General features: G+C 43.0%; 4 protein-coding genes across 8 annotated transcripts in view; 2 read left to right on the top strand and 2 right to left on the bottom strand.

The window, feature by feature from the left end:
• fam110b (family with sequence similarity 110 member B) overlaps positions 1 to 7,013 on the top strand; it is a 61,740-nt gene extending 54,727 nt beyond the window's left edge. Inside the window, 3 exon segments of the mRNA XM_034195795.1 lie at positions 886 to 1,289; positions 1,782 to 1,995; positions 1,997 to 7,013. Coding sequence (XP_034051686.1) covers positions 886 to 1,289; positions 1,782 to 1,995; positions 1,997 to 2,659 — 1,281 coding nt within the window. The 3' untranslated portion in view covers positions 2,660 to 7,013.
• Positions 7,014 to 17,395: 10,382 nt separating this feature from the next.
• atg10 (ATG10 autophagy related 10 homolog (S. cerevisiae)) lies at positions 17,396 to 27,137 on the top strand. 2 transcript variants are annotated; one of them, XM_034195794.1, is made up of 7 exons: positions 17,396 to 17,820; positions 18,545 to 18,651; positions 19,103 to 19,234; positions 19,772 to 19,952; positions 24,206 to 24,302; positions 26,204 to 26,302; positions 26,808 to 27,137. In XM_034195794.1, exons 2-7 carry the CDS (start codon positions 18,547 to 18,549, stop codon positions 26,929 to 26,931), a joined length of 738 nt encoding a protein of 245 aa, XP_034051685.1. In that variant the 5' UTR covers positions 17,396 to 17,820; positions 18,545 to 18,546; the 3' UTR covers positions 26,932 to 27,137. The 2 variants fall into 2 exon arrangements, with proteins under 2 accessions (XP_034051685.1, XP_034051684.1); XM_034195793.1 differs by having other exon boundaries at positions 17,403 to 17,820; positions 24,206 to 24,309; positions 26,210 to 26,302.
• A 56,594-nt stretch (positions 27,138 to 83,731) lies between these two features.
• Positions 83,732 to 125,026, bottom strand: fam151a (family with sequence similarity 151 member A). 4 transcript variants are annotated; one of them, XM_034195798.1, is made up of 14 exons: positions 109,640 to 111,847; positions 109,357 to 109,514; positions 107,492 to 107,641; positions 106,514 to 106,663; positions 106,272 to 106,440; positions 105,050 to 105,107; positions 98,842 to 98,931; positions 96,223 to 96,299; positions 95,742 to 95,878; positions 92,982 to 93,146; positions 91,146 to 91,252; positions 90,515 to 90,694; positions 87,730 to 88,061; positions 83,732 to 83,789 (listed from the first exon to the last, which is right to left on the bottom strand). In XM_034195798.1, the coding sequence occupies exons 1-13, from the start codon at positions 109,762 to 109,764 to the stop codon at positions 87,741 to 87,743; spliced, it is 1,887 nt and encodes a 628-aa protein (XP_034051689.1). In that variant the 5' UTR covers positions 109,765 to 111,847; the 3' UTR covers positions 83,732 to 83,789; positions 87,730 to 87,740. The 4 variants fall into 4 exon arrangements, with proteins under 4 accessions (XP_034051689.1, XP_034051690.1, XP_034051691.1 ...); XM_034195799.1 differs by lacking the exon at positions 83,732 to 83,789 and adding an exon at positions 124,973 to 125,026 and having other exon boundaries at positions 86,958 to 88,061; positions 109,640 to 109,748; XM_034195800.1 differs by lacking the exon at positions 83,732 to 83,789 and adding an exon at positions 124,973 to 125,013 and having other exon boundaries at positions 86,958 to 88,061; positions 109,640 to 109,716.
• Positions 125,027 to 127,501: 2,475 nt separating this feature from the next.
• On the bottom strand, positions 127,502 to 143,721 carry LOC117532456 (acyl-coenzyme A thioesterase 11-like; the record flags this gene model as incomplete). The annotated part of the gene is given in 15 exon segments (XM_034195796.1): positions 127,502 to 128,279; positions 128,755 to 128,881; positions 130,646 to 130,807; positions 131,825 to 131,958; positions 132,053 to 132,136; positions 134,632 to 134,698; positions 134,789 to 134,844; positions 136,515 to 136,653; positions 136,786 to 136,905; positions 137,022 to 137,083; positions 137,637 to 137,727; positions 138,602 to 138,732; positions 139,254 to 139,358; positions 142,942 to 143,002; positions 143,652 to 143,721. Coding segments are annotated over 15 exon segments (1,649 nt in total), but the record flags the coding sequence as incomplete, so codon positions are not given.
• Between the last annotated feature and the right edge of the window lie 458 nt (positions 143,722 to 144,179).

Genomic DNA, 144,179 nt, shown 5'->3' with positions numbered 1-144,179 from the left:
GTTACTAAAAAAAAATAATATAGTACATATTACTTTTTTAAAAAAAGTAATATATTACACTACTTCGTTACTATCTACATAAAGTAACTCGTTACTTTACTCGTTAATTTACTCGCCGAGCACGTACAAACTGCATGCGTGAGTGGCAATAACGTTCCTTACCAGCAGGCGGCGGTAGTGTGTATTTGTCATTCAAAACAGGCAACAACCGGAAGACAGAAAAGAAGAACAGACTGCGTGATATAAACAAACAACAAATAGCGTGTGCGGTAGCTTCACCTTAGTATGTGTTCTTTGCAGGTGCTTGTTGAGGTTTGACCACGTGGTGTTTACAGCAGTGGATAACAGCTTCTGGCCTGGACACAGTTTGCACCTCACCGTCACATTCCTGTCTATTCTTCGGACGAACTCAAAGTAATGGCCATACCTCCACCCCTCGAAAGTTATCGCTGACTCAGCCATGTTTATGCAGCACTGCACGTGGAGATGTGGATGCGCAAATCGCGCCGATTACGTACATATAAACCTACAAAGTACTGATATAGTAAATTAAAAAATTATTATTTTTGTGTAGTTGTATATTGCCATAATAACGTATGGTTGTCACAAAATCCCACGGCACACCCGGACTTGCCTCACGGCACATCAGTGTGCCGCGGCACACCGTTTGGGAACCACTGCCCTAGACAAAGTGCCAACATACACACACTAAGTGGGTAAGGGGTTTCCAATATGTCTGTGTATGCACCATACAATTATAGATACATTTTTAAAGATATTGGCCCCTTGGTAGTGTTATTGGGCACGTCTACGGTTTAAAAACCTATATGTATAAAAAATATTGGAGGGTTATGCTCATTAACATATTATTTGTGTCTGTCTCAGGTGGACACTAACCCAAAGCGTCTCAGTGCTGTGGAGAGACTGGAAGCTGACAAGGCAAAGTATGTCAAGAGCCAGGAAGTTATCAACGCCAAGCAGGAGCCAATCAAACCACCTGTGCTGGCTAAGCCTCCCGTCGGTCACACCCTCCTATCCAAAAGGGGCTCTGGGATTGGTGGAGGCGGAAATGGTGGCGGGATACCTTTCAAAGCATCCAATAACAACGCTAAGTCAGACACATGTGCAGGCAGCAGCAAACGAGAGAATTTAAACCTGGAGATCCTTAAAAATCTGCTAAACTCATCGTCATCTTCAGGAGCAACGTCCGAAGGACGAGGGGGCGGAGCTAAGAGTGCTGTGTTGATGAGGTCAGCAGGGGGAATGGCCAGAAGTTGGACACCATCAGGGTAATTTACTGCTTCAACATCAAACAAAGTTTACAAGATGTTTTTGTGTACGAGCACGTCTATGTAAAATGATCGACTCAAATGTCATAAATGTTCCTGGCTTTTTCATAAATGTTTGAACAGCCCTGTCATGGTAATATCTGTAGTTAGATGTGAAAGCTTCTGGCCCTGAGCCCCAAATACTGAAATCTAGATGACCCTTGATGTATTACTAAGTCAATAACATGGCTGAAACACATAGATGTGGAAGTATAGAAGGGGGCTATTGCAGGGATCTTACAAAGCTGTGAAGGCAGTGGCAGTGGTCATATTAGATATCCAGGTTTCAATGCATTCTCTGATTTTGTAAAAGGGGGTATTTCTAAGCTTCCCTCTCTGTCTATAAGTAGCTTAGTGTGGATGTACACTACTTGAATCCAGCCTTCGTTTAGTGCCCACACTTTACCTACCTGATGCTACAGCATTTCATGTATTTATCTTCCTGTTTCCTAGGATGCCGTTGACCTACCGATCCACCATGGCGCTGAATGAGCAGCCCCCGGACTCAGCCCCCAGCCCCAGCACCTCACACTCCCTGCGCTCCTTCTCCCATTCTCTGAAGGTCCTTCCGCTGAACAGCGGGGGGCGTCGCAGTCCACTACAGGGTGGAAACCTCAACCTTAGCAGACGAGGTGAAGGAGTCATCGATCGCTCTCGCTCCCCCCTCCCCCCCCCTCCTCACCTCCCACTCCTCCTCTGACCTCCTGCGACTGTGCAATGGAAAACCCCTGCGCACGGCCCGGTCCAGCAGCTCATCGGCTCCACCCCTCCCTCCCAAACCCAACCCCGCCTCCCTCCCACCTCCCGCACTATCCTTTTCGTTGCCCCCCGCTCGTCCAACTCCATCCCCTTCGCTCTGTGACAACAGCACCCCACAGTCACTCCCTTGTGATTTGGGAGACCCTTCAAATACTTCAACAGATGCCAACCTGGAGCTTGGTTCCTCGGTGGTCCGTCGCTCTTCGCTGCACAGATCTAAGTCAGACCTGTCAGACCGCTACGCCCGAGCCGGAGCTGACGTGGAGCGCTTTTTTAACTACTGCGGCCTTGACCCAGAGGAGCTGGAGGCAGTGGGTCCAGAGAACTTTGCTCGGGCCAACTCGGACATCGTCAGCCTGAACTTTCGATCAGCTTCTATGATCTCCTCGGACTGCGACCGGTCGCGGCGATCTTCCAACGACGGGCTGTCAGACGCGGCTGAGGAAGAGGAAGAGGAGGCCGGGGAGCGTGTTCCATATGGCATCTCGGCTGTGGAGCGAAACGCTCGAGTCATTAAGTGGCTATACAGCATCAAGCAGGCAAGAGAGACACAGAAAGTCTCCCATGTTTAGGACAAGCAGTACAGTGGAGTGGATGTACTTTAACCTACAGACTCATGTGTCAGAATGTATACATGGACCAGAAGTTCTAACAGGTTTAGAGACTGTGATCTTGGCGCCGAACTGAACATTTGTCAAAGTGTTTGGATGGATGAATAGATGGAAAAGAAGACCCACAGGTGTAACAAGCTTGGTAAGAAAACAGAAAACATTTTGTTCGGAAATTAATGAGGAGATGAGGAAAAGGACGCTATTCTAGATCAACAGGATCTCTATGAAACACAAGGAATACAACTTGGACAGTTATATGAATGACTGAATATGGAAAAAGGTTCAGTCCCTTTGAGACAAACAAACACAGGACATGTCTGAAAAGAAACTAGTTAATAAACTGTTTCTCTATGGACACTGATAATCCGACAGACAAGTCTGTCAGTCTGCTTGAGCAACAAGAGCAAAATGCACTGCGATTATCCAAGGACCCTTAAAGTGACCGCCGCACTACAGAGGAGTATAGGCCTTTCTCACAGAGGAGATTTTGGAAGTGGAATTATTTTTCTAACATAACGTCACTCAGCAATCTCTGCCCTCAGAAGTGTGTGTCCTGTCTAATCGCCATGGCCGTGTAGACACACAGTAGAGATGTACTGAGGTACCACACGTATGTCTCTTGATTAGTGTGGATTGATAGATGGGATCAAATGGATGTATGTCCCATCCAAGGTACAGACATCAAAAGCACTTATAAATCAGACTGATCAGCATTTTTGTTGCTGTTGTTAGGGCTGTTGCCTTCCTTAAAAGTTTAAGAATATCACATCATTTGTTTGAATTAATTTAGTTTTTCTTGTAGAATTCTGTTCATCTGCAGTGCCTCTATGGCCTCACTGAGTGGCAAGCTAGCAGGTAACAAGCTAGCGGGTGACAAGCTAACAGTGGACAAGCTAGCAGGAGAGAATTTGTTGTTGTGTTACAGACACTCAAACAGCTTTACTTTTCTCCACATGTGTCATGTATATGGTTGTGTCAACAGCTTCCCATTACTTCCCACAGTGTGATGAGGCTGTGGCGCAGTGGGCTAGTGCGTTGGTGTTCGGATCAGGGGAGCACAGATTCAAACCCCACTGCAGTCAGCATGTCGTTGTGTCCCTGAGACACTTCACCCCAAATTGCTCCTGTGGGGATTGCCCACAGTATTGAGTATGTAAGTCGCTTTGGATAAAAGCGTCTAATAAGTGACATGTAATGTAATGATGAGATACCTCTGTTCAGCATAGCTCACTGGCAAAGAGAAAACAATAGTAGTCGTATTCACTGCTGTGTCAGTGTTATAGTCAGAGTGCTAACTAACAAACCATTACGATTATTACTTCCACCTGTGCTTTTCCTGCAATGACAAGTCACATGTCCACTCTGAGAAAGGCCTGTTTCACAGTGTTGAGGTCTCCGTTTAAAGAAACTTTGAAAAGGGTCCTGACATCTTGGCAAAACAGACATTGAACTCTATCTGTCAAAAGTGAGATATCACTTTGGAAAGTCAGTGATGCTGGTACACTGTTTGACCATTATGAAGTCAGGTCAGATATCTGTTTGAGGTGACTGTTAAATGAACACTTCAACACTAACTTAATGGGTCACAAAGACTATTAGTTAATCGAGTTGTTAACTATGACATTTCAAAATGCTGAGAAACTAATGAAACACAAATGGCCGTAAACTGGCTTCAGCTCTTGTTAAGCTAGATATGTGAATGAGAGATAAAGGGTTTGAAGTGTGTGATGAATGATTGATGAAGGAAACAGAGGACATTGAATGACCCACAGAATAAAATTATAATCACTAAAGCATACTTATCTGTACAGCATTAAGGCTACACCAATATACATACTGTACTCTATGCTGATGATTATTAACAAATAGTCATCAACCTGTTTCACATTTCACTGGAGAGTTTTAGTGTCCTGTGATGGACCATTCAGAGGCTGTTCCTCCTGCCAATTAGAATTCAAAACATGAATACATGAATTTGAAGAGATTGTATCTCATGATGCCTCTGTATTTTTTTTGTGAAGTTCAAATGAACTATGGGGCGTGTACGCTTTAATATGGTTTTGACTTGTGTGAACTGCAGCATGCTTTTGCTGTAGTCCAAATGTACTTCCAATTGTAGGTTATTCTGATGATGCAGGATGACATCACCAAAGCTGTCCAATGAATGATCCAATAATCATATTCCTCCTTTTAGTTAATGGCAAGGTCAAAACATTAAACTATGCAGTGGCCTAAACAATCAAACCTGTACTTGTATTACATATGTAATCACTTCTTCACTTGTTACTCAGTGAAGTGTCTTACATACCTTCACATGCTTATCTGTGGAATAATTCAAAAGAACCTGAAGCCCCTGAGTACGTCACACAATCCACAACTTTAGAAACCACAGAATTTGCCTCTAAGATCCTCTAAACTCATTCGTAATCTTGGATTAAATAGATAACACCTCAAGCATTTCCCAGCTGTAATATCCTTTATATATACAGTCTATGGTAATATCGCAAGACACCAAAACCCTCCTTTCAAAACAATGGTATCTGTGATTATGTAGAGCCCCATGCATTATACATACACTGAAAGCAATACTATCGAACTTCTCTGTTAACTATTACAGGACATGTTACAGTACAGTAGAGTATAAGAAGGTCAAAGGGCAATTGTGGTAATTTCATGGGTGTTCTTTCCAAATGACACTTCAGATGTTGGCTCTTTATAGACACGTAAATGCATCCTACAACAACATACACAGAAGGAACTCCAGCAATGCTTCTGTATTAAGTTTTAGAAGAGTTGAGTTTATGATGCTGTGCTTTGTCTCTCTCAGGCTCTGTCTCTGGGTCCTCAAAGCCAGCCACAGGAAGGAACCTGTAGCTTTACCTTGTGTGTTAGCTGATAATGAAGGATGGATGGATTACGCAGTTTACCTCCACCCTCCACTTTGTCACCTGTCTACATGTCTGCATGTTGCCGGCATGTCTCTAGGCCTGAAGCCATATTGGTGTGAATGCAGCGCCTCAGTCAGTGTCTACCTACTGTTAGTGTGTCTGTCTGCCCCCCCCCCCCTTCAGTCTGTCAACAGCTACAACCAGCTGGGCTTCACTTCCAACAAAACACTACCCCGTCCCCGGCGGTATCGGTGGTATGGATGCATCAACATCTGAGGTTTGCTGGATATAAACAAATGGCAAAATAGTGTGTGGCACAGGGCTGATGGATAGTTGCTCGCCGCTAAGCTAAACTGTTGTAACTCAAATGCTACTTTTATCAAATTGTGCATTTTGGCCACAACTTCACTACTCGAGGTACATTAAACCACCTTTAGGACATGAATTGGGCCAATTATGATACAGTATAGCAACACGGATGAAGAACAGATGTGGTAAATGATAGTGTACTAAGTGACATCTGGATTTTGTATTAGATTTGAGACAGTTGAAATGAACGTTTTAAATATGTTTTCAATGTTATGTCCAACAAAAAACCTTACCTTACAACTTAATACTGGGATCCAATGGGGGACAAATCCAACAATCCTGGATCCACCCAAAACTCCAGCTGAAATGAATATGATGTTTAATCCATCTGTGTAAGCCAAATCATCGTGTATATCATGATGTTGGTGTGTTTGTATAACCCTAACCCTAGCAATACTGTCCAAAGGAAAGACACAGAGGAAATGTCTTACATTTTTTTATTTAGACTGTTGGCATTGTAGAAGTTGTCAGTGGTCTAATTTTTTGATGCATCCCGTCTTCCTTTAGAGTGGAAGTGAAGTGAGGCCTGGAGGAAGTTGCCCCCCCCCCCCAATCACCTCACTCAGAGTCTCAGCTCAGGGTTGTGTAAGCACGTTCCTGTCCAACCCCCTGACAAGCCCTCCCATGTGTTCCTCTAAAACCCGGACCCCCTGCTGCTTCTCTCTCTCAGCATTCATGAAAACAATAGGGTGATGTCCTGGCAGCATCATCATGCTTCAGTTGTTCTACATGGCGTGTATTTAGTTCTGTTTTGTATTTTTGGATTGACAGATAGAGTTCTTCTGTGGTACTTTTATTGTTTTCTTTTTTTCAATATGTAAATGCTGTAAGAACAAATGTATATATTTGATTTCAAAAGCCACGTGTTGGATTTCAGTTTTTCTCTGTCTGAAGGTCTACGTGTTACAAAAGATTCCGATAAAAAAAACTGCTGTTTTGCTCTTTGCCCTCGGTACAGAACTGCCTGATCACACTGAGTGTTTCAGAGACGTAGTGTTGACTGTGTTTTTCGACGTGGAAACTGTTACATTTTGCTTGATTAAAAAAAAAAAAAAAGTGTCCATGTTTAGTTTCTTTTGATTCTTTCAATAAATGGCTTATTTTGCCATCTCTCTCACTGATGTTATTTTAAGTTTTAACTGTTGCTGCCACTGTGAACAAAAGGATTAAGGCACAATAGTACTTTGCAAGTACTTTGCCGTACTTAGTTCCCAGCACTTAGTTCCCAGCACTGATCGCGTTCACACCGGAATAAGTTCCTGGGGGAGGATTAGGCAAATGAAGCCGCTGACGTCACTTCTTCTTCTGCTTTGGGTTTACTGGCAGGCCGCAAACAACTTCACAGCGTATACTGCCACCCGAAGTCCCCGGAGTTGGGGACTGGCTTCTACTGAAGCCTTCCGAGTACATTGCCAGATGGCGAGGCTAATGGTTTTCCATCTTGTTGTCCTGTAACAGTGTGAATTTAGGTGTGACTTCATTCCCAGCTACAATTTCTAACTTCACACTTTTTCACCAAGGTACTTTGTTTATGCTCTCAGAAAATGTTGAAGCGATAGGACACCTGAAAAAGGCTGTATGGGCACCCAGCTTTGGAATGAGTGGCCGTCACAAAACTTTGATATCTCTATCTGAGAAAATACATGACTCCAAAATGACCCATATAGCAGAAATAATGTTTGAGTATCAGGAAACATCTTAAGGAAATTAGTTTAAATGTGTCAATGTGTTGTAAAATGTAATGTTTTTTCTCTTATTTCTTCAAAAACGGTACTGGGCAAATGAATTCAATGTTATATGATAAAAGGAAATGTTCTGCATACGTGTTAACAGGTCTTTATAAAGAGATCAAGGGACAAGGCCAAGTAGGCGTCATATTTAAGTGCCTGAGCTATGCTATATCCTACTAAGATAGGGCAGAAGCGTTCTGTGTTTTCGGACCCTGGGCAACAGCTGCAAAAATAATGATGTTTTCGGTGTGCATTGGCTTTCGAAGAGAATCTTTTTTTTAAATAGTTTCAAGAGACCCTAGAGGGGGAGCAGGCTTTCCAAAATGGCCTGCTCAAGGTCACTGCAACGGCCAATGCAGAGCTGGAGAGGGGCAAGGCTCCAAGGATCGCCGGCCTTCCTGCAGACTTTTACGAGACGTTCTAGGCCAAACTTGATGGATAACACTTGTCTGGTCTGAGAGCAGTCTGAGTAAAGAGCCTTCCAGTCACAGCGAGCAGTGCTGTTCTCTCTGATGTTGTTATAATCATCTGATCTTATATATACATGTCTCTTATAGTGTTAATTTCGTCAGCTATTTTTTTATTTAGTTTTAGTCTTAGTCCTGTGTTAAATTTTCTTTTTAGTTTTAGTCATATTTAGTCACCTTCATCCTGTTTTTATTTAGTCAAGTTTTAGTCGACTAAAAGTCTGAGCATTTTAGTCTTATTTTAGTCGACTAAAACAGTAAACATTTTAGTCAAGATTTAGTCGACTAAAAGTCTGAGCATTTTAGTCTTATTTTAGTCAAAGAAAACTAATTATTTTAGTCTACTTTTTGTCAATGAAAACTGTTGAGTCTTTTTTAGTCATCAGATTATATAGAACATTTCAGTCAAACTAGTCTAGCCAAAACCAATAATTTGTCATTTTAGTATATATAAATAAATAAGATTATATCTTGTCCTTATTTGATGAAAAACACAGGTTGAATGATTAAGCAGCTTTGCAGAGAGGATCTGCTCAGGTTTGTGGTGTTTTTACCAGCTGTGTTATGGCCACATTGCTTCCCTTCTGATAAAACAATGCATTCGCTTTTTTTCTCCGCCTCATTGTAGCGAAAATGGGCCCAAATATCACATCGTTTCTTTCTCCCAAGCAGTGGTGGCTTTAGACTTTTTCGTTGTCAGTCATTTTGACGGACAGGATCGTAACATTTCCGTCATAATCCATTATTATCCGTCGAGTGCACAATTTATCTCTCACTCGCGCTGACGGCGGGGGGGGGGGGGGGTCTTCGGTTAACGCGAGTGCGACCACTGCTCCCAAGCCCTGTTGTTGCCATTTTATTTTCTGTTAAATAGGGTTAGTTAGACCATGAGTTAGACCCGAGTCTTCCTGACAGTTCACAGTGTGCCGCTGCCCGGTGTAATTCAAATCTACCGCCGCGCGCACCACAGACACACAGCTGCTGCCCTGCCGCAGCACCGGAAATGGAACTGCTGGGAGAAAAACTGACTATCAGAGATGTAACGTTATCTTTGATAATATTTCGTCTCCTCATTTTTCGTCAACGAAAGTAAAGAGAGATTTTGGCATAGTTTTTATTTAGTAAACTACATTTTCGTCTCGTCACTTTTCGTCAACGATATTGCATGATGATTTCGTTACAGTTATTGTTTACTGCCGTCGGTGCCGTCTCGTCATCGTCTCGTTTTCGTCATGGAAAAAAAGGTCGTTGACGAACATATTTCGTCATAGTTTTAGTCAACGAAATTAACACTAGTCTCTTATTTGTACTTGTATCAGTGGCGTTTCTAGGTGTACAAAACTGGGGGGGGCAGAAAGAGGTCGAGGGAGAGAGAGAGAGAGAGAGGGGGGGGACAGAGAGAGGGAGGAGAGAGAGAGGGGGGACAGAGAGAGGGGGAGTGTCAAATGACATACTGAAGACCACAGGAGCAACACTGTGAGCGCATACATTTACGTACACAGCGTGGGGATGTCATAGTAATGCACCTTCATACATGGAGTAAAGGTCACCATCACAAAGTAATTCTTAACAATAACAACAACCGTAATGCTTTAGCATTAAAACACCATAGACTGTAAATATAAGGAAAACACAGACACTCATCATCGAGGTCACAATATCAATCGATCCAGCAGAGGCAAAACACAGAAGATCAACAAAATATATGACATAAATGAACTTACCAAAGCTGAAGGCTCACTTGAAAAGAAAAGCGGCACGGCGGTCCTTCCTCTGACAGAATGTGTCTATCACTTTGGGGATGAAGTCCTGTAGTTGCTGGATCAACTGGCTTTCAATTGAAAGCATGGCCAATGCGTTAAGTCGCGGCTGTCCCATGGTGTTGCGAGTGAAAGTCTTTATCCTTTTGAGGGTGGAAAAGTTCCTCTCTGACTCGGATGTCGTCATCGGAGTTGTCACTATTATTTTGACCAAAATAACAGTCTCAGCAAACGTTTCCTCCAAGTTGTTCTCGTGAATGGATTTCAACAGAGACAGGGCAGTGTTTCCAGTGTGAAGCTCACTGTGGCGGTAGAGCGTGGTCAGCTCAGACTTCAACTTCTCCTTGTTTCCCAACGCAGGCCACAGTTTCACGGCGCAGTCAAGCTCAGGTGTAGGAAATGACAGGACATGCTGTGGGAAGAATGAGCTGTCAACAAGCTTTGCAGCGATCAAATGGTCACTCTGTGAGAACCTCTGTTCCACCTGTGAGATGACTGTGTCACAAGCCTCCTTCATCACCGGCGCTGTGCTGCTGACTCGTCGGCCTGGCTCGTCTGTTCCATCATGAGCAGTGGCGGCCAATGCATCAGTTTTCTGCCTCATTTTCTGAACATTTTCCTTGAAACGGCAGAGCGCGCTGTTGATCCCAGGTGCATCGATGCTTCGTTTTTGCAGAGTGTTGTATAGAACATCCACTTCTGGCATAAGCAACGAAAAAACTCCAGGAGCTGCATAAATGCTCGGTCCCGCAGTTTCTTTGACAGGCCGTATGCCTCACTTATGGTGACCGCATCCCATCCTGGTTGTGCGCGTATATGCTTCATACACTGAAGTAGTGCATCTCGGGTCTCCCAAACCGCGTTCACAGTTCTGCTTTTAAAGTTCCATCTCACAGCCGGTGGCGGTGGGATGCGTCTCTGTGTTGCCTCTGCAAGAGCTGCAACACGTTTTGGAGCACCGGAGAAAAAAGTGGAAAAAGCAGTTATCTGCAAAAAACACCTTCAGGATGCTCATCCTTGCTGAACACAGTTGCTGCAGGGTCAGGTTCAGTTGGTGGGCGTAGCAGTGAACAAACTGAGCGTGTGGGTACGTCTCCTTCATCACCGTCTGTACCCCGCGCACGTTACCGCTCATGACGGCCGCCCCGTCATAGGTCTGAGCGATTAGCTTTTCTTTCAGCTTCAGGGGTTCCAGAACAGCATTGATGCTGTTAGAGAGACCTACACCAGTTTTGTCCTTTACTTCCACAAACTCCAAAAAACGCTCTGTAACTGTGAGGTCAGGCATAATGTATCGCAGCACAATCACCATTTGCGATTTACAGGAGACATCGGTTGTCTCGTCGGCCTGAACGGCAACAAATGATGTGTTGTCCACTTGCTTGGCTATTTCCTCCCTGTACACATCATACATGCAGTCCAAGAGTTCATTCTGTATGGTGCTTGATGTCCCTTTGAAAACAAGCTGAGCTTCGTAGTGCCGTTGAAGCCTGGAATCGCCCTCACACATTGTCTCGAAAATTGACCTGAATATCCCTGGATTCAGAGAGTCCGCCGACTCGTTGTGGCCCCGCAGTGCTGTCTCACATTTCCCACACAGTTTAATACAGGTGATGATCCGACCAAGCACGTACCTGTTTTCTTCCACCTTCCTATTATGAGAATCAATGCCGCGTCTGTAGGCGCTGTCAATCTGAGCTGCAACATTCACCCTTCCAAGTAATCCCAATTTTACGGCATTTTCCAAATGACTGTTGCTGCTCTCATGCTTCATTGTCCTCTCCGAAAGATGCTTTAAGTCCTTGTAACCTGTCCTCGACCAAGTACCTTGATCTTCACCAAAAAGCAGGCAAGGAAAGCAAAAGAGGGAATTCTTCTGGATGCTCGCCGTTAGCCATTTCTTTTTAGCAAACCACTCAGCGTTAAACCCACGTTTAACTTTGCCCGCAGTCTGGACCATTTGGAAATCCGGTGGATGGTGGGCACCGAGGCGCTTTACCTCCAGTTTCTCTCCGAGACTAAGTGTCTCAAATGTGTGCTCCAGTAAATGGTCAACTTCATTCATTTTCTTTCAGTTTTTTACTTCTTTTAATCGCTGGTGATGTTAGCTATATGCTGCTCTCTCGTCTCCTCTTCAAACTACACGTGACGTTTCGCAGCACTGCACACGTGAGTACTTACAGCCAATCAATTCTGAATTATGTGAGATGACGTATGGTGGGGATGGGAGCACTATGCCCCTACGGTCATTATTTTTTTGCCACACACATTAAATAGAAAAATACTCTGAGCATGCGCAGTGTAGTTTTTACAATCACCGTTCACTTAGACTGTGAGAGGGAGGGGCAGGATCGGGTTTTGTCTCACATGGCTCTAAACAGCTCAAAACGGCCCTCTAGACACTAATTAGAAGAACACAGACTAAAACAGAAATGTACAGACGAATCAGATTATTAAACATGACCTTAAAATATATTTTATATGTTTTTTTATTTATTTTTTAGTATTTTTTTGTAATCATTATTTGTAATACTTTCTTCTGACACTAGGTGGGGCTGTGCCCCACCTGCCCCTAATGACCCGCCGCCACTGCTTGTACTATCAAAATGTAATAATATTACGTCACATCATGCTTACCCTTGATCCAAAGTGACTTACAAGAAAGTTCAATCAACCCTATGATGCTAATGGCCTGTCCACACGGCTGGCGTGCGTTGAAGCTTCAACGCTTCTTCCCATTCACTTTGAATGGGGTGACGTCACGCTTTGCCTAACTGCATTGTGGTTCCGTTGCTTCGCTTTGCTCGCGTTGCTCGCTTCAAAAGTTAAGAAAAGTTCAACTTTTTAAGCTTCGACGGAAGCGTCAGCCAATCAAATCATATGCCAGTACAAGCTATAGCCAATCAAAAGGCTTGTGTGTCCGGGGTGGGAGATTCATGTGATTGGTTGGTGGAGCTTCAGCTGCGTAACTCAGAACAGCAAGAATCCTGCAGGTACATCAGCTCTTAATAAGTCAAACAATGTAACGCTCTACATACAGAACTTACATGCTTTTTGTTTTTTTTAATTGTATTTGTCAAGGTGCATTTGAAACAGGTTTTCAGGTCTGCTACGGTAATGTAAAGGCCACCATCAGGTCAAATGTCAACGTTATACCCAATCATGTAATAATTGCCTTTCAGTTTCATAAAAGGTGTTGAATGTCTTTTCTCTCTCTCTAAACTGCTGTTGGCAGTATGATAAAGTTATAAAATATGTAACTTTTCTCTACAGTTGCAAGAAAGCAGATCACCTCAGAATAGACAATGGATCAGTTGTGGTGATTGACATAATTCACCCACGGAACTATGGGTTGGGGGTATTGTTCCGCACGGACATTTGTTAACCTTACGTACTGTTTTCCCTCCGGTCTTCTCTTCCCGGGCTTGAAGCTGATAACATGTGTTTTCCTCTGATAAAGTCTAACTTGTACTTTTGATACACCGCCTTCGACTCCCGTCTCTCGGCACTACATTGGTGACACCGACATAAGTCTCGTAGAAGTATCCGAGACTGAACCGAACATGGCAAATAACGCAGTTTTTCTCGAACTGCCGGAGTTTTTGGGAGACGTCTGCGGCTGCAGGGTTCGCACAGACTGAGGCTCAGTTCACCCTCCGTGGAATGACCGATGATGACGCACGCTATCTCCACATCGTTTCGGCACTGGGAGACAGCAAGCCTTCCGACCACATGGAGATGATGCACGACCTGTACGGAAGAACCCAACTTTTTGATCATGGAACTGTTTCTTCGGCGCATGCGGCCACATGTCCAGACAGCGCTCGCTACCACGGCTATTATTGAGCCCCTCGCTTTAGCCGAAGAAGCTGACCGGTTCTTACTGGCCGCCCGGCGTTTTACCCCTGAGGTGCTGGCCCCGACACGCAGCGGCACCTTCCCTGGTAGAGGCACGCCACCTAGCAGAGGCTCCGGGGCCGACGACAGCGACTGACGGCTAACGACGACGACTAACAGCTAACGACGACGACTAACAGCTAACGGCTAACGACATCCATCTGTTAACATCCATCTGTTAACCCTTTTTGCGGTGCCTGAGAGGAGGTTCGACCATGTCTAGGTCGACCTCGTGTGGATCCTCTCATAGTTTCACCTACTTGTTTACGACAGTGGACAGGACGACCCTTTCGAACTTTTTGCGTTGCCTGAGAGAAGGTTCGACCATGTCTAGATCGGCCTCGTGTGCACCCTCTCACAGTTTCACCGCCTCGACGGCGGCTTCGGACGTCGCCCACGCTTTCATCGGCACGTGGGTGGATTGTGACCATAGGTGAATTCTGGGGGGGCTTGTGTGGTGATTGACATGATTTACCCACGGAACTATGGGTTGGGGGTATTGTTCCGCACGGACATTTATGTTAACCTTACGTACTGTTTTCCCTCCAGTCTTCTCTTCCCGGGCTTGAAGCTGATAACATGTGTTGTCCTGATGCTTAATAAAGTCTAACTTGTACTTTTGATACACCGCCTCCGACTCCCATCTCTCGGCAGGCACTACACAGTCAAGGAAAAACTTCAATCTAATTAAAATAATGATCACTTATTTGGAGGCGTGTGGCGCAGTGGTGTGTGCGCTGATCTTTGAATCAGACGATAGCAGCTTCGAGTCCCACTGCAGTCAGCATGTCGTTGTGTCCCTGGGCAAGACACTTCACCCCAAACTTCACCCCAAATTGCTCCTGTGGGGATTGCCCACAGGTAACTCGCTTTGGATAAAAGCGTCTAACAAGTAACATGTTATGTAATGTAATCACATTAATCTGCATATCCTTTTGCCTATCTCAGTCCGGATCACATTATTCACTTATTATTGTTATACACTGCTGGTTTTGCTTTACATTTTCAAACATTGGTTGTTATAATTGTCAAACAGGCATTACATTTGATGTGATATCGAAAGTGTCTAAAACACTCATTAATCACTTTGTGCATCTGCACCTTGATTCCTGTGAACTCAGTACAATATGAGTACTAGGACAGAAGCAATGTCAGAAACAACACTGAGCGTGGGTCCTACTGTATCCGTGCTTTTTTTTAAATAAGTAAAATAGCGGCGAATAAACCCCCCATTTCACTGTGCTGCTGTATTTCTTTTATTGCACATTCATCATCACGCGGCGCTGTCCTGTTGTTTCTACAGCTCGGTGCTGCGGTGTGCTGCCATCTAGCGGTCATACAGACCAACAACACGGTAAGCGGCACTTCAGAGACTATCGAAGGACACACGGAAGGTTTCTCATTTCTGTAATTCCCCTCCTCGACTCCTACCCTCGTGTCCTAGGGCCCTTCTCACTTCGGTTAAATGGATTCCTTGCGTCCCTCACTTGCGTCGTTTCCCTGTGACTAGTCCCTCCTACCAGGGAAGCATGGAGAGATGCAAGGAAACCACGAGAAGCAGGGAAATTAGTTTTAAGAGTAATGGGACGTACTTTCCTCCGGAGCGTCACGTGAAGCGACGTCCGTTTGTGATGACGCTGCACAGCTGATCGTCTGACAGCAGCTCTGTCCTCGTTGTTTCACACCCCCGCCTCTGTTAGCACACATTTACTGACACAAACATTTGTATCATCTGTTGTAGACCCAAATACATTAAATAAAATAAGAACTAATTCTCAAAAAAGATAAACGCCATTCTTAAAATGTATAAACGAACAATAGTTTGATTAATATTGATTAGAGTGCACAATAGAAATAACATAATTGAGAGAAGAAAAAGAGATATGTTATCTATCAAAACCCAGTTAGATTAACATTCATTGGATTGCACACTTTGTTTGTGTGGATATGTAGTAAATTAACATTTTAATAGCACTTAATGACTGACTGAATGGAAATGACAATAAATGAAAATGTAAAACGAAAAAAGCGATCATGAAAATGTTTCCAATAAATAAAGAAAATGATTTTTGACCACTTTGTTGTTCAGATATATCACATATTTGTAACTAAATGAGACATTAATTTAAACAAAACACGGTATAAACTGAGGAGTGACTCCCGTGAGGTTCATGTATTTTCTTCACTCTGCTGGGAAACTGCTCTCATGTCAAGAAGCATCAGATCAGAGCCCTAGAGAGATAATCTCTCTAGGGCTCTGCATCAGATCAGTGCATGCGCTGCCTCGTCCAATCAGTGAGCGATACACAGTAAGGGGGCGGGGCGAGTGTGTGAGGATTTCATCGAAGGATGGTCTGGTGGTTCCTCGGTTATAGTTCCTCTGTTATCGCTCCTCGCTCCTCGGTCCTCGGTCCTCCGGCAAAAATAAGGCCATTGGGACGCTACTCAAGATGGCGCAGACAAATCAACTTCCGGTGCGACCGAGGAGCGAGGAAATTAAAAAATAAGAGAAGTGAGAAGGGCCCTTAGTCCCGCTCACAGGAGATGCGAGCGGAGGTGTCGACGAAGTGAACCGAGGAGAGAGGAGGGGAAGCAGCAGGCGGTTAGAGAAATGAGAACTCATCTCCTCTGAGCGGTCATTTTAAAGAGACGTCCATTAATGATGACAGGAGGCACAGCAGCTCTGATGGGCAGTAGGCCTACTGTGTTGTTCATGACAATTTAGGCCTATTTAGCCTATACTTTTAATTCATTGACACTGACAGTGCGGTATAATGAGACAATAACAGGCTACAGATGCGGACATAGGCCACACACACACACACACACACACACACACACACACACACACACACACACACACACACACACACACACACACACACACACACACACACACACACACACACACACACACACACACACACACACACACACACACACACACATTTATATTTATACAATTTCAGAATCAAACAAGTGTGAGAGCACTCTCTCATAATAACGTAACACTATCAGCGACTGGATATAGGCCTATCCCCCCCTCTCTGGTCGCTACAATGAGGAATTGAAATGACGGGCCAAAAGTTTTATTTACAAGTAGGCTATTCAAAGTAAGCTGAGACATGTCTGTCCACTGCATCTACGCACGCACACACACACACAACACACACACACACACACACACCACACACACACACACACACACACACACACACACACACACACACACACACACACACACACACACACACACACACACACACACACACACACACACACACACACACACACACACACACACACACACACACAATCTTGCCTAGGGCAGCAAATTGGTCAAGGCCGGCCTTGACATCAGGGATTGATAGAGTAGCTCAAAAGAGTAAAAGGAGATGCATGTTAACAAAATGTACATATTCCATGGGCTGGCCTGGGTCCCAGACTGAGGTGCTGAGGTGCTGAGGTGCTGCACGGACCTCACAGCTGTTCTCACTGTAAACATCGCGTCCAGGGGATGAATGCAGAGCTGTCATTGGCTGAGATCAGTCCGGCCGTGCGTGCGTGCGTCACGACTCTTTTAAACATCACTGTTGCCGGAAATACATCCGCGGAGGATCCCCGGAAAAATGTAGAGAAATTAGAAACCTATACGATATTTGAATTAAATCTAGATTATCTAAAAACATTTATCTTGTTATTTGCGACATTTTGAAATGTTCAAGACTTTTGGTTTGAATTCGTTGCTGACAGATACAAATAATTTAAGAAAAAGGTGACAGTAGCAGTCACGTGATCTTACGACCCGGAAGAGAAACATTGTTCCTGCTCTTCCTTCAAAAAGTGAGTTATCGTATACTGTAGGAAAGAATAGGGGGAAACTAACTATTGTATAGTGTTTTGAGAGTCTGGAGACCTTCGTTCAGGTAGGAACCCCCTGGGTTCCAGCAGCAGAGTCACAGGAAGCTGCGTCATATCATGCTAACTGCTGAGATGGAGACTGGAGAGAAGGTATTTATCAGCAGCTAACTGTCATTACCAAGCTATGATATCTCTGCATTTACTGCAAAAGCATTATAACGATTAGAATGACACATTAGTATAGGCTAGTATTCATTCCTCTGACAGTTACTGGATACAGAGTTTACAACATGTTTTACTTGTGTTAGTGCTGCCTGTACTTTGTTAATATATTAACTTTAATTATTCACTTACTTATGTATACATCGGTTAATTGCGCGCATATCTATATACTAGTACAATTCGCAGTATTTTATTCCACTATTTTTGACTTTATTCTACTTTACATGTAGGTGACTTGTTGCTGCATTAACTTGCACAATTATTTTTGCACTATTTTATTTTTTACTGTAGGCCTATTTCTATTTCTAATACATTGTTCTATTTCTCTGTTTAGTTTGTTGTCTTAAGTATATTGTAGGTTGTATTGAGGAGCCTGGGACTTCATATTGTCCTCTTCACACTAGCTGTAGCTTGTGTGCATACTGTATGTCACTAAGGCCTTTGACAGTTAAGTATAATAAACATAATGATACTGAAAGGGGCTTCTCTACATTATGACTTTATTTACTTAACCTAATCAAATGTGCTGGTTATTCTTACTATACTTTAGTTTTTACTAGTATTCAGTTTAAATTGCAAGATGTACTTTTTATTGTTAAATATATTTTTCATACACATGTAGTAATGTGATGTACCCTGCTCCGTGTTGCAGAGATGAGCCTGTGTGTTCTGGATGAGGACAAGTTCCACCTGTGCTGTCAGCTCCTCCTGCAGCTGTCGGAGCAGCTGGGGGACGGCTGGAGCTGGGAGGGGGGGCAGGTGAGACCTCTGACCTCTGTCCTAACTGAGATCCTCTGCTGCTGCTTTGTTGTTGTTGTTGTTGTCTTATTTCTACACTTGAGCCTTTAGGAAGCTAACTCCTGCCCTCTGCTGCCCTTTCTCAATGCACTCCTGGTTTGGAGTTATATTATTAATATCACAATGTGAATTTGCATTTATCCTCCTCCACCTATATTTTAATCAATTTTTTCTATGTCTATTCCATGCTCTTTTATGTTTATTTTCATGTATTTTACTGGTTACTTTATTCTATGTGATATATATTTTCTGTGACTTTTAAAAGATATCAAATGTCAACTTTGAAGCACTTTGGACTACAATTCTTGTATGAGAGGTGCTTCACAAATAAAGCTCATTATTATTATCACTGTGGGCGGAGCCTGCTGTGCTCCATGAATATTACTAACGGTTCTGATCCGGCTCTTCTCAGGAGGGCTACCTGAGGAAGACTGCTCTCAGGTCAGTGGTAATCGACTCCAGCTCAGTGTGGGACTATGAAGGAGAAGGGGCAGACACTTCCTGTCCCTCACGTTCTGAGCAGCAGGAAGGGGAACAGGAACAGGTAAATGAGATGCCAAAAATCATCATTGGCATGTTGTTATTTATCAGTCAATGAATGAACCTTCGATTAAAATACTAACAATCTGATCAGATCAACACACTGTGGTCAACTTAACCTCAATAACATAACTTAACCATGAACACTATGTTAGAAAATAAAATTAAGGAAAATTAATTTCATTTAAAGCTGTAAATCAGGTCATAACAAAAAAGGAGAGAGAATTCATTTCTGTCAGCCTCAATGAAAAACAGAAATTGAACAGACGTGACTCTCCAGGAGATACAGCTTTGCCACATTCCTTCATTATTAATCCCTTTTGTTTCTCACATGCATAGTCTTGTAGTATTAAATAATAAGTTCCTGATTTTAAATATTCTTGCAGGTCAAATGTCATTTAAGTGTGCTAGTGCATTTTTTTTTATTAGATGAATTTGCCTAAAGAAGGATGATTCCATGCTTCAGTTTCAGACTAACACATACAATGTACCGAGAGACAGAGCTGATGTTTTATTGTCCAACATCTGTCCTCCTCCACAGGCTGCTGTTGATGCCTCAGCTGATACTGACAGCATCAAAGGTGACATGGAGGATGAAGATGAAGATGACGGCGTGTGTGTGGCGTCTGCAGGCAGTAGCCAGCTGCTTCAGTACGAGTATCACATCCTGCACTCCTGCAGCTACAGCACACCGGTGCTCTACTATAGAGCCTGCACTCAGGGTCAGTCACACACACACACACACACACACACACACACACACACACACACACACACACACACACACACACACACACACACACACACACACACACACACACACACACACACTCACACACAGTATACACACGTCACCTACAGCTCTTAAAGCATATAATATCAGGATACAGCCGTTGTGTATTTTATTATGTGAAGCACTAAATGGTTTTAGAATAATATCGACTCTTTGTTTGTAGATATCTACTAAACCAGGGGGGGAACCTCCGGCCCCCGGTCCGTATACGGCCCGCGAGACAATTTGATACGGTCGAGGTAATTTATAAACACAAGCAAAAAAGAAAAAAATTAGAGAAATCTAGACCGCAAAAAAATTAAACAAGCGAGTGCCTGTTTTTCCTAGCCAAGGTCAGGGTCCTTGAACACAACACGAGCCTAACGTGTCATCACGTGGCACATGTCTCGTCTGATAGGGGTGCAGTTCTGAAGGAGAGCACCAGGGCTGAAGTCGAATAGTCCATTTAGCTTAGGACCCTTCCTAACGGAGTGAAATGACCCGGAAGTCCCTCAGTGGCAGCCATGATAAGTGCCGTTCCAATTCTCTAGATAGAAAAGGAGGTTTCAAACTTCCTTTATAACCTCCTTTAGCTTAGGAACCACTGGACCTCCCTAACCGAAAGGAGAGGAGAAAATGCTGCCCCACAATGCCTTGCAGCCGCAGCATTTGCCGTCACTCAACAGTCGGCCGTTCACGGAAACAACCGATTATGACGGAGAAATGATATCATGAAAGTTACGGTTCTTATTAAGCATTTTAAAACGTATGTGGTAAGTTGCCAAAGTGCTTTGTTTTGAACGTTCATCAGTATTATAATCAAAAAGAGAAATATGAACGTTAGTTTTTACTGAAATGATCAAATAAAGTCAACATTTCACTGAGCTGTGTGGGGTTTGTTCAACTTTTAAAAGATGTTTGAATGGTGATATACACAGTGATAGATGTTAAGGACTAACGTTTATAATAAATACATTTGTATTGATTTTAAGATCTTTTCATAGTTCATACAATCATACGTATTGGGATCATTTGTATTAATGTGGACCGGAGGGAGAGGGTGACGAGCATAAGTTTCACTTTCCTTTTTTATTTCAATTCCAACTTTGGTCATGAAGAATATGTTTCTCTGTTGTCCCCGTTCATAAAGCATAAAACAACAGCATCAGAGCACGGTGCAGAGTCTCTAGATGAGTTTACAGTAGTCCCTCGTTCTTATTAAACATCCATGTTGTAGTCCGCTGTATAGAAAACTGTAGTTTCCATAGTTCCCCCACAGCAGCAGACGCACATTCATGACGTCCGCTGGAGCATCATAAACACGTCGGAAAGTGCAGTCGATTCTCTAAAGTACCGCAGTCTCTTCTCCTAAGTCCTTTTGAATTCTCCTATCCACTATCCCTTAACCCCGTGACGTTTCACTCAGAGGTCAAGGAATAGACGATAGGAGCTGATTTTTGGACTATTCGACTGCAGCCCAGAACGCCACTCCGGCACTTCCAAACATTGCAGTACTCTTAAGGAGCCGTACACATGCCGCAGTTTTTGCGTGGCTGTGTCTTTAGTTGAAAGCCCAGTGGCGATCTGTTCATCTGTCATACTGATCATACAGTCAATAACTTTGTTGTTATTAGCATCTGGTTAGCTAGCTATGCTAACGAATATAAGAAGCTTTTTCTACAACCAGTGAGGTAAAGGCACATCTTTATATGATCATTATTGTTATAAAAAAATAAGAGAATAATGTAAACTATAAAATACTATATGACAGTAAAAAAGTTGTTATTAATTATTACAAGAATACAGTTTGAAAGGAGAGTGATTTGTAAAATATCCATAAAGAAAAATAAATCTGTTTACGGTTCTGTTTCATATGGATGTTGAGAGATGTATCCATAGATCTCTTCATGTTGCTCTCAAAGCAGGGTCGGCTCTAGAACAAATCGAATGGGGGGGCAATCATTTACCACGGGGGGGCACATAATGCCGTCAACAACCAACACACCAACGCAACTTCAATTTAAAAAAACATGCTGTAAAGTCTATTGTCTTTCACACACATTGCAGGGTGTAGTGCTATTTTATAGCGCACCTATGACTTGTGCATACATGCACGGTTGTGGCACGACCACCAATATATGGACATAGACCACCATATAAAAAGTGTGCAAATGTATTTAGTATCCTATCCATGTGAACATGTTTTAGGTGGGGGTGGGGGCATGTTCCACTGGGAAGATTTGTTTTAAATATTGAAGTTGAAAGCATCAATCTGGTGCACTTTGAGAGCAAAATGAAGAGATCTATGGATAGCCTACATCTCTCAACACCCATTTGAAACAGAACTGGAAGCAGATTCACTTTTTATTTATGGATATTTTACAAATCACTCCCCTTTTTAAATGGTATTCTTGTGTTACTGTCCTATAGTATTTCATACCCGTTTTTCATTTATTCTCTTATTCTTTAATAACTATAATGATCAAATAAAGCTGTTCCTCGCAAATACTTGTTTACATAAATGGTGACCAAACCGTTTGAGACCCACTGAGATAACTTACACTAAAGTGAACTATCTAAACACTGAGAGAGTCCTTACCTCACTGAGCTGAGGTTATAAGATCCTCTCAGTCTGACAGGAGAGGACTCTCCTCCACCTTGGTGTAGAAACTTTTTTATATCCGTTAGCATAGCAAGCTAACCAGATGCTAACAACAACATTCCACGTTACCGCTCGCGCACTCACAAAATGCGCTCGTGCCACACACACACAGAGCCGAGCTTGAATGAAACACAGAGACCTAGAAGTACTTGTATTGTATATCATATTATTTTCGATGGCTTTACTGTATAATCAGTGTAACAGATGAACAGATCGCCACTGGGCTTTCATCCAAACACACGTAATGATAACAAAACAAAGGTCGGGGTCATTGGTCAAGCAACACACCAATCAGAGAGCAGCAGTGAGCACACATTTCTGATTTATTTCACACAAAAAACTTTTAGTGGAAACGTTTTCACTTATATGATTTTTTTTTTTTAAACGGCAAGGGGGCATGGCCCGCGAATGACCCCCCATGACGCCGACCCTGTCTCAAAGTGCACCAGATTAATGCTTTTAACTTCAACATTTAAAAAAAAAATCTTCCCGGGGGAGCATGCATGCATCCGGGGGGGACCCCCCTAGAGGAGGTTAGGTCCCCCCCCACTTAAATCATGTTCACATGGATAGGAAACGAAATACATTTGCACACATCTTGTGTCCATATCTTTCTGTTTTGGTGGTCATGCCACACCGTGCACGTGCATGCATACGTGAGTCATGGTAAAATATCTGGATTAAGAGGCTGCTTTTTCTTTGCACAGCATGAAAGAAAGGCCAAATGAATGGGCTGTGATTTTAGTTTTTTTAAGCAGAGGTCAATAATTTGTACGGCCCTCGGGGATGTTGTAAAAATTGAAATGGCCCTTGAGAGGAAAAAGGTTCTCCACCCCTGTACTAAACTAAAGCATACCAATAAATAGAGTAATGTAGGCCTCTTATATATCCTCCTGGGAACCGAGGAAAAAAAATGTTTTCCAATCTTCTTTATTTTTTATTTCCTACGTATTCAGGGTTAAAAAAACATCTTGCAATTTAGACTTTTTTAATTACATTTTATTTTAACACACACAGTTATTACAGTTTATATTTGAGGAAAGTCATGATCCTTCTGACTGGTTTAGCTTTAGTTTTAGCTGCAGGAATGGAGAGAGCACTAGACTATTGTACTGTCACTTTAACAACTTTATACTAGTACAAGTATAATTAGCTGTGTAAAATGGTACTTTTTCAAATTCAAAAGAAGGTGTAGAAACAACACAGACAATTAACGCAAAATCACAATAATAATAAAGTACATTTATAGAATCAACAATAGTATAAACAATAACAAATCCACAGCGCCTAAAACCTTAAACACACTATGAAGCAAAAAACAAAGGTTTCATCGTGTGTCACGTTTCATTTAAAAATGGTGCCCCCACATAATAACATTTCTAGTCTTTGAACGCATTTTTATTCCACTCAAATATCAGACTAAAGTTGCCATTGCTTTGTTCTGGAAAATAAATGTGCTGCTGTATGAGAGGGTCTGCACACCTTTGCATATTTGTAGTTTTCTTTATAAGTGATATTTCTTCTCTGTGTCTCCATGTCAGAGGGGCGGAGCCTGTCGTTAGAGGAGGTGTGGAGCTCCGTCCATCCAAACTACAGGCTGCGACTCCAGAACAGTCCTCTGAACACCATCACTCTGCAGGTAGCACCAGAGGCCTGTACTACAAAGCCGGTTCAACATAACCTGGATATGTTTGAGTTACCCGGTTTACCTAATCCAAAACAAACGCGCTCTCGCTAAGCGGTCCTACGATGCTGGTTATCAACTCTTTAACTCAAGCCAGGGTTTCTCTGTCCGGCTGAGTGCGCGTTCACATGAAAGGGGCGGGGTTTGACCAATCTCAAACATAGAGAAGCGTACTGACAGCGCAGCGTCATACTTCCTGAATGAAAAGTCAACTTTAATATTAGACATATGAAGAAGTTAAACTTTAAACATCCATGACTTAAACACTTTATCCAGGATAAAAGCCACATAGCTGCACCTGCAAGGTGAATACAGCTGGTAACAGAAAAAGTGTTTGAATGTGTACATTAACAGGTTTATGATATCACTGCCCCGTCTAAGACACGAGTGGATCTGACTTTAATTACATTTGACTCGAGTGTTTCGTTAACTTAATGTGTTGCTTAAAATAATACTTCTGCATACAGTATGTGACACTGTGAGTGTTGCACGGCCAGATACGGCTCAGCTGACTCAGATAAGGAGATATATGATACATTATGATGTGATATGAATGATATCGACGTCTGCACTCACAGTGCCGCGGATTGTACTTAATGTTACTCTGATCCGGTTACTTATGTTAACTTGTGGCAGATATTTAAGTAAGCTTTCTGAACGCTAATGTTATAATAGTCAGATTGCTCTGAAGATGGAGGTGATATTCTATTAATGTTCACGTTCACACAGTCAGTTGATTTTTGCCGGCCGTCTTTCCTGCAACGGCAGCTTTTCTGTATTTCCTTTCTCCTGTAATATGACTTGATCGCTTTAAACTCCGCACACTGAGCTCTGATTGGTCAGAAGGCTGTGCTTTCACTGAGTTGATCTCTTATCCTGCAACCAGTGGCGGCTGGTGGAAATTATTTTAGGTGGGGCTATTGTAATGGTGAATAAACCACACAGGGAACATTTTGAGAAATGACCCCTTAAATGATGACTTCTGGTGATGTTAGAGATATGAGAAGACTGATCAATACCTCCATAATCTTCAGTGTGGTTAGCTATGAATCTTCCAAAACTTCCAAACACCTTGTTCTGGACATAGTTTCTACAGTAAACTGTGCAACAGTACAGTAGGCCCACACAAACTGCACAACACCGGTTCTTTGGGAACACTCAAATGATTTAATTCCCATTTAAAATCAGGAGACTAAATACGAACATTATATGCAGACACAGACGTGGTTCAGAAACACAGAAATATTAGAAAACAGACCATGAAGGCAAACATCTAGTTTGATGGATGCTGTCAAAACTCAACTATATATGTGTGTGTGTGTGTGTGTGTGTGTGTGTGTGTGTGTGTGGTGTGTGTGTTGTGTGTGTGTGTGTGTGTGTGTGGTGTGTGTGTGTGTGTGTGGTGTGTGTGTGTGTGTGTGTGTGTGTGGTGTGTGTGTGTGTGTGTGTGTGTGTGTGTGTGGTGTGTGTGTGTGTGTGTGTGTGTGTGTCGTGTGTGTGTGTGTGTGTTTGTGTGTGGTGTGTGGTGTGTGTGTGTGTTGTGTGTGTGTGGTGTGTGTGTTGTGTTGTGCTGTGTGTGTGTGTGTGGTGTGTGTGTTGTGTGGGTTTGTGTGTGTGTGGTGTGTGTGTGTGTGTGTGTGTGTGTGTGTGTGGTGTGTGTGTGTGTGTGTGTTGTGTGTGTGTGTGTGTGTGTGTGTGTGTGTGTGTGTGTGTGTGTGTGTGTGTGTTGTGTGTGTGTGTGTGTGTGTGTGTGTGTGTGTGTGTGGTGTGTGTGTGTGTGTGTGTGTGTGTGTGTGTGTTGTGTGTTGTGTGTGTGTTGGTGTGGTGTGTGTTGTGTGTGTGTGTGTGTGTGTCCGGCGCCCCCTCTGCTGGGTCAGCCTTTCTTCATGCTTCACCCCTGCAGGACGGAGGAGTTCATGCGTCCGGTGCTGCAGGCGGCTCAGGACCAACACAGGTAGGATCCCTGCTGATGGCTCACCTGCAAACACAGTGCACGCATCACACTGTGCATCAGGCGCTTCAATTAACTCACATCTGTATGCAACTAAAAAGTGCATTAAGTTGTTGCTCGAGTTACAGCTGGTCCATGCAGCTCTAATATGACAGGTTATAAAGTCATTGTGCTGCTGCAAATCAGGAGAGCAAACCAAGTGCTTTTCATATCACGTCATACATAGTGCTGCACAATAAACCATTTATGGTCATCAGGATGTCAACGTGATCATTAAATACATTGCCCAAAACTGAGATATTGCACTTTTTATTTTGAAAGTTAGTATCAGTGGAATACTGCATTCTGTAACGTATTAATAAGATCATTTTGTCAAATAATAAAAAATTCTGACACAATTATTTTTATTTAATTCTAGATTTTCCTTCGATATATTGGCTGTGTAGATACAGCAAAATGAAAATGCAAACATAAGGGTTCTTGTTAACATTTCTGTGTGTGTGTGTAGGCCGGTGAACTACGTGTTGTCGTGGCTCAGTGTGGTGGGTCCTGTGGTGGGGCTGGACGTCCCTCTGAAGTACTCCACCCTGCTGCACCCTGCGGCCCCCCCCGGCAGCACAGAGCCAGGCTGACTCCGCCCCCTGTGTCTGTCAGCATCACTGTGGAGCCCCCCTGTACGGAGGCTGCATCACTAATCAGACCCTCAGAGGCTGAAGGTGGACTGTGTGCCAGAGTCCTGCACGGGTCTGATTGTCAAGATCCCCAAACCGACCCGAACCCGCATCTCCTATGAGCATTAAAAATGTGCAATTATTAACACACGCAGTTGCATATTTGGCTCAAAAAGCGTGGGATGTTGGTTATTTTCTCCATCTAGGATGACACCAAAAGCATCCCAGACGTTGGATTTCGCTCTTGAGGAAGTGTTATTGACAATGCTGTATTCTCCGAGCTCCGCCTTCACCTCAGCCATTTCGACATGCAGAGAACAGATCAAATCCCCTGACAGGCTCACACACTTTGGTGATGTCCTCATCTGATAATGATGTTTCATTTTTAGCAACAAAGTAACATTACTCAAAGTATATGTCGGACCCAACTCATGTACAGTATGTTTTGCATCTCCTCAACAATGGTCTGTATAGTTGAGTAGAAAAAAACTGTCTCCAGTTTCAAGTAGATTAACACACATTTGTAAGAAAAGTTTACAAAGAAGCACAAACCCCCTCTTTGTATTAAGCTAGCTGCCACATAAAGTACAGCTTAACATGCTAACCTTTGGTAGAGTTAGCTAAATTCACAGAAATGGCTCTCAACCGCTCTCAACTGATCTTCACTCCCGACCGTTAGTGCCAGTTAAAAGCCATGTTTTAAACCACTTTGTTTCAACCACTGCTGTCTCACAGTTCCTCCGTGTCCCGCCCTCTCTGTCTGTCACAGTATGTCTGTCTGTTTGTCTGTCCCTCTCTCTCTCTCTCTGTCTAAGTCTCTCTCTCTATTTATTTAGCTAAAATGGTAATCCAACTTCAACAGCATAATGAGACCTTGCTGGTGTACCAGCTTTCCCATGCTGGTCTTGCTGGTCTACCAGCATGGTCTTGCTGCTGAAGCTGGTACACCAGCAAGACTGCTGGTGTATGATCAACAAAATGAATGTAGAAAAAGTGTATACATAACAAGAAATAAAAAATATAGTCATAGAGTGCGAAGTCATGCCCATGTACTTCCGGTCCATGGGACCTTATTTTGGAAAAATAATGTATTGAAGTCAATGGAGAGAGAAAACGTATCTTTCGATCCCGTTTGAATTGTGCCATGAATTACACATATGTTTGTCAATCTTAAAAAATAATTTCAATGTCAAAAAAGTCAGTTTGTCGTAAAACTGTTGAAATATAAGACTATGAAAAATACGCAACTACAAATCCCAGAGTCGCGTAAGTGATGTCACAATTGTTTTCCTCCACTAAGAGATAGCTAAGATCAGCGCCATATAGATATAATCTATCTATATGGCGCTGGCTAAGATAAGATAACTTTAACAAGATGCCTGCGTGCTTGGTACCAGGTTGTTATCATACCAGCAATGGGTCTTGCTCATTCTTTCGCTTCCCGTCTGATGAAAGGACCAGGAGTGGCTGGATCAAGTTAGCTACCTGGCTAGTAGCTAGCACGTTAGTTAGCATTACAGTCTTGTCATTTTTATTAGCCTTAAAGGTGGGGTAGGTACTTTTGGCGAAACCAGCTCGAGTGCGCTAGAATTTGAAAATACACAGCCGGAACAAATCTGCCACTTCCTTATAGAGTCCCTCCTCCAACACACACGAACCCGCACATGACCAATGAGGGCACGAGATAAGTTTGTGCACAGATGGAAGGCTGACAGGCAGGTAGGCCATCCAGTTACTTTAGCCGGGCCGGCTCAGATGATTGGTCGTGCTTTTTACAGAACTACGGCTTCCACAGATGATATTTTTTTATGGATTTGTTGTCAAAGCACTTCAGATATTCATTGCTATTGGGATGTTAAGAGCATTCCATGGAATATAACAAAAAGTGTATCTCGAGCCGGTTTCTCAAACTTACCTACCCCACCTTTAATATGAAGTAACATTAAGTAACCCAAAATGTTAAACAGTAAGAGTAGTAGTCATATTTCGTGAACCCTTTGAAGAGTACTGTCACATCGGTGTGATCATTCTATAATCAGTGTTGGGACTAACGCGTTACAAACTAACGCGTTACTGTAACGCAACTACCTTTTGGGGTAACTAATAACGTTACTAGTCGTGATGTTACGTATTGCGCCGAGGCTTCGGAGCGTGTGTCGAGTAATCCCCAAAGCTTTTTGTAAAGCTTGTATCGAGGCTTGTATAGTTTTGGGCCAGTGACGTCATCGATGACAAACGAAGCCTCGCTGCCTGTCCATACCACGTGACTGCTTCAGGAAGCGCTTCAAATCGGTTGAACCGTTGAACCACAACGCATGGATGTATAATAAGAACCATATTACCCTTCCTGTACCCGGGCCCGGTGACACGATGGAATTAAAAGAGCTCAGACCCTCACTTTTATAGAGGTCGGAACATGTCATAAATATAAATGGATACAAGCATAAATAAATGTAGGAATAAAAACATGAATAAATATGATTCAGTGTTTTCAGTGAGATTTAATGTGTGTGCTGCGGCTCAGCTGGAAAGCAGTTGACTCATGACCGCAGGGTCTCTGGTTCAACGACTGAACAATACTTATTTTTTGTTGTTTATAAAATCTACAGCTAAATGAGATAATGTAGTTAATAAATGTATTCTTTGATATGGTTTAGCTTTCCTCAGGCTACAACATGGTTACGTTTATGAATATTATTAAGGAATACAAATCCCTCTTTGCAATGTTTACCAGCCTCCTTAGACTTGTCAATCACAATCATTCAACTGGAATAAAAACAATATTGTTAACATGAAAATATGATTTTATGTTCGTTGTTTAGAGTTATTCTAAGGCTTTACTCATTGGAAATTCGGTCTGAGATAGAGCACACTGTTGAGATGTCCAATCTGCCTGTTTTACACACTTTGACCAACAGGGGGTTTGTGTTCAAATGAAGCCCATGATGAAGCCTCATGAGATGAACCCTTTTGCGAACCAATTGGCTGAAAAGCTTCATAAGGCTTCATCTCACCATCACTAGTTACTAGTTACCTATTCCCATTCAGTAATTCCGTTATAGTTACTGTGATTTAAATGGGTGCGTTACATTATGTGATCCAACTGAACCGAATCTCCCTGCGGATGTAACTTACAGGCGAATACAGTGATGTCCTCTCACAGTACCATGGAAAAGTGAAAGTGACCAGAGAGCAAGGGCGCCGGAAGCGGGGGGGCCATTGGCCCCCCCACTTTACAGCCCTGCCCCACATTTTCGCAGCGACAGATGCCGCGGAACACTGTACACATCCCGTTTCAATAATTCCCCTCTACTCTAAAGTCGCATCTAAAACGCGATCTGATCTAGCTGTGTATATTTTGTTATTTTTGATTGTTATATTCAATCTCATTAGCTACAGGCATTTTTTAAGCTTGTAAAGGGAAGATGCAGCTCTCACTCGCCACTCTGCTCTTCCACAGCGCCGCTTCCCCTCCCTCAACCTTGAACCTTAGTGGTGTTTATTTTTCACGGAGCTCAGTTGCTAAGCGATCACACAACGTCACGTCCGGTATTTCCACAGCAACACAAATTGATTAACATCGTCCCTCCGCTGACATTATGAATGTAAGGCATAGTAATCATAGATAACATGTTACCTTTTATTACTATTAACGGTATCTCGGCACCGAAACCGTAGTTTCGAATACACACCGGTGGTTTCTGACTTGGCTCGTTGTCAGCCGGTAACCAGCTGCCCAGACATTTCGAGGGGAAAAAGGATGGAAACGAGGCGTTCGGGTGCCGTGGGAAGAACCTCCGTTTATTCACGTTCTTCAAGCTATATTGACACTGTATTACATACATACAGACTAGATACTATTCATTTTCTGACCACTTTCTCTATACTTTCGTCTCTCTCTCCATAACTTTGCACTTCGCCTTGGCCATCACATTTCACACACACAGACTCCAAAAACCCACAACCCCTTGCGGCTGCTACTCTTAAAGTGACAGGCCAAGCCTGTAACACTACCCCCACTCTGGATGATGATAAAACAACCTTTAACATCACTTCAGCATATAAACATTATAAAAGGAAAGCATGAAACATTAATGGCAACACATTCCCCATAATAATCCCCATTTCCCACAGTCATTGAAGGCGTCTTCCTTGCTGTGGAAACAGCTTGAATCATGAGGCAATGTCCATACAAATGTCCACGAAGCATACTGCATAGATCCTTTTTTTAACGTTTAAAAGGTGTATAAACACACATACTGATGTACATAACATACTGTGATGTAGTTAATCAACCCAGTTAAATTAAACACTGTGACTTTACTCTATATGATGTGGCTCTTAAGCATTACAATTGTCAAACAACAACAAGCAATCTTACCATCTGTTTGGTTTCTTTAACCAGTTACATCAAGTGTCAAAGCAGTAAAACAGTATCCACATTACTCATTACCACAGGCAACTAAATCAAACTGTGGATGTATAACAATATAATTAAATAACTTTAGCTTAAGAGCATAGAATTACTCTGGAACTCTTTTTTCTTTTCTTTTACTGAGTTAGGAACTAACCTGCTGACACCCTGACTCAGGTTAAACTTTAACAAACCCTAGTGACTGACCCAGTCACCTAACGTGTCAGGAGCTCTGCGGAGTCGCTGGGGTCTCTGTAGAGATCAAAAGTCGTTGAAAAACTTGTAGCTGAACAAATTATGAACCATCTGAATAACAGTGCTTTTTCTCTGCATCCAATGCAATTTGGCTTTAGGGCCAAATACTCTACAGAAACAGCCAACTGTTTCTTCACAGAACAAATCAAATCCAAAATGGATAAAGGTGGTGTTGTAGGAGCAGTGTTTCTCGACTTAAAGAAGGCCTTTGACACTGTTAACCACAACAAACTCATATCTAAGCTATCCAGCATTAACTTCTCCACACTAACACTTAAATGGATAGAATCATATTTGTTCAACCGTTCTCAGTATGTCAGAGTACAGAATAATCAATCATCTAACCTCCAGCTGTCCACAGGTGTCCCACAAGGGTCAATTCTGGGTCCATTGTTATTTTCATTGTATATAAACAACTTACCATCGATATGTCCTGACACAAACGTCCAAATGTATGCTGATGATACTGTAATTTATGTTCACGGAGGCAGTCTGACACAAGTGGCTAATGAACTGACGAACAAGATGGTTCATGTAACAGCTTGGTTGGAGCAATGCTGTCTGCAACTAAATGTCAGTAAAACTGTATGTATGTTCTTCACCAAAACCAAGTCCTCCTGCGTTGAGCCAGATGTGTTTGTGTCCGGGGAGAGGCTACAGGTGGTCTCAGAGTACAAATACCTGGGGGTCTTAATTGATTCAAGACTCAATTTTAAGGCTCAGGTGAAAAAGGTTTGCAACAGGGTCAAATTCAGTATGTTCAATTTGAGGTTTACCAGGAACTCTGATGTACATGCACTCTATGGTTCTATCTCATATCACATACTGCTTAACAACCTGGTCACATGCATGCACAACCACTCTTAAACCCTTGGAATCATTATACAAACAAACACTTAAAATAGTAGATAAGAAATCAGTTTATTCTCATCATTGCCCAATACTCACAAAATATAACTTGTTGAGCTGGGAAAATGTAATGAGATATGCAAATGCTTGCCTCATGTACAAAATAATACACGGCCTTACCTCACCTCCGCTCAGGCATTTTATCACCATATGCACACCTGTAACTAGGTCAACAAGAGCTGCAACAAGAGGAGATTGCGTTGTTCCATTAAGGAAGAGTTCATTCAGCCAATCTTCTTTTTCTTTTAAAGCTGCACAACAGTGGAACTCAATCCCAGTAAAGATTAGAGAACAAAACACCTGCAGTTTATTTAAATCTACCTTAAAAACATGGTTAGTGGAAAGTCAGCTCTGTCAACACTGACACAATCTGTACATTACAACGCTCTGTTTGTACATATGCCTTGAACTGTATATGTCTGCTTTGTGAATATGTATTTTAGTTTAGTTTTTATATATGCTTTTATCATAATATAAGTATCTCTGTTGAATGTTGTTTTACTGATTGTATTTACCTGTTATTTGAAGTGAATTTTTGTTTTTAGGATGACTTTTAACATCTGTCCAGGGACTACAGACGAAAAATAGCCTGTTGGCTAACTCTGGCGCATTTACAGAAATGTCAATCAATGTGCACTGTCCCTGTCAAATAAATAAATAAATAAAAATAAGAGGGGTGGAAATCTGTAGGGGACCACTGGCCGGGGCCCTGGAAGGGCGCTGAGTCAGAGGAAGTCTGTCATGAAGCCTGCTGCTGCTGCTCGGCGTAACTGGCAGTGAAGAACCTGGGTCCTGGAGGGTCTCCACAGCTGGATCCTCTGCGTCTGATGGGGGGTCCCACAGGTGCAGAGGCCCGATGACTGTGTCAGATGAGTTGAGGTCTGGCTGAGGGGGCGGCACCTCGACAGGCGCCCAGGCTTCTGTGTCTTTGAACACCCAGCTGTTGTCTAATGGGGTCCTGGAATAATAAGGCTTGAGCTTGTCATGGTGGACAACTTTGACTTTGGCTCTGGGGCTCTTTTTGAGTCTATAGATCAGGTCATCCAACATGCCTACAATGAAGTAAGGGCCCTCGTAGGATGGCAGAAACTTTCGTACCTTGTTTTTAACCCTTTTGGTGCCTTTAATCAGGTGCCAGACTGCATCTCCCACTTTGTGTTGTGTTTGACAAATGTTTTTGTCATACTGTCTTTTAGCTCGCTCAACAGATTTCCCAAGAGCTTCTCGTGCCAGCTGGTGAGACAGCTCCAGACGTTCTCTCAGTTTCATGACATATTGAGGGGGTTGTTAGTGTCGATATTGTCATTGTCAGGTGCATGGCAAACCAGCGACCAGGTCGACTGGCTCAGTGACTTAGTTTCCAAAAAGCATCATATTTGGTGTCAATCCGGTGGAGCTGTGTTGAGTTGCTCTATAAGCCATGAGTGCATAAGGCATCATGAGATCCCAGTCCCAGTGACATCTGTCTGCAGTGGTAGCCAGGATTACCTGCAGAGTGGCATTAAAGCGCTCTACCTGTCCATCAGACTGTGGGTGAAATGGGGTAGTTCGAGTCTTGTCAATCCCCAGCAGCTCGCACATCCCCTGGAAAACAGCTGACTCAAAATGTGTGCCCTGGTCACTGTGCAAGCACTGGGGAGCTCCATACCTACACACCCACTCAGAGGCAATCTTTTCTGCCACTGTGGATGCTTGCTGGTCTGGGATTGGATAGGCTTCTACCCACTTACTGAAGTAGTCTTGCACTACTAGTATGTAGCTATTGTGTCTCTCTGTTTCATTTAAAGGGCCCATCACATCAACTGCAATCCTCTCCATGGGGGCACCGATTCCCACCGTGCCCATAGCCGCTCGAGGAGTTTTCTTCGGGTGAGCTTTAGCAGCACAGCTGGGGCAGGTGCGGCACCAGAGTGTGACATCGTCTTTCATGTTATACCAGAAATATCTGGTTTGCAGGCGTGTGAGAGTTCTTTCTACTCCAAAATGGCCTCCCACAGGACCATCATGCATCTGCTCCATCACTGAACTGCGGTACATATGAGGCAGCACGATCTGGGGGTAAAACGTTGTTCCTTCAGTGCTATAATATTTCCTCATTAGCACTCCATCTTTCTGGTAAAGTCTATTCCACTGTGCCCAGTATGATTTGGTAGCGGGGCTGAAGTGTGCTAAGTCTGCATATGGCAGCCGGCCTCTCCCTTCATCCATCCACTTTTTTACTGGTGCAATGTCAGGGTCAGATTCCTGAGCCATTCTCAGCTGTTCTTGAGTCCAACCAGAGAATAAGCTGGTGTTGGTAATATCACTCACCCAGTTGATGCTTGGATTTAGCAGGTCATAGTTGTTATTGTTGTCACTGCAGGCATCCTCTACCCCCACTGGAGGAAACTCCGGCTCAGCTACCCCCACTGGAGGAAACTCTGGCTCAGCTACCCCCACTAGAGGTTGCTCTGTGTGAGCAACTTCAGCTGTACTGTTTGTCAGGTCACACTGGACCCCCTTATGCTGGTGTCGCTCGCTGTCATGCTCTGGCACTGTGCAGGGGCACGACTCCCTGCAGGGCCTCCTGGAAAGTGCGTCTGCATTTTGGTGGTTTCTCCCCGGTCGATGAACCACCTGAAAATCATACTCTGCCAGCTTCTCTAGCCAGCGGGCCAGCTGTCCCTCTGGTTCTTTTAACCTGGTTAACCAGCGCAGGCTGCTGTGATCAGTCCGGAGAGTGAATGGTCTGCCAAGCAGGTATTGTCTGAAGTGACAGGCAAACTCCACGCCTGCCAGAAGTTGGTGGTGCAATAGTTTTGTTCTGTGGCTGACAACCTCCTGCTTCCATAGGCTAGCACCCTCTCCTCACCCCCCTGGATTTGGGAGAGGACAGCTCCGATTCCCCAGTCACTAGCATCGGTGTCGAGAAGCATCTCGCCGCTGTCAAGGGGGTAGCCTAGGACAGGAGCTGTTGACAGTTGTCCTTTCAGCTCTGTGAATGCCTCCTGGCATTCCTCTGTCCAATTAAATCGTGCATACTTTTTGGTCAGCTGGTGAAGAGGTTTAGCTATTGTAGCAAAGTTTTCCACAAAGCGTCTGTAATATGATGCCAGGCCCACAAACTGACAAGCAGGTCTCCCACTGCAATCCCGCTAATACTCTGTCCATTAGCCTCTGAAACGTGGCCGGTGCATTGCACAGTCCAAAGGGCATGACGTTCCATTCAAATAGCCCCTTGCGAGTGCAAAAAGCTGCGGATTTGCAGGCCCTTGGTGTCAATTCCACCTGCCAGTAGCCTGAAGTCAAGTCTAGTGCAGTGGTTCCCAAACTTTTTGTGCCCGAGGCACACCAAAGGACAAGTAAAAATCTCAAGGCACACCTATTGTGCAAAATAGCCCTTATAACACGTGTTATCACTCATATCATGTAAAATATCTGTAAATGTGCATAATTATTTACTAATGCCAAATAAAATGTGACAAAGACAACTATATTACTCATGAAATATTTATTAACGAAATATTTCAGAAATTAATTTGAAACTTTATGAAATTAGGCTTCATCAAAGCAGCAACACACTCATTTAAACCAAACAGGTCACAAAATAAAAAATTAGGCAAAGGAAACTCAGCAGAAATTCAGCACAGAGAACTGTCAATGCAAGGAAGCTGCATTGTCCATGGTCCTGAACTACAAATTATACATGTAACATTTCAGTAATCAGCATTGAAACATCTGCTATTGTAAAGATTTTGCCGACTTACAAATTAGTGAGATACATGTGCCTGTCGGGGCGCGCAGAATTTTTTAATCCTTGGTGGCACTGAGGAGAGGGCCACTCGCAAGTCCTGTTCAACAGAGAGCCGTGACCTCCTGTTGTTCTTCATGTAAATCAGAGTAGAGAACGCCAACTCCAGAGATGGGGTCGTTACTAAAAAAATGTAATATATTACATATTACTTTTTAAAAAAAAGCAATATATTACACTACTTCGTTACTATCTACATAGAGTAACTCGTTACTTTACTCGTTACTTTACTCGCCGAGCACGTACGAACTGCGTGTGAGTGGCAATAACTTTCCTTACCAGCAGGCGGCGCCGCGGCGGTAGTGTGTATTTGTCATTCAAAACAGGCAACAACCGGAAGACAGAGAAGAAGAACAGACTGCCTGATATAAACAAACAACAAATAGCGTGTGCGGTAGCTTCACCTTAGCATGTGTTCTTTGCAGGTGTTTGTTGAGGTTTGACGTGGTGTTTCCAGCAGTGGATAACAGCTTCTGGCCTGGACACAGTTTGCACCTCACCGTCACATTCCTGTCTATTCTTCGGACGAACTCAAAGTAATGGGCATACCTCCACCCCTCGAAAGTTATCGCTGACTCAGCCATGTTTATGCAGCACTGCACGTGGAGATGTGGACTCACAAGTCGCGCAGATTACGTACATATAAACCTACAAAGTAGCCTATTGATATAGTAAATTAAAACATAATTATTTTTGTGTAGTTGTATATTGCAATAATAACGTATGGTTGTCACAAAATCCCACGGCACACCAGTGTGCCGCGGCAAACCGTTTGGGAACCACTGGTCTAGTGTACTGAAGTACCTGGCAGTGGACAGTGTGTCCAGAGTGTCCTGAATACGTGGCAGGGGATAGGCATCTTTAATAGTCCTTTAGTTAAGGGGTCTGTAATCCACACATAATCGCGGGCTTTGGTCTTTCTTCCTCACCATGACGATAGGTGCAGCCCAGCTGCTGTTGCTGGGACGAGCTACACCAGACCAGGGGCGTCGCCTGGGGTAGGCATCCGGGGCTTTAGCCCCGGATGTTTTTTCTTTAGCCCCGGACAAATTCTCCCTCAATAATATAATACATTAACCTACTTTACCTATAGGACGGACGGCAGAAATGTAATTTCCCATGTTCAGTGAATGCAACACAGAGGCAAAGACGACGCCACCGGACCAATCAGAGAGTTGCATGGAAATAAACGTGTTTTATTGGCTGACAGGTACGTACCTCTCCTCTGTGACAATGTTTAAACTTTAAACTGTCAGCCCCGGACGCGGAGATTCTGAAGATGGACATTAGACATTTCTTTAATAAAAAAGACGGCAATTCTCAAGTGGTGGCTCACACAACAACCCCAGAGCCACCACCTGAGCCAGATGAACAAGGTATGTACCTGTCAGTAAACTTACAAGTTATGCGAACATGTAAGCAAAGCATACATTATAGCTACGTTGACGTTACTTTGAATCGCGCGGGTAAGCTAAACCGTTAGCAAGTAGCTATAGCTAGCCAGATATATTAAATAAACACTTTGTCATACAATCTAAATGTTGTGTTTTTTAGCGTTACTTGGTGATTTCAAAGAAAGCTGTCTGGGAAATGTTGACTTACTGTCTGTGTTCGACATGAAGCTAGAAGCTGCCTTACAGTAAGTAGTACACAGTTGATCCTGATTCCTGAGTCCTGTCAGTTAAAGTGTTTCATAGTTAGCTTAGCTAAGCATCAACCTAGCACTGAAATATATATATGGATGTTATGTGACAGTATTTCTGAGAAAAAGTCAGCTGAAATGGTGGCATGCCACTGCTTTACGTGTCGACAGCATGTTTGAACGTCTTTGCAGCAGTAAATGTGGCTGTCTGGCCACTGACGTTGCCATAACAACACCTGCATTTAAATGTGCAACCTCTTTTTGTGACAGATTTTGCATGAAAATATAATTCTTCTGATTTATATTTCCTATTGACAGCTAGTTTCTATGTGAACATTATGAGATGGACAGCCAGCTAACAAGCTTTTTATACAAATACTTCAGATCAAAGCTAATCCAGTGGGGCTCCTGAAAGGGAGCAAGGGACACTATGCTCCCACATATTAAGCCTTGACCCGCATCTTAAAATTGATATGATCAAAAAATGATCTGCATGGTCGGAGGCCTTTTTTCCTCATTATCATGTCAAATTGTACAGCTTTCCTTAGTGTTGAAAGCAGAAATATGACTATATTAGAGTATTAAGTGAAAATGACTATATTAAAGTTTTAAGTAAATATATTAAGTGAATTACTCAAACTGCATTTGTATAGGAATGATTCTGTCCTATTGGCAGATAACTACTCTAACAGTGATATCTACAAGAGATGTACATTTAACTATTTTCAATTGGTTAGTATTACATTTTGTGACAGTGTGGTGACACTCATTTTAATGAAGACACATTTGTGTATCTTGAAATTCATTTATTTGACAGAGCTGGAAACTGATTGACTTACATACTTGTTTGTGTTTACCTACACAGTCATCACAGATTAGCCAAACAGAGTAGAGGATGAAGAAAGGAGAACAGGAGAAAGGGACACACAAGAAGGAAATGCAACAGACAAGAACGACAATGGAGACAACAATGAACAGGAACACCAGAACAGACAAGAGTCAATGAGTAACATGACTGATTTAGGGACTGCAGATATAGGGCCAAGGCAAGTGAGACATCACTGCTTTCCATCCAGCATGTTTGGCCAGCAAAAGAGATCATTTCAACCGCAAACAGCAAGAGATGAGGGATTATTATTTCCTCCTTCCATCCCTTTTTTCTGTTTAATCTGATTACTAACAGCTTCTAATAATTTGACATAGTTTATGATTTAATTGGAAAATGAAGTGTTTTTAAATAATAAACCCGTTTCTGATTCTTTGATTTCTTTTTGATGGGTGTTGAGAGATGTATCCATATCTCTTAATGTTGCTCTCAAAGTGCACAAGATTGATGCTTTTAACTTCAGTATTTAAAAAAAGTCTTCCTGGGGGACCCCAGAGGAGGTGAGTTCCCCCCAAAATAGCACTATCTCTGCTTATGTAACTCCGGTGTAGTGTCCCCTCGGCAACAGATCACTCAGAGCTGATTACTTTCCTGCATTTCAATGGACAGCATATAAAAAGGACACGTGAGCTGCATTGCTTAAGAGATCCTCTCATGCTATCTCTTTTACAAAATAAGTGTCCAGTCAACAACAAAAGTATATTTTTCACAAGCAATGTGAAACATTAAACTTATACAAACTGGTGTACAAAACTCACATACCTGCGTTGGTCTCCTGGAGTGTCTCTACTCTTTCTTCTCCACATCTCTTGTCCACCATCAGAGATTGCAAACATTTCAGAAACAGCTAGAGGTAGGGGACAAACAACTTGTTCGCTGGGCATGTCAAAAACCTCCCTGCATTGATTAAGACTTTAGGGAGCCTTTCAGCCCCTCTAGTAAAGGGACTGGAAAGCAAGCTTTGAAAATGCAGTACCATCTACATGCTGTCATGTTCCAGACACTGCTCTCAACCACTCAGGGCCTGCACACATACCTGCAGAAAGAAACAATTGACTTGGTGCAGGCAGTAGATTACAAAACAGCAGTTGAGAACACACTGAAAAGTTACCGAAGTAACGAGAAAGCACATGAGGTCTATGACAAGATCAAGGCCCTGTGCAATGATCTTGATATTCCCGAAACTGTGACGCAGAGGAAGAAGCGTAGAAACATGGAAGACTTTGTAGTCAAGGCATCATGTGGAGCAATGTGAAACATTAAACATAAATAAACTGGTGTATAAAACTCGCATACCTGCATTTCAATGGACAGCATAAAAGGACTCGTGAGCTGGGTTCTGGTGCTCAGATTAACTCTTGATGATCACGTTGATAAATCATATAAAACAAATAGCCAATCACACTAAAAACATGTTGCTGTGACTGTGAGCATTAAACAATTAACATTAAACTAAACAAACACAACAGTACGTTATTGTCCTTATAAAATAAAAACATACATTTTGTCCACCGAGATAATACAGGCACCTTACCCTCAAGAGATCCTCACGTGCTATGAGAATCTCCCACAATCCATTGCCGTAACAAAGCTTTTTGTTTGTGACACCAGATGGCGCAATTGTGTATGTGCGTGTGGGGAGTCTTGCAGTAGAAAATGTGACTGTAGCGCCGCCACTGTGGGCTAAGCCCCGAATGTTTCCAGGTCCAGGCGACGCCCCTGCACCAGACTCTGCTGTACCTGCAGATCTGCAGCAATCTGTTTGTCTCTGGCCATTCTGCGTGGCGGCTGCTTCACAGGCTGCCCAGGAGTAGTCTGTATGTCGTGCTGCACTAAGCTGGTGCGGCCAAGGTCAGTGGGCCCGGTGGAGAAGACATCACCGAACCTCCGTAGCACGTGAGCTAGCCCGGCTCTGTCCTCCTCAGACAGGTGAGCACAGCTCTCTGCATACATGTCCTGTAGATGACTGGGCACAGATATAACAGGAAAGTCATTGGGGTCTGATGTTACTGGGGACTTGGTCGGATGGAGATCCACTTCTCCCAACACCTCAGCTGGCTGAAGAACTCCGTCCACCACCCCTCTCTTCAGAGTAACAGATGCAGGACCAGGATTGTAAATCCGCATGGGAATGTTGGAGGAATGCCGGGTGTGTACAACAACGCGGGCTGCCAGGACGTGTTGTCTCTCAATGAAGCCTTTAGTGGGGGTCAGCATCATATCTTTATTAACAGCAGAGCGAAGGCGGGCAGTACCAGGCACCACATACTCACATCCCGACTCCAATACTGTTGTGCGGGATACCCTGACAAGGTGCACTTCAGGCTGTCTGCTGGGTTTTGAGCGAGGCACTCTCTCGCCGAAGAGGGTGATTTCCCTGCGACCATAGTCCAAGTGAGCATGTGACTGCAGCAGAAAAGGGTGCCCCAGGATAACCTCTGTATTTTCAGCTGTGTCTGCCATAATAAAGTTCACATTGGTTACCTTGCTTCCGGCTTGAACTGGCAGGTTGACTTACCCTCGGACAGTGATGCCCTCAGGACCGATGCCTTGTAACACTTGTACGATGGATGGCTGGATTTGAGGCCTCGATTCAACAGGAATGGCGTTGAAGTGGCGGAGGGGGAGTACATTCCTCCGAGCGCCAGAGTCGAGCAGAGCACACAGTTCATGTCCCTGTATCAGTATCTGGATACTCATGTCATCATCAGAGCCTTTATTGCATGTGACCACCGTACCTGAGTCAGGAGCTGGAGTGTTATTAGGTGCATGCTGTTTGCGTTTTCGGGAAGAGGGACAGTTCCTTTGTATGTGCCCCACACCAGAGCAGTTGTGGCAGATGACTTCTCTAGAGTTAATTTGTACAGGTTTAGGTCTGTTAGGCCAGTGGTTCTCAAATGGGGGTACGCGGACCCCTAGGGGTACGTTGGAGTACTGCATGGGGTACGTAAGATTTATTTTATGTTAATGAAAAAATTATAATAATAATAATTTTAGGAAAAGTAAGAAAGTTTGAGCAGTGTGGGTTTTATAATTAACAGAGTTACACATATTTCAAAACGTGAAGTGTAATAACTGCAGTTTGCCTCCCTGTCAGAATGACAAAGATCCTCAGTGAAGTACAAGCCCATGTTTCTCTACATTGTAAGTACAACTTATTAAAAAGATCAGTTCAATGCAACTAATGTCGTCTTAGTGTTATTGCATGATGTTAAAATTGGTTTGCCATGAATTTAGTGATGGATTGTAAACATTTGAAACGTAGCATTTAAGTGTTTCTCAGTTACAAGGTTGTTGTTTTAATAAATCAGACACTGATGGTGCAGCGCTGTACTGTACCTATTTATATAGGCATTTCTTCTCTAACAAATTGTGTTTGCACTGATCAGGGGGTACTTGGCTGAATTTTGTTTTCAAAGGGGGTACATTATTGAAAAAAGTTTGAGAATCACTGTGTTAGGCGACCACTGCTGGTTAAACCTTTGTGCTTTACTCTGGGTGCTAGCGGGCTCCACAGCCCACTCTTCAGCCACCCCGAAAGCCTCCATACAGGCGGAAACATTAGCATTTTCGTGCACCATAGCTGCCCTGGTTCTCCGCTCTGCAGCATTGCGATAACCAGACTGCATTAGCTGTGTGACGGCTCTGGCAGCCCGTCTGGTGGCTTCATACCTGTGGGCTATCTCGTAGGCTCTCGCCAAGGTGCGCGGCTTATCCTCCAGTAGTCTTTGGATCACGTCTGCATCGGCAAGGGCGTTGGTGAAAATCTCCACACTGATGACGTCGTGCTCCGACTCATTACGGTCAGCATACACAATTGAAACTTTTTCATAGATGTCGTCTCTTAACAGGTGCAGGGCCTCCCCCGGTCCTCTGATTCAGTTCAATGCCTATGGCAGCAGCATGCTCTGAACACGGTCCGTAGGCCGCCTCAATCTCACTCACCATCCGCTGATAACTCCAGCGAGCAGATCTGGGGTTCTTGTGGATGATGGCAGCAGCGGGTCCAGTCAAGCTGAATCTGAGATGCACAGCTATAGTCCTCTCTGACCAGTGGTTAGCCTCAGCACATCCTTCAAAATGGAAGAGGAAGCCTCTCCATGAGCCAGCCCCATCAAACTGGCTTGGGCGTAATGTTGGTATTCTCTCTCTGTGTCCACGGTGTTCATCTTCATCACTTGTGTCCATATAGTCCTCTCTGTGTGCTGCACGAGCTGCGTGGTTCAGACCAAGCTCTCCTCATGTTAGGCTGATCACACTCACACTGGCCAGGTGCGGTCCCACAGTGCACAGCTGAGCATGTGTGAGCTTGTACTTTACAAGGCAGTGTGGCAGGCTGCTGCATACAGGGTGTTAATGGTGACACTGGCGGCTGAAGGCACTGTGAATGCCGAAAGCATTGTCCACTTGATTGTTGAGGCTACAATAAAGATGCCTGTCAACATATCTTTTGTGTTTTATTGTTCCACTACATTTCATAATGATAATTGCTACAATGATGGGGAGTTGTCTTTTCTCTTACTGTGCCACAGAACAACACAAAAACTTGTATTTGTATTGTTATTCTTTTTAAAGTAAAGTAACTTGTTACTAGTTACTTTTATAATTTATTAACTAATAAAGTAAATATTTACTTTTTGGAGAGCAGTAACTATAACTATTACTAGTTACTTTTTAAAAGTAACTTGCCCAACACTGTCTATAATACACAATTTAAGCCCGGGGGAGACATGCTAACGCCAGCATCGGCGATCGCCGATCTTTTCTACTTCATGCTCTCTGCACAAATGGTTGACATTAAACATTAAAAAGACCAGGCAGTTCAGAGAGAATCAAAGGAAGGCAGGCAGGCAGCTTTGCATGACATTCTTCTGGACGTGTTTCATTGTGGTGATAGTGAGGGTAGTCAATCGTTTTGTTGACAAGACAGTAGTGACGGCCATCTTGGTGACGTGTGTTGTTCTGCGAGACCAGAGATGTAGTTCATGGAGAGGCGAAGTCACGCCCATCTACTTCCGGACCATGGGACCCCGGAAAAGAAACATTTACATTGAATTCAATGGAGAGAGAACACATATCTTTTGATCCCGTTTGAATTGTGCCACGAACTACACATATGATGTTTGTCAATCTTAAACAATCATTTCCAGGTCAAAAAAGTCACATTTTGTCGTAAAACTGCTGAAATATAAGACTATGAAAAATACGCTACTACAAAGACTACAAATCCCAAATCCCATTCTGGGTCGCGTAAGTGATGTCACAGGCATGCTCGGTGATTTATAATAAGACTCGTAATTAAAGCGAAGAAGAAGAAGATCTCATAACTGATTTATTCCCTCCAATAAATTATAGATTGCTAAAAATAAATTCACTTTTACAAGATGCCTGTGTGCTTTGTACCAGGTTGTAGTCATAAAAGTGATCATACCACTTGCTCCTTCTATCGATTCCCGTCTGATGAAAGGACCAGGAGTCGCTGGATCAGACATATCAGGTAATATCATAGGTAATATACATGTTGTGCATGGAACATAGTCAAGTTAGCTACCTAGCTAGTAGCGACGAGTAGCGAGCACGTTAGTTAGCATTACATTACTTAGCCTTGTCATTTTTAGTAGCCTTACCATGAAGTTATTATTTTATTACATGAAGTAAACCAAAATGTTAAACAGTAACCAAACATGATGGTAAGTATTTCGTGAAACATTTGAAGAGTTGCCTACTGCGCCCTCCACCGGGTGCTAAGGAAGCAGTTCAGGGAGAGTCGAAGGCAGGCATCCCTGCCTGCCTTCGACTCTCCCTGAACTGCTTTGCATGACATTCTTCTGGACGTGTTTCATTGTGATGACAATCTGTTTGTTGGAAAGACAGTCGTTGTGTGCTTATTGAGAGAAAATTGTTAGAAGAGATAATTATTCAAAGTGTTGTTACTTTAAAGTGTTGTTACTGACCTTTTTCTCTTTTATTTTCTTTACCTCACCTGTAACTGCTGAGACGTTGAGGAACATGCACACTGACCTACTCTGGCAATCTGATTTCCACTGTACGTAATAGTATTTGGTTATGGTATATTATTTATATACATCAAAGGCACAATGCACCCCCCAGAGACACACATGTATTGAGTGTGATATTTTGCATAGGTCATGTGAAATCATCTTTACATACTAGAAAACTGTAGGAGCGGCAACTTGTTTTGAAATTGAATTTTTAATATCCGATAATAAAGTTGATCTGTTTTCTTTATTCTTCTCTCTTCCCAGCTCCATCCATCACCATTCTCTGTTCCTGCAGGTCCTGCTTGCTAATCAATGCTCATATGTTTTTACACAATTACAAATAAAGTCATTGTATTGTATGACATGAAGTTGTGCTTCATTCGGAGTCAATAATAAATGAATTCTGCCTTCAACTGCGCAATGATTGTGGACTGCACCGACATCCATGTAGCTGCCCCCCAGTAAGATGAACCAAGCAAAGAGGGTCACCTCATGCCCAAGGACATCCAGCTGGCCCGCCGCATCCGCGGAGAGAGGGCTTAGACTGACCTGAGACCAGCACACCCAAACACAACAGCTCTTTTAAGAGCCACCTACAGTTTCAAAGAGTTGCAATCCTACGTTATTATAATGATTAAACTGGTTCATGTATTACATTACATTGCATTTAGCTGACGCTTTTGTCCAAAGCGACTTACAATAAGTACATTCGACCAGGAAGACACAACCTTGAAGAAAACAGAATCATATAAGTATATCAGGTTTCATAGAGCCAAACATTTCAAGTGCTACTCAACTGGCTTTAGGTAATCCAGTCCTTTATTGGTATAAAAGTGCTTCGTTAATCGTTCTAACGCTCGAAGTGGAGTCGAAAGAGATGAGTTTTCAGTTTGCGCCGGAAGATGTGCAAGCTATCTGCCGTCCTGATGTCAATGGGGAGCTCATTCCACCATCTTGGAGCCAGGATAGCAAACCCACGTGTTTTCGCCGATGGGAACTTGGGTCCCCCTCGCAGCGAGGGCGCAACGAGTCGTTTGGCTGATGCAGAGCGTAGTGCACGCGCTGGGGTGTACGGTTTAACCATGTCCTGGATGTAGGAAGGGCCAGATCCATTCGCAGCACGGTAAGCAAGTACCAGTGTCTTGAAGTTAGTTTACTGAACCGTGATGAAAGAAAGTGAAATGAGTGAGGTAGTGGTTTACTGAAGTTACAAAGACATTAATATATGAGTAACAGGTCAGTGTAAACACAAGCTTCTGTCAATTATGGATCATTCAAACTATTTATATAAAAATATGTAATAAAGTTCTAAAACAAGTATTCGGTATATTCCTTGATAGCTTTTGGAGAAGGTTGTTTTTAAGTTTACTAAAATCTATCGTTTCAACTGTTTCACTTTATAAAAAAGGAACAGGTGAGTAGAGCATCATTGAGTTTCTTATTCTGTCAGTAAATTATCCAAATGAATGTTTTTCATTATTTTAGTCAACCATAAACAAATTGATTGTACCTTTTAATGATGACCTTACATGGTCGGCAAAGTTAAATTAACTTCAGAAAATCAAATCTGTTCTGAGAAAAAACTAATAAATGTTTAAAGATAGGAACTTGCCATCCCACTGAAAAACAGTCCGTAGAGATTTAAAGGCGTAGTTGTAGTTCAATCCAACGTTTCATTTGGATTCATTTGACAACAGTCAACTATTTTCATAAAGAATATATATATTTTTCGAAGTCAACTTTATTGTCAATCTTACTCAGTTTGAGAGATCAAAAAGACGTTTAAATAAAATTATACAATTTACAGATATGTATACAAATATATATATCCTATATACACCATCATGTATAATGATGGTGTATGATCAGTGTTGGGAGTAACACGTCACAAGTAACGCGTTACTGTAACGCCGTTATTTTGGAAGTAACTAGTACTCTAACGCATTACTTTTTAAATGCAGTGACTCAGTTACCGTTACTACATGGTGCGTTACTCCGTTAGTTTTTTTATATAGTCAACAGCCAGGCGAACAGAGATGAGAACTGTACTTAAGTACAGTACTTGAGTAATTGTACTTTGATACTTCCTGTGTCACATGCAGAGACGGGCTGTGGGCGTGTTTGTGTTGTTTACTAACAAGACTATCATGGCGGCGGCGGAGCTCAAGTCTAGTTTCTCCACCTGGAGATATTCTCACTATTTCACTTTTGTCGAGCACAAAGAAAAGAACGTTTTAGTTACATGTAAGTTGTGTCTTGGCGGGTCAAAGATCCTATCTACTGCCCAAAACAGTAATTAAAATCTCTTAAAACATCTGCAAAAACAACATGCTGGGACGAAGCTAGTAGCTAAGACCACAGAGACTCAGCCGACGCCACTCCACCTCCACCTAAGCAACAGCGGCTGGATTTTAACCAAGGGACTGCTGGCCAGGGAAAAGTCGATAAAGCCATTGCACGGTATGTTGTAGAACACATGCAGGCTATTGCTACAGTGGAGTCACCCGCTTTCAGGGAGCTAGTTAGCATGATAGCATGTCCGGGCGGCACACGGCATATGGGACGAAACACTTTTCCCAACTACCTGGAGAAAGAATATACAAAAATGGAAAGCCAGCTAATATCGATGCAATCCAGATTGCATATAATGCATGTCAAGTTGATCAACAGATTGTATTATTCTCCAATGCAATAACAGTACTGAAATGAAGGCTATAAGGGCGTTAATGGGAGCCCTTTTTCCAAGTAACGAAAACGTCACTTTTCACAGTAACGCATTACTTTTGGGTTTAAGTAACTAGTAAAGTATCTGAGTTACCTTTGAAATGAAGTAACTAGTAATGGTAACTAGTTACTGGTTTTCAGTAACTAGCACAACACTGTGTATGATGTAGAAGGAAGTGTGTTAGATAACAAGTAAATATAGAGTTACATACAGATCCATGTTACAGCAAAAGATGGAATAACTCAGAAGCACGCAGTATAATAATAATTACATGCAACAATTAAATAACTGCTCAGCATCTCCACCACAATCCCAATCTGCTGTGTCCTGTTTTCCTCCCCTCTGCATAACACCCCATCACACATACGAAACACAACGCAGAGTCCGAGGGTGTTAAGAGTATGTTTATTGAAATGTCCTCCTCTCTACTGGCCAACACAGGGAGCATATGCTGGGTGTAGAATTGTTCCAGGAGGAGGAGATTTCCATGCCATGCAGGGTCTTTGGGGATGGGGATGATGATCGCCTCCTTCGTGGTCCACACAACAAAGTAGCAGAGACTCCGGTCTGTGATATGCAGCTGCCCTTGGACCTGGTGCCAGTATGGGTGATTCTCCTTGAGAATATATGACCCACCCTCCTCACGGAGACAGAAGGATGGTAACTGGACTGCCTCCGCGATGGTCATGTTCCTCTGGCTGTGTGGACACTTCACCTCCAGCAGGGCAGATGGCTGCACAAGTCCATCGGGTGATGCTCCCAAAACACCCGACTCACTCACAAAGAGACCAGACTCGATTCGAACACTGTCACTTGATAGGCCTCCACAAAAGCCTCCACAAAAGCCTTCACCCCTTCGGCTTCGTTTACAACCCCCCAGTTGACAGTTGGCGATGTCTCTGGCCAGTGGGTTGTATGTCTCCTCTCGCTGTTGGTAAAGTTGAGACACCGGCTGGACTACTTTGGAAGTGCCAGGCTTCCTCCACTGGCACTCAACATCTGTGGAGCTGATCTGCCACATGGCAAATATAGCCAATGCTGCAGCGTGGCTGCATTTGTACATCTCCTGTGCACAATCACAGACAGCGCTCTGCATCGCGCCATCGTCTCCCATGCAGATCTGTAAAAATAAAGTAAGTACCATTTGTTAGCATGCTATAATAGATTGAATGAGCAATAATACAAGGATGGTCCGGATCTGGGGGTGGGAGGGTTTATTTTTCCATAGTTTTGTCCTCTTGTCTGTTGTTATTGTTTGTTTTTTCTGTATTTTTTGTAATTTGTGTTGTATTGGTTGTGATTGTACATTGTATTTTTCTAAATGTGTATGAATAAATTTTTGAAAAACATTTGATCAACAATAAAAAAGGATTTGGTCAGGATCTAGACTCAGTGTGTAGTTTATTAATTAATCAATGCTCTCTACATTAGGAAAACACATACCAGTGTACCAGAGGGAGTCACACACAGCTGTGCCTAGATAACCAAAATCCTTGAATCTACACACAGCAAATAAACTCAAATGACACAACGAGAAAAAGGAGATCACACATACAGTATAGTCGATATAAAACTGGCCGCTTCAATCTGAAGAGCAACTAAAACAAAACACGGGAGTGTACCTTGTTCTTGTGAACACTAATGTTATCCACAGCATACACAGAGACCACGAAGTTCTTAAGGAGAAAACTAGTTGCTAAAACAAAACACGTTAGTGTACCTTGTTAGCTAATGTTAGCTAGCTGACATTAACGTTAAACATTGCACTCATATTACTCACCGAAACCTTGTAAAGCCGGTCCCGCATGCTGGCTCTTACAGAACCGACTAACTCCCCTTTCATATAGGTACAGCTCTCAACGTGCCCAGACTTGTAGTGATTTTCACCTCGTAAAATAATTGTATTCTCATTCTGAAAGAATGTGGTGAAATGTGCTAACGTGACGGCCATCTTTATGTTGGTGACGCGTATTGTGCGAGACCAGAGACCTGTAGTTCACTGAGCGGTTTCACACAAAAAAATGTGTAACTTCACAGTTTTACGACACATTTTTATTTTTTTGACTTGCAAAATGTTCTTTTAAATTGACAAACATCATATGTGTCATTCGTGGCACAATTGAAACGGGATCAAAAGATAACCTTTCTCTCTCCATTGACTTCAATGTATAATTTTCAGCTTCCGGGGTCCCATGGAGGCTTTCGGAAGGGGAGGGACTTCGCCTCTCCATTGAGTGTTTCACACAAACAAATGTGTTACTTCACAGTTTTACGACACATTTTTTTTTTTTTACTTGCAAAATTATCTTTTAAATTGACAAACATCATGTGTAATTCCTGGCACAATTCAACGGAGCCATGTAGGGGACATGGAGAAGAAAAAATATATATTTGAAAAAAAAAAAGTTTTGTGAGATATCGCAAAACCCCTTTGCGAGATCTCGCAACACTTTTCATTTAGCTCAATGTACTTCCTTTGCCGTAGCAGCCGAACTGACCAACTTCAATATAAAGATATAACATCAGTGCTTGGCAATAGGCACGGGTTTCACACATAGACTGTATATATAAAGGGTTTCACATAAGTGAAGACACCTCAAGAGAACACTCAGAGCGAGGGGACTTGCACGTCCCTCTGAGCTGAGTTATTGACAGATTCGAATTTCGCGGATCAATAACTCATGAACATAACGTTGTAAAAATACAAACAACATGACTTTACAATCATAGCAGGGTAGACAACGAGCTACATAGTCCTTTTTATCAGAACAGTTCGATATGTATGGGGTCAGTTCAGTCTCAAAAATAAATAAACTATATACAGGGTTCTTACACCTTTTCCAAAGTCAAATTCAAGCACTTTTCAAGCATTTTCAAGGTGCATTTTCCAGCTTTTCAAGCATCTTACGGCTGTTGTAAATTACATATTTATATACACATACTCAAATTATTATTTCCCTACCTCACATTAAATCAGATGTTCTTTATGCTATAAACAAACAAATGTGTGTTTCATAATAGCATTCTACTTGAGGATGAAAAATTAAAGGAAAAAAAACGACAGTAAGTTTAATATTTCAAAATGAGTGACCAATCTGTATGTCCCATATAACCTGTCTGAGCCAATATAAAACAATCAGCCAAATAACTTTTCAATACATTATTGATTACTATTTTTGAGGTACTTTTAGGTTGGCAGTCAACACAAGTCAGAGGTACATGGTGTACTTCTACTCCACTACAGTTCAGAGGTACATGGTGTACTTCTACTCCTCTACAGTTTAGAGGTACATGGTGTACTTCTACTCCACTACAGTTCAGAGGTACATGGTGTACTTCTACTCCTCTACAGTTTAGAGGTACATGGTGTACTTCTACTCCACTACAGTTCAGAGGTACATGGTGTACTTCTACTCCACTACAGTTCAGAGGTACATGGTGTACTTTTCCTCCACTAAATATTTAATACCTTTAGTTACTTCACAGATGTGGATGAATGATGTGAAATATAACCAATTGTTGAATCAGACTTGAGTTCCACCTGGAGTAAATCCACAAGCTACCCTGCAGTATACAAAGTACTTCAAACTAGCTGCACCTTTACCAGCTTTAACACTTTTATGATCAATCATTATAAAACATATCATATATATTATTCTGAAATGGACCAATCTGCACAACGACTACTTTTACTGTCGCTACTTTCACTATATTTTGATGAGAATACTTTCCTACTTTTACTTGAGGAACATTTTGAATGCAGGACTTTTACTGTGACAGAGTATTCCTACACTCTGGTACTTCTACTTTTGCTAAGTACAAGATCTGAGTACTTATAATTTTACTACAAGATCTGAGTACTTGTACTTTTACTCAAGTACAAGATCTGAGTACTTATTCCACCTCTGGTAGTGTATTAGCCTGAATTGTAGCCACAAAATCACGCAGAGCTGCATAAAAATATCCTCACAATGGTAACAAGTGGAAAATAATATTTACAAATGTGTACAATGATTTGTAGGTAATGCTGACTACTCAAGACACCTGACTTATACATCTGCAAAGGAAGACTGTGTTCATTCTACAATTACATGAGATTAAAGCAAAATGTAGTTTTACTTGTATAATACTTCAATTTTATATAAAAGACAGTTTGTTTTCATCTGTTTTCAAATAAACAAAGTATTGGCTTTCAGAATATTAAACTTGTTTCTGCAAATTCAGATGATAAATACAACTTTGAAGCTTCGGCATAATTACAAGCAGACAACGGACTAATGTAACATCACAGCAAGCATAACAACAGCCGGTGTTTCTTGTGAGTGTTTCCCCGGTACACAAACACACACACACACACGCGACCTTCCCCCAGACCAGTAATACAAACGAAAATGTGTCTTCGGGTCAATGTGACTGATTTCGATAGAGCAAGTCACATTTGGTTTAGGCACGAAACATACTACCAGTAGAAATACATTGCTTTCAAAATCGCTCTGTGTCGAATCAATAGATTATATTTCGTGACTATAACACGAAATGCCGTGAGTGCTTCATCCTCTGAACACCACACGATGGCGACTGTAACGCACATAACGTAGGTACGCTCCTCTGAAATGATTGTCCCCTGCAATTATTATTATCCCTCAATCGAGTTCGCTATTCAGCTCGCTAACGTTAGCTTAAACAAACATAACATGCAACGTTAGCCTAATCTAAAATGCTCTACTACGGCGTACCTTTCATGTGGCTCGTCAGCGCAGACTCTCGCATCCTTATTTTTGCAAACTTTGCAGGAGGTTACTCGTGGGCTTAACCCTCGTCTTAGCCATGGCTTGTATTTGTCTTCTGCTAGCCAACGCTCGTTGAAACTGCAACCTCCTGGCACACAGTCATCTATCACTCATCAGAATGCCCAGGTCACACGTAACACAAACACTTGCAGGTCGCGAGCTGTTTTATGTAGAAGCGAAGCAATTATTTTCTTTTAATCTAAAAAGCGAACTATTCAGTCAGACAGCAATGTATTGTAAAAGTAAAGCATTTACATTTTCAAGCACTTTATCTCAATTTCAAGCACCATTCCCAAAATTCAAGCACTTTCCCAACCTTGAAAACACCACGTCAAATTTCAAGCATTTTCAAGGATTTCAAGCACCCGTACGAACCCTGTATATAGATACCGGTACCGGGCCGCGGAGGTGTTACTGCCGGGCCGCGAAATAGCTGTGAGTTTATCGTAATATTTGCAGAATTATAAATATATAAAAATATTTTATCATAATATTATTTTCAAAAAGTGTTTAATGTTTGCACCTATACCAGTCATATTATTTCATCCAGTAGCCTAGTTAAGATAGAAATCACCAGATAGAAATCTTTCTGCCGCGCAGACGGACCCGGTGGAAACTGGGAGTGAGACCACCAAAATATTTTATATATTTATAATTCTGCAAATATTACGATAAACTCGCGTCGCGGCGGTCGTAAGGATCGCGGCCACTCTAGTCAATGGGTGCTATTCTACCACACGCGCCACGTTACGGCTCAGACGCGTCCCAGAAGCGGCTCGGCACAGCGCTTCTCTAAAATTAGGATGAATCCTATTTTTGCCGCGGCGCAGCCGTAACATAAGGTCAGGCAGGCAGCCCCCCCTCGCAGGAAGTGGAAAGGTGAGCATCCGGGCCAGGCCCATCCCCCACATATACTAATTTAGCAGACCCCCCTCCTTCATCACAACACCTACACTACGATACGCACAATGGACGACAAGGTTTTCATGGAAGTGGAAAAACACTTTTTATATGATGTAACCAATGCTTACTACAAGGACAACATCAGAAAGGACAAGCCCTGGTTTTTAGTCGCTGCAGTTTGTAGAGTGGAAGGTAACAACTACATATTAATGTTTTAAAGTTAATTAATACTTGTAGGTACAGTACAGAGCCATTCAATAAACACAATTTAAACAGACACAAAAATAAAACATTTAACTACGTAGCCTACTTACTTTCTTGTAGAAGTACAAATGTCCAGGATGCCCGAATCAATAACAAAACTGCGAGCCTGCACGCACGACGCTACGCTTCTGAAACGCTTCTGGGACGCGTCCGGTGGGTTATGGCGCTAGAGGAGGTCGGACCAAAACCGCGGCGCAGCCGTGACGCGGTGCAGCGCGGCGCAGACGGACCCAGTGGAAACTGGGGGTCAGCCTCTTGTGCGCACGAGAAAGTTACCGGTGCGCCAAGTAGGAAGAGGAGCGCACAGGAGACAACCGTTTAATTGCAGACTGTTATGTTTATGTGGGGAAATGGCAGTGCATACATTATTTGAGATATATTTCAAACTCGGACTTCATTTTAAGGACAAGTCGGCCAGGGGTGTAGAGCTATTTGTTTATTTTATTAGCTTTTCTTTTTAATGACTGATTTTAAATGCCATTTTCTTAATGTCTTTCATTTTTTTGTAAAGCACTTTGAATTGCCTTGTGTTGAAAAGTGCTATATAAATAAACTTGCCTTGCCTTTGTTTAAGCACCGGATTGGCAAACCAGTCTGCCTTGATCTATGAATTCATGTCCGGGACTCTCACGGTATCTGCTGCCCGCAGCTGTTTTATAGAAGGAAAACCTCCTTCACTTCATGAAATGGCTGCAGGCAGTATCAGGAGGCAGTGGGACATGTAACTCCACCTCTGAGAAGTGCAGCACCAGCGCGCCGAGAGCTGTGCCTTTTTACGCACCGCCTTCGCTGTGTTTACCTTAATCAGAACAGCGAGAGACTGCAGGCTGCTACATGTTAACCACACACACATCGAACTGCCCGATTACTCTCCCTTTTATTAGTTTTATGAAGGAGATGTCCAGTCACCAAGGCACATGATGTGTGTGTGTTCTGCTCAGCTCAGTGTTTGTGTCTGTCCGACACCGGCATTTGTTTTCAATTACCATGAACAGTAATGTACACACAGCTGGTGTTAGAAATTAAAATCAATGTTTTGATGGCATAATGTACCTTAAATGTACCTTTAGTTTAAATGCTGTTTTATACTGAAAAACCAGAAGTTCTTGTGCACAACCAGTTAGACTTTTATTCTGAAAATCCTTCACCTCCGGTTAGCATTTAGCATGAGGCTAATATACCATTTCCTATAGAGGTGAATTTAGCAGCGATATGATGTTGCACACCAAAACCTACTGATTTCAACACTACAACTATAGACGTTGAGATATTATTATTGTTGGATATTAAATGAAGGTACAGTTTATTTGAGTACGTTATCGTTTACAGATGTGGGTAGCATGTCACAACATTCGGAACGACCGGAAATCAAATTGCTGTGAAGGATTTCCTGTATTTTTTGGAGTATTGATTACAGAGTTTAGAATGTGTTAAATGAAAAGTCATGAAAGAGTTAAGGAGGAGAAAAGGCGTGTTTAGATATATATTGAATGTACAATGTCTGTAACCTGTGATATGCGTAACAACGGACATTAAATACGCGAGGAGCCAGGAGAGGCTATACAAACAACGAAACCTGAGGGGTTCGGCCTCTTTTCTCTGCTAGCAGGGAGCCAGAGGCAGCTGCTTTTCTGTCGGAAAATATCCTGTTTGTGACTTTACCGCGCCTTTTTTATTAATTAAAGTACTAATTTGAAAACATCTCAGAGACTCCATTTAGTCTCCTTTTTAAGCTTCTCTTTCCTGGACGCGAGAATAACCATCACAGTTAACAATTGGAATGACCCCGACGTGATTCTCGTTGAACCGGAGAGACTACACAGCCGGCTGTTGCCCGGAGCCGCTGGCAAACCCGTTCGACACACAGAGAGCCTGTTACGTCAAAATTCTTCAATAGTTTATGCAGAACAATCTTAGGACTGTGTGTTGGACGGCTGCTTCCGGTTCCTGAAAATAGCTGGGAAATTAATGTTAAAACAACCAAATTTATAACAATAACAATCATAACACGTGGCGTTGCATTTTCACAAGCAGGGTGAGTTCAAATTACTTATTTTTCTTATATTTAACCCTGCATGCTATTTGTTTGTCTGTTATTACATGTCGGCGAGGCTAATCATTTCAATTGTTTCTTGTTACGTCTCAATTTAAACGTGAATGGTTTTAGGCCATTAATCAGTGGGGACTGGTTGAGACAAGAACAAAGTGGAGTGAGTGTTTGTGTTAAGGACAGTGTGAGGCTGTTTTTCTTTTTAAAAGTTCTTTGTGTGATGATGGCAATCATTTAAAGTGTTTCTTGTTACGTCCTAATTTAAACGTGAATGGTTTTAGGCCATTAATCAGTGGGGACTGGTTGAGACAAGAACACAGTTGAGTGAGTGTTTTAATTACAGCAAGGGGCTTTCTTATTAAAAAAGTCCTTTTTGAGGAAAAGGCCTGAAAAGTTTGAAGCTTTCAGTGGTTGTTTTTCTGTTTTCAAACAGACATTGCGCGTGGATTACGACGAGAAATGCGACATTCGTGCGTTAGATAGACGATATTCTTCTGATAGTGTTTGATTGGCTTCTTACTTTGTCCCATGATAGCGTGTTTAAACAGAGGAGATAACCATACTGGCTCTTAAAGTCAAAACATTACGTACACAGGTTGAAGGCCCATTTATAATTGTAAATGACATAGAAATGTTATTTTAAACTGCAGTGTTGTTTTGTGTTGAATTTTCTAGAATTAAAAGATCACCCTCATTATTTCAACTCCGCTCTGAGAGCCACGAGGTGTTTTCAAATCCCTTTGTTCTTCAGGTCAAAGGTTGGAAAATCAGTTGCCATCTTGTCTTGTCCTCGTGTTTACAATGAGCAATGGCAGTCGCCATTTCGTGAAATGCTCATTTGAAAGTACTCAGTCCTACTCACATGAGGCTAGGCACTCCATCTTGAGAAGGATAAATCATATTTCTTTGCAGAGTTGGAACTATAAAATAGACAGGTTATTTTACCGTGGGAAGTTTGGTATTTGTGGGGATCTAATTTTAGAAGTTTCTTTTCTGCTTGCAAGTATAAATTGAAGTTTTGTTTGAAATATTCCAGTTTGCAAATGTGTTTTGGCGTTTCTGTGCTGTGTTCTTTTACCATAGTGTAGTGTTCTTACCTAGTGTAATTCTCTTTCCATTTTTAAGAAGAAAACTAAGCTTTTCTTGTTAAATAGAGGTTAGTTTTGCAACAGTAATCCCTAGTGGATTAAGCTGGAAATTACAATAGCGCACTCTGCTGGAAGTACAGAATTATTACATAGAGGTAACACTCAATAGAAGTTTAATTTGAAGTGTTATAAATAAACACATGCTTGATCGCCAGGATAGAATTGCAAGTGGTTTCTAATTATAAGATAGGAAACTTTAAACAATATTTTTTCAAATAAGCAAACAAATGTATTGAAGCTAACACAAGTTAGGACATTTACATACATTCATACACTTTGGTATGCACTGTACACAGTAGATTTAGATTTTCACCAGATTTCTAATTTTCATATTTTAAAGTCAAAACCATACACTGTACAATTTTTTTCTTTTATCATTTCAGATTTTAAAATGTGCATAATTTGTATCTTTTAATTAACTTTATTATTTAAAAATAAATCATAAAATAAAAAAATCTATAAATTGCTGATCAGATGCTTTAACCTTTCCAATTAAAAGAACTATATGGAGTGAAGATGAAGAAAGATTTATAAGAGTTACAAATCTGATACTCCATCTGGAATATGCCAGCCTATTGGCACACAGCATAAATGTGGTCCGAGTAGCAGACCTGCCAGTGAGGGAAGACATAGCAGAAAAAACAAGACACCGTAGCTTGTAGGAACAAGACAAGGAGAAGGGAGGGGAAACTTCCAGAGAAGGCAGGGCAGACACCTCCAACAATTCAAGCTCAGGAAGAACCAGAGAATGCAGGGCAGACACCTCAAACTGTTAAATCTCAGATAGTGCCAGAAAATCAGAAGCAGAACCAACAACCAGGAGGTTTCCATGATGACAACGGAGGCAGGGGGTCCCAGAGATGTAAAAGATGAACAGGGGTGCCAAACATGACCCAAATGTAACTGACACCCTGGTATCAATCAGAGCAATAAGGAAGCTCAGAGGGCCAGACCAACAGATGATGCATCCTCAGCCCAAGGGTATTTTGAAACCCAGCTACATTGAGCCATATTTGTCAACACAGGAGGGAGAAGTTGAATGTTATTTAAAGAGATAGTGAGTAGCATATTGCATTTACACATAAAGCATCCACAGATTAGTAGAAGATTAAAACATAGTAGAACATTTAGCAGACTATTTTTGTAATTATGAGAAGGATAGAGATTACGAGTGATGTTGTTCCCCCACACAGAAAATTATTGTGTCTACACAGTGTAGAGTTATATTTGTATTTATTCATGTTAGCAAACTATGGATAAGCTTAAAATGGGAATAATTTGGGTAAAACTGTGAGCTGGATATGGGGCCTGTTGACATGTGTTTTTGAGGACAAAGGAAGATGGGGGAAGGTGAGAGCATGTCCTGATTTGCATTCAACTTAGAACGAGCTACAGTGGTTGTGATATTAAGAGAGGTCCCTTGGGTTTCTCTGGTGGTTATCAATAGTAGCAGTTAAGTGAATACTGTTCAAACAATACCTGTGTTTGTGTTTTATATTGATTTCTCTGTTTTATCCTTTCATAAATGTAAGGACTACAAATGGCTATAAACATTCTGGGCTGGTTGGAGTAAACAGGGTTTTATTGCTCTGTGGGGGAGGTGTAGGTATGCAGGCCTTGAGACCTTTTGTTGTAAAGTGAGCCTGTTTGGTTTCCTGCTGGCCAGCGTTGCGTCTCCCAATGAGATGACCTGAAAAGATGACCAGCTGACCTAAACCCTAACCCCTCCTTCTTGCTCTGGTATATCTCCGGTGGATCCCTGGCGTTCGGTCTCTTCTTCACATGCTGCCTCGGGTGAAAGTAGCTCTGCAGTATGCGAACCAGTGCAGGAGTAAGCCGGCATTACTCCTTAAGCATTACAATATAACTGTAATATATCATGTTGTATTGTAATGATTGTATTGCATTGTCATATTGCCATTAAAGTAGATTATTGTTAACGGTTACTTTGTAGATATGGATTCCTTCCTGTATTATAACCAGCTTCATAGGAACGCGCGGAGATTTGAAAAGCGGACCAGTTATCCCTTTTAATCTCCAACAACAGCTAGTGAGGTCAAGACAATGGGGTTTCCACTAAAAAATATGAAGACGGAAACCTAGTACTCGCCCAAGATGGAGGATCCATACCAAATCCTCCTGTTTACACTGACTGCAGTTCAAGGGGCGGTGATACACCTGACGTGGAGCTGTTGAGACCTAAAAACAGAAACTCGATTCTGCTGTGGTGAAGTCTGGCTACAAAGGGAGGTGTCCGATAGGGTCGCTTGTCTCAAACCAGTGAAGAAGTCAACAAGAACCCAGCAGAACTAGAGAGTGACTGTTAGCGGGAGAACAGTGACAGAGCGACAGAGACTGGCACAACATTTTCCAGCCAGTACATAGATAGACCCCGTCAGAAGACCGGGGCTGTGTTTAAAGGGGAACTTCATTTATTGTTAGTGGAAGTGTAGTTTTTTAGTCAAACAATTATGTGATTTATGGAGTCAGATTACATTTTTCTCATAAACACAATTTTATAATCGACCTGAAGTATCTGTTTTAAGGCAATGAGCTGCAGATTAAATAACATAACACTGATTGAGAGCTTGGATGAAGAAGTTGTAGGGTTTTTACAACAGTTTCGAGAATCAGTTTTTATTTATTTATTCTTGAGTAATTTTACTGATTTATAATGTAGTGCGTAAGGCACTATCTCATTTTGAGTGAGGGCCACCAGCCCTTCATGCATGTCACCCTCTGTGAGAATAGTTCGTATTTTCTCTCTAGTTTAGAGAAATATTATTTTATCATATCTTTGTTCAGCAGTATCAAACAATCCCCAATCCTAGAATTATTGAGATGCATTAGCGACACCAGGGGTATTGTTTTTCGTAGCAACAATGATGCATAATACCAGGACAAAAGCCATTATTGCAACAAGTAAACCATTTTTTGTGCTAATGGCAGATTTTAGTGAATATGTTTTTATACCATCAGAAAGCCATACATCATACGATATTTTGTACGCCTTATGGGTACACGGAGAAGTTATATTTATTTAATGCAACGTTATGGGTTTTACATGTCCTGTTCAGAATAGGGTAATCATTGCAATATTAATTGAGCATGTTCTGCTCAAAGGAGGGAGTGTCATGATTATACAGATATGTTGATTTCAGTGACGTTGTAGTTAATAAATAATAACATGTAGTTAATAATAGGTCTCATAACGACAAAAGGTATGCCGACACTTGGGCCTCCTCCAAGGAGGGAGTGGTCCAGTTTTAGATATTAGACGAATAAAAGTAATGAATATGTCAGAACTCTGAGTAATATTATCCAAGTTTTGTCTACACAGGCTAAGAAAGCTACAGAGATACCAGACGAGACACCAGAAGAGACTCCTGTTCGCCCAGGTGATTGGGTGAGGGTGAAAGTTCACAAAAGACAGTGAGCTGATCCCCGGTGGACGGAACAGTGAGAAGTTGTAATGAACTTCACACGTGCTCCGGTTTAAAGGTAAAGAAAAAGGAGCAAATTGACACCACCTCACATATTGTCACCCTTCACTGGCAACTTCCAGAACATTATTGGGAGTTAGGACTGATTTGGCAGAGCTGGAACAAAACAATAAATAGAAATAAGATAAAGATAGAAACAGCTCAAAAGACGAATTGTCTATAGATTTTTATAGATTGTACACTAAAGTGAAAACCTATTTTTGTTTTACATCTGAAAAAGAGTCCAATTTTTGTATACGTTATTATAGTACTCATTATTTAAATTCTGTAACTGACACCAAGGGAGAAAATAGAGATGATGTCAAGAACAAAGCCAAAGCAATTGTGGGGTCCCCTAGGGATAAGAGTCAGAATAGCATTGTTGATTGTGCTCATTACACTTGGCACCTTTCTGGTTAGATGGGGAGTACAATATCAAGTAAGACATGGATCCATTAGTCCACTCATAGAGAATGCCCACATCACTAACAAAACTCCAGCTGTGTTTCAGAGAGTTTCACTTATCCCTAGAGCCAAAAGATCAGCTAAGCAACAAGAGGAGGAGTTAGAAATACTCGGTCCCAAAGGTGAGGCGATTACAATCAAGATGATTCACCCCCATATATGCAGTTCTTGTATCAAATGATGAGATGGGTTTAAGTGATTGGGATATGTAGGTGATGGGAATTTACAGATTAGGGGAATCTAAAAATACACTGGATCCATGTTTTAGTCTGTGCCAGAAACACCCCTGTTAAGTTTATGGACAACCAACCGGTGACCTGAGCACAATTATTGAAAATGATTACAGTAGAAACAGGCTACTAACCCACAAGTACAGCTTTGTACGTACAAACTCTATGGACAAAATTCCCCAGCAGATTGTGGCGACATTGCAGATATGTTCAGTCACAAAAGTTACTTATGTTCTAAATAACAGTGAGATTTAAAGTAATGGAGAAAATATGGGGACGTTCTTTTATAGTGTGTGAAATATGTGGTGCTTGAAACATGTAGGTATTTTTAATTTATAGAAGAAAATGGTTTCCTGAAAGAGTTATTTGGAGTAGCCATGTTAACAGTGGGTGGAAACAATGTTTAGGGATATGGCACAACCATTAGTAGACATTAATTGGGTTTAGATGACATTTAACATCTAAGACAGATAGTAAGATTAGGAAAATAGAGTGGAAAGGATTGGATATGTTTTACCCCAGTGTGTTAGAATTAACTATAGGTAATGCGTCCCGAGATCTCTCTCTCTCTCTCTCTGCCTGTCAGAATGCTACGACCCCATCTTCAGACAAATGACCTCACCACAGGAGACTCCTCCTCCTCCATCAAACAGACAGACAACCCGAGCTGAACCAACAACGACCTGAGGCATCCAGAACCATCTCCACCTGAGGCATCCAGAACCAAACCAGCATGCTGACAAAGACAAACTGACAAACTGAGCCGCGAGATTTGGCACAATAGCAGAGTGTGGGACATGAGAGCAGAATACACCACTCCATGCAACAGCGTAGAGACTGAAAAGGAGGAGATGAAATGCAAAGCAGTTGGGCCACTGAAAAGAATTACAGCGGGAAGATCCAAGTGCGGATGGACTGATCAGAAGACAGGACGGAGGAGAAGACAGAACCAGAGGAGTTGGCATGGGCCAGCAGAACGTGAGGGGGTCGTGGCTTGACGACCAGAGGGGGAGAGAAGGAACACAGGAGTGAGTGAGTTTACACATAAACACACTTATTAGAAAATAATCCTAAAAACACACTGAGGGTAGAACATATTATTCAATATTTTCATAATATAAACAAATTATTCTTATAGAGATTTTTATTCATGTGAGAATTTGGGGAAGATTTAATTTGTTACAATATAGATAGCAGGCAAATCTTTATTTGAATGGAAAATGTTAAAGGTAGAGCTGGGACCAAGCCAAAGAAAGTATTCCAATCTAGAGTATTGATTTCACCATTGTAGCATGGTTATTACCATAGGAGAACTGTTAAGGTGGAAACAACATTTGTTTGTCGTCCAAGATGTAAAGTTTTAAAAAGACACTAGGCAAAGAGCGATTGAAGATTTTAATTTTGAAAAAACTAGTATAATTGGGAGTAATACATGCGGTGCTTTGGATCACTCATTTTAATGGTGCATATTTTCAACAACAAATATCGTTCAGGGAGAAGGGGTTGCTCAACCCACCCTGCAGTTGTTTTAAATCTTACTTGCAGCTTCAGAGGGAGCGCACGGCACCAGAGTATGAGTTTTAAAAGACAAGTGCCACCACCTCCTAATGCTCATCCATTTAATCAGTGATGACCTGACATTTAGAGATGTTATTTAAAAGGAGAAACATATCTGCCATGAGTGTAAATTCCTGAATTGAACTACAAACCATTAATGAAATGACTTCTGTTTTTAAAGTCCTTGTTAAGGGAGGGAGTAATTATCACATGCTCGGGCACCCAAGGTTCCACACACTGTTAAGGAGGTTAGCATAGTTATTTAAGTAGACCAGAAATGAAAATAAATTAGTATAATGAGTTATTGATATTCCACCGGTTTTCACACCATTTCAGGGACTTTATCACTGTATTAGAACAGACCACCCCAAAGCCAGTAGGGCTAAGAGACCAGTCCCAGGGGGAGTTTAGGCTCCAGGGTACAAGGATAGCATAGGGGCGCCCAGGGGAGGCCTAGATGTTGCACTAATTCCATGTCCTAAAACACCAATTGATTACAACGGCCTCTTCTAGAGAACATATTACTTTCACACCTTAAATGATATGAAAGGAGGGAGGGTACATTTCTCATGGGGGACAGTTACAAATGCTAGTAGAACAGGACGATCCACCCCTGTATACAGATGAATGAAAAATGATTAGTTAGTTTGAATGATGTTAAATGATATGGATGTTCAGAGACCAGGTTGTTCAATGAATGTCCAGCCAATGTGATTCTTTAAATGATGAAATCATGTGAAGAAGTGAGCAAAATAAAATGCTAAAATGGAGTGAATCCATTTCAATTTATAATATACTATTCCAAGATGGTATATTTTTATTATTACATGACACTGGTCCAAGATAGTTTATTTCATTTTTATTATTTTTCACTGTTCTAATATGATGGATCCCATGTTTTATAAATCATTGCGATTCTGAAATGGGTCGTTTCTTTTCACTTTGTAAAAACAAGTGCCTTAACACTGAGCGTGGTATGAGAACGGTTTCTGTTAAAGGAGGGATACCAAGCCATTGCTGCTATTTTAAAGAGCCATATTGAATGTTACCACTAGAAGTTATGCACAAGGGGAAACTTTTATGTTTGAACACAGTCAAAGTATTTTTGTAAAATTGAGGCTATTTGAACCATTCCATTTTGATTGTATGTTTTTGATATGAGTTATGTACTATGCAGAGTTCAGATGAAGAACTCATTTATTTCAGTATTATACACACCTTTTAGGTGTGTAAGGAGGGACTGTTAGAAATTAAAATCAATGTTTTGATGGCATAATGTACCTTAAATGTACCTTTAGTTTAAATGCTGTTTTATACTGAAAAACCAGAAGTTCTTGTGCACAACCAGTTAGACTTTTATTCTGAAAATCCTTCACCTCCGGTTAGCATTTAGCATGAGGCTAATATACCATTTCCTATAGAGGTGAATTTAGCAGCGATATGATATGATGTTGCACACCGAAACCTACTGATTTCAACACTACAACTATAGACGTTGAGATATTATTATTGTTGGATATTAAATGAAGGTACAGTTTATTTGAGTACGTTATCGTTTACAGATGTGGGTAGCATGTCACAACATTCGGAACGACCAGAAATCAAATTGCTGTGAAGGATTTCCTGTATTTTTTGGAGTATTGATTACAGCGTTTAGAATGTGTTAAATGAAAAGTCATGAAAGAGTTAAGGAGGAGAAAAGGCGTGTTTAGATATATATTGAATGTACAATGTCTGTAACCTGTGATATGCGTAACAACGGACATTAAATACGCGGAGAGCCGGCCCCCAGGGAGGAGCCAGGAGAGGCTATATAAACAACGAAACCTGAGGGGTTCGGCCTCTTTTCTCTGCTAGCAGGGAGCCAGAGGCAGCTGCTTTTCTGTCGGAAAATATCCTGTTTGTGACTTTACCGCGCCTTTTTTATTAATTAAAGTACCAATTTGAAAACATCTCAGAGACTCCATTTAGTCTCCTTTTTAAGCTTCTCTTTCCTGGACGCGAGAATAACCATCACAGTTAACACTGGCTGTTATGGAAATAATTGTCATAGACGCCAAGATGTGACATACAGGACAAACCTTGATGTCTCTTTACCTTCTTTAAGGACACAGGCTGCTTAGCCAATAATGTTATTGTTCCCATTCTGTGACCGGTCAATACTGGGTCACAGATGGTCTGTGTTGTGGGTACACTGGGACACTTCCTTCTCTGTATTTGTGGACTCCAAGGTGAAATCTTCGAGGTCATAGGTGTCCGACGCAAGTAGCTCAGTGTTCCCACACTGTTTAGGCTATCTTCTCAAATATGTTGTTTACTCTCTGCGAAACCAGTTAGATGGGCTGGCAAGAGAGAGGCTCTCCAGAATTGACGTGGCAACTCTACCGTGAAGTCAGAACCTCTGACTCTTGGACTTGTGATGTGAATCCTCCGGCCGTTAACTCCAAATAAACCACCAGTGTTTGACATCAAAGCTACTGCTCCTACCGTGTGACACACACACACACACACACACACACACACACACACACACACACACACACACACACACACACACACACACACACACACACACACACACACACACACACACACACACACACACACACACACACACACACACACACACACACACACACACACACACACACACACACACACACACACACACACACACACACACACACACACACACACACACACACCACACACACACACACACACACACACACACACACACACACACACACACACACACACACACACACACACACACACACACACACACACACACACACACACACACACACACACACACCTCGTTTTCCCATCACTGGATTATCCGTAAATCATACAAACAAAACCAAAACGTTGATTTATCTGTTTTCCCGTTTTGGTTTAAAAACTGAATAACGTCGGTTTTCCGTTTTTCCGAAAAACGACACCGGTTCTTTTTTAAACGTTGTTAATATGTTTTGGATGCATATTGTTATAGTATTTGTTCAGGCTGTTACATACAATTAGCCTATGTTGCTACGGTGGTGAGTAAATAATAAAATCAGTTAAAATTGACAACCGGTCCGCGATTTTTTTTTTAATGTATCTGCCGGTCCTTGGCACAATAAAGGTTAGGAACCCCTGACCTAGATTACACACAGAATTGAAAGGACAGAAGGCAACATTTACACTGAGGCACTACTCTATTGGAAAGACAATATAGTAGCAAAAAGCAGCATGGCTTGCAAAGCTAACCTCCTAACTGTTTACCAAATAATTAGAAAAATATATTACAGCATGGGAAAGCAGTTCCTGGAACAGCCAGTCGTGGTTGGTGGAGGTTGGAACAGGGAGATCCCAGGACAGACAGAGATCGGTCACACTGCTGGTTTCTTCTGCAGTAAGTACTGCTTTTTTGAGCTAAAACAGGAAAAAAGAGGAAATAATTTAAGAATTACAGGCATAGTTGTGCACGAGCAATCAACAAAAATTCCAAAACAAATAAATAAAGCCAATGTCTGGTGTAAAAGACAGACACAAAAGCTTTGTAAATCATTTCTAGCATAACAGCCCAGCAATGACCTATGAATGGATAATTTGATTATGCACAAGATGAGAAATGTATGAAGCATGTCAACTTGTAACCAAGATACTCACAAAACCAATCGTTTCCCGATAATCCAGATCAGGACAGTCCAGCAGGGTCAAAGCTGATGCCGCAGTGTCCATGCTCCCCCCAGTCAAGAGAGTCACTACAAGCAAACTGAGTCCTGTGAGACCCAAACCACCATGCAGGAAGGAATGGCCAATCATTCGACCTGCCATCTCAAAGAGGTGGCTTTCTCGAAGCATAGCAGCTGCAGAGGGAACCCGGTGTTCATTTTCGCCTTCAAAAAGGCTTGTAAGAGCAGCAGAGCCTAAATAAAAAAGGAGAAAATGTATAAGACACCATGTAATACCATTACAATGTTGAAGGTCAAGGAACATGATATTCATGATCACAATTGATTAAAAACAATCAATTCGTCTGTAACTGACATCAATTACATGCAAATATTTATTCCCTGATTTCATTCAATTAAAAAAGGAACAAGCAACAATAAACATGTTTTATCATGAAAAGATAATAGGTGACACCTCACCTGAATTGATACTGAAGCCAGTCTTTAGTTTCTGCATTACCATTGACAATCCATGTCGATTAACACCTTCGCCGATCGCTGCATCTCCTTGAAAATAAAGGATATCAGTATGGAAAGTGCAAGCAACTAAATTATATTCAAATAAAAGTTACTAAGACCCCGTTTGGCTTTTGTGCAACCATCTTTTGAGCTTCCACTACAATAAATGTAACACATTCTGTCTTCTGTGAAAGAACATGCACTAAACTCCTCGTTATGCAAGATAAAACAAAAAAGTCAAAATGTAACCCAGGTGATGTTTTGTAATACCTATCAGCCTGCACTTAAATAGAGCTGCCCAGTTGACATTATTCCTTTTGAAGAAAGAAATAAAAGAACTGTCCTGTTCTTCTGTCTCAAACATGTCAATCAAAAGAGAAAGGCTTGGACATTCGGCGTTCCGGCCCAGAAGTTCTTCTCTGAACAACTAACATGCTTTTTCTGGGTCCACTTCACTGGTCCAAGCTGAAAACATAATTTGAAATAGTAAAAAAGTGGTTAGTGTTTTCTTCATTGTTTTGTAACAGTCTTTGTGAGTAGTAATTTAACCATTTACAGCCCAAAAAAAGTGGTCTATTTTAAAACTACAACATAGCAGTAAGTGTTCTGAATAAATAACCTGCTGAATATGTTGTTGACAATCGTGGAACTGAAGGTCCTGGCAGTTCCTCTGTCATTATGAGACTGGCTGCTTTGCTTTGGTTAGCGATGTCAGTTCTAAGAAAAGACACAAAAAAATAAGGAATGGCAAATAGGGACAAATCATTAGCTGTGATTATTTTTCACATATTTCTTCCTGCATATCGTCTATCATACAAAGCAATGTAAAATCATATCCATAAACAAATATTTCGCTTTATGTTTTTTACATATCTGGAGATATGTTACCTGTCACCACATGTGCTTGCATGTGTTGCAAGGACATCCATTGGGTATGATCCAAGACAAATTGGGCAAACCTGCTAAAAAACAGCACATACAAGTGAGTGTGTGTTACAGTACAAAAAACAAAAAGGTTTGGTGAAATGTGTTATACCCTACACATGCACATTTACCTCAGAGGATTCTCCAATCCCTGTGGTAGGGGGCTCAATCACTTGGCATTCTTCATCCATGGAATCCAGAGATTCAGTCTCCTAGAATAAAGAGATAGAGAGCTAGTAGTATAGATAAATGTTTGAAACAGTCATTTGCACAAAAACAAATGTTGGAATAACTGCTTACAGGCATTGTGATGTTGCATTCCGCCACATGTAAAGGCAACGGCATCAAAAGGCATTTGATTGCCACATGATATGCAGCTTGACTGTGGCATCTTTGTGAACTCGGCTGAATCATATGGCAGTGGTTCTATGGAGAGCTGCTCCTGTAGTGGAACCACAAACACTACGCTTTTGCCATTGTTGGTGGCTGATTTCAGGAGCCTTGTTGGAGTACCCCTCCGAGTCTGTTGGGATTATGGAAAGCTTGCGACGTCCACTACCACCTTTAAAATGGAAAGAGGAACGACAGAAAGTGTCCTTTAAAACAGTCTTACCATTTGTACATTAATGCATATACATTATACTTTTACAGGCAAACTACAGTAGTCTTCTACGACTTTAAAAGATGATAGTAATATTAATTTAAAAGTAGGATATCACATGACAGTTATTAACAGCAATATATTTTATAATTGGAGATACAAAATGGCTACTGTACCTGTCGACTTGTAAAACATCCAGCCTCCTTTTAACGTTTTGAGTTTAGGAAATTCCTCCAGCCACAATCTTTAAAACAAAAATGAAATAAGATTCACTATACAGCAAATGAGTACAATTGTTCAATTATTGAGCATTCTAGAATATTGTTTTGTATATGTATATTACCTCACTGTGTATCAAGTTTTCTTGTAGGCTGAGCATCCTCTTCCCAAGGCCAGCGTGTGCAAGTTCAAGCTCTTCTGAGGCCTTCGGTGTCAATTGAGTGGGTCCCGCAAGTACATAAACATACAAGTCTGTGCTTTTGATCACAATACAGGCAGGGGTTGGGATCCTTCTTTTCCCTCTTGGCTGATCAGTATTAAACATACTTGGGAACTGCCTGATGTAGGAATGACAATAGAAATTGTTAGAGAAAGGAGATACTCTAATAACTCTATAGAAGATTTATAAATCATACACGTGTATGTGGCTTTAGTTGATGGTTTTGTTGACATTATTTCCCATCTTTTGAATAAGAAATATACTGTTTGACCTTGCACTGACAGATATAGAACTAGTCAATTAAATCACCTTCTCATCGCCTGCCTCACCCTAACATCGGTGTTAGGCACAGGTTGGGCACTGCCTCCCGCCCTGGCTGGTACGCTGACTTGTACACTCTCTGTTGTCCTAACTTGCAATGGGGTTGTAACTTGCAATGGGGTTGATGGCGAAGTAAGCTCCCTGGCTAATAATTGCAAAAGAGCCCGTGCTGCTCCCTCGACTTGAGGCGATAGACCCTGTCAAACAGTTATTTTCAATAACGTCAACTTCATAAAAGATAATACTTGATAGCAGTACAACCAACTTAGCATGCAGAAACTTAGCAGCGCTAGCTAATGTTAGCTTATTAGCTACATCCAGTGTTGGGTGTAACGCGTTACAAGTAACGCGTTACTGTAACTCCGTTATTGTTGGCAGTAACTAGTACTCTAACGCAGTGGTTCTCAAAGTGGGGTCCGCGACCCCCCGGGGGTCCGTGGCACTCTGCCAGGGGGTCCGTGAAAAGTTTTCAGATTCATTAATTTAAATTATCATGATATCATTTATTTTTTTTTTTAACAAATAATATATATATTTTTTAATCTAAAATATTTCATAGGTTACGTTCAAATCTAACATATAGATACATTTAAAAATCAAGCGCGTTACAGTGGAAACAACAATAACTGTTACGTCAGTCAAAGAGCGCCGCTGCAAGCATCATAGATATATAACACGGTACAAATGAAGTAAATGAAAAACAGACAGGTCCACAGAAAACTACCGGTATGCTTAGTCCTAACTTACTTTAGTTACTGTACTGCAAAAAGCAGACGGCGCTGCGCTCAACACACAGACAGACTCAAAACCATGGACACACTGGCACATAAGTTACATAATGTGGTGACACGTTATTGGACATAATTCACCTTGCTTATTGTGTTGCCACACGGACCCTTTAGTGGGGAACACCTGTAGCTTTAGCTGCCATTCCTGCTAGCTCATCAGGCAGAGCAGTGCATGTGTTAACCTCTCTGAAAGTAATGGATAATAAAGATTGGAACTCCATTCTTAATACACCGCCTCCGACTCTCTTTTCACGGCACTACACTGATTACCGCCGACTCAACGACGCCTACTACGCCTGACCGCTATCCGGTGCCGCACATTCAGGACTTTTCGGCGCATCTGGCCGGTACGGGGGTGTTTTCCAAGGTGGACCTGGTAAGTGGATACCACCAGGTGCCCATGCACCCCCTGGACATTCCCAAGACAGCAGTGATAACGCCTTTTGGACTTTTTGAGTTCCTGCGGATGCCTTTTGGACTCAAGAATGCCGCTCAGACGTTCCAGCGCCTGATGGATTCGGTGCTGCGGGACCTGCCGTTTGTGTTTGTTTACCTCAACGACATACTCGTCGCCAGCGCTTCAGTGCAGGAGCACCTGTCCCACCTCCGAGCCCTTTTCACACGGCTCAACGAACACGGATTAATCATCAATCCTGCAAAGTGCCAGTTCGGGGTGTCGGACATCGATTTCCTGGGGCACCGCGTCACCAAGGGCGGTGCGACACCTCTGCCAGCGAAGGTGGAGGCTGTTGCGGCGTTTCCTCGCCCGCTCACAGCCCGGTCGCTCCGTGAGTTTCTGGGGATGGTGACTTTCTACCACCGTTTCATCGCCCGGGCCGCACACATCATGCGGCCGCTGTATGAAGCGTTGAAAGGCAAGACCCCTGTCCAGGAGATCGACTGGACAGCAGAGGCGGACGGCGCTTTTTCTGAGGTCAAGACCGCGTTGGCTCAGGAGGCTTTGCTGGCACACCCATCATCTACGGCTCCCATCTCCATCACCACGGACGCGTCAGACTACGCGGTCGGCGCAGTGCACGAGCAGTGGGTGGAGGGCGCTTGGCAGCCGCTCGCCTTTTTCAGCCGCCAGCTGACGCCTAGAGAACGCAAATACAGGGCCTTTGACCGGGAGCTCCTCTGACTTTATTTGGCCGTGCGGCACTTCCGTTTCATGCTGGAAGGCCGTGAATTTACGGCGTTTGTCGACCACAAGCCGCTCACCTTCGCCATGTCAAAAGTGGCGGAGCCTTGGTCGGCACGTCAGCAGCGGCAGCTGTCCTACATATCGGAGTTCACTACGGACATTAAGCACGTGGCTGGCAAGTCGAACCTGGTTGCTGATTGCCTCTCCAGGGTCGTCATCGGTGCCGTCCAGTTGGGCCTGGACTATACTCGCATGGCGGCAGACCAGGTCACAGATCCCGGCGTCCAGGCCCTGAAGGTGGAGAGCGCGGGGCTGCGCTTGGAGGAAGTGGTGTTCGGCGACGCGGGCATTACTCTCCTGTGTGACGTCTCTACGGGCCTGGCGCGGCCTGTCGTCCCTGCCAGCTGGAGGCGTCCTGTGTTCGAGGCTGTGCACGGCCTGTCACACCCCGGCGTTAAACCTTCGGTGCGTTTGGTAGCGGCGAAGTTCGTTTGGCAAGGACTGAAAAGGGACGTGAGGACTTGGGCCAGGGAGTGCGTGGCTTGTCAACGCGCTAAGGTGCACCGCCACACGAAGGCCCCGTTGGAGCGTTTCCTGGTGCCTGAGAGGAGGTTTGATCACGTCAACATTGACCTGGTTGGTCCGTTGCCTTCCTCTCAGGGGTTTTCCTACCTCTTCACCATGGTGGACAGAACGACCTGTTGGCCGGAGGCGGTTCCGCTCGTTTCGACATCAGCCGCAGACGTTGCCCGGGCCTTCATTGCAACGTGGGTGTGTCGTTTTGGCACCCCGTCAGACATTTCCTCAGACAGGGGCTCTCAGTTCACGTCCGAGCTCTGGAACGCTGTGGCAGGCGGTTTGGGGGTTAAGCTGCACAGGACTACCGCTTACCACCCTCAGGCTAACGGCCTCTGCGAGCGCTTTCATCGCTCCATGAAGGCGGCCCTCAAGGCCGGCCTTACGGACGGTAACTGGGTCGACAAGCTGCCCTGGGTGATGCTGGGCCTGAGGACCGCACCTAAGGAAGATCTGCAGTGTTCTACAGCGGAGATGGTCTACGGTCAGCCGCTGAGAGTTCCGGGGGATTTCCTCCCAAATGCATCGGCTCCCTGGTCGGTGTCGGCCCAGCGGGCTTTCCTGCGTGACGCCGCTGAGGCCTTTGCTCCGATCCCTACTACTCAGCACGGTACTCAGGTGTCCCAGGTTCCCGCAGAGCTCTGCTCGGCGGAGCACATGTTCATCCGGCACGATGCGCACAGAGGCCCCCTGCAGCCCCCTTATGATGGGCCTTTCCGGGTCTTGGAGCACGGGGACAAGCACCTGGTGGTCGACCTGGGTGGCAAGGCCGAGCACGTCTCGGTGGACCGGGTGAAGGCTGCTCACCTGGACTTGGACCAGCCTGTGGTGCTGGCTCGACCTCCGCGACGGGGGCCGCCCCCCGGCCTCGTCCCCTGTCACGGATTTAAGACCTGTTGTTCCGGTCCCTCCCCTTCCGGGGGCCGCACAGGCGGGAGTCACTTTTCCGACTCCCGTGCTCAGGAGTCGTGGGGGTCGGCGTGTTGTTCCTCCCTGCCATGCTGATTTTGTTTATGTGTGAATTCTGGGGGGGCTTGTGTGGTGACACGTTATTGGACATAATTCACCTTGCTTATTGTGTTGCCACACGGACCCTTTAGTGGGGAACACCTGTAGCTTTAGCTGCCATTCCTGCTAGCTCATCAGGCAGAGCAGTGCATGTGTTAACCTCTCTGAAAGTAATGGATAATTAAGATTGGAACTCCATTCTTAATACACCGCCTCCGACTCTCTTTTCACGGCACTACAATAAACAATTTCTAGGCCTAAATTGCATAAGCTACAGCTCTCTCTCTCTCTCTCTCTCACACCTCATTCACACCAACGGTGTTTCAGGGCCGGTTCGGAGCTGGAGCTTGAAAAGCACCGGGTTTTCCTGTTCACACCGCAGCGGAGCAGCCTCTTAGCTCCGGAATCCGGTTCGTTTCAAGCACCAAAAAATTGTCCGGCCAGAGCAAAAGCACCACATACGTCACGCTTACGTCGAGGCGGGGGCCGAGGCAGATCAACTCCTGAACAACAACAACAAGCCCGCGTTTTATCCAGTTTGTACAACGATGGAGAAACTTAAGAGTTTCAGAGTTTCAGTGTTTCTGCCATAGACTGTATAAAGGTTTCTGCTGACGGTGAAGCAACGTGTCTGCGTGTTAAGGTGGAACCTGAGCATTCACGTTGATCACCTCTCATTATAACTCATTATAAATCTATAAAACTATAAATATTAAACTTTACTTCACGTGTTCATTTGAGAACAGCTGTTACATACCTGGGTGAAGGTTACAGTTCATTTAAATGAAAGATACAACGTTACTCCACACTCATGGTTCAGTCCACCTTAAGAAATAAGACCGACCTAGGAAGCAGTTGTATTTAAAAAAAACCTTTATTGACACGAGTACACTTTTTTATAAGAATATAACTAAACCACAGAAATGACTCCGGAAAAGCTGCAGATAGAGCCATAAGAAATTAATGCAACTGATTTCATCTCTGTATAATGTTAACCAAAACTGTAAAATTATGTTATATTACTAAAAACGTATTATTGGGAATCGCGAGAAGTTTCAGAGCGACAGAGACACAGAGCGTCCCCGTAACCATGGTAACTCACTCTCACTCCTGCCTGGTGCGCATGGCGCGAGAGGAGAGGGAGAGACGCAGAAGTGAGACTGATTACTTTGAGCAACATGCATGGGAATAAGTTACAATATAATACATTTGTGTATATTTCTCGCTATTCAGATGGTCATGGTGCTGCTGTTGCGCAATGTGCAGAAGTGTCTTCTTTTCGCACCATGACATTATCAGTTATGAATTTGTTTTTCACTGCTTGAGAAAACGGACTTGTGGCTGAGAGCGTGTGAAAAATGTCAATTGTGTGAGAGTTGGCAGCCCTGTGAACTCGCTTGACATTATTATTATTGATTTATTTACTTATTAATCGAAGGTGCCGGAACGCTGTTCTGGATCGTTCCGGCCCACTTTAACCCCTGTGTGTGTGTGTGTGTGTGTGTGTGTGTGTGTGTGTGTGTATGTTCTGAAATGCACTTCAAATGATCACTTTTCTCTTGATTTCCCTTTGATATTTTCTTTAGGTACAGTGTTACTTGCAGCTAATTGATTGATTGTTTTATGGGTATTCTGTGTTGAGATGGTGCAAATATTTTTAATACATATCCAATATCTTTCTAATACATTTCTCGTGTTGTTCTTTCACATAACTAAGACTATAGAAGTGTAAAAAATAGGCTACGTCAGATTATTCCAAGGGACATACCTGTCAAATCAAGTACATTTTTATTTATATAGCCCAAAATCACAAATCAGAATGAGGGGGTCCTTGGTGTATTCTCTATCTTGTAAGGGGTCCTTGGCTGAAAAACAATTGAGAACCTCTGCTCTAACGCATTACTTTTTAAATTCAGTAACTCAGTTACCGTTACTACATGGTGCGTTACTCCGTTAGTTTTTTTTATATAGTCAACAGCCAGGCGAACAGAGATGAGAACTGTACTTAAGTACAGTACTTGAGTAAATGTACTTAGATACCAGCGACGTGCAGTCAGGGGAGGCAGGGGAGGCAGAGCCTCACCTGTCATACTCATAGACTGCCATACTCCAATGTAACGGAAAAACAACTAAAGAAAAACTAAATAGTAATAATAATAAAATGTCTCCACTGATCTGTTTTGTAAATGTGATTTCTGTATGATTCCAATCGCTTTTTATAGTCAAAATCAGCAAATTTGCCGAGCTCCGCTACAACTACATGGGAGCGATGAGGAGTGAGGCAGGGACGAGCTCTGCCTCACGTAAGCCCACAGTAACTTGCTGGGCGCGGGCACTAATTTAGCGCGGGCACTTATTTTGTGAGCGCGCTCAAGCCAGTTACTGTGTGGTGAGGTGAGGCACAGATGAGCTCTGCCTCACCTCAAAATGCGTCACCCCACAGAAACTGGCTGGAAAGCAGGCCCTAAGCGCATGCCTGCACCATCTCACTGAATGTCACCAATGTAATGTTTGTAGATCCCTTTATTACATTTATCCTCGCCATCCATAGTCTCTAAATAACGTATTTCACATATATGATATTTAGGCTCGCCGTACAACGGCAATGAAAAAAGCACCAGGGGAGGCAGGCATAACCTCTGCCGCACTGAAGGGGGCGCACGTGAGCCCACAGGTTCTTGTTGCTACTGTTATTCTACACAGAGGCAAACAACAAGCTAGACTTTTGAAACTAGAGGAAGATAAGGAGGACTTTTACAAAAAAGTAATAGAGATTGTTGTGCAGAAGGATAGCATGGACTTCATCTTCAAGTCAAGGTAAGACCACATTGGTAATGAAAATTGGTTCTTACTAAGAAAGAACAATCCAATATTTAGATTGTGGGTATCCTTTTGTTGAACGGTCTGTTTAAAATGAATCGAAACATCAGACCAAAAAAGCTTTTGAAAATAACAGAATATTTCGACTAAGGTCAGAATATAATATTTGTAAATCTGACTGAAAGAGTCAGTGCCTCACCAGCCATGTATGGAGGACGGAACATGACTTAAGTATAAATAAATAATTGTATGAAGAAATACAGGAATAAATAAATAAATACGTAAATAATAAATAAATACAGGAATAAATAAATACAGGAATAAATAAATGACGAAATAAATACAGAAATAAATAAATGTTGAAATGAATACACAAATAAATAAATAAAAGAATAAATGCATAAATAAATATGGAAATAAATACATCAATGTATAAATAAATAAATAAAAGTCGAAAATAAAACAGAACACACGTTATTATATATCTTTCATTTATTTCTACATTTACGCGACATACATTTATTTATGAGAATATACAAAAATGGAAAGCCAGCTAATATCGATGCAACCCAGATTGCATATAATGCATGTCAAGTTGATCAACAGATTGTATTATTCTCCAATGCAATAACAGTACTGAAATGAAGGCTATAAGGGCATTAATGGGAGCCCTTTTTTCAAGTAACTAAAACGTTACTTTTCACAGTAACGCATTACTTTTGGGTTTAAGTAACTAGTAAATTAACTGAGTTACTTTTGAAATGAAGTAACTAGTAATGGTAACTAGTTACTGGTTTTCAGTAACTAGCACAACACTGGCTACATCACAATTAAACATTCTAAACAAGTTCCAAATATTGCTTCATAATTAAGCAAACGTAATAATGTATAGTTCGAGATTATTGCATGACTAACGACAATATGTGAAAGTATTATACTTCACTTACACTGTTAGCGGGAGCGCCACTTCCAGAAGCCATGTTGTTTGAGATGAACTCTGAACTTTCACACCCCCAGACTCCGCAAACCGCGTAGATGTTACACTAGGCTTGTTTGAGACAAGCAAGACCTGCGCAGACCTGCGCAGTTGCGATCAACGTCTTGCTAGTGCGTTGCATGATGGTTAGTCATTTTGTCCGACTTGCTCTGGAGGCCCGCCCACATCAGAGCCGTATAATAGAAGAGTTATGACATCTCCGTTCACTCCAATGGACCACTTTTTTACAGCAATGGCGGATCGTGGAGCCTCTCATTCGTTCCCCGGAAGTTAGCGCCAAGGCTAGCAGAGCTGTAGAGTTGCAGCATAATAACCGTTCGTGACGGACTTTTAAAGGTAAGAAGAAGTTTAAAGATTTATATTGCGGATATTATCAGTACATCTGATTCAAATTAACATGTGTATTAAAGGATGTCAGTGGATTATCCCTAAATTAGTAGATTTAGGGAACGTTTACAGATAACAGATCAAGCTAGGATACCGAAGCAAGTTAGCAACAGACGTTGAACAACCTTTTAATTGTAAATTCCGTTCTCTTAATGTCATTTGGTCCAACGTTGTTGAATTAGAGAAGAGGGGCTTCTAAACGGGATTGTATGCGGGGGTGGAGGGAGTTAAATATTAGATAAATATAACTTTGGTGCGTGTAAGAGTGAGTGTTTTTAGCAGAGCCATATTGTGTCCTTGTGATTATGTTGATTATTTCCTGCCTGTATAATGTTGCAGCTCAGCTGATTTTGGATTGATGGCAAAGGGAGAGGGACTTAAGTGAGTGTGAAAACACAAGGTAAGTTTAATACTACTGTTTTATATAAGTAAGCATACTAAACATGTATTCTATCACTGTATTATATAAGTAATCTTGTTAGTAACCTACTGTATGGCAGGTGGAGGGGCAGTGATGTTACAGGTGGAGGAGCAAGACTGCAAACTCACAAGACAGAGAAATCAAAGTTTGTTCTCCAGAGAAGAGGTTGATTTCACTTCAATTTTCTATTTCATATTTTCTAAATATGTGGAAATGGCAACAAAAAAACACGTGAGAGCTGTAACCAAGACAACTGTAACAACAGGAGTAGAGAGCCACCAAGGTTTTTCAAGTCCCTCTCTTACTCCATTTTGCCAACCCAAACTTCCAGGTACATGACGGGACACCTTGCTTGTTTTTGTTGTTTGCTCTCCTCTGGCTGGGTGCTGGCAGGTGGAGGGCAGTGATGTTGGCAGGTGGAGGGGCAGTGATGTTAGCTGGGTGCTGGCAGGTGGAAGAGCAATGTTTAGTCCAAATATTTCCATTGCAACGGCTAATGGAAATGATTGCAGCTGTGGATCTGTTTGGGGGTTGCTGGATGTGGTAGCTTGGCTGCTGTTGTTCCTTTTCACCTTTTTGGATTGGCTCTTGCTTCCAAAATGGCCATCTTTTAATTTTATTTTTTTTCTGTCATTTCTGATTTGTTTTGCCTCAATTCTCAGCCTCAGCCGTATAAATCTTTTTACGAGTTTTTGTTGTACTCCACAGCATGACGGAAGCCTGCTGGAGATGGCCTGAGCTTCTTTCTCCAAGACACCCACTGCGTTGGGGAGCTGCATGAGGGAGGAACCAGTCTTGGTCCTAAATAGTTCCTCAATTTGGTGAATGAAGTCAAAGGCTTCTTGGGAGGGACGACAAAGAGCACCTGCCTTGAAGTCTTTCAAGTCCACTAACAAGCTGTTGTCACCAGAAGGACTCTCATCATGGTGCTCTGTTGCAATTTTGCATTTTTCACAGATGCTGGCAAACTTGATGATTTTGTGGACGATGTAGCCTGCAAGATGGAAGAGAATACATTTCTCAGTTTTTGTGAGGTCAGGTGCTGCTGCTCTGTTCACCGCCATCAGCTGTTCCACTCTGACTGATGGAGTGATTTTTGGCTCCCCTGTGTCCAGGAAGTCTGCCAAAAAGCTACTGTGGTCTTCCTGGTAGCTTCCAGAGCTGATGGTGGTGAGGAACTGCCCCACAGATATGATTCTCAGTGCATGATGAAATTCCACTGGGGTTGGGACAGGATTTTTAGACCTCACACAGCTGAATGTATTTTCAAGGCAGTCTTGTGTGAACCTTGACGTTAACACAAACCTGTGTCCTTGTGTAAGCATCTCCTCTTGTATGGCCACAATTGATGTTGTTGCCATTATCACCCCTGTTTGAACAGGCTTCCAACCTCCCTTTTGACCTATCTTTATCCCACGAAACAGATGGACGATGTTCTGGAGGAAGGTGATGGCCTTTTGGTACTCCTCCATCTTGAGCCTGCTCAGGGCTGTAATTGGATGGCGAGATGACATCAGATCAAACCAACGATCAACCTGCTCCAGGAACCACGCCGTCGTCAGGTATGACAGAGGGCGGTTTTCTTGCTGCACCATGTATTTCAGCCCAGCACTTGTAGCCTTACTGAACACATTTAGAGCAAGACCAACCTTCATCTTATCAAAGTGACTTGGCTCGATGGCTGCAGCTGAAAGATGGGGAGCTATTTTTAAGGCCATCCCTTCCTGAAAGGTCAATAAGTCCTTAATGGGGACCACAGAAACCTCGTTAGAGGGGAGGTTCTCTCTGTTAACAACATCCTCAGGAATTATGAAGACCTGCCCACGGACAAGGGCACTTTTTAAACATTTTACCAGATGTGGGACATCGGGCATGAAATAGAGCTGCCTGTCTGGTTTTGCTGGATGTGGCACCGATGTTTTATTTTGGTCCACCCCAAAGGATTTCCACATGGCTCGGTTAGGGCTACCCAGAGCCGTATAATAGAAGAGTTATGACATCTCCGTTCACTCCAATGGACCACTTTTTTACAGCAATGGCGGATCGTGGAGCCTCTCATTCGTTCCCCGGAAGTTAGCGCCAAGGCTAGCAGAGCTGTAGAGTTGCAGCATAATAACCGTTCGTGACGGACTTTTAAAGGTAAGAAGAAGTTTAAAGATTTATATTGCGGATATTATCAGTACATCTGATTCAAATTAACATGTGTATTAAAGGATGTCAGTGGATTATCCCTAAATTAGTAGATTTAGGGAACGTTTACAGATAACAGATCAAGCTAGGATACCGAAGCAAGTTAGCAACAGACGTTGAACAACCTTTTAATTGTAAATTCCGTTCTCTTAATGTCATTTGGTCCAACGTTGTTGAATTAGAGAAGAGGGGCTTCTAAACGGGATTGTATGCGGGGGTGGAGGGAGTTAAATATTAGATAAATATAACTTTGGTGCGTGTAAGAGTGAGTGTTTTTAGCAGAGCCATATTGTGTCCTTGTGATTATGTTGATTATTTCCTGCCTGTATAATGTTGCAGCTCAGCTGATTTTGGATTGATGGCAAAGGGAGAGGGACTTAAGTGAGTGTGAAAACACAAGGTAAGTTTAATACTACTGTTTTATATAAGTAAGCATACTAAACATGTATTCTATCACTGTATTATATAAGTAATCTTGTTAGTAACCTACTGTATGGCAGGTGGAGGGGCAGTGATGTTACAGGTGGAGGAGCAAGACTGCAAACTCACAAGACAGAGAAATCAAAGTTTGTTCTCCAGAGAAGAGGTTGATTTCACTTCAATTTTCTATTTCATATTTTCTAAAGATGTGGAAATGGCAACAAAAAAACACGTGAGAGCTGTAACCAAGACAACTGTAACAACAGGAGTAGAGAGCCACCAAGGTTTTTCAAGTCCCTCTCTTACTCCATTTTGCCAACCCAAACTTCCAGGTACATGACGGGACACCTTGCTTGTTTTTGTTGTTTGCTCTCCTCTGGCTGGGTGCTGGCAGGTGGAGGGCAGTGATGTTGGCAGGTGGAGGGGCAGTGATGTTAGCTGGGTGCTGGCAGGTGGAAGAGCAATGTTTAGTCCAAATATTTCCATTGCAACGGCTAATGGAAATGATTGCAGCTGTGGATCTGTTTGGGGGTTGCTGGATGTGGTAGCTTGGCTGCTGTTGTTCCTTTTCACCTTTTTGGATTGGCTCTTGCTTCCAAAATGGCCATCTTTTAATTTTATTTTTTTTTCTGTCATTTCTGATTTGTTTTGCCTCAATTCTCAGCCTCAGCCGTATAAATCTTTTTACGAGTTTTTGTTGTACTCCACAGCATGACGGAAGCCTGCTGGAGAGGGCCTGAGCTTCTTTCTCCAAGACACCCACTGCGTTGGGGAGCTGCATGAGGGAGGAACCAGTCTTGGTCCTAAATAGTTCCTCAATTTGGTGAATGAAGTCAAAGGCTTCTTGGGAGGGACGACAAAGAGCACCTGCCTTGAAGTCTTTCAAGTCCACTAACAAGCTGTTGTCACCAGAAGGACTCTCATCATGGTGCTCTGTTGCAATTTTGCATTTTTCACAGATGCTGGCAAACTTGATGATTTTGTGGACGATGTAGCCTGCAAGATGGAAGAGAATAAATTTTTCAGTTTTTGTGAGGTCAGGTGCTGCTGCTCTGTTCACCGCCATCAGCTGTTCCACTCTGACTGATGGAGTGATTTTTGGCTCCCCTGTGTCCAGGAAGTCTGCCAAAAAGCTACTGTGGTCTTCCTGGTAGCTCCCAGAGCTGATGGTGGTGAGGAACTGCCCCACAGATATGATTCTCAGTGCATGATGAAATTCCACTGGGGTTGGGACAGGATTTTTAGACCTCACACAGCTGAATGTATTTTCAAGGCAGTCTTGTGTGAACCTTGACGTTAACACAAACCTGTGTCCTTGTGTAAGCATCTCCTCTTGTATGGCCACAATTGATGTTGTTGCCATTATCACCCCTGTTTGAACAGGCTTCCAACCTCCCTTTTGACCTATCTTTATCCCACGAAACAGATGGACGATGTTCTGGAGGAAGGTGATGGCCTTTTGGTACTCCTCCATCTTGAGCCTGCTCAGGGCTGTAATTGGATGGCGAGATGACATCAGATCAAACCAACGATCAACCTGCTCCAGGAACCACGCCGTCGTCAGGTATGACAGAGGGCGGTTTTCTTGCTGCACCATGTATTTCAGCCCAGCACTTGTAGCCTTACTGAACACATTTAGAGCAAGACCAACCTTCATCTTATCAAAGTGACTTGGCTCGATGGCTGCAGCTGAAAGATGGGGAGCTATTTTTAAGGCCATCCCTTCCTGAAAGGTCAATAAGTCCTTAATGGGGACCACAGAAACCTCGTTAGAGGGGAGGTTCTCTCTGTTAACAACATCCTCAGGAATTATGAAGACCTGCCCACGGACAAGGGCACTTTTTAAAAATGTTACCAGATGTGGGACATCGGGCATGAAATAGAGCTGCCTGTCTGGTTTTGCTGGATGTGGCACCGATGTTTTATTTTGGTCCACCCCAAAGGATTTCCACATGGCTCGGTTAGGGCTACCCATGTCGGTGGTGACATCAAGCACATGTAGCCCTATGGATGCTGCCCTCTGTATTATCTCAATAATGATTGGCCTGTACTCTGCTCCATTGGTAGAATTGCCAGTGTAATGATATGCCACTACTTGCTTCCACCGTGTTGTGTTTCCAGCCAACATAAACACACAAGCATGTGTTTGCCACCCCTGTGTGACCTGGTAAAGTCACATCACCGTACAGTTTGCCTGTAATCATGTCTAACTCCACACTTGGTGTGATTGCCATTTCATCCAAGGTCAACAAACACTCCCTTTCAAGGTCTGTCAATTTATCTGCCTTCAATTTTAGGAAATCAAAGACCTCTGTCAACACACCAGGCTCAAACTTAACACATTGCATCCTTCTTTGCAGTGTCCTTATTCCTGGAAGGGGAATCTTCAATTCCTGCAGAGTTTTGTAACCCGTTGGTCCGTTCGCAAAGCGAATTTTTAAAGCCTTCTTAATTGTCTCATTGCTCCATTTCATTCCCTTTGTGGTGAGTCTGCCTAATGCCTTCAGTTGGTCTTTTGAAAACGTTTTCTTATATTTCTTGTCCCTAATTTTCATTGTTTTCTTGAGAGCTGCATTTTCCTTCCTGATTTTTCTTAGTGCAGCCTTTGCTTTTTTGGTGATTCATTCTTGGCTCTTTAATTTTCTCTTTAATTGTTGTAATAGATCTGTTTGAATGGCTGCTGGTTCCCTCGTATGCTGACTGGCTGCTGGTTCCCTCGTATGCTGACTGGCTGCTGGTTCCCTCGTATGCTGACTGGCTGCTGGCTGAGTGGGTGGTGTCCGCCCTCCCTGTCTCTCCTCACTAGCCATGTCCTCTCTTTCTTCACCCTCACTTTCCTTTCTCTCAGTCTCCTCATCCCTTCTTCCCTCAATCTTTGAGACTAATGTAAGTAGAAGACATGGCACTGTAAATGTTCGAACATTTAAAATATTATACCACTTAAAAATAAGAAATATTACTTTTGTTACTAAGAGTTCATACTTATTATACCTGTGTCACCTTTCACACTATAGCTGTGATCATGAGCTATGGGCTTTGTAGATACAGGTCCCGGGGTGAATCGTGGTGCAGGGGCCCTTCTCTTTTTGACCACAGGGCGATGCACGAAGATGGTGGGTATAGCCTCTGCTCTCAGCCTAGTCTTGCCCTTTTTTGTCTTGACAAACTGGTCTGCATCAAAATTTGCCTGCGGAGTGACTTGAGGTTACTTCACACACAGAACAACTGTGTCTGAATCTTGTCTGCCCACATAAATATTCCATAGTGGTTGAATACACAGTATTAGGAAACACTTTATACTTACTGGACATGTTATACTCATTACATACTGTATATAAAATATGACCAAGAATGTGAGACAACTTTATAGAAATTCATATCACATCTGTTACTGATGCCATTTGTCATACTTTGTTAAACTCACAAATAATAAAGTTCCATAACTTCAGTTGGGAACAAAGACCACACCTTATCTCCCCAAGGCAATTTCCCATCCAATAGGTGTGCTGTGTGTGTATAACCCTTTCTCCTGTCTGTTTATCCCTCTTTCAGCACAAGAACCAGAGGGGGATTCAATGGAGCCTGAATACCTGCACTGAGACCCTCACCCTGCACCCTGAGTCTCAACTCTGTGTTTTTCAAGCCTTTCCCTGTTTTTTTGTATTAAACAAAACATTAAGCTTTCCCAATGGTGTGGTTTTCGTTTTGTGAAAAAGTGCAAATGCAGTGTTTGTATATAATTACCTCACATATTTTGTTGCTGTTGGTCGTGAAATTGCTCCTGCTGACTTGAGCCAGCCATTTTTTCCTCCGCTCTGTGTCAGTGGGGAAGCCGTACATTCGTACTCCTTTCTCTGAGCGATTTGAGCATCCCCAGGCAGCACAGCAAACCATGGTGGCGACTAGGAGGCAGCACAGCAAACCAGGACAACACGGAGGAAAAGGCACAGACAAACTGCATGATATGCTATTCAATGTTTATTGAATTCCATGTATTTGCAATGGATGTTCCTAAAACAACACATTTAACATCATCATCATCATGCTGCTGCTGCTAGTCCTTTGATAGTCACCTGTCGGTCTCCTGTCCTTTCTGAAAGCCATAAAGATGACATTAGTCATTTAGATAACTTGTGTCCTCAATTACCATGGGATTACTGAAACTACCATGAATTTAAGAAAATGGTAGACATTAATCTAATCTGAATTTTAAAGCATTACTTTAGATCCCCTCCCTCTAAATATATCAATAAACATTAGAAAGTGATGCTCCTGACTACCATACAAGTTTAAGAAGATAATATTGGTTTTAAAGAATTCAAAGCTATAAATAAACAGCAACAGGCTCTTTAACCAAGGCACTGTTAGCCTACCATGTAAACTAGTTGTTCACACTAATCCTAATATTATCACTTAATATTAGCAAATTCTATTTTATTTTTTAAAACATATTGATGTAAATACATACACATATCGATTTGTTGTATAAATATTGCAAATCAAAACCTTTATTCACTAATAATTACCAAAAATCGTAGTTCTATCTCCTGTTATCAGTGCATTCACATTGCCCGCCATGAACTTCCGGGGAACGATCCTCGTCTACATGAACCACGTGACGATAACCGTTTTTGGACTTCCGTTGTCGTAACTCTTCTATTATACGGCTCTGGCCCACATGAGACTTTGAAATTTCGCGGGACAAAGACGCCCGCAGCCTTGAGAGCGAGGCGAGGCGAGTTGGCGCAGTTGCTCTCCACGGGCTGCGGAAGCGAAATGCTTGATGGGAAACGGCTCGCTGGTATCTCGAGCTGAGCGCTCATTGGTGGTTTTTACCACGTGCTGCTGATGAAACTCTCCAATTGGCTGGCAAAAGTTTGTTGTTGTTTTGTGTCAGTTTTATGTCGCCACATCCATTCCCATTTTTCATCATTGTTCCACAATGTTTATCATCATGAAATTAATATCTATATATTTTATACTATACTTGCACTGCTTACCGTTTTCATACTTTATATATCTTAGCATATTCATACACACTGTTCATACTGCTCTCAGGCTGCTGTGTATATCTAGTGTATTCATACCCCTCACTGTTTATTCATCATTCAATTCATTCTATATTTTATTCTGTAGATTGTGTACATTACTTTTCACTTTACTGCTTGTTGCACCTGGTTAGAAGCTAAACTGCATTTCGTTGTCTCAGTACCTGTAATATGTGCAATAACAATAAAGTTGAATCTAATCTTGAGCAGGAAGAAATGTATTTACTTAGTACATATCTTACATTAACGATTAAACACATGTGTGCATTCTTTATAAATGCAAACCGAGTCAAGCCGACTCCGGAGGTGGCGGTATGCACCTCAAAGTTGTTTGCAATCCGCCAAAAAACCGAGAGAAGAAGAAGACGAAGCCGACTCCGAGCTGTCCGACTTCAGGCAAGCTTTTTGAGACCTCCCCCGGCTGCGATCGGCTACTCTCGTCTACTTTCGAGGCGAGCCGCAACGCGTCTCAAACAAGCCTACTTTGTCCGTGTTTGGCTCTCTCGCCGCACAGTGAAGCGTTCCCGCATTGACGTCACTTCCGGCTTCCCCCAAAATTTCAAAATGAGTCGAAGGAATTTCCCCGCGATGTTCGAAATTATTGATATTTAACGGAACGGTATCGCTTTTTCTTTTTTAAACTGACGGTTCAGGATGACTAGTAGCCAAATATTTCATTGCACAACAGTTGTTGGGATGCTGTCACAGGCTCTTTAAAGGTCCCATGTCATGCTTTTCCGGTTATTACCCGTCCCCTTGTGTTATGAAGGTTTTTCTGCATGTAAACGGTCTGCAGAGTCAAAAACCCTCAAAGTACACCCTGTAGCGAGTACAACTCTAACACAGAAAATACCTGTCTATGCTGCCCCAGAACGCCTCGTTGGAGATTTCTCTTTTTCCATTTTTTTCTAATGTCCAAATGGACCAATCCGTGGAGCCGTTACGTCCGTGGAGCCGACACACACACTCAATCTTTTCTCAGCTGCAGCTCCGCCGATTTCTCCTCCCTGAGACGGCAAGTCTGTGCGTGAGCACACACACAAACTCCCAGCCAGGCTGCGGGTGTGTGTGTGAGCACACACACAAACTCCCAGCCAGGCTGCGGGTGTGTGTGTGGCTGGTTTCGGGCTGGGTTTCGCTGTGTCTCGCTGTCTCGCAGACGGCCACTGGGCTCACCGGCAGGAGCTCCAACAAGCCGTGTAGGACAGAGAGTGAATACACATAGGCTACTATACAGAGATGCTGTTTGAGAAACCAATGTGAGTTTGGAAAATTGCACAATGTAAATCTATTCTAGTAGACCTCAACAATGGAATTATGATCAGTAGAAATGGCCATGACATGGGACCTTTAAGTAACATTTTGAAATCAGGACTTTTACATTTAGTCGAGAATTTTATGACCATAGCAGGGGTAGACATTAATGGCTCGTTTCCACTGCAGCGCGTAGCACGGTTTAAGCGTGCCAAGCCTGGCCCGTTTTTGGTTGCGTTTCCACTAGGGGTAGTACCGGCTAACGGGTACTGTGTCACAGTTTTTCTCGCTCTCCAAAATCCAGGTTCTTTCCGGGCCAACAACCTGGCTGAATATGCTAAACTAGTGAGAGAATCGCTGGCAAGGGGGCTACAACTACAACAAAATGAATATATTTTACCGTGATTTAATTGTAATACACGTTTCAAAATGATGCCGAAGTAACAACATACTGATACCGGTTAGTAAAAACCATGAATTAATGCTTTGACAAGTCTGCAGACAGACGGCAGGCGAAAAACCTTTTAAAATGCGTGTTTTCTAAATGGAGCTTGGCTAAGCTAACGTTATATATGCTCCGACCGTCCACACTCACAACAACGGCCTACAGACATAAATAAACCAGCGACTGTATTCGCCATGACACAGGCAGTCTGTGGTTTGTACTTGTTTAACTTTTGTTTAGTTTCTGAACAGATATGAGGAGCTGTGAGCTCTGAGTGCTAAGAGCTAACGGCTGGTTATGTGGTTCGCATTGAAGATGACGTCACGGCTCAGCCTACACTGCGTTACTATAGTTACTGCCCCAGCTACTAAACTGTAATGGAAACGCAGCATAAAGTGAGCCTGGCCTATCAAGGCCTAACTATACCATACTAAGCCGTGCGAGGCCCTGCAGTGGAAATGCGCCATAACAGTGCTTCCGGGCCAGCGGGCCATTTATAATGTCTAGCCCTGCATAGTATTTGTACTTTTACTTAAGTAAAGAGTCTGAGACCAGAACCTTTCCAATAGTGAAATCTTGTCCCATGTGCAAAATCAGTTTGTAGAAATGTCATGAAAGTCAGACCAAAATGTCATGGTAATCCATCCAAAAGTATTCAGGTAATTTCACTAAAAGCCAAAAATGATCACTCCTTTTAGGGTTCATCCTGCGTGATTGTCATGTAATTGTTGTGAATGCACTTCATATCACTCAACACCTGGCATCAAATCTCAAATATATCTTTTAAAGTCAGTAGGACACAATCATTTACTGTTTAAAAGGTGATCTCTGAGACACCGCAGTCCGGACCGAGGTGGTGTACCGACCGACCGACCGACGGCTGTATCGTTTATCATTAGAGCTGAGACTAAGATTCTGTTTGTTCTGGGGCCAAGGAACAGTTTAACATGAACCTATAAATCCCACCGTTGCTGTTAGACGGCAGACAAACAATATCTTCATTCATGGTTAGAACATGCCCTCCGACCTTTCCTCATAACCATGATTTCCATCAACAAACTTCTCTGCTTTTGCAAATTAACAGGTATGAAAGATGTTACTACACATGTATGAGTGACATTCTTACATTTATTTTTTACAATATTTCCCCCTAACATCAGTAATGGGCCAGTATCAGCTGATAACATGTGATCATCAATAGATCATTGTGGTTTTTAAATACCAATATGCAATGATAGATACATTCATGTCTATTCACATGAAATCAATATATATAACAGAAATACCTCTTTAAGTGCTAAAATGGTGGGTTGGTCATATCCCTCCTCAGTTGGGATTGATCAGATGTCAGATACGGATGTGTTTTTGCTCTCTGTGTATGCCGACTCATAAATTCTTTTAAGCCCTCTAAAGCCCTGGTGTCCTCCTCCACTATAAGGTCGTATCTATCCGTCATGTCCATCAGACGTAGGAGCGTGAGACTGAAAGCTCTAAGCCCTGTTTGCAGTGATGCTGTGTTCACATGCAGAGCCACCCTCTGAGACACAGCAGGCAGGTTCTGCTGCTTCAGGACCAGCGTGACATACGGGAACAGCCTCTCTACTGTGGACACAAACACCTGGAAGACAAAGGACCTCGTTACCAAAGATGAACCTGAATGTTGGGAATTTTGTGGAACACAAACATGATTACAACACTTGAACAACAGCGTGATGTTCCTGCAAGGAGTTTTTTTACTGGTTATGAAACAGTCTCAATTTAATACTAACTCCTTTGTGACGTTCATCAGCAAATTAGACCATTAACAAGAAGCTGTTACAAAGCTAGATAACGCTTTGGGTAACTATAGGGAATTGGAACCGCGGTGCATTCTCGGGCGTAGCGGCCATCTGTGGAGGATAGTGTCTATATCAACAGCAGCAGCTACCAACTTATATCAGCGTTTCTTGGTCATCTGTGAGCGGTTTTGCACCTGAAATCAATAAATTGCCTGTAAAAAGAGAAGCTCTGGGCAGAAACAGAGGAGTGTTATTTAAAGGTCACCTATTATGCAAAATGCACTTTTTGATGTCTTTTATACAAATATGTGTCCCTGGTGCAGGAGACTCACAAAGTGTCAGAAAACAAAACCCTCTCTCTTTTCCTCCGAACCCACATCTCTAAAAACGTGGGTACAACGGAGCTGATCCAGATTTGCTGCAGACTTGACGTCATATCAGAAATGCGTGAGGTGTTTTGGAAGTAATATGGTCTGTGTTTACGTTAGCAAGCATCGCTAACACTCAGGGCTAAAGCTGTACTGGAGAGAATATGTGTAAAAAAGCCGGATATAAAAGGTCCTCACCTTGTGGTAAATTAGCGAGAGAAAAAGCGTTTGAGCTCCAAACTGTTTCAGAAATAATGCTTGATGTGGTTTGGAACATGATATGGAGTTTAATCACGGCAGCATTTTGCTGAGTTTCTGCTGGTAGACAGCCTTCTCTTCACAGAGCTCACTGCTTGCATGCGGATTAGTGATGTGTCGATTCTTTTGAACGGCTCTTAGGTACGAACGAGGGGAACCGAGTCGTACTTGGTGAGAGCCGTTCTTTTTATCGTTCAATCGTTGGTCCGCACTCACTGCCTGCCAAAATCCACTCGCCTTTTAAAAAGCTTGATTTTGTTCCCCACACGTATTCTGTGAAGACCCGCCCCTACTCTGATTGGTAGGTTTCAGCACGAGAAGTGAGATGGGGTGGGTCTTAACGGAATACGCGAGAGAGAGAAGTCATAACAAGTGGTACAGGACAAACAGACAACGTGTTTTTCCAATGGAAAATGAGCCAAACGCGAAAACGCAACAGCATTTGGATGCACTTCAACCAAAACCCAGGCAGTGATAATGCACACCATTTGTAAAGGAAAAATATCCTTTAAAGCAGGGTCAACAAATAATCTCCATCACCACTTAAAAACACAGTATCTAATATTAAGAGATGCGTGAATTTCATTCAAGGCAAGGCAACTTTATTTACTTAACACGTACAGAGGGTAAATTCAAAGTACATTCACTGACATGAATGACATGGATATGGCACCACCTTGTGTCACGTTTACAATGCAGATTATTGACATTAGGTCTGGCAATACAGTCAATCATTATCCTGGTGATTATTTCGTAGATAAACCTAGTAACCCCGCCCCCTCTAAAGAAAACGGCTCTTTTGAACGGCTCTTTGAAAGGAACGGAGCCATAAGATCCGGCTCCCTTCAAAGAGCCATAATTCCCATCACTAATGCGGATGCTCCAATGGGGCGTGGCCAGCAGCAGCTCGGTTACATTTAAAGTGCCAGACCCAGAATCAGCACTTTAGTAACGGCTGAAATAGAGGGGTATGAGGCATGCTACAATGGGTGATCTGTTTGGTATTTTGAGAAAAACACTTCAGAGACATATTTTGTATACATATGGCCCTATAATATATTACATGTCAGACGCTTTTATCTAAAGCGACTTACATACTCAATACTGTGGACAATACAGGAGCAATTTGGGGTGAAGTGTCTTGCCCAGGGACACAACGGCATGCTGACTGCAGTGGGGTTTGAACCTGTAACCATCTGATCCCCAGACCAAGGCTCTATCCACTGAGCCACACGCCTCCATTGTTCAAATATATTATAATATGGGAGTTTAAAAAATAAAAAAAGTTAGGCAGATCAAGATCTTAATGACACTAGACTAGACAGTGGTGCTCATGGGAAATGCAGTCTTAATTCAAGGATAACACTACCACTTTCTTCCACAGGGACGCCAAATATGTAGTAGTTGCTTTAACTACAGTATGATACATTAAGGACCCTTCCTTCCCCTGACACATACGTTTTAATATATTGGCCTTTTCTTATGATCTTTATATATGTTCGACGTTTCTATAGTGTTTCAATTTCAGTTTCGCAAAAAGCAGCTCAAAGTGCTTTTTTCTAAACAATAGAGAATACAAAATATGTAAACAAAAAATATATAAGCATGAAATGAAAACAACTCTGTGGTAATAAATCAATACCAACTGAAGTCAAGACACCGAATACCTGGTTGTGATCTGGGCTGAGTGGACCCTCCCTGCTGACCCACACAGGCCTGTACAGCTTCTCCTGGCTGTAAGCCGAGTGCAGCCGTGTGAGAGAAGCTTCCAGAAGCTGCTGAGAGTGGATTCGCAGGTAAACACCCCAGGGTGCCTCAGCTCTCTGGCCCAGCAGCTCCAGGAGGTCCTGCAAACACACAAGCACACACATTAGATTTAAAATTCATCATTATTCCACTACTTTTATGGCCCATTCCTTGCCTAGGGAGATTCAGAAACACAAGGTGGATAAAAGCAATTAGACATTACCAAAACAATCATGTTTTTCTTTATTTGCAATTTATACTGTAGAAAGGAGCACAAAGTGGTGTTCTCTAAAAATCAAATGTACTAAAGGCGGCCAACTTTGAGCAGTCTCATTAAGCCACTTGTTAGCAAACACTATTTTTATGACACTAGAAGCTTCAGGCATCACCAGATGGTATTTAGTATATACCGATACAACAAAATGTAAAAATATCAACTTCTGTTAACCACTTTGAAATGAGGGAACTCAAAGTGGTAAAATGCTAACTAATTACTGGAGCTTAGGACTCATTTCCGCAAAACTAAGAATTTCTTTAAATATATAAATATACCTCCAGTGTCAGGGCTTCCGAGCTCTTTCCAGAACCTTCCACCAGAGGGACTCCGGGTCGATTACTGTCAGAGACCACCTGAACCACCAACATACCCCCATCACCACCTGAAACACACACATGGTATAAACAGGACAGTAAATATGAACAGGGTTCGAGATTCAGTAGTTCTATGATTCAAAACACCATCTGTGTCCACATGTTAAAATGTTCATCCACACACTGAAAATACGTTATAAGTCAGTTCAAACTTTACAACTAGAATAACTAACCTCTATAGTGTAAATCACATGACACAATTATACCATAAAGATTTAATACAACAAATTGTGTTTTATTCATTTAAAGGAATCTGATATTTGAAATCCCTACTTCTCACACCATGATCAGATTATTAGATAAGATCAATTGGGTCTGATTAAAACTTTTTTGACCCCTCACTGGGGATATTATGTAGTTATAGCCGCTCAAGAGAAAAATATGACAATAACTGATTAAAGGTAGGGTAGGTAAGAATGGAGAAACCAGCTCGAGTGCGCTAGAATTTGAAAGTACACAACCGGGCAAAATCTGAGAAATCACAGAGCCCCTCCTCCAACACACACGAACGCGCACATGACCAATGAGGGCACGAGATAAGTTTGTGCACAGATGGAAGGCTGACAGGCAGGTAGGCCGTCCAGTTATCTGCCCGGTCTAGCTTTTTACAGTGCCACGACTTCCACAGATGAAATATTTGTATATATTTATTGTCAAAGCATTTAATTTATTCATTGCTATCGGGACGTTAAGAGCATTCCGTGGAATATAACAAAAAGTGTTTCTGAAGTGAATTACCTACCCCACCTTTAAGGGATAAATACAATTCTGCCTCTCATTCTTCCACCTCATAGCTCAACTAATCTCATTTCCTCCAAAGTCAAACTTGGAAAATGTATTGATTGGTTCTGGAGTTTAAAACCACTTCACAAGATTTCATAAGATGGTAGTGGGATTTCTTTAATGGGAAGTTTTTTATTGAGCAGTGCTCACAAGTGTCCTGTTTACCTGCATTACCAGACTGTCAATCAAGATAGACCACTCCCCTATGAAGCTTATAAAAGGTTTCCTTCAGCCTGTGCCCCTTCTTTCAGAGACTGCAGGCCCAACAAAGGAAACCACGGCGAGTCTGCACATGGACTTCACACTTGTTTGTACTTTAAACAATTGATGTGATTGTCTCTTATTTGTGACGATAGATTCCTATTGATTTATCCCATATTGTGAAGGGGGGTGCAGTTTAATAGGCGTGTAACACAGTGGACTAGTACGTTAGTGTTCGGATTAGGGGAACAGGTTCAAACCCCACTGCAGTCAGCATGTCGTTGTGTCCCTGAGAAACTTCACCCCAAATTGCTCTTGTGGGGATTGCCCACAGTATTGAGTATGTAAGTCGCTTTGGATAAAAGCGTCTAACAAGTCACATTTAATGTAATATTGTGAATGCATTAATGATTTAAGTAAATTTGACAGCGTTATGTAGAATCATTATTGTGTTGTGTTATATAAGACTTGTGTGCATTGCTTAGATTATTTTGTATAGAAACAAAATCCACATTTTGCCATCTACAATTCACCGTCCATCATCTAGACTTGAATAAAATGTTAAATGGCTTACGGATCCAGTGGTTAAATGTGAACTCCACCTGAGCTGTTCAGTGAACCACACCACCAACTATAGTTTTTTCAGAGTAACTGATGGCAGAGAAAATGCTTTGTTGTCAGTGCATCAACCAGTGAAAACAGAAAAGGATGAAAGTGAATGTGTTAATGTGGAAACACCATGTTTGTATCGACCTGAAAGTGTTTCCAGCAGGGAGGTCCGGTCAGTGACTCTGACCCAGCGGACGTCCAGGCTGCTGCGTCGTGGGGTCGTGGACAGGAAGTCACAGTTGTGATTTGGATACAGGAAGTCCATCAGGTCTCCTCCTGGATAGAATCTCCTAAGAAGTCCCTGCTGGCCTGGAACCACACGTCATATCTCAATAAGTGAACTGAAAGTTATTTCTAAAGAAAATAGTTTTTCACTTCTGACACACAAAACGGAAATAATGTACGATTGATCTTTATGAGCAATGACATGTAATAGCAATTTCTTTTTTGAAAAAATGTGAATAAAAAGATAAACTGTATACTGGTCCAATTGGTTAATTTTAAGTCTTAATATTCAAGTTAAGCCAAAACTGAAAAAGGCCAGCCAGCCAGCCAGCCAGCCAGCCAGCCAGCCAGCCAGCCAGCCAGCCAGCCAGCCAGCCAGCCAGCCAGCCAGCCAGCCAGCCAGCCAGCCAAGCCAGCCAGCCAGCCAGCCAGCCAGCCAGCCAGCCAGCCAGCCGCAGCCAGCCAGCCAGCCAGCAGCCAGCCAGCAGCCAGCCAGCCAGCCAGCCAGCCAGCCAGCAGCCAGCCAGCCAGCCAGCCAGCCAGCCAGCCAGCAGCCAGCCAGCCAGCCAGCCAGCCCAGCCAGCCAGCCAGCCAGCCAGCCAGCCAGCCAGCCAGCCAGCCAGCCAGCCAGCCAGCCAGCCAGCCAGCCAGCCAGCAGCAGCCAGCAGCCAGCCAGCCAGGCCAGCCAGCCAAGCCAGCCCAGCCAGCCCAGCCAGCCAGCCAGCCAGCCAGCCAGCCAGCCAGCCAGCCAGCCAGCCAGCCAGCCAGCCAGCCAGCCAGCCAGCCCGCCAGCCAGCCAGCCAGCCAGCCAGCCAGCCAGCCAGCCAGCCAGCCAGCCAGCCAGCCAGCCAGCCAGCCAGCCAGCCAAGCCAGCCAGCCAGCCAGCCAGCCAGCCAGCCAGCCAGCCAGCCAGCCAGCCAGCCAGCCAGCCAGCCAGCCAGCCAGCCAGCCAGCCAGCCAGCCAGCCAGCCAGCCAGCCAGCCAGCCAGCAGCCAGCCAGCCAGCCAGGCCACAGCCAGCCAGCCAGCCAGCCCAGCCAGCCAGCCAGCCAGCCAGCCAGCCAGCCAGCCAGCCAGCCAGCCAGCCAGCCAGCCAGCCAGCCAGCCAGCCAGCCAGCCAGCCAGCCAGCCAGCCAGCAGCCAGCCAGCCAGCCAGCCAGCCAGCCAGCCAGCCAGCCAGCCAGCCAGCCAGCCAGCCAGCCAGGCCAGCCAGCCAGCCAGCCAGCCAGCCAGCCAGCCAGCCAGCCAGCCCAGCAGCCAGCCAGCCAGCCAGCCAGCCAGCCAGCCAGCCAGCCAGGCCAGCCAGCCAGCCGCCAGCCAGCCAGCCAGCCAGCCAGCCAGCCAGCCAGCCAGCCAGCCAGCCAGCCAGCCAGCCAGCCAGCCAGCCAGCCAGCCAGCCAGCCAGCCAGCCAGCCAGCCAGCCAGCCAGCCAGCCAGCCAGCCAGCCAGCAGCCAGCCAGCCAGCAGCCAGCCAGCAGCCAGCAGCCAGCAGCCAGCCAGCAGCCAGCCAGCAGCCAGCCAGCCAGCCAGCCAGCAGCCAGCCAGCAGCCAGCCAGCCAGCCAGCCAGCCAGCCAGCCAGCCAGCCAGCAGCCAGCCAGCCAGCCAGCCAGCCAGCCAGCCAGCCAGCCAGCCAGCCAGCCAGCAGCCAGCCAGCAGCCAGCCAGCAGCCAGCCAGCCAGCCAGCCAGCAGCCAGCCAGCAGCCAGCCAGCCAGCCAGCCAGCCAGCAGCAGCCAGCCAGCCAGCAATTACATTGACTTTCATGCATTTCCTGGAGACTTATCCTAACCTTAGCCATAACCAACACATGCCTAACCCTAACCCTTAACCTTACCCTAATCCTAACCAAGTCTTCACCCTAAAATGAATGATTCCCCTCATGGGGACCTCCAATTTGTCCCCATAAGGGAGGCGAGTCCCCACATGTGACTATGTAAACAGATTTAGGTCCCCACAAGTATAGTAATGCTAGGCCACACCAGAGTCCTGCATCGGGTCGGGTACCCGCGGGAACCCGACGGGTGACCCGCAAAAAAGGTGATTCGCGGGTGGTATTTTTTCAAACGCTTTTTTCCGGGTTCGGTTCTGGGTAAAACAAAGATGATGGTCGCGGGTATTGCATAATAAATATATTAAAATAATGATAATTTAGTTTAATGTTTAAATCCTCAGACCTCTCCCCCGCGGGACCGCGCATAATCATAACCTCTGCAGCGCATCAATCTGCTTCTGAGCGCGCCACATTCGAAATGGCTGAGGTGAAGCTCTCTAGCGGAGAATACAGCATTTTCAATAACACTTCCTCAAGAGCGAAATCCAACGTCTGGGAGGCTTTTGGTTCCTAGATGGAGAAAATAACCAACATCCCACGCTTTTTGAGACAAATATGCAACTGCATGTGTTAATAATTGCACGTTTTCACTGCTCATATATAGGCTATGCGGGTTCGGGTCGGGTTGCGGATCTTGTGCCGACGGGTCGGGTCGGGTTGCGGAACTAATTGGCAATATGTGCGGGTAGCGGGGCGGGTTCGGTATTGCACGTCGCGGGAGCGGGTCTTGAAAATCAGACCCGTGCAGGACTCTGGGCCACACACACACACAAAATGTTTCATTCTTGGTCCCTAGGCTCCTGTTCCTAGTAACACAACCACATGTTGGTGTCTCACAGCTCCTTCTTACTTGCTGCCTGTCTGAATGCAGACAGAGTTGGTTCATAGATGTCGTAGTAGACTCTGGCAGGGTGGCTGTTCTCCCGGATGAACAGCAGGTCACTGATGTTTGGGTGGATGGAGCCCTGCCACAGCGTCAGACTGAACCTGGAAACACCAGAACACACTGTGTCATCAAGTGGGTTACCATTGTAACTGAACAAGAAAATATGAACAAAATCACAGTCACATTACTGATATTTAAAGTGTTATGGTTGCTGATGATCTTTTCTGTGTGGTCAGCACAACCTTTAAAATATGTTATGAACTGACGCGTGTTATAAACAAGTAGCCTACATAGTGAAAATGCAAACTGTGAATGATTCTGTGTGATTATGATGTGTTTATCACGTCGATGCCTGATCTGACAGACTGAGCAGTGAGTAATTCTTATTAATAAATGATTGATTTCCCCTCATTGTCATAATACAGATGGAAGGTGTCTGTGTTACCGTGACGACTGGCTGAGGAGCCAGCTGATGTGCTGCCAGCCGCCGCGACCCAACAGAGCATGGACAGGGAAGGTCACCTGAAGACACACATTATTTTACTGTACATTTTAAAACTCACATGGACTAGCTACCACATAATAGAGTTGTTGGAAAACATTGATAGGATTAAGGAACCAACATTGAGTTAGGGTTAGCCTCACGTCTCCTGCGTCTTGGTGTGTCAGGAGCATTAAGGCCCTGACATACCAGGCCGAAATCGTCCGTTTTCATTGGTCGGACGACGAAGCGTGCCCTGTTGCCCAAACTCAATTTGGTGTGTCCCGCACCGTCGGCCGTGACACGCCTTATTTGGCCTTTCATGGCTGCGTCGGCCACAGGCAGTCGGCCAAATAAATCACTCTGATCGCTTCCGCCTCTTGAGAGACTGTTGCTTGAGAATGTCTTCCACAAGCAACACTCCAATGGCTGATTTCGTACGTGCTCGGCTGAAAGCTTTGCGGTGTGTTCCAGTGCGACACATGGCCAAGACGCAGGAGAACACGGCGACGCAACAGTCGGCGTCGGCGAGTTCTCTGGTGACTGCTTGGTGTGTCAGGGCATTAACACACCAAGCCGATTTCGGCCGTCGATAGATGTCGGGCCGCCGATGAGCGTCGTGTCGCCCTACTCAGATTGGTGTGTCTTGGTGTGTCCCGCACCGTCATGTCTTTTCGGCCGTGCCGACACCTTCCGCCGCCGATTTGACATGTTGAATCGGAAGGCTGTGGCTAAAGGCCGTCGGCCAAATAAATCACTCTGATTGGCTGTTCAGCTAGCGAATCAGTGCATGAGAAGCGAAACGGAAGTGAGGGACCCAAACAAACTATTAAGAAGTCAAATCTGAGATTTCATTTAACTCCACCTCTCGACACAGGTTCGGGAAAGCCCCATGAGCTTCTCGCTGTAGAGTGAAAATGGAACGCACACGCTATTGTTCTTCTTCTCTCGGGTGTACCACGCAGTCTGTCTTCCGGTTGTTGCCTCTTTTGAATGACGAATACACACTACCGCCGCCTGCTGGTAAGGAGAGTTATTGCCACTCACGCATGCGCAATTCGTACGTGCTACTTGTCCGTCGGCTGAAGTCTTTGCGGTGTGTTCCAGTGCGAAACATGGCAAAAGACGTGAGGCGTGAAGACGTGAGGCGACGTGAGGCGACGTTCCGTCGGGAGGTGTTCTTTGGTGTTCTTTGGTGTCAGTTTGGTGTGTAAGGATCTTAAGGGACCTTACATCAACATATATATGTGTATGTGTATATACATATGTGAGTATATGGGTACATGTATTATTGTTATTATTCTTTATTTCCTTATCTATTAATTTTGTTTTAATTATCTTTTACATTACTGTATTTATACCTATATATGTATTTATTTACTTTACTATGTAGGACCGGGAGGGGGGGAAAGGGAAAAATATAGACTATATAAATGTATCTCATTGTGCCTGACTCAATAAAAAAAAAGATTAAAAAAAAAGAGGTAGGAGTAGCTAGAGAATGTTCTTGCGAATATTAGAAAAAAACAAAATAAGGGTAGGAGTAGCTGGAGGGCCTTCAGCCCTCATTAGAAAAACACTGAAGTCAGTAGAAAATGTAGCCAACATAGAAGGAGAAAGTCTCAAAATAGAACACGTTGTCAAAACATTGGGATGACAGTTTGAAGATGGAACAGCAGGGGTTAGGACTGTCTCAGTATCAAAAGGAGAAAGCACGTTCACATCTTTGGTCCAGTCATCCGGAGACTGGCCCCGGTTCTCATTCTTTTAAGAATAAAACTATATGCATAAAAAAAAACAAAAAAACATTGATAGAACATAATCTAGAATACGTTTTTGTTACTATATCTTTCACTTTGTTTTTAATTAAATTGAAAAACTCTTTTAATTGTTTTTATGATATGGGCAAATAATTATTCCTTTGCTGGGACTGCACACACAGTAGAGCTATGATTATGGATACAGATCCCACGGTTCTGCTTTAAAAAAAAGAACGTTTCCTTAAATTTGATTTTTTTTAAATGCAATAAATTGTAATATGTTGCCCCGCTTAAAGTAGCCCGTTGCATTTTATCCCAATGTATTATATTGTGACACCTATATCATTACAAAAATATTTACCAATTGAAGCTGTGTAACTCGAGCTGAGACAGATACTGCAGCTTGTTTCCAGTATTTCAGTGATAAATACAGGCCAAGGGAATGCAGCGTGTCAGCCATTAATTAGGATCTGGAACAGTTTGTTGTCAAATATTCCAACATAAATGCAGTACAAACCCCTGAAGATAATTTTTGACATGTCGGTATCTTTCTTTGAGCTTACAGCATAGCTATGTACCAGTGTAATGTTGAATCACATAATAACAATAACCTATACCTGATTACCGGAAATGCATTGAAGAGAAGGTCTGTAAGGCATGTACTATAACGAGTAACCGGCAGACACTGCTTTTTCTTTTGCTGTATAAATGAATCTCATGGGTCTAATACAAATGTCCTCTCCACACTAGAGTTGGGTACTCAATAATATAGGTGTATATTTTCTCCCACTGACGTGATGTGTGCAGGCCTTTTAAAGCTTACCTTCTGGGGAACATCTTTGATCATATCGTACATGTCCTTCACCATGGCCTCGGTGTAGGTCTTAGCAAAAAGTGGAGGTCCATAGAATACCTGTCGGAAACAATGCAATGTTAGCGAATCACAATCATTCTGACTAAAACCCAACTGTGGGTCTAAAGTAGAGCTTGCCATCCCATGAGGATGTAACAGCTGTTATACTGCTTTCTGACAAACAGAGTGGCAGCCTTGCTATCCTTTGCCTCTTTACACAGGTGGGCGAAATAATGTCACGCTTGGCCTGCGGGTGGCCTGAACGGAAAGACTTAACTACATCGCACTATACATACATTTCTTAAAACATTTATTTTATCAGCTTCTTACTATGAGTAAAAGGACTTTGGCTGTCTGAGGGGCAGGGGCATCAGAAATAAAAAGCATCAGCTGCATGCCAGGGGCTCCAGTACATAACGTTGAAAAAAATCAATTGATGGAATTGTGGAGTCATATTGATTTATCATCTCCTGAATTGTTCTCTCGTACCACTGGGATCATGACATTTTGATAATAGGTAATTGATAATTGTATAAATGATACCTGCTTTTAACCATCAGCATGTTAGCATCGTCATTGTTAGCCTGTTAGCATGCTGATGATCACAGCAGTGTTTGAAGCGTTGATACAGTACAGCCTTACGGCCCGTCTACACTACAGGCGTCAAAAAATGCTTTCAACGGTTCGCCCATTCATTTGAATGGGGTGACGTAGGATATTTACAAACTTCGCCGAACTACATTGTGGGTAGCATGGCAAGGCGTTGCAAGCATCGCGAGCGTCTATCGGCGTCAAAAGTTGAACAATGTTCAACTTTTGAGGCTCGATGTTTGCTCGAAGCTGGCGTCAGCCAATCAAATCCCGTTTTTGCAATTCCCGCCAGTACAAGCGCTAGCCAATCAAACCGCATGCAAGCTGGGAGAGCCAGACCGCAGTTCATTTCCTCATATTCCAAACGAGAAATTACGGTAGCAAATCACCCGGTTCTTTCCGACCAGAACTATTTACCGGGATACAAACCGGAGGAACCAGGCATGGAGGGAGGTGGCAGAGACAGTGGGTGAAACTGGTAGGTTTTCGCCTGTTTGGGGATTTTATATCCAGTTTACTTCGTTTTAACATTGCTATTGCTTGTATGTCGGGGGCGGGAGATTAATGTGATTGGTTGTTGGTCGCGTTGCTCGCAAAAAATCGCCAAGCTTCAGACACGCCCAGCTTCAAGATTTTTTTATGCCTGTAGTGTAGACGGGCTGTTACGGCCCCTACACACGGCGGCGTGCGTACGTATGCGTACGTATCACTAGGCTACCAGGTTGGGTGGAGGGGTCAGGAGGACGGGACTGAGCTGACCGCCCAGGGGCACAGCAGAGGACCAGGAAGGGATCTCGGGCGGACAGCCCGGGGGCAAGGCAGAGTTCAAAAAGGGTAATTCGGGCGGACGGCCCGGGGGCAAGGCAGATTTCAAAAAGGGGGATTCGGGCGGACGGCCTGGGGGCGAGGCAGAGTTCAATAAGGGGGATTCGGGCGGACGGCCTGAGGGCAAGGCAGAGTCTAAGGTGGGGGACTCGGGCGGCCGAGCATGAGGGCGAAGACCAGACAGCTCCGGAGGCCGGGCAGGAAAGCGCTGACGGGACAGCTCCGGAGGCCGGGCAGGACCCGGTGTCGGCCAGACAGGAACCGGAGCCGGTGGGACAGGCTTCGGCAGGATCCCCCACGGAAGAGGACCAGGAGTTGGCAGGACCCCCAGCGAGACATGTGATGTCGAGGCCTCCAACGAAACAGGACATGGGGTTGGCAGGACCCCCGGCAGGAGAGTAGTCGGCGGGGCCTCCAACGGCACAGGACATAGGATTGGCCGGACCCCCGGCAGGAGAGTAGACGGCGGGACCTCCAACGAGACAGGACAAAGGGTTGGCAGGACCGCCGGCAGGAGAGTAGTCGGCGGGGCCTCCAATGGGACAGGACACAGGGTTGGCAGGACCCCCGGCAGGAGAGTAGTCGGCGGGGCCTCCAACGGCACAGGACATAGGATTGGCAGGACCCCCGGCAGGAGAGTAGACGGCGGGACCTCCAACGAGACAGGACAAAGGGTTGGCAGGACCGCCGGCAGGAGAGTAGTCGGCGGGGCCTCCAATGGGACAGGACACAGGGTTGGCAGGACCCCCGGCAGGAGAGTAGTCGACGGGGCCTCCAACGGCACAGGACATAGGATTGGCAGGACCCCCGGCAGGAGAGTAGACGGTGGGACCTCCAACGAGACAGGACAAAGGGTTGGCAGGACCCCCGGCAGGAGAGTAGTCGGCGGAGCCTCCAACGGGACAGGACACAGGGGTGGCAGGACCCCCGGCAGGAGAGTAGTCGGCGGGGCCTCCAACGGCACAGGACACAGGGTCGGCAGGACCCCCGGCAGGAGAGTAGTCGGCGGGGCCTCCAATGGCACAGGACATAGGATTGGCAGGACCCCCGGCAGGAGAGTAGTCGGCGGGGCCTCCAACGGCACAGGACATAGGATTGGCAGGACCCCCGGCAGGAGAGTAGACGGCGGGACCTCCAACGAGACAGGACAAAGGGTTGGCAGGACCCCCGGCATGAGAGTAGTCGGCGGGACCCACAACGGGACAGGACATAGGGTTGGCAGGACCCCCGGCAGGAGAGTAGTCGGGGGACCCCCAACGGGACAGGACAAGGAGCTGGTAGGATCCCCAGCGGAACCTCCAATGGGACAGGACACAGGGTTGGCAGGACCCCCGGCAGGAGAGTAGTCGGCGGGGCCTCCAACGGCACAGGACATAGGATTGGCAGGACCCCCGGCAGGAGAGTAGACGGCGGACCTCCAACGAGACAGGACAAAGGGTTGGCAGGACCCCCGGCAGGAGAGTAGACGGCGGGACCTCCAACGGGACAGGACATAGGATTGGCAGGACCCCCGGCAGGAGAGTAGACGGTGGGACCTCCAACGAGACAGGACAAAGGGTTGGCAGGACCCCCGGCAGAAGAGTAGTCGGCGGGGCCTCCAACGGGACAGGACACAGGGGTGGCAGGACCCCCGGCAGGAGAGTAGTCGGTGGGGCCTCCAACGGCACAGGACACAGGGTCGGCAGGACCCCCGGCAGGAGAGTAGTCGGCGGGGCCTCCAACGGCACAGGACATAGGATTGGCAGGACCCCCGGCAGGAGAGTAGTCGGCGGGGCCTCCAACGGCACAGGATATAGGATTGGCAGGACCCCCGGCAGGAGAGTAGTCGGCGGGGCCTCCAACGGCACAGGACATAGGATTGGCAGGACCCCCGGCAGGAGAGTAGACGGCGGGACCTCCAACGAGACAGGACAAAGGGTTGGCAGGACCCCCGGCATGAGAGTAGTCGGCGGGACCCCCAACGGGACAGGACATAGGGTTGGCAGGACCCCCGGCAGGAGAGTAGTCGGGGGACCCCCAACGGGACAGGACAAGGAGCTGGCAGGATCCCCAGCGGAACCTCCAATGGGACAGGACACAGGGTTGGCAGGACCCCCGGCAGGAGAGTAGTCGGCGGGGCCTCCAACGGCACAGGACATAGGATTGGCAGGACCCCCGGCAGGAGAGTAGACGGCGGGACCTCCAACGAGACAGGACAAAGGGTTGGCAGGACCCCCGGCAGGAGAGTAGACGGCGGGACCTCCAACGGGACAGGACATAGGGTTGGCAGGACCCCCGGCAGGAGAGTAGTCGGGGGACCCCCAACGGGACAGGACAAGGAGCTGGCAGGATCCCCAGCGGAACCTCCAATGGGACAGGACACAGGGGTGGCAAGACCCCCAGCAGGAGAGTAGACGGCGGGACCTCCAACGAGACAGGACAAAGGGTTGGCAGGACCCCCGGCAGGAGAGTAGACGGCGGGACCTCCAACGGGACAGGACATAGGGTTGGCAGGACCCCCGGCAGGAGAGTAGTCGGCGGGGCCTCCAACGAGACAGGACAAGGAGCTGGCAGGACCCCCGGCAGGAGAGTAGACGGCGGGACCTCCAACGGGACAGTACAAAGGGTTGGCAGGACCCCCAGCGGAACCTCCAACGGTACTTGAGTAGGGACTTGAGTAGGGACTTGAGTGGGAACTCGAGAGAGGGCTTGAGAGGGAACTCGAGAGGTAACTCGAGAGGTGATTTGAGAGGGGACTCGAGAGAGAACTCAAGAGGTGACTGGAGAGGGGACTCGAGAGGGAACTCAAGAGGAGACTCGAGAGGAGACTCGAGAGATGACTTGAGAGGGATCTTGAGAGGGAACTTGAACGGAGACTTGAGAGGGCTCTCGAGATGGGACTCGAGAGGTAGCTCGAGAGGAGACTTGAGAGGGAACTGGAGAAGTGACTCGAGGTGGGACTAGAGGTGGGACGAGAGAAGGGACTAGAGAAGGGACTAGAGGAGGGACTAGAGAGGTGACTAAAGGGGGGACTGGAGAAGGGACTAGGGAAGTGACTAGAGGAGGGACTTGAGAAAGGACTTGAGAAAGGAATTGAGTAGGGACTAGAGAAGGGACTAGAGAAGGGACTTGAGATGGGACTAGAGTTGGTACTTGATAAGTGACTATGGCAGCTGGGGCCAGAGCTGAGTCTGGAACCATGGCTGCTGGGGCCAGAACTGAGTCTGGGACCATGGCTGCTGGGGCCAGAACTAGGTCTGGAACCATGGCTGCTGGGGCCAGAACTGGGTCTGGAATCATGGCTGCTTGGGCCAGAACTGGGGCCGGAACCATGACTGTTGGGGCCAGAACTGGGTCTGGAACCATGGCTGCTGGGGCCAGAACTGGGGCTGAAACCATGGCTGCTGGGGCCTGTACTGGGGCTGTAACCATGGCTGCTGGGGGCTGAACTGGTTCTGGAACCATGGCCTTTTGGGCTCGTGCTGCTAACCTGGCCTTGCGACTCCTCTTAGGAGCCGTTTGGAGGCTCCGTGGACCTCCAAAAGCCAGACGAGTACCAGCGAATGGCTCCTGGACTGTAGCAAACACTGGGTGAGAAGCAGGGGCTGACGCCAGACGGACCACACCGATGCGTGTGGTATCAAAAAGGGAATCTGGAGACCTGGGTCTATCAGGATCGGGAAAACAAACCGTGAGGTAATCCAAAAGCCAGGCCGGTAAGAATTTTACCAAATCTTGATTCCTCAGCGTAAGGTGGACTGCATCTGCCAGAGCAGCATCTCGCTGCTGAACCCTGACCGCTCCTATCCATCGATGAGCGCAGTCAGACAAAGAAAAGGTATAATCCACTAGTTCCTGCTCAAACGGATCTGCTGGGCCCATATCGTTGGTCGGTTCGTAATGTTACGGTGTGTGAAGCAGGCAGGACCCAAATGCAGATATAAACTGAAAAACTCCTTTATTTCAAGGCTAGGCGCAGATAAACAAAGACAGAATACTCACCGAATAACTAGTCATGAAACAAGACGAACCGACAAAGACAGAGAGAAAAACCAGAACTTAAATACACACAAGACTAATCACACAAACAAGACACAGGTGAGGAGGGAGGAGAAAACACAGGGACACCTGGTGAACACAATCGGGTAAATTAGACACACCAGGGAAACTAACGACAGGGAACCACAGACAGATTTAAACAAGACACAACGCAGACAGAAACAGGCAAGACAGGAGGTGAAGACCTTTCAAAATAAAACGAAAGACAGAAAAAGACAAGACAAAATACAATACAGACAGATCGTGACACTAGGACAACATCAGAAAGTTTTTAGTCGCTGCAGTTTGTGGAGTGGAATGTAACAACTACATATTACACAAAATAAAACATTTAACTACGTAGCCTACTTACTTTCTTGTAGAAGTACAAATGTCCAGGATGCCCAAATCAATAACAAAACTGCGAGCCTGCACGCACGACGCTACGCTTCGGAAACGCTTCTGGGACGCGTCCGGTGGGTTATGGCGCTAGAGGAGGTCGGACCAAAACCACGGCGCAGCCGTGACGCGGCGCAGCGCGGCGCAGACGGACCCGGTGGAAACTGGGGGTTACATGACCACAGTGCTAAACCATAGCTCTACTTATTATCTGGACCCACTGACCAACTGACCAATCCACGGTCCACCTGACCAGCTGACTGCCATCAATGGCTCCTCTCAAAAGCCTATGAAGTCATAAACAAGTACACCATGATTTTTAATGTAGGTTGAGAACATGTAATACCTTCCATCCAGGAGACAACGTCACATTAGGAAACTTTTCCTGAACCAACTGCAGAAAACTGGAAAAGAATGATGGAAGGAGAGGAGAAAAACGACTTTATTTAATAACCTTTTAATAAATAACCTAGCATATAGCATATTCGATCAATCAAAAACGTTATATATCTGTCAAGATATTGGTTTTTGTGTTTATAGTTTCCTTTTTTATTTTGACATGTATTTTCTCCTTGTATCTTGTCCTGTCTTACTTCCTGTGTTTTCCCTCCTGTTTGATTGTCTCACTGTGTCCACCTGCTGCCCCTGTGTCTCACCCCTCCCCAGCTGTGTCTTGTCTTGTGATTAGTCTTGTGTGTATTTAGTGTTATCTTCCCTATGGCGGTGGTGGCGAAGTCCATAGGGACTTGGCTTGTCAACTGGAAGGTCACCAGTTCAAGTCCCGGAAAGACCAAGTGCCACCGAAGTGTCCCTGAGCAAGGCACCACACTGCTCCCCGGGCGCCGTACATAATGGCAGCCCACTGCTCCTAACACTAGGATGGGTCAAATGCAGAGAAACCGTTTTGTTACATAATACCTGTACTACGTAATGACAATAAGTTGAATCTTCTTCTTCTATGTCGGTTTGGCGTTGGTTTTTATTGTTATCAGCTTTTTTGCCATCTCATTGGAACTGCACCCGGGTCCAACTTCTTGCTAAACCCTGACAATATCACCATTATTACAAAGTACAGAATGTAGCCTATACTGTACGTCTTACACCATTGAAGTGCTATAAGCATTATACAATACCAACATTGAGAAAATCCATAAAAACATATCTGAAAAAGATGGATCTATAAAGATTGTTGAAATTAGAGGATAAAGCCTGAAACCGAGCCAACGGGAGGGGCAGAGCTCTGATTTACTCTCAGATCACTTGAATAACAATATTCTGTTTTCGTCACAATTTGCCCAATGATGCCAAAAATAGGTTGTCTACCCCAGTTTTATAAAAAATGTTGCAGTTAATGTTGTATGTCACTTGTACCTTTTTCTTAAAATTCTATAATCATCCTATTATTTGCTGTGGCATATTCCACATCTCCCCAGATCGCTTATGAAAATCGAAAGATATCTTTGTTAGTGAGTATATCAAATGTAGCAATAATGTGTGAAATACATGTACAATACAAGCTCTGAACAGCAAAGACTGACGGACAGACAACATCAAATCAGCTTGTTCACCTGGTTCCATTGACTATAGGCAGGAAGGCTGGTGCGTTGGGACCCAGGAGGATGTCTGCATTCACCCATACGGGCCGGTTGATTCCTCTGCTACTGTTCTTTGACTTTTGACTGAGCAGGTCCAATGACAAACCCACTGATCTCAGAGTCTTAAAATCCAACTTCATGCCTGCAGGGACACAGAGCATTAACACCTGTGGGATGGACACATACTGTAAAGGCCCATGTGTTCTACTGAGTACCTTTTCTAGAGGCAAGCACTGCATCCATCCATTGGTCCAGAGTGTTGTCACTATAGATGTCAGGAGGGTGGGCCATGATGGGGATTGGATTCTCATTGGCTGTTCCATAACCCTCCAGAGTGATATCAGCCTCCAGGATCATAGCATCACCTGATAGGACGAGAGGAGGGGACAGTGTAGACAAATCATGTGTTAAATTGAGCATTATGTTGCTATGTAACAGTCTTCCTTCCGTTGGCTATCTGTCTGAAGTTAATTTAGCCTCAGGGGGCAAGGGCCAATATTTTGGGGTTTCAATGATAAGAAACAAGACTTCCTTTTGGATTGTTTGTAGTCGGATTAGCAAATTGAAATGCATAAATGGTGTAGAGACAAGAGATAACATTTCAATAATGGACAAGCTAATTTTGAACTAATAAAAAGCTTTATTGTTGTCAAACAATAGTCCATGGGTTCTAGGATTTCTTTTGGCCAATGTGTTCGGTCCAACTCACACCCAAACCATACATCACCTTGGTAACCACCTGTCAGTCACAAGGTAGTCAAATTTGCTGCCTGACACAAACAGGATTAGCCGATACTAATTGATTACAAATATAATCCATATCTTGTCCTGTAGGCTAACGCAGCGTCCACACGGCAGCGTGCGTTGAAGCTTGCCGGCTGGCGTGTCTGAAACTCGACCAACAACTAATCACCTGAATCTCCCGCCCCTGACACACAAGCACGTGGTTTGATTGGCTAGAGCTTGTACTGGCATATGATTTGATTGGCTGACGCTTCTGTCGAAGCTTCAAAAGTTGAACATTGCTCAACTTTTGAAGCGAGCAACGCGACCACAATGCAGTTCGGCAAAGCGTGACGTCACCCCATTCAAAGTGAACGGGCAGAAGCGTTGAAGCTTCAATGCACGCCGCCGTGTGGATGGGCCAGTGTATGGTACTGTATGCACTGAAAAAACTGAGTGTGTGAGTTTACTTGTGAGGGCTTTGTTCATGTCCTTCTTGCTGTTAGCTCTGTGGTACCAGGTAGCCATCAAGCCGTCAGGTGAGCTGATATCACCTGACTGAACCAGGAAGTCCAGCATGTCTCCACCAGTAGAAAACAAGCGAAGAGCAGTAGAGGAATCTGATTGGATATAAAGACAAACACAGGCCCTTAAACTTAACATCATTTATACAAAGAGGAGAAAAGGGGGGTTATGTATCCCTTCTTTTTGCTTAATGTTGTTTTAGGTGAGTGGGGGAGGGTCTTAAGTAATTGAACTTTGTCTATCCAGAGAGCACTTCAGTTCTTACTTTTGTCCCTTTGTCAAATTTCATCCAATTGAATTAAAAATGACTTCCGAACTGCAGATCAGAGGCCAAGATGTCCTGGCCTTGAGCTCCAAGCAGGGGTCAAGTTATACGACTGTGGATGCTACATTTCTGATTACCAGCCAATAGCATCTTTTGTCAGACCCTCACCTCAATTTATTTATGTTTTGATATAACTTGCTGCCACCTCTGCGTTATATGTTGGTATTACTGGCTGCCACTCGATTACACTGCTGTTGTAGAGATGACTGTGCGCTATAAACACTTTTTTAATTATTACATACTATTAATGTTATCACCTGTTGTTACCTCATATGTTCCCTTCATTTTTTATTTTTGTTCCGTGGATGTGTACTTATTTTATTTTCTGTATTAACGTCAGCTTGCCTCTCCATTTAATGTTACTTTTTAACTTTTGTCTACACTGTCCATTTGCTGTAAAATTCTATATGTGAATAAATGAATCTGATTCCTGGTATATCAATCTAATATAAATAAGGCTATAAATATAAGTTTGGTGCATTATGTCATTAATGTTCACAGCCTGTATATCAAAATAACTTTGACCGTCATAATCAAATAAAGCTTTATGGCATTATAAAGTCATTCTGAGCACACAGCTGCTGTTTGAGTTTGGGTCCTCACTACATCATCCTCCACACAATATAAAGTCATACAGTTTGAACACAGATATGGCCCCTCTCTGCTGTCATAATTCAGTCTCATTCTAATACTGCTACAATAGACCGTTGCATTTCCCAGCAGTTGTTTCCTATAAGGATTTACAGACACAGTTAATGAGAAAAACCTTCAAGATAAGGAAGGGTGATGCATTCACTTGAGAAAACAATGTTTTTCTGAATTGACAAGATTATTAGACACTTTATCAGACTATGATCCACAACTTAAATCTTTTAAGTATTTGTTATCTCTCACAAAATGTATTATTCTGTTTGTTTGCTTCTATGTTAATGTTGTGTTTTTATCTTGTTTTATAGCTGCTTGTCATTGAAAGTTACCAAATCATTATAGAGTAAATGACAAGTCCTCTTGGGACTTTGCGGCATATACATTCAGTAAAACCACAGCCAATATGTAATCTTTCCTAATAAAACAATTACAATAAGAATTATTAAATAAATATTCAGAAAAACAATAATATGTATATTCTCAATGGAATGCATTATGCTGCCACAGTAAGGAAACAATTACATGTCTCATAAGTGATTGTAAGTAAATACAACACATTACTTCACTATACGTATTTAAATAAGATGTGATCAGTACTGAAGGAAGTGTGAGATGATTAGGAATATTCTGGAGAATCTTCTTACAAACAACCAGGACTGGGTCAGACACACAGCACATTATTACTCTCACTACTACATGACTACATTAGGAATGATTGTGTCTAATGCTTGTACACGTTGATAAGCAACACGTCTGGGCTTTTGTGACTCAGACATGTTTTTCTGACTAAATGGCAGTATCAGATCTTATGAATCCTGGCCAAACTGCTGTTTGTACCTGACTTTGTGGCGAGCACAGCTGTGACAGTAATGATTATGATCAGGGGGACGAGTCCAGCAGCCACAGAGATCAGGATCAGCTGAGGTTTGTTCAGACAGCCCAGGTAAAGCTTGCTCTGTGGTTCTGCTGGCAGAGCTTGGTGGTACGGCATCATCCTGCAGCAACACAACAACAACAACTGATCACACACCTTCCTATGAAATCACACGTAGCATTCAAGAAGATATTTGATAGTATCCTCTTAAGTATTTTTACTGACTTTTCATGAACAGCCACTGACCTTTCCGGACTTTCCTCCGTGCCTCTGTCGCTCCTCTCCTCAGTTTCTCCCATTCTCTCCTGCTGCTCTTTACTGTGCTGGATTACAAATCTCCAGTGTTTGCAGAGAGCTGCATTACAACACATAGACAGATAAGCCTTATCTACCGAGCAGAGGTGTTCACACAGAGCAAGGTGCCGCGTTGCCCTGAAGGTCCCTACAGTTTAAAATCTGTCTTATATAAACACAACAACCCATAATATAAGGCAGCTCTCCCTTCCTGACGTTCTGTCATTTCTCGGAAGATTTCAATCTCTGCTTGCTTGATTATATGGGTCCATGACTTTTCAGGGATTTCATCAGGCCAATTTGAAAATATAGAAAATAAGTATGTATTGAAAGTTTCCCGACATAAAGAATGTTGTTGACACATACATTTATGTTGAAGTGTTTACATTTTCTAATGTTTTTTCCATGTTGATGTTTCAGCTCATTATTTTCAATAAAAATAAACTGCATCTTAATATCTTTAACTTTAACATATCTTTAACATTAAGTTGCCAGTAATCTTAGTGTTAAAAAGGTAAGTAAATGTGCATTTCTATTTTGTTGAAGTGATCTAAAATTTCTGTTTAATAATTTCAATGTATCGTTTCAAATGTTTCCTTTAAATCTCATAAATCTGAGAAATATGTTTAAATAAATACAATTCACTTATTATTATAGCATATATATCAGTGATTCATATTTCATCAAGAGAAATAAGATATATTTCTTCAAATGTATTGCAGTAAAATAAATATTTGGTCGCACCCATAGACTGTATATATAAAGGTCGCACCACATGATATTTTGACACTTTAACAAACAGAAGCCTATTTATGAATAGTGGTATTGAGAAATGTTTGTTTTTACATAAATATGAAAGGAAAAACATATAAATGGTATAATAATAACACTGTTTTTAACTAAATCAAATCCAGTTGGACAGAACATAAACAGGACACATAAAGAAGACCACCAGTAAACAGAACAATGAACATAAGCTTTGACACAGAACAAGAGCTGTTGTGTTGATCTGATGTTGGTGTGTGTGTGTGTGTGTGTGTGTGTGTGTGTGTGTGTGTGTGTGTGTGTGTGTGTGTGTGTGTGTGTGTGTGTGTGTGTGTGTGTGTGTGTGTGTGAAAAGTAAATGTATAAACTGCTAATACTAATATTGCCTTTGCCACCACCGAAAGTAATATTGCTAATGCTCCTTCCTCTACTGTATGTTTAGATGAAAGTGCTAGTGTGTATTACTAATGTTGGCAGTTAGGCAAAACAAGATAATAAAGCTAATGGAATCAGGATTGTATATTAGATGAAAGGTGTTGGGATGGAGAGGGGCTCTGTTGTTTTTAATGGATACACTGGCACAGGACAGGGGGGGGACTAGGACAATATATACACACAAGGTAAGGGGGCACAGGTGGAAACAATCAGGGCGAGGTAGACAATCAAAAATGCAGGAGACACACAGGGGCGGGGAGCACAGCGACCTGAAATGAGAGGGAGGATTACTTTTCAAAAATAAAACAGGAAGGAACAAGACAACAAAAGGACAGGACAAAAACTAATTTTAATTAAATTAAAACTGTGAGCAGCGATGAGCGGGTCTTCGACGATCCGTGCAGGTTGGCTGTTGTCCGCACGTCGACACGTCACCTAGGTGTCTCGAGGACTCGCCCGTTGGCAAACGTGGGCAGTTTAGGGCCGATCAGACAATGTCTACAGGAGTTACAGCAGTAACATAAAAATCTTGTTTAATGACAAGTGATATGTCGCCATGGCAACGCTATATGATGATACCCCATAATAAGCTTAGATATCATGAGGGCTGCATCGTTATCAAACATGTGAAGTGTTGGACCGTTAGCACAAAAGTGAAGTTTAAGCACTTTTTGACAATTTTCATATAGGAGTGACAGCGTTATCGTGTTTCATGGCGAGTAACATGTTGTCATGGCAACAGCGTTTTAACAAATCTCACAATTGTCATATAGACATGTTGAGGGCCAGACCATTAGCCATCATCTGAAGTCTGGTGCCATTTGGACAATTTTCCTAAGAGTTACGACCACATTGTGTTTTATGGCGAGGTCTGCGTTTCCATGGAAACGGCATATGATGAAACTTTAGATTTGGCGTAGAGCTGTTCAGGGCCGCAGTGTTAACCATCATGTGACGTTTGGCGGCTTTCTGACTATGTCAGTTGCAGTGGCGTTTTCTCCCGGAGGCCAAGGGAAGCCAGGCTTCCCCTGTTTTTTCGGATTGTAGTTATAATTTAAATAAATAAATAAAAACACTTTGTTTTGTTTCGATAATTCTCCTTTGCTGTGTGTTGCTGCCGGCCGTCTCTCCCCCATTCTCATTGAGTACTTTACAAAGAGTGAAACAGCGCCCCTCTAGATGTTATGGTGAAACAGTAGATTGCACTCTCTGTTGCGAGAGGAGGCCAGCCGAATCTGGCTTCCTTTGGTGAAAAAAAATGGAGGGATTGACCAATCAGATGAGGCCCACGTGATGCCCCTGCCAACCTGTGATTGGTCAGGGCCATGCCAAGGGAAGCCAGCCGCCTCTAGCTTCCCTTCAGGGGCGGCTGGCGGCTGGCGATTTGATTGGACACTGCCATCCAATCAAATCACATCAACATCAGTTTTAATACTGTAACTGTCATCACCGCCGTTAGAAATTATCAAGCAAATGAAGCATTATGGAGGGTGGAGATTTGGCGTACTTAATCAAACATAACTTTACTAAACTTCCGCTACAGCAGCAACTGAAAATTAAATCAGATGACAGGCCAATGCCCGCACTCGAGCTGTGTGTACACAGAGGAAAAAGGGAGAGAATCGGACGTTCAATGAGGACAATTATGTCCGCACAGAGTGGCTAACTGGAAGCGCTAAACTTCAGCGTCTATTTGGCTGGCCATGTCTTCTTTTTGACAAGGATTCGTGCTCCCTGAACAATCCTTGGGCAACTTCAGGATTCATCGACCTTGCCAACCTGTCACGGGCAATTGAGAGGCACGGTAAATCCAAAAATCACATAGATTGTGTGATTGTCTGCCTACATTAATAAGTAAAATGCTTAAATTAATAAGAAGAGAGTTTCAGCTGGAGAGTGCGTGCGGACCTGTCGGTTAGATAACAGGCGTGTGCAAGTCCTGCATCTGTGTGATACAAATGTGTGTCAAACGATACCGGGCGCTGTAATCACTCATATGGTTACGTTATTGACCGCCCCCCGACCCAAAAAATGGGCTTCCCCTACATTTTTCCCCACGCCACGCTACTGGTCAGTTGGAGTTATGACATCATCGTGTTCCATGGCGAGGGATTGCCTAGCATCGAGCGGACGTGAAAATGGGCTCCGCATAACGACTACACCGTGCAGTGAAAAATTACGATTTTGATACATTTTCATCCCCCATGTCTTGAGACGCTACCCGCCGAATTTGGAGTCGATCGGATCAAATCCCTAGAAGATCTCTGAAGTATGGAGGGCGAAATTCAAAATGGCCGACTTCCTGTACGTTTTTGTATACACCTCCAAGAGGCTATTTAACATGATATTAGATTTTAAAACATAAATATTTTTCTATTCATGTTTTTGTCAATTCGTAAAGTATCATTCAGCCTACTTTCAGCTACAGAAACCATATTTCTGTAAATAAGTTTATATATTTATGACTTCTCATTATGTTTATAAATTAACTACATTCCTGTTCATATTTCTATAGAGTTGCGAAGTTCCTCCCCTTCCGGTGGACCTCCATGGGACCTTATTTCGAAAAAAGTATGTATTGAAGTCAATGGAGAGAGAAAGATTATCTTTCGATCCCGTTTGAATTGTACAGAGCCCCCTAGGGGACATGGAGAAGAAAAAAAGATTATTTGAACAAAACAAAAAAAAAAGTTTTGCCAGATCTCGCAATACTTTTGCGATATCTCGCAAAACCCCGTTGCAGTTTGTAGACGGTCCCTAAGCACTCCTCTCCCTCCTCAAGCTGCAGATTTTGACCAATTCTTGATGTTTAGCTCGGATGACGGCGCATAGCTATGGGGTCAGTTCAGTCTCAAAAATAAATAAAGGCACACAAAAGGATACACGAATGTAATTCCAGATTTATATATAAATGTCTCCGTCCACACACATATTTTTCAATGCACACACACAAACTTATCATTTTATAAATGTAAAAAAGTTTCACAAATATATTTCTGATCCACACACAAATAGTTACATCAAAAACACATTTGAGTGTTGTTACATTTATATAAAAAACGCTTTCTGTGTGTGAATCTCTCTGCATTTGTGTGTGGATCTCTCTGCATTTGTGTGTGGATTTTTGAGACTCCCCTGACGCAGGTCACGCAGCTAGATTCACACACACACAGTAGGCTTGTTTGAGACAAGCGAGACCTGCGCAGTTGCGATCAACGTCTTGCTAGTGCGTTGCATGATGGTTAGTCATTTTGTCCGACTTGCTCTGGAGGCTCGCCTACATGAGACGTTGAAATCTCGCGGGACAAAGACGCCCGCAGCCTTGAGAGCGAGGCGCGGCGAGGCGGCGCAGTTGCTCTCCACGGGCTGGGGAAGCGAAATGCTTGATGGGAAACGACTCGCTGTATCTCGAGCTGAGCGCTCATTGGTGGTTTTTACCACGTGCTGGTGATGAAACTCTCCAATTGGCTGGCAAAATGTTGTTGTTGTTTTGTGTCAGTTTTACGTCGCCACATCCATTCCCATTTTTCATCATTGTTCCACAATATTTATCATCATGAAATTAATATCCATATATGTTATACTATACTTGCACTGCTTACCGTTTTCATACGTTATATATCTTAGCATATTCATACACACTGTTCATACTGCTCTCAGGCTGCTGTGTATATCTAGTGTATTCATACCCCTCACTGTTTATTCATCATTCAATTCATTCTATATTTTATTCTGTAGATTGTGTACATTACTTTTCACTTTACTGCTTGTTGCACTCCTGGTTGGAAGCTAAACTGCATTTCGTTGTCTCAGTACCTGTAATATGTGCAATAACAATAAAGTTGAATCTAATCTTGAGCAGGAACAAATGTATTTACTTAGTACATATCTGACATTAACGATTAAACACATGTGTGCATTCTTTATAAATGCAAACCGAGTCAAGCCGACTCCGGAGGTGGCGGTATGCACCTTAAAGTTGTTTGCAATCCGCCAAATAACCGAGAGAAGAAGAAGAAGGCGAAGAAGAAGAAGAAGAAGACGAAGCCGACTCCGAGCTGTCCGACTTCAGGCGAGCTTTTTGAGACCTCCCCTGGCTGCGATCGGCTATTCTCGTCTACTTTCGAGGCGAGCCGCAACGCGTCTCAAACAAGCCTACTTTTTTTAAGAGGCGACTGTCTTCGGCCAATCAGATGTCTGCTTAATTTTAAGCCAATCACATGCGTGTGCCCCCATGAGGGTGTGCCTAATGCGTTTCCAACGTAGTAGGCTTGTTTGAGACGCGTTGCGGTGTCAGTACCAGATATGTTCGGCCTACCAGATATGTTCGGGTGTATTTCCGTCGCATCCGTCATCCGTCATATCCGTCATATACTCACCTCCCTCTGCTCCCAGCGCTCTGCTGCCACACACCGGCCGTCTGCGGAACTGCAGCCGGAGGAACTCGGTACAGCTTGTTATGTGTGAACGATCTAGATCCCTCCGCTTCCCCATAATTACCGCGACCATTTTAACTTTCATGACAGAAATGGAGAGCTTTTATGCTGAGATAAAGCAGTACGTGCTCAATGGTGGTTACCACAATCTCACCATCGCCGCTGAAAAGCATGATAAAAGGAAGGCGTTAATTCGGAGGGCATCCAAACAATACCTGATCAAAGGTAAGTAACAGAATAAGACCATGGTTAAGTCACGAACATACGTTTTTATTATGAGGTATAAACCCCCTGTACATGTGACATCATCACATCCCTTTACTTATAGGGATCAATAAAGTATATATCTATCTATCTATTTATCTAATGGTGTTTTTTGGTGCAAAAGTGATCATACCTCTAATGGTTTATCATATTGCAATTCCAACATTTTTCAGTAAATCGCAAGGACTCCACAGCTTGTTTCTCCTTTTTCTTTTTATACACACTTTACATTACTGTAGTTATGTCTAAACCACATTTGCCACTGGATTTCTTGAACAGCTTTTAGTCATAATGTCATCTCTACACATGTCTAAATGATTGTTTTGTTGTTCCTGTTGTGCCAGCTGGAGATTTGTACTACACATACAAGGACAATGAGAGGATGGTTGTGTGCACCAAGGACCAAATTATCAATGTCCTGAAGGAGTGCCATGATAACCTGGGTTCCGGAGGTCATGTAGGGAGAAGGCGCACCACCGAGAAGGTTTTGGCAACGTACCACTGGTCCACTATGCGGGAGGACGTGAAGAAATGGGTGGGAGATTTTGACTGACTGACTGATTATTGATCTACAGAAATGTGTTGTATGTGTACATTGAAACAGAGTGAGACAGTTTGAGCTCCATCAGAGCAGAGAAAACATATTTCAGAACTTTAACAGTTTAATTCTGTCTCCTCTGAAAGTTTTCTCTGTTCTATCATTTTTATACCTAAAGTTTTTTGTTTTGCTGATTGAAAATGTATGATATTTGCTAAGGTTGATGAGTGTCCCCGCTGCCAGCAACACGAGGTCATTAAAACGGTTGCACCCGTACTGCATCCCATTCATGTTCCCGAGGCATGGACTGTCCTTGGTGTGGATCTCATTGGCCCACTTCCCTCCACTGCTAAGGGCAAAAGGTACTATCATGATGGGCTGAAGCATGTGTAACCTCCTTTAAAGGTTCTAAACGTGAATAATCTGGTTTCAAAAGAAAGGAAATCATTTACAGTGATTCTGTATGTATTTACAACATTCTGCATTTTATATTGCAGATACATTCTAACAGCGACTGATCTGTTCACAAAGTGGGTGGTAGCAAAAACGCTCTACCACAAAACAGCTGTTGAGGTCTCAAAAAAGATTGTAAATATTCTTCTCGATTTCGGTCTTGTCGAGAAGATCATTACCGACCAAGGACGGGAATTTGTCAATGAGGTACAATAATCTATCTAATACAGTGTATGTGTTATGTGTAACAATGTAATACGATTTTTCAGGTAATTTGGTAATTGGTGTACACTAAACCATCTGCAGGTCAACCGTGGTGTTTTTGATGCACTGGGTGTAAAACACTGCATCACTTCAGCGTACCATCCCCAGTGCAATGGCCAAGATGAGCGTACAAACCAAAACATAAAAAAAGCACTTGCAAAGTACTGTGGAGAGGACCAGAATGACTGGGATTTACATCTGAGGGGCATTGTGGCAAGCATTAACACCTCAAAGCAGGTACAATGTTGTAACAAATGCAGATGGAAACAATACTCAACAGAGATACTAAAAGGAATTTTTATGCTTTCAGAGGTCAACCAAGTGCACGCCCTATTTTGCCCAGTTTGGGAGGCACCCTCGCGTCCCGGGTGTTATAAATGCTACAGTCAATGACAGGGATGATACCTCTGTTTTGGTGCCTGCTGATGAGGCAGAACAGCAGCTTGAGGCAAAGGCTGCAACCATTGCAGATTTGCACTCGAAGGTGAGAATAAAATGGCAATATTTAAAACATAATAACTCCTAAAAAATGCAAGCGTATGTTAAGGACTGTAAATGATAACTGTTACATATCTTTCTCAGATTTACCAGAACATCCAAATAGCACAACAGAGACAGAAAATCTCTTTTGAAAAACGCAAGGGAAAGAATGTGAAATCTTTCCTGATTAACGTTGGAGATGAGGTCCTAAGAGCGAATAAGAGGAAGGAGGGCCGAAAAGGTGGAAAACTGGAGTGCAACTGGTTTGGCCCTTATGTGGTTTCCTCAATCACCAACAAGGGTGTGGCAACCCTGTTGAGCTCAACAGGAGCTCAGCTGAGACAGAGTGTGAATGTGTCTCAGCTGAAGCCCTTTATCAGGCCTATGTTGAGAGGTATTTTGATTATCAATACAAGGACACATTTTAGGTATACTTCATGTGTGGTACTTCAATAATACTGTTTATTTTTTGTCTATCTAATAACAGCTGAACCGAAGTTGGATTCGGAGGGGTCTGTTGCTGACCACCAGTATGCCCTCTCTGGTGCGAAATACGCAAAGGATCTACATCCGATTCAAGACAAGCTGGTAGATATATGTTTACTTCATGCACAGTGATTTGATTTGAATTTTTCTATGTTTTCTATTGGCTTGAAGTATGTTTTGCAATCTGTTATTTGCAGCTCAGCTATGTGCTAGACCACAATAGGCCTGGAGCAGAGGTCATTGTGAAGGAGGGTGATGTGTGCCTGACCAGAGAGGACTTTTGGAGCCTGGGTCTTCCTCAGTGCATGGAGTCAAATGTAGGTATACTTGAGCTTTCCTCCCAACTTCATCTTGTCTCAAATAAATGGCACAGGTAACTTACTGTTGTTACTGTTTCAGATTGGAAACACGTGCCTGAAGATGGTACAAGAAGCCACCCAAAGACATGTACGGTTTTCAACAGACATCATTGGCCTGCTTTTTTCTTTTGAATAACACATATTTTCTAAATAGCTGTTTAGTGGTGAAACTCCAATCTCGTGAAGTGTGGTTGTCTCTTGTTGTTGAACATACTTCTATGAAGATTTCATTTTTTTTGAAAAACTATCAATATAGGGCAAAGATATATACATCGTGGATATGTATGTGGTTCCTACCTGGAAGTCCAAAACAGCTGACGCGTTGGCCAGTTTTCCAGTAAGTTCCTGTTGCTTGAGACCTATGTTTCTTGAAATTGATATACAGCAACTTAAAATCCCTTGTTTAAAATACTAGGCTGACCAATTGGCCACCAAGGACATGGTTTTCATCCCTGCCTGGAGTCGGCAGCAAGGAAAGGCAGATCACTATTTGCTTTGCATGAGTCTGTTCCAAATAATCTCACCAGCATGTACAAAATGAACATAAGTTGTGCTGTGTGGTTTTCTTCTGGTGTTTGATTATGTCTAATTTCAGCTATTTTGTCAATGGTTGACAGGTGATCAAGCCAGCAAAGAGAGAGTTATATTTGCTCGACCCTCTTAAGCCAGATGGCTTTGGGGACAATTCCTACAAGGACATATTTAGGTTTTTGTAACATGATTACCCCCTTACCGTTCTGTGGCTTGTATGGGAGTTCTAAATAGTTTATAGTATTCTAATACTGCAGTAACCATCTTGTAGACCAGGGGTCTGAATCTGATCAAATTCATTTATAATATATCTCCATTTCCACAAAGTCTGGAGTGTCCTTAGTGGAACCAAAAGAAAAAGAGTCTGCAACAGGATGCTATGAATTATAATGTTCATTTTGTTATAAGCCTTGTTCAAAGGTTGTTTTTCAAGTTCAGCTTTGTTCAGAGGCTGGTAAACGTATTTTTGTTTGTTTTATTTTAGCCCCGTTCAGTGGCTTTCATAACTTTCCTCTTTTAAGGCATGCAATAGTTCAATGTAAGGAAATCCAAAAACATGAATTATATTGAGTATAGCGTTCCTTCACCAAATCAATTCCCATGTCTTATCATTTCTTTTGACAGTGACCTAGCGCACCGCATTGCTCCAGGTCAGTGGACAGTAAAGTTCGGCAGAGACGTCAAGGTACATTTCTCCACCATCTCATACACCTGCTTTCACATGTCTTTATTTTCCATTTGACCATGAACATCACTGTTATATTCCAAATTCTTACAGGGTTTGCCTCACCAAACCACGGGCAATGACTGTGGTGTCTTCATACTGATGGTAAATTCCTCCCTTGACACTTTTTTTTAAGGGGTTTTGTTAGTTTTTGAAACTCATAACTTAACAGATCTTTATCCTTTCACAGTATGCACTGAACTTCAGCACAGATGCTCCACTTTGGTTTACCGAGGTCAGTATTTATCCTCTGAGTTAGTATTTCAGGGGGAAGAGGGGGCTAACATTGAGTAGACAAATGATGAGGTTCCATTCATTTTCAACTTTATTATTGTTACATTTTCTTTTAGCGGGACATAGCACAGATCCGGAAATGGTGGTGCATTATGCTCATGGAACGGTACCAGATTGAAGGGTAAATCACATTTTAAATGTTACTTTATAGACAACAGTTTCTTTGACACTGATTTACATTTTCATCCTGATATTATGTGATTTTTATAGCCACGGACAGAGGTTTTCTTACTGGACCAATGAGGCCGAAGAGCTGCTCAAAGGGGCACTGGAGCCAGTGTACAGGGTCTCAAAGAAGCAAAAGACAGAACATGAGGTCAATAGGCACACTCCTGTTTGTGATAAAGAAATGTAACAATCCAGATTATTTAACACATGCATACATATCAATATTGATAATTGTATACACATGTAATTAAACAATCACATGACCCACACCTTATATTTTCCTTCAAAGGTCCAGTTTCAAAAGTCCGACATGTGCTTCATATTGGAGGTAATATATTTTCAGTGAAGCAGTAACTGTTTTTTGTTTAAAAAACGACCTATGATCACGGCAGAATTTCCAACTATTATGTCTCACTGCTTTTTTTAACTTTATTGATAGCTGTTTTTTACCTCAAGGAGAAGAATAACAAAACATAAGAAAAATGTGTGTGATATATTCAACATTAATATTAAAAATGTGTATTTTTGCTACCTGAAGCCCAAAGAATCTTGGTATTTCGATTGTGCTGGCAACAGTCTAGTCAATGTGTTGTTAAATATGTTTGATCTAGTCTGACCAATACTTCACAGCTGCCAAACTGTCTTCTCTCGGACCTTCTGATGGAAGTGGTTCTCCAGGAAGGTGACAAAGCGTACTCATCACTCACTCTAGTGTGTACCACCTTCAGAGACACAATGTCCACTGTGTCTTTCAGAAGAGGGGCCCACTTTCGCTGGCTTGAGAGTAAGTGATTCAGTGAAGGTGCAGCAGTATACGACAGCTGTGGTGTCTATGCATATTTTTAATGGCTCTATTGAAATGCTTGTTTTACACAGGTGTTGCTACATGGAGTTTGTTCTCTGCTTCATACAAGCAGGATTTCAACGTCATGTACACCATTGACACCTGCCGTGGATGCTTGGAGCCTTACAAAAACTGCAAACCAGGTAGACTTCTTATTCTGGATAATAATGTTTATGTGTCATTACATATTTAGTGTGTTGTGGTCCTAGTGTGATTCAATTACAATATTTTCTTTTTCTATTCATAGGATATGTTGGGAAAGGTAAAAGAGGAGAATTGCAGGGCATCTACTCTGATGACCAACATCCAGGCTATTGCAGTCCCTTCTGCAACCAGATATCATAGGTAAAGATTAACTCACACAAACAAATGTCAGAATAGACTAAATTGTCACTGCAATTAATGAAGATCATCATTTGATATCTTACCTTCAAGTTTGGTTTTCCCGGACGCTGCCCGTCGTGGACTTCGGGTCGTGGACTTCGGGTCGTGGCTGAACCTGTCTCTGCAGTCCTGCCTTGGGTCATGCTGCTTCCCTGATGGCTTCCTCATATATTCTGAACAATCTGTGCTGTTTTCCTATCCACATGTAAAAGGAACTAGAAGGATTTCTTGATACTAAGGGCTGTAGAGAAAAGTTTGGAGCTTTTTCCATTAACGTTGAAGTTCAAATTCTCAATAAACACTTGAATGCTGTGCTGTCTTTCTATTTACTTGAATGTGTGAATTCATTCAGTTGGGTAGGTAAGCTTGGGATGGATATATTAAATATATACATACAAAAAATTAGAGACTCTTTCCAATGAAAGTAGCTAGACGCAATAGCTCCAAGATTGCTATATCTAGTTTGTAGGTCGCCAAGTTGGCATCATTGACAGTTCGTCTCTTAAAGCCTCTAAAGCTCTGCAACAAAAAAGGATCATTATGAATGTAAATACTATACATGGTAATGCAGCAGGGCAGAGTGCGATGAGGCAGGCAGGCAGAACCAGATTTATTTCTAAATATTTGTCGATCAATATTAGGCTACACTAATATAAGGCTACTAGTATTATAATATTACTGCAATAATATTCCAGTGGTGGCTGCTTAAGGTTGTTTCTGGCTCGTTTGATCCAAACATTGTCCAAAGCTCAAAATGTATTGTAATAGATGTAAGAATTCTCAAAATGTACAATATGTTTTGATCCAACACAATATTCTGATTCAATCCATATATGTTAGGGGTTTTTTTTCCACCAAAATAAATAGACTGCCTTCTCTCCAGCTCACCGCACACAAAGGGGGGGGGGGGGCATCTGTATTAACGGGTCAGTCTATAAGCACTCTAATAGCACCATAAATTACATTTAAATAACCACAAAAAGACAATTATTGTTTCCGATATTGATTTAACGAGATGCTGTTATAACATGGAAACGGCTTAATTTAAAAAAATAAGCTTAAAAAATGTTTTATGAAGCACACTGGGTACAGCCCTGTAATACATGTGTTCCGTGTGTATATAGTCTTACGCAAGAAACACATAGCATGAACAGACTGCAACAAAACCAGTCTTATAAAACAGACTTCTGCTAAACTGGTGCAGAAGCAAAGCATCTGCCTTAGATGAAGTTCACACAGAACTGTGGAAAAGGGAGAACATCTGTACTTGCTTTCAACGACATGATCAGGCTTATATATTATAAAAGTGTTGGCTAAAGTAACGCAGAATATATATATATTTTTTAATTGTAAATAATTAAGTACACACACATAACAAGCTGTACCGAGTTCCTCCGGCTGCAGTTCCGCAGACGGCCGGTGTGTGGCAGCATAGCGCTGGGGAGCAGAGGGAGGTGAGTATATGACGGATATGACGGATGACGGATGCGACGGAAATACACCCGAACATATCTGGTAGGCCGAACATATCTGGTACTGACACCGGCTCGCCTCGAAAGTAGACGAGAATAGCCGATCGCAGCCGGGGGAGGTCTCAAAAAACTCGCCTGAAGTCGGACAGCTCGGAGTCCATGCTCGGAGTCGGCTTCGTCTTCTTCTTCTTCTCTCGGTTTTTTGGCGGATTGCAAACAACTTTAAGGTGCATACCGCCACCTCCGGAGTCGGCTTGCCTCGGTTTGCATTTATAAAGAATGCACACATGTGTTTAATCGTTAATGTCAGATATGTACTAAGTAAATACATTTGTTCCTGCTCAAGATTAGATTCAACTTTATTGTTGTTGCACATATTACAGGTACTGAGACAACGAAATGCAGTTTAGCTTCTAACCAGGTGCAACCAGCAGTAAAGTGAAAAGTAATGTACACAATCTACAGAATAAAATATAGAATGAATTGAATGATGAATAAACAGTGAGGGGTATGAATACACTAGATATACACAGCAGCCTGAGAGCAGTATGAACAGTGTGTATGAATATGCTAAGATATATAAAGTATGAAAACGGTAAGCAGTGCAAGTATAGTATAAAATATATAGATATTAATTTCATGATGATAAACATTGTGGAACAATGATGAAAAATGGGAATGGATGTGGCGACATAAAACTGACACAAAACAACAACAAACTTTTGCCAGCCAATTGGAGAGTTTCATCAGCAGCACGTGGTAAAAACCACCAATGAGCGCTCAGCTCGAGATACAGCGAGCCGTTTCCCATCAAGCATTTCGCTTCCGCAGCCCGTGGAGAGCAACTGCGCCAACTCGCCTCGCCTCGCTCTCAAGGCTGCGGGCGTCTTTGTCCCGCGAAATTTCAAAGTCTCATGTAGGCGAGCCTCCAGAGCAAGTCGGACAAAATGACTAACCATCATGCAACGCACTAGCAAGACGTTGATCGCAACTGCGCAGGTCTTGCTTGTCTCAAACAAGCCTACTGTGTTGTCATGCGTAGAAATGGTGAATTACTGAGTTTAGGCACGTTAATAACGTTTTAATGAAGTTGACTACAGTATATTCATATTTGTCAGTGCTTTCATGTCAATTCGGCGAACATAAACATACATGATCGTGGTGAAGATGATGATTAAATTAGGATTACAAATCGGTAGTGAGAGCTGCTGAATTTCCTCCCGTGGGATGTGATATAAAAACAAATCGATTATTTTTGTAGTTGTAAACTCAAGTGGATGAAACTACATGTATTAGTGCTTTCATGTCAATTCGGCGAACATATGATAGATTAAATGATCGTGAGGATGATGATTAAAAATCGTTTGCTTGTGCCGGTCTGCATTTCCTGATGAGAAAACAAACCGATGCTTTTTGAAGTTGTACACCAACATGGATTAAACGTGTGGTTTTTTTACCACAATGTTGGGGAAATTAATGGATAAAATGCACGGATTATTATTATTATTATTATTCCCACTCCGATCGGGACACTAGGTCCACCGTTTCCCCGCAGCGAGGCTCCCCCCGTTGACAGTTTACGTGGGCTGGGTGCAGTCGCGGACTGGCCATCGGGACGAATCCCGATGGGCCGGTACCGAAGTGGGCCGGTCGGATAAGTCACTAGCACATCCCCCATAGGCGGCGCGTGAGGCTCAGGTTTGGGAAGACTAAATAACTTTTTTTACCTGACGCTGCCCGCCTCCGGCGTCTATAGAAAAGAGATCAACTCAGTGTGCGGAGTTTAAATCTCTCAAGTCATATTACAGGATAAAGGAAATACAGTTTAAACTGCCGTAGGCCTATGCAGAGAAGACGTCGACGTGTCGCACTTATCATTCATATTACATCATCAATCAGATCATCGATCATATAATATCATAATATATCATATATTTCCTTATCTGCCGTGTCTGGCCTTGCAACACTTACAGTGTCACATACTGTATGCAGAAGTATTATTTTAAGCAACACATTATGTTGACGAAACACTCGAGTCAAATGTAATTAAAGTCAGATCCACTCGTGTCTTAGATGTGAACGCGCTCTCAGCTGGTGAGAGAAACCCTGGCTTGATTTACCGAGTTGATAACCAGCGTCGTAGGACCGCTTAGCGAGATCTCGTTTGTTAGTTTGTTGTTGTTAGTTAGTTTGTTACTCAAACATATCCAGGGTCTGTTGAACTGGCTTCGTAGTACAGGGCACAGGTGGCTAGCAGCGCTAATGTCAAAGACACACACATTGCATTATATTTGTATTTTACCAGGATGCAGTGACACAAATATTTACATTTACTATCTACAGCACCCGCCGCCCCTGACATCCCCACTCCCCTCGTTGACAACTTACTAGCGGTACCGAAGTGGGCCGGTCGAGAGTCCCGGGATGATTTTTAGTCCCAGTCCACCACTAGCTACATGACTGTATGATCGCCCATATTGACGCACCTAATTCCTAAACTTCTAATAGATACAACATAAAGCGATCCTTCAGCCTCATATGAGCTCTCAGACACGTTCAACATTAAACTGTCATCGCTGTCTGAGCTTGCTGCTGTGTGCACCATCGTGCGTTTACATGCAGATGCTGGGATCCTGAACGGTGCAGCTGGAGCGCTGTGCCCGCAATGACGTCACACGTAATTTGGCGGGACTTGAAGAATCCCCGAGAAGATCCAGGAAATGGTCAACATTGAAGGGCAGATTAATGGTTATCAAAGTACAAATATCCAAAATCAGTTCAATAACGGTTTTCAAGGGGACAATATTTACTCAAATTGATGTGTTTGGATGATGGGGGAAACTCGTGTCACAGGCTCTTTAAGTAAAAGTACAAAAGTAGTACAATCAAAATGTAAACAAAGTTAGTACTCGTTATGCAGAGTATATTTCAAAGTATATTTGTTATTATGTTTTTAAATGTATTCTGTTTTCATACTTGTGAGAGCAATTTAGTGGTGTAGTTTGTCAAAATTGACCAAATTTAGATAGAATAGAATAGTACTACATTATAACATATGCTGTATCATATCTTTTTATATGTACAAAGTATCTACTCATTTAATAGGAATGTAGTGTAGTACAAAGTACAATATTCACCTCTGAAATGTAGTGGAGTAGAAGTAAAAAGTAACCTTAAATGTAAATACTGAAGTAAAACATGTCAAAAAAGTTCTTAAAGGTCCCATGTCATGTTTTTCCGGTTATTACCCGTCCCCTTGTGTGTTATGAAGGTTGTTCTGCATGTAAACGGTCTGCAGAGTCAAAAACCCTCAAAGTACACCCTGTAGGGAGTAAAACTCTAACACAGAGAAGACCTGTCTGTGCTGCCCCAGAACGCCTCATTGGAGATTTCTCTTTCTCTTCCTGGGTACAGTGACATGACCATACCCAATGGACCTCCGTGGAGCCACACACACACACACACACACACACACACACACACACACACACACACACACACACACACACACACACACACACACACACACACACACACACACACACACACACACACACACACACACACACACACACACACACACACACACACACACACACACACACACACACACACACACACACACACACACACACACACACACACACACACACACACACACACACACACACACACACACACACACACACACACACACACACACACACACACACACACACACACACACACACACACACACACACACACACACACACACACACACACACACACACACACAACTGTGACGCGCTGAGGGTGCTAGTGGAGCCTCGCAGCGGAGGCGCAACGTCCCGCCAACACGGCACCCAGACCTCACGCAGCATTCTCATCTGTTTGTCATTACTGGTGTCATGTTCTGGTTGCTAACGCCATTGTAACACATAATCACTGATGTTCCGCTGTAACGGTGGTGGACTCATCAGAACACAGTGGGCGAGCTGACCAATCAGAGCACAGTGGGCTCATAGGGAGGGGGGGGGGGCAGGAGCTCCAACAAGCCGTGTAGGACAGAGTGAATACACATACTAAGAGATGCTGTGTGAGAAACCAATGTGAGTTTGGAACATTGAACAATGTAAATCTATTCTAGTAGACCTCAACAATGGAATTATGATCAGTAGAAATGGCCATGACATGGGACCTTTAAGTACAGTACTTGAGTAAACGTACTTAGTTACTTTCCATCATTGGTTCAGGGTTAGGGTTAGTCTGTTGTTTGTTTAGAGTTGACCAAATCAAGTTTGAGCGGAGTTTGGTTGTACGCAGTCAAACAGACTGTGTGAAGAGCAGAAGTGGCAGATCATTGGTCCTCATGTAATCCCAGAACACATCGAGTGTTGTCTGACAACATTTATTAGTTAACAATAGCTTAACTGGCTACCTTCTTCTCTCTCCACTCCAACTCCAGTCCCGTTTCTCAAGTTGACTGTCAACAACAGGCAGCACACAGAGGAGGAAGTCGTGGAAACCGGCTGGCAACACTGGAGCCCCAGAACGGCAGCCCTTTCACCTCAGAGTCTTTCGGAGTCAGATTGACAGCCGAAGAGTTCACACATTTTCATGAGGATGTGATTACTTTGATGATTTCCTGCCTTTTCCTTAAACATCATAACACTTTGATTTTTGACCAAATACCTGCTAAACGAATTGTGATTCCATTGAAGCTTTGATGGTTGGATACCTGTTCCTAATCAGTAGACACATGTCTGTTTTTACGTTCAAATGGATGAGTTTGGCTTCAGTTCAGTCTCACAGGGCCATGCTAGTTCAAAGACTAAGATGATGTTACCATCATACTGACTCCAAGACTAAGCAGTATAATGCAGTGTTGTAATTATATGTTGTGTTTATTTTACAGTTTAATTATGAGTGGAAGGGCACAGTTGAAATCATTTTATTACAATGTCTTTAAAAAATAAAAATAAAACATCAATTTATTATAAAAAAGACAGAAGTACTTCTGCTCATTGCAGTCAGAATGTGTTGATATTTCTCTCACCATTAACTGCTACATTTAGTGTTTCTTTAAAAAAATTACCCGCATCTCATAAAAAGCCTGCAGTTGGTTAGTTTTACAAAAATATGAACCGTAGATTCACAGACAAAACGTATTTTTATCTGACAATAGCTAGACACAGACTCCAATGTTTCAATTGTGTGAAGGCACAATCATTCATATTGAATGAGTCTTTATTTTGAAATTAGGTCTGTGTTTTATATCAGAGTCTGGTTGAATATTAGAGCATTATTTTTTCTCGGCTCACTTTTTTGTGATATTTAGATTGAATCTAAATATCACCTTTTGATCACTGTGACCACTTAATGCCGTGTTAATAGTACCATGTTGTAAAGCAGCATCTTAACCTCACCCAACACTGTACACGTGATGTGAACTGGCCTGGAAATAACCCTGACTCTACAGCTTGGTGCTGTGGGGGGGCGCTGACAGACCGTCTGCAGCAGCATCCCAGGTGGGACTGTCTGTGTTTGTGGTCTGGTCTGGGTCAGTTGGCTCCTCAGAGGCCGACAGCAGTCTGTTTTTGGCGAGGTACTGGCTGCAGGAAGAGAAGGTGTGGTAGAAAGTGGAGGAGAGGCCGGCAATGTCCGTGGATATGTAGGGAATAACCTCTGGAGACGCCTGGTTATAGTAACTGACCTGGAGAAAGATACACATACATGGTTAGGTGTTCCATTATATCTACACTGAACACAAATATAAAGGCAACTCTTTTGTTTTTGCTCCCATTTTTCATGAGCTGAAATCAATGTACACAAAGGGCCTCTTTCTCTCAAATATTGTTTACACATTTTTATAAATCTGTGTTAGTGAGCACTCTTCCTTTGCCGAGATAATCCATCCACCTCACAGGTGTGGCATATCAAGATGCTGATCAGACAGCAGGATTATTGCACAGGTGTGCCTCAGGCTGCTCACAGTAAAAGGCCACTGGATGGATTAACTCAGCAAAGGAGAAGTGCTCAGATTTAGACACATTTGTGAACAATATTTGAGAGAAAGAGGCCTTTTGTGTAAGAAAAAGTCTTAGATAGAAAACTGGGAGCCAAACATTTTATATTTCTATCAGTTTATTTACCCATGACTAACCATATTAAACCAGTATTTGTCTCACCAGGGACATGTTGTCTTTAATCTCCAGGATGGTAAAGCCAGCACACAGAACCTCTCCTCTGTTATATCCTTCAGTGGGGGGGTGAGTGGGCAGGGACACTGAGCGCAGTGCGATGACGTATGGGTCTCTGAGGGGAAAAACACAAAAAACTGTTGGAGTGATCTTAGCCAGGACCTCCTTCTTAACACTTTAACTATTTAGCCTCCTTGTTTCTCTTTGGTTGACCTAGGACTAGGTGAAGGAAGATTAACCACCTCCACTATTCTTTGTTGAAACCCTTTTTCGCATACCTTTCCTTACAGGTGTCCATGGTCGCGTTCCCTGCAATACTTTGACCTAAACTTGTCCATTTTCCTATCGTTATTTCTTACCCCATTAACAGAGAATTTTGTTAAGCTGAACCTACTAAAGGTGGCCTTTTCGTTTAACCTTGACATTCTTAATTCCAGTTTGTGAAGCCTTGTTTTTTTAAAGGAATGGTATGCTCATGACACTCATTTTTAAATAATTATCATCCGATAAAACAGACCAGTCTCTGCCAGTCTTTTTTTTTTTTTTTTAATCCGATGACATTATCAGTGATTTTAAACTGATTAATTACCGAAATAACATCAACACTGTGGGCGGCGACATTTTACCGGACGTGACGTAAACCATGCGTTTGGTTTCGAGGACACGTTGATGTTCATGTTATTTACTGTAGTTACTCTCTTCAAATATGCCTCATTGTATTGCGAAACATTGCCACAATTCTGATAGGAACAATCCACGGAATGCCCGGTTCCATCTGTTGCCAAAAGGTAAGCGTAGGAAGTACGTTCGGAGGCAGTGGCTAGCGAAATGTGGCCGGCCCGAACCGAAAGATCCACAGGCGCATGTATGCAGCGAACATTTCAAGTTTCCGGACGACTACTCTGAGAGTATGATAAAACATAACATGGGATTTATTGAACAACCATTACTTAATGGAGATGCAGTACCATCGGTCTTTCTGGTGTCATCACCGACCAGGACACCAGTTCGGCCAGTTGAGAAATCTCCCTCTGCAAGTGTGAAGCGACAGAGGACCAGAAGTAGTGCTCGGAGTAAGAATAAGGTATGTTATGGCGCATTTCCATTGCAGCGGGTAGCCCCATTTAAACGTCCTTTATCGTCCAGGCCAGGCCAGTTTTTGGTGGCCTTTCCATATAGCGTAGTACCGGCTAGTGGGTATTTTCCCCCAGTTTTTCCGGCCCCATAAAATCGTGGTTCTAGGGCCAGGGACAACGAGGCTGAGTATGCTAAACTAGAGAGGGAATCGCTAGCAAGGGTGGTACTACATGCATACATATCTAGTAATCAAAATCATTGTATCTACTAAGTAGTACTAAGTAGGCTCGAACCTGTATGGCTGAATTCCCCCATCCAATCTCTTCATATTGCTCAAAAGTTCTTCCTCGGCTGACGAGTCCGAACTCAAATACTCCATGTTTTCGTGTGTTTACAAAGTGAACGCATGAATGACGTCACGACCATCACGTGACTACTGAAAATGGGCAAAATGGCAGCGGCCTGACGGAATATACAGGTTTTGATAAAAAAGAGCTATAAAATCATTATTTACCGGGGAATATCGCTGATTTCTTCAGGGTATGGTTTAAACATAATGTTTCACTAAATACTGAAGTTTTGATTAATTATCTAATGACTGGAGCATTCCTTTAACCTAGTACACACACAATATGCTCTAAACATTAAATACCATAATGATCCTATTCTGATTACTTTACTACTACATTATATAACAATATATTTCGTGCAAGATATCCTACAACAACAAAGTGACAGTAAATTCTGAAAGATAAGGGGTATGTGACCTTTGACCTCTCATTTAGCCATTCAGTGTACTGACCCGCTGCCACACGGCTTCCTCTTGGAAGCCAACAAGATGAAGTCTTGAATCCCTTCTGGTTGGGCTGAAGTCGGGGAACCCACCCCCCCCTGACGCACTGAGGGGGTCACCACTCGATACAGGAAGTCATCATCATCCACCCGGTATATCAGCTCACAATTCCTGATGTAGGGAAGGACAGAGAGGGGGATGGGAAATAATAATGACTATATTGTTAAAGTCATTGTAATATCATTTTATATTTATTCATTATTTTGCCAAGAGTTACATTTAAAAATGAATATCATGTCACTATGATAAACTTGAAGCTATAGCCACTCTCCTTTAGCAAAGCATAGCATAATGACTGGAGTTGGGTGCAAACAGCTAGCCTGACTTTATACCAAGGTACAAAACTAACATACCAGCCCCTGAAAAAGTTCAATGATTATCCATGCAAAAAGGGTTTTTGTATGCCACACAGCACTTAACTCTTTCTTAAAAATAATTAAGATTCATTTAAAGTAAAATGTTGTTTTGTTGGAGAGTATAACCTTGACGTGGTCCCTGAACCTTTTTAAAGATGACATATTCTGCTAATTCTCAGGTGTATATCAGCATGTAGTGTCTCTACTTTAAAGAGTCCTCTCCTGCTGATGTTCAGGTGTATATCAGCATGTAGTGTCTCTACTTTAAAGAGTCCTCTCCTGCTGATGTGCAGGTGTATATCAGTATGTAGTGTCTTGTGTCTCTACTTTAAAGAGTTCTCTCCTGCTGATGTTCAGGTGTATATCAGTATGTAGTGTCTCTACTTTAAAGAGTCCTCTCCTGCTGATGTTCAGGTGTATATCAGTATGTAGTGTCTCTACTTTAAAGAGTCCTCTCCTGCTGATGTTCAGGTGTATTTCAGTATGTAGTGTCTCTACTTTAAAGAGTCCTCTCCTGCTGATGTTCAGGTGTATATCAGTATGTAGTGTCTCTACTTTAAAGAGTCCTCTCCTGCTTCTGTTCAGGTGTATATCAGTGTGTGTGTGTGTGTGTGTGTGTGTGTGTGTGTGTGTGTGTGTGTGTGTGTGTGTGTGTGTGTGTGTGTGTGTGTGTGTGTGTGTGTGTGTGTGTGTGTGTGTGTGTGTGTGTGTGTGTGTGTGTGTGTGTGTTCCAGTGCCTCTCTGACTCTGGTGAGTGTGCGTGCGTGCGTACTGATAATGTGGGTCCCAGCTGGGCCGGTCGCTGAGCTCTGCCAGCAGCCTGAAGGCTCTGTGAGCAGGAACATCCACCTCTGACTCCACCCTGAAACTCAGCATGGACTTATGCTCCAGGGTGAACAGACGGACCTGAACACAGATCAACCTGTGATCAGACAAACAGCTCCTCATTGGGGGACAGCAAAAGATCATTCTTGTAAATGAAACAGAACAACTCAGGTACCTTGTCTTTCTCAGAGCTGAGGCGCCAGTTTTTTCTAGCAGCCAACATCTTCAGAGCGGAAACATTGTTATAGCTCAGATACACCTGGACACACACACACACACACACACACATAAATATTCTATATGTGTTTACAGAATGTTTTCCCTATTTTCCGACAGCTATTAATAGTAATTGATATAGAACAGTACAGTATGAAATTCAACCTGCAGATCATTTCTCACAGTCAACATAAGGTCTGTTTGTTAAGGTAGAATGCAGATGATGAAGTCTAGAAGTGTCCATTTTAATGTCGTATTTTAACATGCAATGAAACAATACAATTCCTAATGAAAGCATCAAATATTATCTGAATAAATGTGCCTTGTGCTTGATCGGTAGACTGTCAGTCAAAAGCAAGGTACATGAATTTAAACGCGCACATGCTTTTAACTTGTTCAGTAAGCCTAGTAATAAAAAGCTACATTTTATAAATGGAAAACTTGTGTGGCCCTTGGATCATGAATCATTAATACCGCTCTCTCAAAAGCTCCAAGACCTTTGATCCTGATGTCCGTTGTTATCAGTGTGTTCTGTCTCCTCTGAATGTAGATGAAGCAGCTGTTGCTAAAACTGATCTCTATAGTACACCATGTGCATATGCTTCCGAGAGTATTCTAATTGATTTTGTATAATTTAAAGTGTGTATTCTTAGATACTCTTCTGAATATATGTATTTTCTATTGTGAATATGTATATATTTGTTTTTAATGTTTATTTAATTTAATTTGTATTCTATTTTTAACAAATGTTGTAATCCTTGTACAATGACTGTCATGATCTATCTATGTATTTATCTAACAACCACAAAGAGGATACTGAATCAGTACACGACAGCTGGATGGAAGATTTCAAAGGTCTTATTAACGGTCCATTTGATCTTATCTGTCTCTATGAAAAACATCACACATGTGAAATGCATTTCCATTGAATTCAAATTGAAAATGATTATTATTAAATTTTTGTCTTTAACAACTGAATTGTTTTTCATTATAAAAGAAATATTCTCTATGCCAGAATATATTCAACAGAGAATTGTGCCCTGACAGTGTTTGTTTAACCTCATGCTGCACAACCCTAAAAACACTGCCATCAGTCTTCACTGTGTTTAGGTGTACTTAACACTAGAACCGCCAGAGATACCTTTATACCTAAAACCGCCACTGGGGTCAAATTGACCCAGCATGAATGCATTGATTTTCAAAGTAAAAGTATTGCTTTAAAAAGAAAAATGGTCCTGTGGTATTGGTATTTTGTTAAATTGTTTCGTTTATTAACGCTACAATATAGCGTTTCGTGAGGCGGTTGTCGTTGTTGGGTGAAAAGCAAACAGCTGTTTGCTGCGGAGCCCAGCGCAAGCAGTCTCCCGTGAGCGGGAGCGCGCTCCTTCAGTACAGACTGTCGCTATCAATCTATCTCTCTCTCTCTCTCTCAATCTATCTCTCAATCTATAAGGAACCGCAGTAGACAAAAGGCGTTGCTATAGCAACACGTCATGTTTGTTTACACACAAAATCAATAGCGCGACAAGGAGTGGGGTCAATATGACCCGCTTGGCGGAAATAGGTATAAATGGCAATTATTTTGCCGATTTCTTCAATCTGACTTCATATTGACCATTTTTAACAACATAGGGTGCTACATAACACACTTTCAGGAAAATTCACGGACTGGGAGACTTTAATATGTTATTGAAAAAAGTTACATACAATAAAAAAACAGCTCTGGGTCAAATTGACCCCGTTGGCGGTTCTAGTGTTTGAGCAGGCTTCACCATAGAAAGCTGTTTCAATAAAAGGCTGTCCGGCGTTGTGATTGGACAGTTGATTATTGTTCCCATTGGTATCAACGATGCATGTAGCTTTTTGAAAGAACAAATCCTCAGCACCTCTTCATTAAACTGATAAGAGTTCTTTGGATCCAGTGACACTGCTCTCTGCTGAACACTTCACCTCTGCTTGGTTTTCTATGTGATTACATTTAATGTGGTATGTAACAATACTTAACAGCTCATTCAGTTATACAAACAACTTTGTCATAAAAATGTCACATCACATGTATATTAGTTCACTTTATCTTGTTTGTATTTGTTTTTCTTACGGCACTTCTTGTCCATAAAGCTACATTCATGCAAACTCCTTTGAAAGACATCATGATCTGTCTGTTCTGGGTCTGAATATTTCGATGCAGGTTGAATGTTCAGAAGCTAGGGTTAGGGTTAGGGTTAGGCTAACCCTAACCCTCTCTGTCATGTTCTGCTGACTAACGGTTATTTTGTGGGGGAATAAAACGTTCCCAGAGAAAGACCATACTGGTGATCCAATAGTGACGTTGTTGACCAGTTAGTGGAGGTCAATAAACAATAAGCTGTGCCGTCTCAAAGTACAGCCAGCAAGCTGGTGCTGTTTTCTGGCCCTCTCTCTCTCTGAGCACCCATTCATCTCCAGCTGTGTACATGTGTGTTGATCTGTATTGCATGTGTAACTGATCACAGCACATGTCTTTGTTGCTGATCCTCCTGAGTGGTTCTGATCACTCACCTGGTTTCTGGGGTCCCAGGGCACAGACAGAGGGACCTCGCCCTGCTTCTGGGAAATGATGTACTTTCTGAAACAACAAGAAGGGAGAAATAAGAAGAAGACATTTCTACAAACACTGTCAGAGTACGTGCTCTTAACAGGAACACAAATATTTGACCTGTCCAGTCTGATCTTCTTCCTGGCTATGGCCTCTTGAAACCTCCTCTCCCCTTCCTGTGAGTGAAAGACACATTCTTTTTAATTTAACAACTAAATTCCTCTATCCATCTTCTCATGGACATCCTCCTTTCATATTTAGGCTCAAAGTAGGCATGAGCCTATTGTTTTTTATGAAGAGGCTTTGTGTATTATTTTAGACATATTATCGTCAAAAGGGGTCATTTACTTTAGAGGCTTCTATCTTTTATGGGTCAAACTCAACATTTACTACATTTCCAAAGACATCGTTAGACGATGACATCATCAAGCTTTTGTCTTCTAAGTTGCTTCGTACTTGATTGTTTTTTTGTAGTTATGATTATGAGCATTAAATGATCCCACAAAGCTCGGGATACATAAAAATAAGTGCACAAAGTTAACCTTCTTGCCTGGACATTGAATATTGTCCTGTGCTTACTGTTGCCCCAGAAGCAGTTTATTTTGAGTTCAATTTCCTGTTTTATTTCTTAATGATTTAGACCAGTGGTTCTCAAACTTTTTTCACTCATGTACCCCCTTTGAAAAAAAAATCAGCCAAGTACCCCCTGATCAGTGCAAAAACTATTTGTTAAGGACAAAATGCCTATATAAAGAGGTACAGTACAGCGCTGCACCATCAGTGTCTGATTTATTAAAACAACAACATTGTAACTGAGAAACACCTAAATGCTACATTTCAAATGTTTACAATCCATCACTAAATTCATGGCAAACCAATTTTAACATCATGCAATAACACTAAGACGACATTAGTTGCATTGAACTGATCTTTTTAATAAGTTGTACTTACAATGTAGTGAAAAACATGGGCTTGTGCTTCACTGAGGATCTTTGTCATTCTGACAGGGAGGCAAACTGCAGTTATTACACTTCACGTTTTGGAATATGTGTAACTCTGTTCATATAAAACCCACTCTGCTCAAACTTCGTTACTTTTCCTAAAATTATATATAAATATATGAGCATTTTATCAGCATGGGATTTTGACCCCTCATATAAACATATGCATAATGCTGCGCTATACTTTGCGGCCACACACCGTTGCCAAGCAACGCTTATTGTTTAGGTCCTTTTGATAAGCAGGCAGTCATATCATTAACTAGAACTAGCTAGATCTGATAGATTTGGACATAAAGGCGAGTGAAGTCTAACCGGACGCGAGAGAGAGATCCGATCAGCTGCTGCTGACGGAGAACACGCAGCTCTGCATGATCACAGCTCCGCCGCTGTGACGGACCGTTGAGCTGAGCAAAAATACACTAAGAGTTAGACCTAACACACTTAGCTAGTTTATCTACTCTGGAACTAGCTAAACTAGTTATAAATATATTTATTCTTTACTGTCGGGTCACTTATTACAGGTTCAGCGAGCTGCACGAGACTGACGGGCTGTCAGGAGAGGGAGAGGAAAAGAGAGCACCCCGTTTATTGTTCCCATTTTATTATCCAGAGTTTCTGTAAACCTTTGAAACAAAGTAGTTAATCTACTATTAGTAGTTTGTGTAAATGCATTAATGTTTTTTTTTTCATTAACATAAAAAAAATCTCACGTATCCCCTGCAGTACTCCAACGTACCCCTAGGGGTCCGCGTACCCCCATTTGAGAACCACTGATTTAGACGATTCAAATGGGATGATGTTTTTTGTCATGTTATTAGTCAAACCTTATAATGCAGTTCACTCACCAGGGGTTCGGGTCGTATCCGTGGTAACGTACAGAGCTTCCTGTGGTCGTCGAGCACCTCGAAGGTCATGAAGGCAGAGTTAATGTGTCGGTTGGGCCCCGCCTCATGGTAGGCTTCTGCTCGCACCCCCACCTCCATGCTGCAGCACCAGAGACACAGATCTTTAGAGTCTATATCTTAATACTGAGCTGGTGGTCTACTTTCTCTACATAAATCAGTCTAGATTCATCTCATCTGATCTCTTCTGTATGTTGCAGTAGGATTGTGATACCTGTTTTTGAAGGCGTTGTTGACGATGGCCCTCAGGAGCAGCCTGTCTCCCACCTGAGAGGGTCCTCTGAAGGTGAACATGTCGATGGTGCGCAGAGTCGGGTGAGCCTGACACAGACGGCTGCACCACAGAGAGAGGGGAGGAGAAACCTATAACCCTGGTGCAATCATGTGTGTGTGTGTGTGTGTGTGTGTGTGTGTGTGTGTGTGTGTGTGTGTGTGTGTGTGTGTGTCTACCTGGCAGCAATTGTAGCTACATTCACCATCCAGGCCATGATCTGTCCTCCAAATGTATTCACCTGGTAGTTAGATAAACAGACATTTAGATTTTTGATTTGATTTATTTCAAACGTGTAAAACAATAATACAAAAAATTATAATAATAATTAAATGAAACAAGAGAATTATGATACTCTACAAACTTAAGCAGTATCAAATTGACTTACAAATGATATATAAACAAATGATCTACCTAATTACACATCCGAAAATGAAATGATGATGCAGTCAACTTATGCCTACAGTCTATAATGGCAAAGCACTGAGGAAATATAGAGGAAGGGGCATTAAATCCTTTGAACAACATTTAGTAGACACTTTTAAGTGTCTTACAATACTGCAAATAAAATGAAGATACAAACTCAGAACAATAAACCTGTGTTGTATTAGATTTGTGCGCAATTGCACCAAACCAAAATGTTATATTGAAGCTAAAAAGACAAAAAAAACATATAACAAATGTCGGATTATAGTAGCATCAACAATAGTATACATTTCCAGAAAACAGACGGTAAAAGATGAGAGGCCCACAGAAAGATACACAAACAAACAGACAATAAATACAAAAATAACCTGATGGTTAGCATGGGGGGGTAGGACCAGCTGCAACACTCGCCACGGGGGTGCTGCGCTGCGGCCACCGCAGGACCGACGGACGGGGGGGCAAGCGAACAACACACACACACACAACACACACACACACACACACACACACAACCACACCAACACACACACACACAACACATCACACACACACACAACACACACACACACACACACACACACACACACACACACCACACAACACCACACACACATACACACACACACACACACACACACACACACACACACACACACACACACACACACACACACACACACACACACACACACACACACACACACACCACACACACACACACACACACACACACACACACACACACACACACACACACACACACCACACACACACACACACACACACACACACACACACACACACACACACACACACACACACACACACACACACACACACACTAACACACACACGTTAAATAAAATGCAATATTTAAAAGGATATGGTTTGTCTTATTATTTATTTTTTCCAAAGATCGTCAGTTTGCCGTGTTCATCATGATTCTTCCTAACTTCCCTCCTCTGTCTGTAGCACTGAACTCCTCCGCTAACAACGTAGCTCTTTAAAATCCGCCCTGATATCCATAGTTTATCTGCAGCTGCCCACTCTGTAGTGCGTTGTGTTGAGGAAGTGTGTATTTGTGGCAGCGGGGCGGGGTGTGTCTAAACAGATTTGCATGCCTTATTGCAAGCCCAGTGTTTCCAGAATGTGATACAATCTAAATTATTTGAAACATATTTCCTCCCTTCTTCAGGGTTTTTAAATCCTGTTCTCTGTATTTAGTCTCGTATTCTCCTTCAAAGTCTAAACCCACTGCAGTATCTCTATCAGGGGAACAGCTACCCTTAATGTGTTCTTCTGTATGTTGTGGTGTTTATCAAGCCTACCCTGCAGGACAGACCCGTGGGAGAGCAGATCTTTGATGATGTCATCGTGTAGCATCCTGACCCTGCGTCTCTCAGCCGCCACACTGTACTCCACCTGCTCCTTCTCAGTGTGAGGCACCACGGGCTTCAGGATCACCTGGGAGGACATGATGGTGAGGGTGTCTGCTTAGTGTTTGGAAAGTCTTTCAAAGTTTAAAAAAATGACATGAAAATCTGTGAATGAATTTTGCTTTTCAATAATGATTTTGAACAGTGTAGTCAGTGTTGTAGCAAGTTTCCACTGACAACATCACACACAATCCTGAAAGCCAAGAGGGTCATTAAAAAGGAATTTAGTAAAGAGTGGTTCAGGAATGAGTCCTTTAACCCAGAAAGGAGTCAGCTTTTTAGCACTTCTGTTTGTAGGTACTGTACATGTGTTGGATTAGATGCCTGAAATAAGGTATGTGGTTAACACAATATATTTGTATGTGTTGTGTGTCAGTAAATACACCCCTGGTGAATTTCTGGAGCTTCTATGTGTCCTAAAAATGGCGGTTGGAAACAAGTGACTAAATGATAATACTTAACGTCATTAGCCCCTTTAGCTTAGAGGTGGTGCTGCACAGCCATGAGGCCGTCGTTGACTTTGTTTATAGGCTGACGGTATAGCCTTACCTTTTTCCCTGTGTTTGAGCGCTGGGTAACAAAGGTGGCGAAGGCGTGACAGACCCTCCAGTGCCGATCAGAGAACAGATCCTCACAGCTGACCTGCACGTCCACCTGGCAGGACAGGAAACAGAATAATTCTACTTCTACAGCTGAAATCAGTTACCTTGGAGCTAGACAAGGCCTTTCAGTTCAAGTTTATATATAAATCCGAGCCGTCAGGGCCCTCTGAGAGCCTAAGATGCTCTACAAAATAATATTTAAAAACATAAAAAATATTTTTTTGTTATATTTTTACCAAAATAACTTGATTTAATTGTATTTAAAATAACATTTCCAAAGAAATAAATCCTTCGAATCTGCCTATTCAGTTTCTGTTTGAATGTGAAGGGTTAAATGAAAGAAGCTCCTTTAGCCGTCTCTGCTGTGAAGATAGGAGCTGATTGGCGGTCCTGCTGTAAATTCACAGAGGGCCCGCTATAGAGAGGCAAAGTCCCGCCCATCTACTTCCGCCCCATGAGACCTTATTTCTGAAAAATTATGTATTGAAGTCAATGGAGAGAGAAAACGTATCTTTCGATCCCGTTTGAATTGTGCCACGAATTACACACATAATGTTTGTCAATCTTAACAAATAATTTCCATGTCAAAAAAGTCACAATTTGTCGTAAAACTGTTGAAATATAAGACTATGAAAAATACACAACTGGAAAGACTACAAATCCCAGAATCCCGGTCCCGCATGCTGGCTCTTACGGAACCGACTAACTCCCCTTGTGTGTACTGTATGCACAGCTCTCAACGTGCCCAGACTTGGAGTGATTTTCACCTCTTTTAATACTTTCCGCCTCATTCTGAAAGAAAGAAGTGAAATGTTCCAACGTGACGGCCGTCTTGGTGTGTGGTGCGAGACGGGAGATGTAGTTCATTGAGCGGTTTCACACAAAAAAATTGTTACTTCACAGTTTTACGACACATTTTAATTTTTTTGACTTGCAAAATTATCTTTTAAATTGACAAACATCATATGTGTAATTCGTGGCACAATTCAAACGGGATCGAAAGATAATCTTTCTCTCGCCATTGACTTCAATACATACTTTTTCCGAAATAAGGTCCCATGGAGCTCCCCCGGAAAGGGAGGGACTTCGCCTCTCTATATTAACTGAACGAGAGAGTAATGTCAAATGACAGTACAATTGACCAATCATATCTTCCCTCTAAATGGGTGGGTTTTATTATCGCGGACTTTGTGACAAGTTCCGCCTGCTGTGAAGCTTTTCTTGTTACCGTAGTAACAACAACTTCCTGTCAACAACGTAAACTCACCTTCAAAATAAAAGCATATCCATACAAAATAGGAAGCCAAGCCAAATTACACTTAAGACATACTGCAACGAAAGTAACAAACAATGCAATATCCTTTTCAATTTCAAAGAACACAAATGTAGTTATTTACAAGTGTTGTTTTGTGTGGTATAAAAGTCACGGCTCGCCACTGTCCTCTAGTGATGGGAATTATGGCTCTTTGAAGGGAGCCGGATATTATGGCTCCGTTCCTTTCAAAGAGCCGTTCAAAAGAGACGTTTTCTTAGAGGGGGCGGGGTTACTAGGTTTATCTGCGAAATAATCACCAGGATAATGATTGACTGCATTGCCAGACCTAATGTCAATAATCTGCATTGTAAACATGAAACAAGGTGGTGCCATATCCATGTCATTCATGTCAGTGAATGTACTTTGAATTGACCCTCTGTACGTGTTAAGTAAATAAAGTTGCCTTGCCTTGAATGAAATTCACGCAACTCTTAATATTAGATACTGTGTTTTTAAGTGGCGATGGAGATTATTTGTTGACCCTGCTTTAAAGGATATTTTTCCTTTACAAATGGTGTGCTTTATCACTGCCTGGGTTTTGGTTGAAGTGTATCCAAATGCTGCTGCGTTTTCGCGTTTGGCTAATTTTCCATCCGAAAAACACGTCGTCTACCTGTCCTGTACCACTCGTTATGACTAGTGATGTGTCGGTCGCGAACGAGCCGATTTTTTTGAACGGCTCTTTGGTACGAACGAGGGGAACCGAGTCGTACTTGGTGAGAGCCGTTCTTTTAATCGTTCAATCGTCACAGAGCTAATGACATTAGTTACCATCAGCTAGCTTTGGACTTTTACTGTCATTCTACAACATAGGGTTGCACAACTAACTGCCGTTTTAATATCCTGATGCTACACGGGAACATAGCACTGACAGCCTGAGTCAGGTGGAATGACAGTACATACTTCTGAATTGCTTGCCAAATGTCAGCCTCTCAACAGGCTGGGGTGGGTATTGTAGAGGACAGTAGTGATGTGTCGGTCGCGAATGAGCCGATTCTTTTGAACGGCTCTTTGGTACGAACGAGGGGAACCGAGTCGTACTTGGTGAGAGCCGTTGTTATCATTAAATCGTTGGTCCGCACTCACTGCCTGCCAAAATCCACTCGCCTTTTAAAAAGCTTGATTTTGTTCCCCAAACGTATTCTGTGAAGACCCGCCCCTACTCTGATTGGTAGGTTTCAGCACGAGGAGTGAGATGGGGTGGGTCTTAACGGAATACGCGCGAGAGAGAGAAGTCATAACAAGTGGTACAGGACAGACAGACAACGTGTTTTTCGGATGGAAAATGAGCCAAACGCGAAAACGCAGCAGCATTTGGATACACTTCAACCAAAACCCAGGCAGTGATAAAGCGCACCATTTGTAAAGGCAAAATATCCTTTAAAGCAGGGTCAACAAATAATCTCCATCGCCACTTACAAACACAGTATCTAATATTAAGAGATGTGTGAATTTCATTCAAGGCAAGGCAACTTTATTTACCTAACACGTACAGAGGGTAAATTCAAAGTACATTCACTGACATGAATGACAGGGATATGGCGCCACCTTGTTTAATGTTGACAATGCCGATTATTGACATTAGGTCTGGCAATACAGTCAACCATTATCCTGGTGATTATTTTGCAGATAAACCTAGTAACCCCGCCCTGAACGGCTCTTTGAAAGGAACGGAGCCATAAGATCCGGCTCCCTTCAAAGAGCCATAATCCCCATCACTAGTTATGACTTCTCTCTCTCGCATATTCCGTTAAGCCCTTCCCCATCTCACTCCTCGTGCTGAAACCTACCAATCAGAGTAGGGGCGGGTCTTCACAGAATACGTGTGGGGAACAAAATCAAGCTTTTTAAAAGGCGAGTGGATTTTGGCAGGCAGTGAGTGCGGACCAACGATTGAATGATAACAAGAACGGCTCTCACCAAGTACGACTCGGTTCCCCTCGTTCGTACCAAAGAGCCGTTCAAAAGAATCGGCTCGTTCGCGACCGACACATCACTACTGTCCTCTACAATGTACTTCTACTTATGTGCAATATATATTTACTGTAAGTAGCTGTGCAATTTATACTACTAACTTGTTATACTTTCATCTGGCTGCTATATAGCTTGCAAATTAATTTGTAATTTCTAGTTTGTTATCTTTAATATTTTTGTTATGCTTGCTTCTTGAGTGACATATGAATATATTAAGCTACCTTTGGCTCTTTGCTGTAACAATCGTACATTTCTCCTCTGTGGGACGAATAAAGGTATTCTGATTCTGTTTCTATACTACAATTGTTGTTCATGTTTGTTTACAAAGCGTGATGCATTTTCTGACCTCCATGCTGGTGTTGAAGGCTCTGTTGACCTTCGCCTTGATGTTCACCACCTGACCCACACTGCACAGAGATGAAGGGGGAATGTATTTACAATATACACACAAACACACATGCACACAAACAATCTGAACACACACTTCCTGTTACCAGTGGTGGAATGTAACTGAGTACATTTACTCAAGTATTGTAACTTAGTTTAAATTAGAGGTACTTATACTTTACTTGAGTGTTTCCTTCACTACTGAAAGGGAAATATTGTACCTTTTACAACATTACATCCATCTAACAGCTTTAATTATCTTACAAATTCAGATGTTCGCATGTAAAGCTGTTTAATAATTGTGTTGAGTTTACAACATATTATATATTGATAGTTTATCAAATAGGAGGTTAAGTTATAAATTAAACTAGCCAATAGTTTACAAAATATTAGCTTTTTGAGAGAGTCAGACAAAATGTGTAATTATTATGTAAAAAATGATAAATAATAGTTTTGAGTGTTTTTGTAATTTATTTTAGATTGTTCTGCATTGGATACTCTTACATGTAATCCTTACAATCATTTTTTAATTCATTGCTTACTTTTATGAAATTGAATACTATACTTAATTCAGGACTTTTACTGGTAACCTAGTTTTCTTTACAGTGAGATTTTAGTACTTTTATTTAAGTAAAGCATCGTAATACTTCTTCCACCTCCGCCTGTTACCTGATGGTATGTTCAAAGTGGATGTCGTCCATGGATGCAGTGATGCAGGGACACCCAGCATGCCTTTCAGCTGCACATATCAAACACACACATGTGATCATGTTCTAAATGTCTAGTCAGTTCTTACGCAGACTGTGGACACAAAAAAAGGAAATAATTTCAACACAAACCACTTGACTAATATTTACTGAATCTATCTCTCTCAATTAAATTCAAAGGGGCTTTATTGGCATGAAAGTTAAATATAACAATGTTGCCAAAGCATCAAAATACAAAATAATTAACAACATTAACATACATTTCAAATGTTTACATATTATTGACCCCACTGCAGTCAGCATGTCGTTGTGTCCCTGAGACACTTCACCCCAAATTGCTCCTGTGGGGATTGCCCACTGTATTGAGTATGTAAGTCGCTTTGGATAAAAGCGTCTAACAAGTAACATGTAATTGAGACTGTGTATATATATATATATATATATATATTGAGATATATAGAGAGATATTGAGATATATATATATTGAGAT

This window comes from Gymnodraco acuticeps, unplaced genomic scaffold (genome assembly GCF_902827175.1).
Source record: "Gymnodraco acuticeps unplaced genomic scaffold, fGymAcu1.1, whole genome shotgun sequence".
NCBI classification, from domain to species: Eukaryota; Metazoa; Chordata; class Actinopteri; order Perciformes; family Bathydraconidae; genus Gymnodraco; species Gymnodraco acuticeps.
The sequence above is the reverse complement of the archived record's forward strand: the minus strand, read 5'-3'. Positions and strand labels throughout refer to the sequence as shown.

Bases quoted from the DNA above. Each gene is read 5' to 3' on its own strand.
- fam151a (XM_034195798.1), bottom strand. From the start codon at position 109,764: ATGTGTTGTAATGCAGCTCTCTGCAAACACTGGAGATTTGTAATCCAG. The intron at 106,441-106,513 runs GTACTCAGTAGA...GTGTCCCTGCAG, and splicing joins AGTGCTTGCCTCTAGAAAAG to GCATGAAGTTGGATTTTAAG. The intron at 90,695-91,145 runs GTATATTTATAT...GTGTGTTTGCAG, and splicing joins CGGAAGCCCTGACACTGGAG to GACCTCCTGGAGCTGCTGGG.
- atg10 (XM_034195793.1), top strand. From the start codon at position 18,547: ATGAGCCTGTGTGTTCTGGATGAGGACAAGTTCCACCTGTGCTGTCAG. The intron at 19,953-24,205 runs GTCAGTCACACA...TCTCCATGTCAG, and splicing joins CTATAGAGCCTGCACTCAGG to AGGGGCGGAGCCTGTCGTTA. The intron at 24,310-26,209 runs CCAGAGGCCTGT...GTGTCCGGCGCC, and splicing joins CCATCACTCTGCAGGTAGCA to CCCTCTGCTGGGTCAGCCTT.